Here is a 118,690-nt window from a genome sequence, read left to right as displayed (position 1 = left end):
CACATAGGGTGAGATTTACAAAGATTTTATTAAAGGGCTTCAGGGAAGAAGAGAAGGAAAAACTCTTGAATGACAGCAGGGCCCCCCACAAATGGGAAGGAGGACCCCATTAAGGAATGTAAAGGAGAAGCTGGGTAGGGGCCCCGAACAGGGGGAAATCTGCCTGGTGAGCCTGATCAGGGTCTTTTGGGGAATTTCCTGGAGGTGACAGCTAGTCATTCCAGGCCCCATGCCAGGTATTGATACATTTCACCAGGTTTCCAGGAAAGGGATTGATTCCATTTAAATACCTAGGAAAGGGAATGATCCTTCCTGGAACGGGGTAGTCATTACAGAATCTTCTTGGAAGGCGCAGCTTTCTAGCAAAGAAAGAGAGAAGGAAACTTTCTAGGAAAGGCAGAGATAGGAAACCTTACAGGTTCAATGCCATGTCTTGCATTTCTTGCTTTTAGCCATCTTTAGTTTACTCTCAGCGGGCCTGTAACCCGAATCTGCCTCCGGCCTGTGAAGGACAGGAGGGAAGCTTGTTCAAAGCATGGGCTCGGTGACAACTGACAACTGTCCAACTCAGTAAACACAGCTCAAGTCACAACATGTGATAACTGCACCCAGCACAAAGCATGAAAGTCAAAGGCCTGAGCGTAAGGGTCATTCTAGTTCTGGTCACTGAATATTTCCAATAAAGTTAAACATTCCATCTAGTATCTTCGTCACCAACGGGTGTTGTGTGGTGAAGCTCACGGCTTCCCCATTCGCCTGCATGGCCAGTGGATAGCTCGTTGCACGGCCTATGTGAGGTGTGTGGATTGCCGCTTCGACATGCTTGAGGCTCATAATTATTGCTGCACATTCACAGTGTGACTAATGGCCGTCATTCTGGGGAATCTGATGGCAGCATACAGAAATGAACTAAATCATGAAATGCTTAACAATTTGGGAAAGATATTAGTCTTCCTTTTTAAAAAAGAAAACCTGGATCTCATGTAGCCTAGGCTATCCTGGAACTCCCTATGTAGCTGAGGATGGCCCGGCATCTTTTGCAAGTCCTCCTTGCGTGATACAGCCTCAGACATGCACCACCAGGCCCAGCGTGCTCTCTCATCTAATGACACACTGTTCCGTGTGCCGAGGCTTACAGCTTTCCTTAAGCAGTGAAAAGCAGGAGAGGGAGACGGATTCAATGTGGCCACACTGGGAAGAGCAGGGATCCAGTGACCCACTCCACCCCAGTGCATCTTGGGATCCTTACACGGGGTCTGGGTTTACATGGAAATCAGAGGCAAGGGTAAGCAGCTGCAGTGCAGTCAAGAGGTGGCCCCCCACATCCCGCTGCCTCAGTCTCCCCTGCAAGGCCACCTCTGAGGTAAATTCCTCATGTGGGCTGCGCTAGGCTTCATCAGCCTTGTCTTTGGCCAGCATGGGGTGTCTGGGGAAATTCCATTTTCTTGAGGTTCATTGCTTCAGTGGAAAAGGAAGAGCCTTTCCTTCTTTCTTTCTTTCATTCATTTATTTTCTCTTTCTTCCTTTCTTTCTTTCTTTCTGCCTATCTGTCTTTTCAAGGTAGGGTCTTGCCCTAGCCCAGGCCAACCTGGAATTCACTACGTCATCTCAGGCTGGCCTCAAACTCACAGCGATCCTCCTACCTCAGCCTCCCAAGTGCTTGAATTCGATGTGTGTGCCACCACACCAGGCATCCATCCTTCCTTCCTTTCTTCCTTCCTTCCTTTCTTCCTTCCTACCTTCCTTTCCTCCCTTCCTTCCTTTCTAAATTTATGTATTTGAAAGTAGAAAGGAAGAATGAAAGAATTAATGCAGGTATGAATGAATGGGCATGCCAGGGCCAGCAAGCAAGCCCCAATGTTTCTTTTCTTTCTATTTTTGTTTGTTTGCTTATGTGTTTGTTTGTTTGTTTGTTGTTGTTGTTGGTTTTTATTTTTCTAGGTAGGGTCTCACTCTAGCCCAGGCTGACCTGGAATTCACTATGGAGTCTCAGGGTGGCCTCGAACTCATGGCGATCCTCCTACCTCTGCCTCCCGAGTGCTGGGATTAAAGGCGTGCGCCACCACGCCCAGCTTGTTTGTTTGTTTTTTGACATATGGTCAGGCTGTAGCCTAGGCTGACCTGGAATTCACTATGTAGCCTCAGGCTGACCTTAGAGTCACAGAGGTCCTCATACCTCTGCCTCCCAAGTGCCAGGATTAAACGTTTGCATCACCACTCCCAACTCTCAGTGTTTCTTTTTTTAAATATTTTTATTTTTATTTATTTCTTTGAGAGAGAGAAAGAACAAGATAGAGGCAGATAGAGAATGGTGTGTCAGGGCCTCCAGCCACTGCAAATGAACTACAGACACATTGTGCATCTCGTTTATGTGGGTCCTGGGGAATCAAACTTAGGTCCTTTGGCTTTGCAGGCAAGCGCTTTAACTGTTAAACCATCTCTCCAGCCCTCCCAGTGTTTCTTTAGAATATCTTTTTCCTTCCTGCTAGGTTGATAACATTTCTCTAATTCTTTGTTTAAATACCTCAAATTTTTTTGTGTGTGTTTTCTTTTTCAGAAAGATTCTCATTCTAGGACAGGCTGACCTGGAACTCACTTTGTAGCCCATGCTGGCTTTGAACTCGTGGTAATCCTCTTACCTCAACTTCCCAAGTGCTAGGAATAAAACTGTGAGCCATCATAGCAGGGTTTAAACACCTCGGTCTTGAGGGAAAATAAGTCTGCGTCCACTTTGTCTGTCCCTGGGTGATGGCCTAGCATCTCAAAGCATCGTGTTTAAGGGACTAGGAAGGTGGGCCAGCAGTTAAAGGCACTTGCTTGCAGAGTTGGCTGGCTCAGGTTTAATTAATTTCCCACTAACGTAAAACCAGATGCCAAAGTGACACATGCAACTAGAGTTCATTTTCAAAGGCAAAAATCCTGGCCCTATTGCTGAAGACTCCACATACTTGGGCTGCAAGGCCACTGAGAAATCCTGCTGGAACTGAGCTGATAACCTCCTCCATGTAGACCAGCTGACAGAAAGCTGGAAGAAGCCATTCTGCATGCAGTTCAATGGGAGAAGGAGATATCACCAGTGAAGATACTCAACAGTGGATACTGCAAGCCTTAAATTTGGTCAGCCAGGCCAAATGAGCCAACAGGTGCAATACTGAGATGTCTGTCATGGTAGAAACCAACTGCCCTCTAATTGGACTGGACGCCCACTCCATGGGAGGGAATACATCCCTGATACTGGAAACTTAAAACAGGGGTAGTCATGAGCCCTAGGGGTGTAACGTCTGCTGCTGTCTGGCTAAATGTATATACTATGCTTATCAAACTGCCCAGTAAGCACTTCTCTTAATGTTCATACCCTTATATTAATGCTTCTCTCACTTTTGGTAGAGAATCTTCTCTTTTCAGATGGCAATGACCTTGGGATGACTCAGAAGGTATCATGGTGCTGGAAAGAAGTGACTGAAGTACTCAGTACTGTAATGCCTCCATCACACCTCTCAAGGCTCAGGGTCTAATGCGGAAGAGGTGACAGAAAGAATGTAAGAGCCAAATGAAGAGTAGGACTCCTTACAATGTGCTCCCCCCAGACACAAAATGGCCTGGATATCCATGACCTCACAGTGCCTGACACTCCCTACACAAGACCATCATAAGCGGAGGAAAAGATCATGGCATCAAAATAAAAGAGAGACTAATTGAGAGGGGGAGGTGACATGATGGAGTTTCAAAGGGGAAAGTAGGGGGAGGGAGGGTATTACCATTTGCAAATTTTTATAACGATGGATGTTGTTAATAAAAATTTGAAAAAATAATAAAAATAAATTTAAAAAGTTAAAATAAAAAAGCAAGAAACCCTGAAAAGCCCATGTTCTCTCTCATACATAAATTAAATAAATATAAATACTGTCTTGGATCCTTTTTTTGTCCATAAGCGTAATGATTGGGTATCCACGCACTTGTATGGCATGTGCCTCCCACAAACCTTGTTACACACCAGCACGTTATCCTTCTGATGTAAAAAAGAAAAAGAAAAAAAATAGATTTTAGTTCTTTTTAAAAGTTATTATTTAAAGTGCATGGATGGAGGTCACAGAACACAACGACTTCTATCACATTTGAGATTCTATTTGTCTTTGTTATTCATCAAGCTTCCAGGAAATTCTCCTGTCTCCACCTCCCTTATTTCCATAGGCACCATGGTAGTCTTGAAGCCCAGATTCTAGCCTAAAAAGAAAACATCTTTTTCATCAAAGGTTTTTGTAATTTTTTTTTCTTTTTTAATATATATGTATTTTTTAAAATTTTTTATTTATTTATTTGAGAGTGACAGACACAGAGAGAAGGACAGATAGAGGGAGGGAGAGAGAATGGGCACGCCAGGGCTTCCAGCCTCTGCAAACTAACTCCAGACGCATGCGCCCCCTTGTGCATCTGGCTAACGTGGGATCTGGGGAACCGAGCCTCGAATCAGGGTCCTTAGGCTTCACAGACAAGCGTTTAACCGCTAAGCCATCTCTCCAGCCCAATATATATGTATTTTTATTTATAATTTATTTATTTATTTGAGAGTGACAGACACAGAGAGAAAGACAGATAGAGGGAGAGAGAGAGAATGGGCGCGCCAGGGCTTCCAGCCTCTGCAAACGAACTCCAGACGCGTGCGCCCCCTTGTGCATCTGGCTAACGTGGGACCTGGGGAAGCGAGCCTCGAACCGGGGTCCTTAGGCTTCACGGGCAAGCGCTTAACCGCTAAGCCATCTCTCCAGCCCTATATATGTATTTTTGACAACTTCTATGCTTATAGACAATAAACCATGGTATTTCCCTCCCCTCTCTGCTTTCCCTTTCATAACTCTGCTCTCCATCATGTCCCCTCCTCTCTCCATTAGGCTATCTTTTAATTTGATGTCATCATCTTTTTCTCTTATTATGAGGGTCTTGTGTTGGTATTGCTAGGTACTGCGAGGTCTTGGATATCAAGGCCAATTTCTGTTCAGACAGTTGTATGTAAGGAGTGGTACCCTTCCTTTAGCTCTTATATTCTTTTTGGCACCTCTTCCACAATGGATCCTGAGCCTTGGAGGGTGTGAGATGTTTCAGTGCTGGACACTCCTCCGTCCCTTCTTCTCAGCACTGTGTTGCCTTTTGGTCATCCCAGTGGTCACTGTCATCTGAAAGAGAAGCTTCTCTAACCAGAAGTGAGAGTAGCATTAATATATGAACATGAACATTAAGTGTAGTGCTTTCAGGGCAATTTGGTGAGAGTAATATATGCAATTGTCCAGACAAGAGCAGGCTTTATACCCCTAAGGCTCATGACCACCCCAGCATAGGCTTTTGATTAGGTTTTCAGTACCAGGCATGTATTCCATCCCACAGAGCGGGCCTTCAGTCCAATTAGAGAGCAGTTGGTTTCCCCCAGAGCAGACATGCCACTATTGCACCTGTTCAGTCATTTGGCCTGTCTGGCCAAACTTGAGGCTTCCAGTGTCCACTGTTTTCATCATTGATGATTTCTGTCTCCCATAAGGCTGCATGCAGTGCAGCCTTTTTCAGCTTTCAGTGGGCTGGTCTACAGGGAGAAGGTTTTCTGCTCAGCACCAGCTTGATTTCTCAGTGACTTTGCCGCTCAGGCATGTGAAGTCTTCAGCAATGGGGTCTTTCCATCTCTTTCTCAAGGAAAACCAAGGGCCTTGGCGATAGCCTGTCATGTTTTAGAGACAACAGGGACCTCCCTAGCCAACAACTCATGGGAAGGTATCCCATCCCAGACACTGAAAATTTTCTAGTAACAATCTATGACTTCTGGGTGTGCCATTATTCAAGAAAGTAGGTTTTCATATGTCTTATTGAGAATATCTTGAACTTTGATTGACCCTCCCTGCTCCCCGTACTCTCTTATAGAATCTCTTCCCCTGACTCACTTGGGCCTCTGTCCTCCCTGTGATCTGTTCTTCTACTTACATATATGCAATACCATCCCCTTAAGACCTGCCTTCCTCTCCCTCCTTGAAGACTTTTTCTAGTTTATAGGCCTCTGCTACTGATTTTTGGTTCCAGCTCACACACAAGTCTATATATTTGTAGCTAGGATCCATGTATGAGAGAGAACATGTGACGTTTGGCTTTTTGGGCCTGGGTTACCTCACTTAGTATAATCCTTTCCAGATCCGCCCATTTCCCTGCAAATTTCATAATTTCATTTTTCTTTACCCCTGAATAGAACTCCATTGTGTGGATGTACCACATCTTTATTATCCATTCATCTGTGGATGGACATCTAGACTGGTTCCATTTCCTAGCTATTGTGAATAGAGCAGCAATAAACATGGTTGTGCAAGTATCTCTAAGGTAGTGAGAAGAGTCATTAGGATATATGCCTAGGAGTGCTATAGTTAGATAATATGGAAAATCTATTTTTAGTTGTCTCAAGAACCTCCACACTGATTTCCACAATGGCTGTACCAGACTACATTCCCACCAACAGTGCAGAAGGGTTCCCCTTTTACCACATCCTTGCCAAAATTTATCAACATTTGTTTTCTTTTTCTGTTTGTTTTGTTTTGTTTTTCTTTTTTTGTTTATTTTTATTTATTTATTTGATAGTGACAGAGAAAGAAAGAGGCAGATAGGGAGAGAAGAGAGAGGATGGGTGCGCCAGGGCCTCCAGCCACTGCAAATGAACTCCAGATGCATGCGCCCCCTTGTGCATCTGGCTAACGTGGGTCCTGGGGATTCAAGCCTCGAACCGGGATCCTTAGACTTCACAGGCAAGCACTTAACCGCTAAGCCATCTCTCCAGCCCTGTTTTCTTGATGGTAGCCATTCTGAAAAGAGAGAGATAGAATCTCAAGGTAGTTTTAGTTTGCATTTCCCTGATGGCTTAGTATGTAGAACAATTTTTTAGATTTTTACATGCCATCGGTATTTCTTCTGATGAGAACTCTCTGTTTAGTTCCATAGCCCATTTTTAATTGGGTTGTTTGATTTCTTATTGTACTGTTTTCATATGCTTTAGATACCAATACACTGTCAGATGTGTAGCTAGCAATGATTCTCTCCCATTCTGTAAGTTGTCTCTTTGCTCTATTCACAGTGTCCTTTGCTGTACAAAAGCTTTGTACTTTCACGAGATCCCAGTGGTTAATTAGTGGTTTTATTTTCTGAGCAATTGTGGTTATATTCAGAAAGTCATTACCTATGCCAATGTATTGAAGCATTTCCATTACCTTTTCCTTGAGTAATTTCAGAATTTCAGGTCTGATATTAAGGTCCCTGATCCACTTGGATTTGATTCTTGTTCATGGAGAAAGACAAGGATCTATTTTCATCTTTCTACATATAGATATCCAGTTTTCTCAGCACCACTTGTTGAAGAGGCTGTCTTTTCTCCAATGAATATTGTTGACATTTTTGTCAAAAATCTGATGGCTGTCACCAGGCCCTTACAGGAAACACCTGAACCACAAGACACTAGAGAGGGTAGGATCAAGTCTAACCTAAATCTTCTACATCTTCGTCTTCCCTCCCTCCCTCTCCCACTCCCTCTCTCTCTCTCTCTCTTTCCTCTCTAACTCTTGGATATTAATTATCTGTTTCCTCATTTTCTTAGTGGGCACTGACCTGTAACTCTCAGTACCAGCATGGGGCTACCATCCACAATGAGCTTTTGATCAGAGAAACCTACAAGGTTTCCCAAAACAATGACAGACTTCTGTCAGAGTACTTGATGACCCACCAAAGGTTAGTGATAATACTCTATTGCTGAAGACACCATATGCAGCTGACACGTAAAATGGAACAGCATGGCTGGAAGCTGGAAGAGAGTCAGTCCCCAGACAGTCAGTGTGTCTAGTGCCAGAAGGTGTTACATGGGTGACTGGGGGAAATGACCAATATCTGTCCAAGCAGCTCATGGTCTAACCTACTTAGCAATAAATAACCTGTTGTGATGCCCACACAAGTACAATAGTGGCATACAGACATGGTGGGGAACAAACTGCTCTTGATTTGGCTAACTGATCCCCTCAGTGGTACAGGACCCATAGCTGGAGCTGGGAAACAAGTCAGAACCATACCCAAGCATAAGCCCACTCTCCAATAACAAGCTACCATCAATCCTGGGCTACAAGAGGGCCTACACCTCTTAAGCTCTCTATTTAAAAAGTAAGGGTTATCTCATTTGTCCTGGTGCTTACTCTCCATTGGAGAATCTGCTTCTCTTTTTCAGATAGATGCAGATCCTAAGGAGAGAGCCACCCTATCATACCTCAAAAGGGCCCCAGCTGAAACTAAGGAAAATTGGCAAAACAAGCAACGGTGCTGTTTTCCTGATGAACTGGATACCAGCACAAGGGGGAAGGAGACCAACACAGAGAAAAATCAATGCCTACCAAATCAGAAAGCCAGAGCTCAGAGGCCCCCAACACCTCATCACTGAAGCAGACCAAAAATGAACCCAATGTGGCTCAGGGAAATTTTGCAGAAGAGGGGGTGGAAAGAATGTCAGAGCCACATGTTGGGTCATGATATGCAGAGACATTTATCGTACCAATAACTGTGGGGCTAACTCCACAATGCACGACCCATATACCTCAACAAGGAGGGGTCAGTGGGGAGGGGGTAGGTCACGGATGAGCCCAATAATGGTACCAAACTGCCTGTATTTGCTGAATATAAAACTAATAAAAAATAAAATAAGATACAAAAAAAAAAATCTGATGGCTGTCGCTACCATGGATTAACATCTGGGTCCTCTATTCTGTTCCATGGATCTATATGTCTGTCTGTGTGCCAATGCCATGCTGTTTTTGTTATGATGGCTTTGTAATATAGCTTAAAATCAGGTATGGTGATACTACCAGCCTTATTTTTATTTTTATTTTTCTTACTCAAATTTGTTTTGGATATTCAAGGTTTTTGTGCTTCCAAATGAATTTTAGGATTGTTTTTTCTATTTCTTTGAAGAATGCCATTGGAATTCTGATGGGGATTGTATTAAATTTGTAGCTTGCTTTGGGTAAAATTGACATTTTCAAAATATTAATTCTTCCGATCCAAGAACATGGAATGTTTTTCCATTTCCTTGTGTCTTCTGCAATTTCTCACTTAAGTGTTTTAAAGTTCTCATTATAGAGATCCTTCACTTCCTTGGTTAAGTTTATTCCAAAATACTGTGTTTTTGGGTTTTGTATTGTTTTGTTTTTTGAGGCAATTGTAAATGGAAGAGATTCCCTGCTTTCATTCTCCACATGTTTGTTGTTAGTATATAGGAAATCTACTGATTTCTGTGTATTTAGTTTTTACCCTGCTATGTTACTAAAAGTGTTTATCAGCTGTAACAGTTTGCCAGTAGAGTTTTTAGGGTACTTTATATATAGAATTATATCATCTGCCAATAGTGATAATTTGATCTCTTCCTTTCCAATTTGGACCCCTTTTATGAGTGTCTCTTGCTTTATTGCTATAGCTAAGACTCCAGTAGTATATTAAATAAAAGTGAGGACAGTTGACACCCTTGTTTTGTTCCTGAATTTAGTGGAAAAGCTTCAAGTTTTTCTCCATTTAGTATTATGTTGGCTCTAGGTTTGTCATAAATAGCTTTTATTATGTCGAGATATGTTCCTTCTATTCCCAGTTTCTGTAATACTTTTACCATGAAAGGATGTTGGATTTTGTTAAATGCATTTTCAGCATGTATTGAGATGATCATGTCATTTTTGTCTTTCAGACCATTTATATGTTATATTACATTTATTTATTTGCATATGTTGAACCATCCCTGCATCCCTGGGATAAAGGCAACTCGGTCAGGGTGCATAATCTTTCTGATATATTCTTAATAAAAAAAAAAAAACCCCACTCACCAAGTGGCACAGAGAACTGAATAGGGAGTTCGCAGAGGAAAAAATATAAATGGGATACACACATTTTAAGAAAAAGTTCAACATCCCTAACCATCAGGGAAATGAAATTTTTTAAAAGTATGAGATTCCAACTTTCCCCCATAAGGTTAGCAAACATTAAAAAATCAAATGAAAACAAATGTTGGCAAGAATGTGGAGAAAGAGGAACCCTCATTCACTGTTGGTGGGAATGTAAGATGTACAACCACTATGGAAAGTAATATGGAGGCTCTTAAAAAGGTAAGCTGTAGAGTTGCCAAGAGACCCATTTGTTCCCTTACAGGGCATTTACCCTAAAAGCTCCACATCTCAGTTCAACCATGTTTGTATCTGCTCAATTCATAATATCTAAGAACTGAACTTGACTCAGAGGATGAATGGATAAGCAAGAAGTATTACAGCTACACAATGGAATTCTACTCAGCAGTAAGAAAAAAATGACACAATGAAATTTGTTTAAAAAAAATGGTGGAACTTGGAACAGGTCATATTCAGTGAACTCACCTAATCACAGAAGACAATTATTGCATGGCCTCACTCATCTGTGGCTCCTAACCTGGACCAGCCCAAGATGCTGACATACCTAGTAGGCATCCCAAGGCTTAGACAATAGGTGGGGTAGGGCTGGAGAGGAGGATAAGGATGGGGGGAGGGGCGACACACAACTGGACCCAAATGGAACTTGCACCATAAAATCCTGTATCCTGAAGATAGACTAAAAGGTTGAACCCTCATCAGGGCCTTAGAGGAAACACCTGCATCAAAGAGCCCTAGAGAGGGTGAGATGAAGCCTAACCTTAATGTTCTCCTGCTTCTTTTCTCCTATTTTCTTTCTCTTTTATATTTTCTTTCTTTTTCTTCTTCCTTTTCCCTTGGCACTGACCTTTAACTCCCAGTACCAAGGTGGAATCACAACCCACACTGAACTGTTGATCATAGAGACCCACAAGGTTTCCCCAAAGAAGACATATTTCTATCAGAGTACTTGATTACCCACCAAAGGTCAATGGTAAGACCCTACCTCCAAAGACACCATATGCTGTCAGAACGGAACATGGAGAGACCTGGCTGGAATCTGGAGGAGAGCCAGTCCCCGGACAGTTAGTCCATCTAGTGCCAGAAGGTGCTACATGAGGTACTGGGGAAAAGTGGCCAACATCTGTCCAAGAAACTTGAGGACTAAGCTACTCAGAAGCAAACAACCTGACATGATGCTCACAGAAGTGCATTAGTGGCACAGAGCCATGGTGTGTAACCAACTGCTCTTGGATTAGCTAACAGATCCACTTTGTGGAAAGGAACCCATATCTGGAACTGGGAAACAAGTTAGAATCATATCCAGATAACAAGTTTATTCTCCAATATCAAGCTCCCACTAATCTTGGGCTACAAACAGGCCTACACATATTAAATTCTCTCTAAATTATCAATGGTTATCCCATTAGACTGTGCTGGCTTCACTCTCCATTGAATAATCTGCTTCTCTTTTTCGGATGGACATAGGACCTGAGGACAGAGTCAGTCCATCACACTTCACCAGGGCCCCAGATGAAACCATAGAGTAATTGAGGAACTGAGCAAGTGTTGTGATTTCTTGGTGCAACTGATATCGCACAAGGGCGAAGGAGATAAACACAGAGGACACTCAACACCTACCAAACCAGAGATCCAGAGACACAGAGACTCCTAAGAGCCCATCACTGAAGATCTAAAACCAACCCAACATGGCTCAGAGAAATTCACAGAAGAGGGGGTGGAAAGATTGTTAAAGCCACTGGTTGGGACATTATGCATGGAGACATTGCTTCTTCCCCAAAACTGGTGCCTACCCTACAGTGCATGGCCCACAATCCCCATGGGGATAAGTAGCATCCCCAATGAGGAGGGAAAGCAGCAGGGGTGAGGGAAAGGATGGACCAACATGTGCTGTTTACACACTGAGTATGTCCACAAAAAAAAAAAAAAAAAAAAATTCAAGAGCCAAGTCTCACCTCAGGCTTCACAGGCGAGTGCCTCAGCTGCTAAGCCTAACCTCCAGCCCCATCTTTCTACTTTCTAGACCAGTATTTACTGTTAATCTCATAAGAAATTAAAACTTATTGGAAGAATACTCCTCTGACCTTAATAATAATAATAATAATAATAGAACATGGTGACACATAAAAATAATGAAAAGGAGACTTAATTGTTCTAGATTTTATTATTTTTATTTATGAAGTAAGCGAGAAAGAAAGAGCAAATGCATGGGCACACCATGGCATCCTGCCCTTGCAAATGAATTCCAGACACATACACCATTTTCTGGTGCATCTGGATTTCTGTGGGTACCGTGTAATTGAACTAGAGCTGTCAGGCGTTATAAGAAAGTACCTTTAACCGCTGAGCCATCGCCCCAGCCCTAAATTTTATTTCTTGTCTAAAATATTTTGACACTACTAGGTACAATGTTCATATACTTGCTGTATCATTTGAAATATAATAAAGATTTTCAAGAGCTGGGATAATATGAACTGAACAGAGGTACTTGAGCAGTTTTTAACAAGCAACTAGATAAAAATGAACGTTTAGCTTTTATTCCATGAACCTAATGTCACACACAAGCATAAAGACAGTGTAGCATGTGTCACTACCAATATAAGACCCAAAGGTCTGTGGATGTTATTCCCATGGGAGCAGCTCTCGAGGAAAGCCTGCCATCTTCTCCTGGAACACTTTATCAAAGGTTTCAGCTTGGGCTGATGTGAAGTGATCCTTCCACTCCCCACAGATGCCTGGAAAACACCAAGTACATGCTTATAGCAAATGTAGTGATAGGTCTTGAGACCCTAGCCCATCTAATCCTTCATGGGTTTCAGTATTTCTGTGCAGCTGTCTAAAATTATAAAGTCAAGTAAATCAAAATGGGACATATCCTACAAACATAAGTGCTTATATTTGTTCTTACTTGTTAAAATATCATAATTCTTTTTTCTTTATTTATTGATTTGTGAGAAGGGAGAGGGAGAGAATTAGTCACACAGGAAGAACAACTGATGTATGTCTCATTTTGTGCATCTGGCTTTACTTGGGTAGTAGGAAGTCAAATCCAGACCTTCAAGTGTTCAGATAAGAACCTTTAATCTCAAAGCCAAGTCTCTACCACATATCCCTAGTTTTTTTGTCATTTCTCAAAGCTTGTGTACCAGTAACTAGAACAGCCAGAACAAGGAACAACAGACTAGGTATTATCTATTATGGATAGGTTAGAAGTGTCCCCATTATTTAAGTCTTAAAAGCATGATGGTCAGCCTTGGGCATATTAGAAAGTAGTTTACGGGGCCCAGTAGAAAGAAGTTAGGTCTGTAGAAGTGTGTCCTTGAAGGGTCTCTCTCTCTCTCTCTCTCTCTGTCTCTCCATATATATATATATATATATATATATATATATATATATATATATATAAAATATCCATATATATATATTATATGTATGTGTGTGTATGCATATGTATATGTATATGTATATGTATATGTATATGTATATGTATATGTATATGTATATGTATATGTATATGTATATAATTGCCTCAAAGCCATAATAAAATGAACATCTGCCCAAGTTGAAATGAACATTTTCTCCTGCACATTTTTGTTCTCTGGCACTTTGTCACAGGGACGCAGGGCTGCCTCACACATCTACCATGTACCAGGCTTATCTTAAAACCAGACACCTCCCCATCAGCTGGATCGTTTCCACTCAGGCTGTCCCGACGCTGCCCTGCTGCGTGGGCTCCACAGGACGCATGACTGGGGTGTTCGGAGGGGAAAGGGCATCAAAGGGCCTGAATATAGACTGAGAGAATGAACCTTGGTGAAAGCTCATCAATATTCTTTAATATTGCCTTTTGGTAAACTTTCCTTTATACAATTAACTAGTTATTTAATCGCAATTTCTATAATTAATTTGGAACTATCTTTATTTATTTATGTGTATGTGTGTCTCTCTCTGTGTGCGTGTGTGTGTGTGTGTGTGTGTGTGTGTGTGTGTGTGTGTGTGTGTTCTCAGGCATGCCAGGGTCTTTTGCTACTGCGGACTGCACCTCTTTGTATTTCTGGGTTCACACGGGTGGTGGAGAAACAAATCCAGGCCAGCAAGCTTTGCAAACAAGTGCCTTTAACCAGTGGGCCATCTCCCCTGACCCAATGTCAAATTTAATATGTAAACTATTCAACCTTCCTCATGAGAGAAAGGGCTTAAACATTGAGCTACTGCCTAGGCAGGCCAGAGACGTCTCCCCTCCCCAAAGAACAACACAGGGCATGACAAGTAACCCTGGCTGCGCACCAGAGCTGGATGATGAGACCCTGTTGCTGACGACAGCACGCTCTGAGTCTCAGAGAGATCACACTGGAGCTAAGCTGCAGGCTTTACTCCTGCTGGCTAGCTTCCATAGCACTGCAGCGTGCTGTGCAGGCTGTTAAAGGAGAATCGTCACTGAGATTTTACCCTGCGGCCTGGCCTGCTTCGCACCTAACCAGCCAGACAAGACGTACCCACTGCAGTAATAGCGGATGACTCTATGGAGGTAACAAACTGCGTTCTGAATGGTTTTTGAGACCTGTTTCATGGGAGGGAATGCATATTTGGTACTGAAAACTGACTCAAAAACCTGTATTTGGGGCTGGAGAGATGGTTTAGTGGTTTAGATGGTTTAGTGCTTGCAAGCAAAGCCAAAGGACGCAGGTGTGATTCCTCCGTCCCATGTAAGGCCGGATGCAGGGGTAGCAGCATGTGCGTCTGGAGTTCGCTCTCAGTAGCTAGAGGCCCTACCATGCCCGTTCTCTTTCTCGCTGTAATAAAGACTTTAAATATAATAATGATGATGATAAGCCTGCGCTGGTCACGGGCCCCAGGACAACACTGACACAGTTGTTTGGCTAAGTGAATATGCGGATTCATCAAACTACCTTCTATTTATTTTTTCTTGTGGTTTTTATTATCTATTTGAGAGACAGTGACATAAAGGGACAAACCAAGAGAGTGAATATGGGCACACCAGAACCTTCCACCACTGCAAATGAACCCTAGACACATGTGCCACCCAGTGCATCTGGCATTACCTGGGCACAGGAGAATCAAACCTGAGCCATTAAGCCTTTCAAGCAAGTGCCTCCAATCGCTAAGCCATCATCTCTCCAACTGTATTTGATTGTTTGAAGCAGACTCTCACTCCAGCCTATGCTGGCCTCAAATTCACAACATTCCTCCTACATCACCCTCCTGAGTGCTGGGATTCAAGGTATGCAACACCATGCCTGGCATAGTCTGGGTTTGCAAGAGAACTCACGGCTTAAACTGTCTGATCAGTTTACTCGAGATAAGCCCTCATGGTCAAATGTTCACTCATGTGGTTTATGATGCTGATTCCATTATAAACATTATGTGCCACCACGCCTGGCCCATTATACTTATTCCTCTTGATTCTATGGCACATGGAAATTCCCATGAGTCTCTGCAGGAGACTGAAAGCCCAGTAGAGTCTAAGAAGAATCCTCCAAAGCATAGGAAGCAATGGCTGTTCTCATGCACTTACGTTCCAGCTCTGATCACATCTACTCTGCTTGTCTCTGCCTAACATCCTGGGTGTTAATTTCCATTTTAAGGACTCCTCTTTTGTTCCTTTAGCCCTTCACACCAGTTTTGAATATAAATATAATAGTTTTTGTATTTAAAGACATTTTGGCTGGGTGTGGTGGGTGCAATGAAGGACTGGAGGTTTAGACAGAAATATCTGAATTATGTAGGGACACTTCTCAACCCATAAGCCTCTGCTTTCTTATCCTCTGTACACACATGTCCTGTGCCATGCAGCCCATTTCAAAAGCCCTAAAGGTTTAACCCATTTCAGCCTCAAGACCAAGTCCTCATCCTTACCTGTATATCTTTCATGTCTAGGTATGCTTAAGACTCAGGTTGATATATATTTTTTGAAGTAGGGTTTCACGGTAGCCCAGGCTTACTTGGAGCTTGCTCTGTAATCTCAGGATGGTCTCAAACTCACACAGATCCTCCTACCTCTGCCTCCTGAGTGCTGGGATGAAAGGCATGTGCCACAACACCCAGCTTCAGGTGTAATTTATCATGAAGCAAAATGTCTCTCCAACCACAAATCTATAAAATCAAACCAGCTACTTGCTTCCGAAATGAAATGGTGTATTGCAAAAATACAAAAACCAGCCAGGGGCTGTGAATTTGATGGACCCAGATTAAATTTCCCAGTACCTATGTACCACGTAAGCCAAATGCACAAGAAGGAACATGCATCTGGAGTTTGTTTACAGTTGCTAGATGCTATGGTATGCCCATTCTCTCTCTCTGCCCCCTCACCTTCTCTCCCCCGACCCTGACTTGTCTCTCAGATAAATAAATAAAAAAACAGCTGGTCATAGTGGCACACACCTTTAATCTCAGCACTCAGGTTTGAGGCCAGTGTGAGACTACATAGTAAATTCCAGGTCATCCTGGGCTAGAGTGAGACCCTACCTCAATAAACCATTAAAAAAAAAAAAAAAAAAACCCTAGGATAGATATTTCCATTTCACAAGATCTAAACAATGGTCAAGATTCATCAAGGAAGCAGCAGAGGTGGTACATGTCTATAATCCCGGCATGTGGGAGGGAGAGGCAAGAACATCAGTTCAAGGTTATCCTCAGCTGCATGAAATGTTTGAGAATAAAAGAGATTTATCAAGGAGAGGTCCAGGGAGGACCTCACACAGAGTAATGCATGGCCAGGAATGGGTGGCTTGTGTCAGCCCTTGAGAGGCTGGAGCACGAGGGTTGCTGTGAGTTTGAAAGCATGCTTTTCTCTCATTACCAGGTGTAGCAGACAGCTTCATGTTCGCTGAGATGAACTTCCACACCAGGCACAGTTATGGAGGAAGGGATTTATTGACGCTTGCAGATCCAGGGGAAGTTCTATAATGGCAGAAGAAGCTGGCTTGTTCTCACAGGACCAAGCACAGAGAGGGAGAGAGAGAGAGAAGCACAAGCCTAAAAGCCAAAAGCCACACAGTACAGCACACTTCAGGAACTCCAGCTAGGCACACTTTGCATAACTTTAGATTGAAATCTCAAAACCAGCACCACACCTTAAGATCTGCCCAGTGAACCACCTCCAGCCAGGTGGTAGCAGATCCAAGCTACAAAGTAACAAAACACTGAGTATACTGGGGCCACCTATTCAAACTACCACACCAGGTTACAGGTACAATAACATGTCCTTCCCCCAGAACCTTTGCAGCCACCAGCACAGATGCAAAAGCTTTCATGTTTTCTGTCTCACTGAACATAACAGACCTTTAGGACGTAAGGTGGAATATAAAAGGAGAGGAGGAGGACCCTGCAGTTTGCGAAGGGTTAACCAGGAGCAGGGCAATGGGGTTCTCCGGCCAGCGGAGAGTCAAACAAGGACCCGAGGGGAAATTAACCTGGATGAGAGACAAGACACACAAAGAAGGAGGCCAAGTCTATGTTCTGATCAAGGTCTTCTGATTTTTATTTTTTACACAATGGTTATATAGGGGAAGAAAGCAGGCTGATGTGATTTAGGGCCGAGGGATTGTTAGGGAGCCTAGAGGAGATGTAACCGAGTGTTTGTCTAACCTTAGGGAGCCTAGAGGAGATGTAACCAGGTGTTTATCTAACCTTAGGGAGCCTAGAGGAGATGTAACCGACTGTTTATCTAACTTTGCCTCAATGGCTTAACAGCCTGACCTCAATGGCTTAATAGCCTGACTGTAAACTGGTCTTTTGCAAAAGATAAGATTCTGCAAACAGTCTGCTGACCAACATTCCTAATTGCAAGCTGGATGGACCAGCTTTCTAATAAATGAGTCAATTTAAGAACAGGCCCAGGCAAAATGGAGAGGCTTTTGCTCTATGGCTCCCGACAATGGGGAGAGCTAAGCTCACTCTTAGAGGCTTTTCATATGGCTGACCTTTGACCAAGAGGAGGAAAGGGGGACACTGAGGCACTGAGGCAGGGAGTGGCAGGGGGAGTACAAACAGTGGTGAGAGGTTTGGGGCAACTGTAAGGATGATGATGCCTTCTTCAGCTCTTCATAACTCAGCATCAGGAAGTTGTCCTTGTCTCTCATGGACATCCACCCACGGATGTGCTCAAACCATGATCCATATGGCACTTCGTGAGGGAAACAGAGAGAGTGAGGATTATAAACTCCGTGAAAGCAGTCCATTCTGCAATCCTTACTATGATTCCTAACCCTTGCTAAGATTAGGTCTAATTGACAAAACCTCCATATTGTCACAGCAGGCAGTATGATATTGTGACACATATGTGTAAGTATGTACATACTTGTGTATGAATGTGTAAAGTGAAATTCAAGCTCACTAACTTATTATATTTTCAGACTTTTGTGGGATCAGATAACAAAGCAGCACCTTGGAAGTTTCCAGCAGCTGCAGTGTTTATGAGGAAGAGATTATCTCATTATGAAAGCACAGAGATAATTTAAAAATAAAGGCCCTTGCCTTTATTTTTATGGTTATCCCATTTATCTAGTGCTGACTTCACTCTTCATTGGAGAATCTGCTTCTCTTTTTTTTAGCTGGACACAGAACCTAAGGACAGAATTGGCCCATCACATCTCACCAGGGCCCTAACTGAAACAATAGAGTATTTGGGGAAATGAGCAAGAGTGCTGCTTTCTTGGTGAACTTGGTATCAACACAAGGGTGAAGGAGATAAACACAGAGGACACTCAACTCCTACCAAACCAGAGATCCAGAGATCCAGAGGCTTCTAAGACCTCATCACTGAAGTAAATCTAAAATAAACCCAACATGCCTCAGGGAAATTCATGGAAGAGCAGGCAGAAAGATTGTTAGAGCCACAAGTTGGGACATTATGTACAGAGACATTGCCTCTTCCCCATAACTGATGGCTACCCTCACAACGCACAACCCACAATCCTCAATGAGGAGGGTCCCTGTGGAGGGGGGAGGACAGGGAGATTGTATAACATGGCTGTTACACATTGAGTATGTACATAACTAATAAAGAAAAAATTAAAAAATATTTTTATTTATTCATGTGGAGATAAATAGATAGATAGAGACAGATTGAGGGAATACCAGGGTTTCTTGCCACTGCAAATAAAATCCAGACCAGCAGCTTTTTAACTAAGGCCTATCTCCAGGCTGAATTTTTAAAAACTATTCATAAAATATTTGTTTGCAAGGGAGTAGAGAAATATAGAATGAGAATTGCAGATGCATGCACCACTTTGTGCATTTGGCTTTATGTGGGTGCTAGGGAACTGAACAATGGCAGACACACATTGTAAGCAAGGGCCTTTAACCAGTGAGCAAGTCCCCAAACCCTGAATGTGGAAATTTGAGCAATGATACAGCAGTCAAAGCACTGAGGTCATAGCAGATTAGATGAGAGTATTTTGCATCATGAGATGAAGATAATCCCTTGGAGTCCAAGAAAAGAAGCTAGGGCTTGAAAACTAAACTGTTTCCCAATGGTCTCGGTGTTTGAGGCTTTGCTCTCCAGGTGACATATTGAAAGGTGGTGGAACCACTAACACATGAGTATTTATAAAATATATGAAAGCAGGTGGGTATGTTGGTACATGCTTTTAATCCACCACTTGGGAGGAAGAGGTAGGAAGATGTCTGTGAGTTCCAGGTCAGCCTGAGCTAGGATGAGACCCTACCTCAGAAAAAAAAATACACTCAGTATTTTATTTTATTTATGAGAGAGAGAGAGAGAGAGAGAGAGAGAGAGAGCATGCCAGGGCCTTCAGCCACTACAAATGAACTCTAGACACATGTGTCATCTGGCTTATGTGGGTCCTGGAGAATTAAACCTGGTCCTTTGGCTTTGCAGGCAAATGCCTTAACTGCTAAGCCATCTCTCCAGTCCCACTCAGTATTTTAAAAAAGAGATGGGAGAAAATCCAAGTGATTCACCTCTGACTGGAGTTGTGTGTATATGTGCCTTACATAGTCCAGACATTCCTAGAATACCTCTGATAACCACTTGGTAACCAGGCTGTCTCTGTTTAGCTTGTGGTGAGGCCAGTGGATCCCTCACCAATGTACAGTCAAGAGACTGGGTCAGGTTACCTCTCATTTCAGGCCTGGGGACCAAAATCTTTATAAACCCAGAACTAAGTCATGAACTGCAGCAAATGGAAGCTATGTTTTTCTTCAGTAACAGCCCCATGCTTCTGAGTTTGAAAAGTATTGTCAGTTCGTTTGCAGTGGCTAGAAGCCCTGGCACACCCATTCTCTCTCTCTCTCTCTCTCTCTCTCTCTCTCTCTCTCTCTCTCTCTCTCTGTCTGCCTCTCCCTCTCTCTGTCACTTTCAAATCAATCAATAAATAAAATGAACAACAACAACAAAAAATTTTAAAAAAAGAGATGGGAGCTGGGTGGATGTGGTGGTGCACACCTTTGATTCCAGCACTTTGGGAGGCAGAGGTAGGAGGATCGCCATGAGTTCAAGGCCATCCTGAGATTGCATAGGGAATTCCAGGTCAGCTTTAGCTAGAGTGAGACCCTACCTTGAAAAACAAACAAATGAGATGGGCCCCAATATAGGAAGTTATGTCCTCAAAAGGCACTGAGAGGACCCAGAAAGTACTCTAGTAAACCACAAGCAACCTTTGTGGGGCTGGAGAGATGGTTCAGCAGTTAAAGGCACTTGCTTACAAAGCCTGAAAGCCTGGGTTTGTTTCTGTAGGACCCACATAAAGCCAAATGCATAAAGTGGTGCATGTGTCTGCAGTTCGATTGCAATTGCATGAAGTCCTGGCTTGTCCATTCATATATATAGTCTACCTGACTCTCAAAGTAAAGTCTTTTAGATGTGAGCCCCATTGGTCACGTTCTAGGGTCTCTCAGCAGCAGGTACATGGCTTCTAAAGTCAAGGGAGGTTTGGTAGTTTGAATGTGCAATGTCTGCCATAGCTGCATGTGTTTGTGATTAAGCCACATACTCAACCCCAGCTGGTGGCACTTGGGGAGGTGAAGCCTTGCTGAAGGGGATGTGTCACTTGGGGTGTCACAGCTCAAGCCTCCCTTGCCAAAGCCATCTCATTCTTTCCACAGATGTAATACCCAGCCTCTGCTTTGACATGTTTCCCTGCAAGGATGAAAATTCTCATAAAGATGAAACAAAACAAATCCTTTCCTCCCAACAGCCATTTTTGGTTGGATGTTTAGTAACAGCAATGGAAAGGTAACTGCTAGATAAAGTTGGTGCTGAGAAGTGGTGTCATTGCTGCAGTGAACCTGAACAACATGTTGATTTTGGTCTTTTAAAAATATTTTTTAGTTATGTAGAAGGAAGGTGAGAGAAAGAGAGATAGAGACAGAGAGATAGAGATAGAGAGAGAGAGAGAGAGAGAGAGAGAGAGAGAGAATATGGGTGCAACAGGGCTTCTAGCTGCTGTTGCTGAACTTCAGATGCATGTGGCTCTTTGTGCATCTTTGTGTATTACATGGGTACTGAGGAACTGAACCTGGATCTTTAGGCTTTGCAGGCAAGCACCTTAACCACTGAGAAATCTTTCCATCCCTGGAAAAAAAAAAATATTTACTTGCAAGCAGAGAGACACAAAGAGAAGAGAGATGGAGACATAAAGGGAGGTAGATAATGGGCATGCCAGGTCCTTTGGCTGCTGCAGAGGAACCCCAGATGCATGGACAATTTTGTACATCTGGCTTCATGTGAGTATTGGTTAATCAAACTCAGGTTGTTAGGCTTTACAGGCAAGTGCCTTAACCACTGTGAAATCTCTCCAGCCTAATTTTGGTTTTTTGAAACTGATTTGCAGGAGGAATATGAAAGAAATAACTTTGGACTAGATATACCTTGCAGGGCTATAAGTGCTGATGAGAGTTTGAAAGAGCCCATACCATACTATAGTCAAAATACTAATTCTACAGAACAAAGAAAGCTTGTTGGAAGTGAGAAGACCCAAGTCACATATGAAGCCAGGCCCTTAAGAGTAATGGCTCATATTCAGTGAAAACTCTAAAAGTCAGAAGGGTTTAGAATGATGTAGACAAAGTTCTGAAAGACCCAAACTGCCAACCCCACAAAACTATATCCAGCCACACTATTTGTCATAAATGAAGGAAAATGAAAAATTCTGTGACAAAGGAATGTGCGATCACTAAGCCAGATCTACAAGGAATACTAGAAAGAATACTTCAAGCTGGGCATGGTGGCATGTACCTTTAATCCCAGCACTCGGGAGGCAGAGGTAGGAGGATCGCTGTGAGTTGGAGGCCACCACCCTGAGACTCCATAGTGAATTCCAGGTCAGCCTGGGCTAGAGTGAGACCTTACCTCGAAAAACAAACAAACGAAAAAAAATAATAACTTCAAATTGGAGAAAAGGATGAAAACATGCAGCAGGTTACAGAGGAAGAGTGAAGCTAGGACAGAGGTAAAGCAAATGAAGACAAAAATAAAGCAGATGCTACACAATCAACAAAACAACAGGAATTAGGGCCTGATGAGATGGCTGAGTAGTTAAGGAACTTGCCTGTGAAGGCTAAAGACCCAGGTTTGAGTCCCCTGTACCCATGTAAGCCAGATGCGCAATGTGATGCCTGCATCTGGAGTTTGTTTGCCATGGCTGGAAGCCCTGGTGTGCCCATTATCTCTCTCTCTCCCCCTTCTATCTCTCACTCTCTCTCAAATAAATAAATAAACAAAATATTAGAAAATATAAAACAGCAGGAATTAATACACACTTATAATAACTGAATACTCATGGATTCAATTCCCTAATCAAACACACAGAGCGAAATGCTGGATCAGAAAACAGCATCCCTCTGTTTACTGTTTAGAAGAAACCCACCTCACCATCAAAGACTGATGCTACCTTAATGTCAAAGTGTAAGCAAAGGTTGTGCAAGCAAATAGAAGAAGGAAGCAAGAAGGCATTGCTGTTCCAATACTAGACAAAATAGTCTTCAAAACAAAACTATTGCAAAGAGATAAAGGGTCTGGAGAGTTGGCTAAGTGGTTAAAAGCACTTGTTTGAAAAGCCTAACGGGCTCAGCGCTCTGGGACCCACGTGAAGCCAGATGCACGAAATGACATGTGCATCTGGAATTCATTTGCAGTCATGGGAGGACCTGGCATACGAATTCTGTTTTCTCTTTCTCCCTCTTTCCCTTTCTTTTTCAAGTAAAAAAATAAATATTTTCAAAAAGAAACTAGTGGAACAACCTATCAAGAGGACATTAAAATTCTAACATAAGTGCACACAATTTCATAAACTACTTGAGGCAGTGTCACTAACCCCAACAAAGGAAATACAGAATTACTTCATTACCCCATTCTCATCAATAGCAAGGTCATCTAGATAAAAAATTAACAGAGAAGCACTTTAGTTAAATGACATCATAGATCAATAGGGCCTAAAACATATTTACAGAACGATCTACCCAAACACAGCAGAATTCACATCTCAGCAGCTTGTAGAATTTTCTCTAAAATAGATAACCTATTAGGGTGCAAACCAATGGTCAACAAATATAGGAAAACCGAAATACACAACTTTTTGTATTCTATCAGAGCACAATAAACTACATCTAAAAATCAACAAGAGAAAGATCATTAAGGGCTGGGGAGATGGCTTAGTTGTTAAGGTATCTGCCTGAAAAACCAAAGGACCCAGGTTCAATTCCCCAGGACCCACATAAGACAGATGCACAATGTGGCACATGCATCTGGAGTTTGTTTGCAGTGGCTAGAGGCCCTGGTGCAGTAATTCTCTCTCTCTCTCTTTCAAACAAATAAATAAAAATAAAATATCAAGAAAAATGTGTTAACAAAAGAACATTAAATACAGACTCATGGAAATTAAACACACTTTTTTTTTTTTCGAGGTAGAGTTTTACTCTAGCTCAGGCTGACCTGGAATTCACTATGTAGTCTCAGGGTGGCCTCGAACTCACGGTGATCCTCCTACCTCTGCCTCTCGAGTGCTGGAATTAAAGGTGTGTGCCATCACGCCTGCCTACACTTTTTTTTTTCTGAGTTTAGAAAATTTATTCCCTTTTCCCTTTTAAAACACACACAGGCAGGCAGGTGAAATGTGGCATAGGTTGGAGGGAGGTGGAAGCTGTGGGGGGTCCTCCATGCCCACCAGCATCCCAGTTCTTCTTGTATAGTTATTAAGTGGGGCTCCCCGAGAGCTGAGGAGTAGAACAGATTTCTCCACTTATCCTGAGCTCAGAATCCAACAATAAAGTGCCAAGGGTATGGGTGTGGGGGCATCTGGGGACTTTGCTCTTTTGCCAGGTAGAAAAATAGGCCCTCCCCAGTAAGTTTCAGGATGTTTTAAACACACTTTTCAATGATGAGTAAGCCACTAAAGAAATCAAGAAGAAAATAAAAGTAAAAATCCTAGAATAAAATGAAAATGAAAACACAACAAACCAAACCCAGGAGAAGGCAGTCTTGCAGAAAGGCTCAGTTGTTAAAGGTGCCTGTTTGCCCTAGCATGCCCATCGTGCCCCCCCACCGCCCATGAAATGAATAAAAGTCAGGGAGAGCTCAAAACTGATGCATATTAAGACATGGCAGAAACAAGAACAAATCAAACCCTGAAGCAGTAGACTAAGATGAAGGCCGAAATGAATGAAGCAGAAATACAAAGAATCAGTAAAATAAAGTTAGTTCTTTGAAAATATTGACAAACCCTTAGAGAGAGAGACAGAGAGAGAGAGAGAGAGAGAGAGTGTATATGGGTGTGCCAGGGCCTCCCACACTGCAAACACAGATTCCCAAGGCCAGCGCCATTTTGTGTATATGGCTTTAAGCAGATACTGGAGAATAGGACCCAAGCTATCATGCAAACACCTATAACCACTGACTCATCTCTGCAGCCTGGAAATCTACTTCTTTTTAGCTAATGTAAACTATGCTTAAATTTAAAAAAAAAAAAATATTGAGAAAGAGAGAGAGAGAGAGAGGGAGAGAGAGAGAGAATGGGCATGCCAAGGCCTCTTGTAACTGGTTTACATGGGACTGGGAGAATCAGACCTGGGTCCTCAGGCTTCACAGACAAGTGCCTTAACCTCTAAGCCATCTCTCCAGCCCTAAACTACACTTTTTCAAAGTGAGTTTTGAAATCATGTGTATAGGTGGATAATGCTGCTCCTAATCCATAGGTTACTATAGAAAAATCTCACAGTAACTGTAGCAGACAGATTCAGGCTCACTGAGATAAACTTCCAGACCAGGAACAATTATGGAGGAAGGGACTTATTGAAGCTTACAGATCCAGGGCAAGTTCCATAATGGCAGAAGAAGCTGGCCTGCCTTCACAGGACCAAGCAGAGAGAAGGAAGTACAAGCCTAAAGGTCAAAAGCCACAGCACACTTCAGGAACTCCAGCTAGGCACACTTTGCATATCGTTAGATTGAAATCAGAAACCCACCACCACGCCTTAAGATCCACCCAGTGACATTGCCTCCAGCCAGGTAGCCAGCAGATGCAAACTACAAACAAACAACTGAATATATTGGGGGCCACCTATTCTATTCAAACCACCACAGTAACAATGCTAGGGCTGGGTTATCTATCAGGGAGTTGCTGGTCCGGGAAGCCCTGAAGCCAGCAAAACAACACAGGCGATTGCCATCTCTCTTGGTTGCCCACCGGAACTAGATGGTAAGACGCTATTGCTGAAGACTGCGCATGCTTCAGTTGCAGGACAGAGAGGGTAAAGCTGGAATTAATCTGGAAGCTTCCTCCCTGCTGGCTAAGTGTCACAGCGCAAGAAGACGCTGTGTGGCTGCTGGAGGAGTCATGAGCAGTCTCACCCAGCGGCGAATGCTGCAAGCTACACCACTGGGCCAGACAGACAGACAGACAGACGGACAGACACATGTGCCCACTGGTAGAATATTAGCAAGACAACTGTTCTTTGGTTGTATGTGAAGGCTATGCCAACAAACAGACCTCAGGAGGCCGAGGGTCCATAGTCTGAAGCAGAACAGGGGTGGAAAGAAAGAGCCAAAGGAGGGAAGGACTGCTTCCCGTGCTGTCTACCAGACACACGGTGGCCTCGGTTCTCATGAGCTCACAGCGCTTGCCACGCCTACACGACACCTGCGCAATAGGAGGGGAAACGATGACAGCAAAGTAGAAGAGAGGGGGATGGAGAGGAAAAAATATTTTTTATAAAAGAAAGGTAGACATTACAAGAGCAGAGGAGAAACATGCGAGAGTGTGCGTTCGGACTGGAAGCTAGATTCAGGAAGTCGGATGTTTTGTCATGAAGCAAGTGGAAACTGGGATCAATTCTATGCCGGGTGGTTAAAAAGAAGAGCCAGCGGGCACGGAGACCTGGTGTGATAGGCAGTGCTTTGTGCCCACAGGTTGGTGGGAGGTTCAGAGAGACAAGGGGCCTGTGGTGAGTATAGCAGGCTCTGACGTCCCCCAGACCCTCCATTTCTCAGCACACTCACCCTTTCCTTGGATGAACCATTCAAAATATTCTTCTAGTGACTTTGGTTTCTTAATGAAACTTGACTTAGAATAGAAGTAATAACCAGATACAAGAGCGTCTCTAGGGTTTCTGATGACATAAGTCACCTGAAATAAACACACAAGAAAATGAAAAATCCACACTGCCATTTTCCAACTTCTTGCTTTTATTTTACCAGGAAGCTTTATAAATCCCCTTCAAATATCAAAGATTGTTTTGTGTGTGTGTGTCGGGGTTTCATGTAACCTCAAACTCCCAATATAGTGGAGGTTGATCTTGAACTCGTGACTCTCCTACTTTCAGCTCCCAGCCTGAGAAAACTGCTGAGTCCAAGTCTAGCAGCTGTTGCAGAATGAAATCATGTCAAAAACAAACAACCTGGGGCTGGAGAGATGGCTGAGTGGTTAAGGCATTTGCCTGCAGTTTGATTCCCCAAAACCCATGTAAGCCAAATGCTCAAGGTGGCATATGCGTCTGGAGTTTGTTTGCTGTGGCTGTAGGCCCTGACACACACATTCTCTCTCTCTCCTTCAAATAAATAATAACAAACAATATTGTAATTCCAGCTTTAATGATAACCACACAGTTGTTTATAAACACATGTACATACTAATTAACTTAGTTTTTCAGATTTTGTATATACACATTTAAACAAGATCACTTGGTAGTAAAATATTAGAATTTCACTTGATATTTGGCACCATCTCTCTTTATCTTACTGTAGGCTTCATGTCTCTCTAGACATCAATGTCTCCATCCCAGGATTTGTCAACCCCCAAAAGACGCCTTCATGTCTGAGTGGATACTGAGACATCCTTGTGCTGCACAATTGAGACACTTCCCAGAGTGGAGGTTATAACAGTCTATTCAAAGCTTCTCTGTGTACTTAATCACAACTCATTATAAAATTTCACAGACTACCACATTCTTCTAGAAAAGCATATTTATTTTGGTTTGGTTTGGTTAGGGTTTAGGATTTTTATTGTCATTAACACGCTTATGTTTTATTTATTTATTTGAGAGGAGGAGAGAAATAGGCAGAGGGAGAGGGGGAGGGAGAGAAGGAGAATGAGCATGTCAGGGCCTCCAGCCACTGCAAAGGAACTCCAGATACATGTGCCCAACCCCTCCCCCCCCCCCCCGGTGTGTCTGGCTTACACATGTCCTGGGGAACCAAACTGGGGTCTTTTGGCTTTGCAGGCAAATGCCTTAACCACTAATCCATCTCTCCAGCCCCTACTTATATTATAAACTAGGTCTCAAATAGCTCAGGCTAGCCTCAAACTCTGTATGTAGTAGAAGCACTTTAATTCCTCCTCATCCCATCTCTGCCTCCAAAATGATAGAATTGCAGGTATTCTTGACCATGCTAACATTAAGCTGTGGTGATAGGTGCATAATATAACTGGTTCCTTCTTTTGGTCCTGTCAGGTACATGTGAGATTTGAGTGATTGCTGGTTTCATTAGGCACCTTCACACAACAAGGCCATATAGTGTGGGTATAGTTGGGACATGATTGCGAAACTTCCAAATCTGCATTGAAGGCTGATTTTCAAGCATGTCTCTATTTGTAAAGTATATACAAAACTGAGTTATATGTAATAAATATGTACAGATAAAATTATTATTACACATGATTAACATATGCTAATAAATATTTTGAAAATAACTTTAAAAATTCTTGCCCAAAAGTTAAGAAATTAAAAACCCAATTTTAATTGAGACAGGCATGGTTGCTCACACCTATAACCCCAGAACTCAGGAGACTGAGGATGGAGGATCACTGTGAATATTAGACTACCTGTGCTACAGACTGAGTTCCCTATCAGTCTGTGTTAGAGTGAATCCATGTCTCAAAAAAGGCACTTGGGAGGCAGAGGTATGAGGACCTCTGTGACTCTAAGGTCAGCCTGAGACTACATAGTGAATTCCAGGTCAGCCTAGGCTACAGCCTGACCATATGTCAAAAAACAAACAAACAAACAAACAAATAAGCAAACAAACAAAAATAGAAAGAAAAGAAACACTGGGGCTTGCTTGCTGGCCCTGGCATGCCCATTCATTCATACCTGCATTAATTCCTTCATTCTTCCTTTCTACTTTCAAATACATAAATTTAGAAAGGAAGGAAGGGAGGAAAGGAAGGTAGGAAGGAAGAAAGGAAGGAAGGATGGATGCCTGGTGTGGTGGCACACACATCGAATTCAAGCACTTGGGAGGCTGAGGTAGGAGGATCGCTGTGAGTTTGAGGCCAGCCTGAGATGACGTAGTGAATTCCAGGTTGGCCTGGGCTAGGGCAAGACCCTACCTTGAAAAGACAGATAGGCAGAAAGAAAGAAAGAAAGAAAGAAAGAAAGAAAGAAAGAAAGAAAGAAAGAAAGAAAGAAGGAAGGAAGGAAGGAAGGAAGGAAGGAAGGAAGGAAGGAAGGAAGGAAGGAAGGAAGGAAGGAAGGAAGGAAGGGAGGAAAGGAAGGAAGGAAGGAAGGAAGGAAGGAAGGAAGGAAGGAAGGAAGGAAGGAAGGAAGGAAGGAAGGAAGGAAGGAAGGAAGGAAGGAAGGAAGAGAAAATGAATGAATGAAAGAAAGAAAGAAGGAAAGGCTCTGCCTTTCCCACTGAAGCAATGAACTTCAAGAAAATAGAATTTCCCCAGACACCCCATGCTGGCCAAAGACAAGGCTGATGAAGCCTAGCGCAGCCCACAGGAGGAATTTACCTCAGGGGTGGCCTTGCAGGGGAGACTGAGGCAGCGGGATGTGGGGGGCCACCTCTTGACTGCACTGCAGCTGCTTACCCTTGCCTCTGATTTCCATGTAAACCCAGACCCCGTGTAAGGATCCCAAGATGCACTGGGGTGCAGTGGGTCACTGGATCCCTGCTCTTCCCAGTGTGGCCACATTGAATCCGTCTCCCTCTCCTGCTTTTCACTGTTTAAGGAAAGCTGTAAGCCTCGGCACACGGAACAGTGTGTCATTAGATGAGAGAGCACGCTGGGCCTGGTGGTGCATGTCTGAGGCTGTATCACTCAAGGAGGACTTGCAAAAGATGCCGGGCCAACCGCAGCTACATAGGGAGTTCCAGGATAGCCTAGGCTACATGAGATCCAGGTTTTCTTTTTTTAAAAACGAAGACTAATATCTTTCCCAAATTGTTAAGCATTTCATGATTTAGTTCATTTCTGTATGCTGCCATCAGATTCCCCAGAGACGGCCGTTAGTCACACTGTGAATGTGCAGCAATAATTATGAGCCTCAAGCATGTCGAAGCAGCAATCCACAAACCTCACATAGGCCGTGCAACGAGCTACCACTGGCCATGCAGGCGAATGGGGAAGCCGTGAGCTTCACCACACAACACCCTTTGGTGACCAAGATACTAGATGGAATGTTTAACTTTATTGGAAATATTCAGTGACCAGAACTAGAATGACCCTTACGCTCAGGCCTTTGACTTTCATGCTTTGTGCTGGGTGCAGTTATCACATGTTGTGACTTGAGCTGTGTTTACTGAGTTGGACAGTTGTCAGTTGTCACCGAGCCCATGCTTTGGACAAGCTTCCCTCCTGTCCTTCACAGGCCAGAGGCAGATTCGGGTTACAGGCCCGCTGAGAGTAAACTAAAGATGGCTAAAAGCAAGAAATGCAAGACATGGCATTGAACCTGTAAGGTTTCCTATCTCTGCCTTTCCTAGAAAGTTTCCTTCTCTCTTTCTTTGCTAGAAAGCTGCGCCTTCCAAGAAGATTCTGTAATGACTACCCCATTCCAGGAAGGATCATTCCCTTTCCTAGGTATTTAAATGGAATCAATCCCTTTCCTGGAAACCTGGTGAAATGTATCAATACCTGGCATGGGGCCTGGAATGACTAGCTGTCACCTCCAGGAAATTCCCCCAAAAGACCCTGATCAGGCTCACCAGGCAGATTTCCCCCTGTTCGGGGCCCCTATCCAGCTTCTCCTTTACATTCCTTAATGGGGTCCTCCTTCCCATTTGTGGGGGGCCCTGCTGTCATTGAAGAGTTTTTCCTTCTCTTCTTCCCTGAAGCCCTTTAATAAAATCTTTGTAAATCTCACCCTATGTGGATTTCTTTCTTAAAATTCATCCCACAAAAGGCCAGAGGCCACTGACTCAGTAGAAGTTCTGTGTGACTGTGAACATCAGGCACCTTAACTCCCAAGTTAACTCTTGAGCCTAGCCAAGAGCCAAGAAGGGGCTCCGTCCCATTCAAATGCACCCCACATTCCTATGATAGCAGACGCAATGTGGTTGCATAAAGGTGACACTGTGGTCCATCTCCGTGTGTGGTAACATAGGTTCCTAGTGACCAGCAAGTTCTTACTCTGTAATGGAAAAGCTGTCATCAGGGACTGATGCAAGTCCTTGCTAGTTTTGAGGCCAAGGTGAGCTAGATAGTGAAACCCTGTCTCAAAGAGGAAAAGTGGGAGTTGCTTTAGCAGCACATCTGCTAAGGTGGAGCGACACAGAGAAGATTAGCGTGGCCCCTGAGCAAGGACGACATGCAATCTCATGAATTGAATTTCAAAGGTAGTTAAGAAGTTAGTTAGTTTTCTGTCATTTGATATTGTATATATGTATGTGCTGGATAATAAAGTAAAAATTTTAAAAAAAGTAAAAGTGCTAACTGATACTGACATTGTGCAACTCAGTGTGAAGAGGTCTGAAACAGCTAAAAATAGATTTAGCATATTACCCAGGTATACCACTCCTTGGCGTACACTCCAAAGACTTTCCACATTGCTACAGAAATACTTGTTCATCGATGTTTTTGTTGCACGATTCACAATGGCTAGGAAATGGAACCTGTACAGATGCCCTTCAACTGATAAATCGATAATGAATACGTGTTACATTTACACAATGGAGTTTTATTTAGCTGTAAAGGAAATGAAATTATTAAATTGGCAGGGCAATGGATGGGACTGGAAAAGATCACGCAACGTGAGGTAACCCAGGTCCAGAAAGCCAAATACTGCATGTTCTCTCTCATATGTGGATCCTAGCTTTAAATATGTATATTTATATGTGGGATGAAGTAAAAGCCAGTAGTAGAGGCCGATAAGCTAGAAGGGTCTGGTGAGTGAGGGAGTAGAGAAGAGGGTTTAAGGGGAGGGTGGTCGTGTAGGTACTAGTGGTAAAATGGCCTAAGTGGGGTCAGAGGAGGGGATGGACGAGAGGAGGGAGTGGGAGACAGCTAATCACAGTTAAAGATGGCATTAATAAGTCCTATGGAAACCCACTACTTTTCTATGTAGTAATACAAATGTCAAAGAAGGGAGCATCTGGGCAGAAGTGCCCTGTAGGGGTGGATACTGCTGTTCTCAGAAGAGGAGAGCTGGGAGACGTTAGAGAGATGGCTCAGTGGTTAAGTGTACTTTCTGCGCAGGAGCGAGGGCCTGAGGGGTCTTGAAAGCACCTGAGTTCAAATCTCCAGAACTCACCTAAGCAGATAGGCGGGACTACGCGCACCTGCAAACCCGGTCCCGTGAAGGGGGACAGAGACCCGAAGAGACTTAAACTGCCAAGGGGAGCAGAGACTCGACAGTGATCTCCAGTGTAAGACAACTGCAGGGGAGCACACAGGAGCATACACCACGCCAGACATACACACCAGCCAAGAAAAGCTTGAGAGAGAGAGAGAGGGAGGGAGGAGAGAGGGAGAGAGAGAGGGAGGGGGGGAGAGTGGGCAAGAGCGTGCTGAGTGTGGAAGTCAGTGGTAGAGTTTGTGGCCTAGAACCTACCAGTGAGGGCCTGGGGCAAGGCTCCATGATAGATCACTTGCCTAGAATGCCTGATTCTCAGGATTTGATCCTCAGCACTACAAAAATATTAAGGATTAAGTAAATAAATTCAGGCTTTCTCACTGTCTATTTTTATTCCACCATTGTACGGGATTCGCTTGCCCTTCTAGATTTGAAGAATATCTTAGAGTTCCATGATGACAGCAAACTTCATGCAAACAACCTCAGACCATACACAATTGAAAAGGATATCCTGGGACTTCCCTGTCACTTCCTCTCTCACCTGTATGTTACTTACAATCCTGTCCACAACACCAAACATTTTGTCTAAACAAGACTCAGTGCTGGGGCTGGAGAGATGGCTTAGTGGTCAAGGCATTTTCCTGCAAAACCTAAGGACTCACGTTTGACTCTCCAGGTCCTACAGAAGCCAGGTGCACAGAACTGCAAGTGTACCAGGGGGCACGTGCATCTGGACTGTGACTGCGGTGGAGGCCCTGGTGCACCAATTCTCTCTCTCTTGCATGAAAAAGGCAGTCTGCTGGGCTTGCCTAAAAAAAAAAAAGCCAAAACTAAAACCAAAAACAAAAACCACCAAAAGCAAACAAAAGAACCTCAAAAAACTGGAAGCTACAGTTTACCTAAGCATGGCTGCCAATAAGTTCCCATGTGCCATGTCTTAGAGAGGATTCGAAAGAAGGAAACTGCAAGAACAGAGTGAGCCAACAGAGCATTTACTGGGAGGCTTACGTAAGAGGGACAGGCATGGCAGTGTGTCCTTCGGAAGGATAGCAAGAGGAAAATGTTTCCTGGGCCATCTGAAGCAATATCAGTTCCCTGAGTCATAGGACAGTGTAGTGAAGTTTATCTCAGAGCATGGGAGGCTTCTTTCTGTGGTCTGAAACATGGAAGGCTTGTATCCATGCCAGGAGCGCCCAAGGCCTTGGCTTCGGTTCAAGGTGTAGGAAACCAGCACAAGTGGCAGATCAAACAGCCGTGGCACCCTGCGTGCCTCAGCAACGGGAGTAGCAATGCGAGACGACTGGGGACCTACAGCTGCTATTGCTTTTTTTTTTTTTTTTCAAATTTTTATTAACAACTTCCATGATGATAAAAAATACCCCATGGTAATATGCTCCCTCCCCCCACTTGCCCCTATGAAACTCCACTTTCCATCATACCCCCTCCCCATTTCAATCAATCTCTCTTTCATTTTGATGTCATGACCTTCTCCTCCTCTTATGATGGTCTTGTGTAGGTAGTGTCAGGCACTGTGAGGTCATGGATATCCAGGGCATTTTGTGTCTGCGGGGAGCAAGTTGTAAGGAGTCCTACCCTTCCTTTGGCTCTTACATTCTTTCCGCCACCTCTTCCGCAATAGACCCTGGCCTTGGGAGGTGTGATAGAGATATTGCAGTGCTGAGCACTCCTCTGTCACTTCTTTCCAGCACCATGATGCCTTCTGGGTCATCCCAAGGTCACTGCCATCTGAAAAGAGAAGATTCTCAAGCATACAATAAGCAAAGCCAATAGATTACCCACAGAATGGGAGAAAATATTTGCTTATTATCCAACTGACAGAAGCATAATCTCTAGAATCTGGAATCTACAAAGAACTCAAAAACCTAAACAATAAAATGTCAAACAACCCACTCACAAAATGGGGCAAAGAGCTGGACAGGCAGTTCACAGAGGCAGAAATACAAATGACAGACACACACACTTAAGGAAATGTTCATCATCCCTAATCATTAGGGAAATGCAAAGATTCCACCTTACCCCAGTAAGGATAGCAAACATCAAAAAATCAAATGAAAATAAATGCTGGTGAGGATGTGGAGAAGCAGGAACACTCATCCACTGTTGGTGGGAATGTAAGATGGTACAACCACTTTGGAAAGCAATATGGAGACTCCTGAAAAGCTGACTATAGTTCCCAACAGGCCTAGTTATTCCCTTACTGGGCATCTACCCTAAAACCTTTAAACCACAGTCCAGAGAGATTTGCTCAACCATGTTTATAGTGGCTCAATTTGTAATACCTAAGAGCTGGAATCAACCCAGATGTCCATCACTAGAAGAATGGATAACTAAGATGTACTATATCTACACAATGGAATTCTACACAGCAGTAAGAAAAAAATGACACAATGAAATTTGAGGAAAAATGGGTGAGCCTGGAACAGATCATTCTCAGTGAACTTACCCAGTCACAGAAAGAAAATCGCCACATAGTCTCAGTCATCTATGGCACCTAACCTGAATCTACCCAAGATGCTGACATACCCAGCAAGCATCTCGAGGACTAGACAATAGCGTGGGTGAGGAGGGAGGGGAGGGCAAAGAAGGGGGTGGGAGACACAAATCTAGACCCAAATGGCAATGGTACCATAAAATTCTACATCCTAAAAGGCAGACCAAATGGCTGAACCTTCACCAGGCCTTTAGAGGGAACACCTGAGCCACAAGACACTGGAGAGGGTATGATGAAGACTGACCTTAATCTTCTACAGCTTTTCTCTCTTTCTCTTTCTCTTTCTCTTTCTCTTTCTCTTTCTCTTTCTCTTTCTCTTTCTCTCTTCTCTAACCCTTTTGTATTAGTTATCTTTTTCCTCATTTTCTTAGAGGGCACTGACCTGTAACTCCCAGTACCAGCACGGGGCCATCATCCACAGTGAGCTTTTGATCAGAGAGACGGGTCCTCCTGCACTCCGCAGGCTCCTTGGACCCAGGCTATTGTTCACCCCTCCCCGCCTTCCCGCCACTAGGACTGCAGGCTGCCGACGCCCTCTCTGCCGTCATCTGACCACAGCAGTCCCATACACCCACCCCACCATGTCCCAGGACCCGGCAGTCCCATCCACCCCCTGCCACAGGGTCCCAATGGACCCCGCTGTCCCATCTCCTCACCACTCAGCATGGCAGAACCACCAGGCAATGCCATCCTGCCCCCTCTGCCACCCCGCTGCAGCACCAGTCTGCTTTGTCCCATTCCCTGCTGGGGCCATCTGAACCCACCCTGATCCACCTACCAACAGACCTCGCCCTTAGGTCCTCAGGCCTCCACCAGAGCCGGCTTCTTCCCTCTGAGCAGGCAGGCCCCATTGCCATGAGAAGCCTGCTCTTAACGTTCATACCCATGTATTAATACTGCTCTCATTTTTGGTTAGAGAACCTTCTCTTTTCAGATGCCAGTGACCTTGGGATGACTCAGAAGGCATCATGGTGCTGAGAAGAAGTGACAGAGGAGTGCTCAGCACTGCAATATCTCGATCACACCTTTCAAGGCTCAGGGTCCATTGTAGAAGAGGTGGCAGAAAGAATGTAAGAGCCAAGGGAAGGGTAGGACTCCTTACAACGTGCTCCTCCAGACAGGAAATGGCCTAGATATCCATGACCTCACAGTGCCTGACATGACCATCATAATAGGAGGAAAAGATGATGACATCAAAATAAAAGAGACTGATTGAGTGGGGAGGGGATATGATGGAGACTGGAGTTGTGAAGGGAAAGTGTGTGTGTGTGTGTGTGTGTGTGTGTGTGTGGTGGGGGGAGGGACTTACCATGGTTTATTGTGTATAATGGAATCTGTATTATGGAAGCTGTCAGTAAAAGAAATAAAGTAAAGAAAAAGAAGACATTTTTCCCTGACGTCCACTGAGAACTTTCCACCTTCTGAATTCTGCCCCTGCCCTTACCCACCTACGAGCTTGTCCTGTAGTCCCTCCCTGTTTCTACTGGCTCCAGGCCTCATTCTCCTTCCCGGCCTCTGACACCTGCTTGTTCTACAGCCTACAAACAAATCTAATTACCCCCAGGTAGGATGCACGTATGGCCGACACTGTGTGGTGTCTGTCTTGTTGAGCCTGAGTTGATCTCCCTTAGTGTCTTACTCCCTGAGCTACTGGAATCCTATTCAGAATCCCTCCTTATGTCTGTCCCCACTTTTTCTTTGTTTTAGACCAGCCTTGGCTGGAGTGGAACCATGTCACAAGACCACCACCGTGAAAACCTTCGCACGGGGCCTGGGTGTAGCGCTCACGTATGCAATTCCAGTACTTGGGAGGCTGAAACAGGAGGCTTGCTGTGAGCCGGAGGTCAGCCCGGACTACATAGCAAGGCATCGCTTCAGATGAAAGATCAAAATAAAGTAAGTAAGAGATAAAAGAAGGGAGAAATAAGTGAAGGATGTAGCTCAGTTCATTCACATGTACAAAGCACTGGTTCATTTCCCAGCGCTGCATGATACAAGTCGTGATGATGCAGTTGGGAGGCAGCAGCAGCAGGCCGATCAGGAGTTCAAGGTCATCCTGCACTACATAGCAAGTTTGAAGGCATCGATCTGAGTGAGACCCTGTCCAAAAAGAAAATAAAAAGAAAGAAAGAAAAGAAAACCACATAAGACACCTGAAAATATTTCCATATTTCTGTGCCCTTTTATCTGTAAAATTCTGGTTCAGTACAAAGATTTATGACCCTTAGGCACAGTATCTACTTCTCTTTATCAGCCAGTTAGTTTCACAACCAATGAGGAAATGTTATTGAGTGGGTTGCCCTTATTAGAGCACTAATCTTCCAGCATCTGCCACTGTCTCCTCTGGGTGCTGTTTGCTGGTGCCCTCAGGGCATACAAAAGAGCTCATTATGCCGGGAGATTATCTGTGGTTCGAAGGGATCCCTTTTTTTCCTGAGTTATTTTCATCTGAAGTGTTAAGAAAAGTACGTGATGAGTTTGTAATGAGGGATGAAGATACAATAATAGTGACTTTCCCTAAATCAGGTAAGGGGTTGCTGTGTGTGTGTGTGTGTGTGTGTGTGTGTGTGTGTGTGTGGTGTGCAAATGTTCACATGTGAGAAGGTGGGCATGCACTTGTGGAGGTCAGAGGACAATCTTAAGTGTTGGTATTTGCCTTCCTTCCTTGTTTCTTTCTTTCTTTTTTTATGGTTTTTTGAGTTAGGGTCTCACTCTAGCCTGGGCTGATCTGAAATTCACTCTGTAGTCTCAGGATGGCCTTGAACTCACAGCGATCCTCCTACCTCTGCCTCTCGAGTGCTGGAATTAAAGGTGTGCACCACTGCCGCGGACTGACTCTCGGGGAGATCAGGACCGAGGGAGAACAAGGGCGAAGGCTCAAGGAGAACTCGGGATTCGGCGAGGAAATGACAGACAGACACACTCTAGGTTGAATATGCTGCTGCAATTTACTGAAGGTTTCATGAAGGTTTTATACAGATTGAACAGGGAAACTTAGCAAGCCAACAAGTGATCTCAGAAATCATTAATCTAAACAATCTTAAGTATTGTTCTATTGTAAGCATACATGTAATATTTATCAGGCAGGAATGTACCCATTTTTTAAGAAGGACGTCTTGTACCATTGACCACAGCCTTACATGAATAGAAGCTTGGGGTAAGAGATGTAAGGTGAACAATAGGTTATTTATTTTTTATAAACCGAGCAGAGAGCCATCTCTTTTCACTTATTAGATTATTTATATAATCCTCATATTCATTGTAAAAGTGTTTCTATCCAAAAGACCACCAATATTTTAAGGCTGGTTTAATGTTTTCCAGGAATTCTTTTCTTTCTTGTCTAGAGTATAAGCACCAAGGCTTACATGTCCTTGCTAAGCGTTCCATAAATGGAAGAGAATGCCATAGCCTCCTTTTTCCTTTATAATTCATTCATCTATTAATGAATTTATCATATCCTCCCTCATAGGGGAGTGGATCTAAGTAGTTCCCAGCTCTGGGAGTCTGTTATCAGCCCTTGATCAAGTACTGAACATACCCCCCAGGAAGCGTTCTGGTGGGAATGTCCAACTTTTGTAACTTCTTTTCTGCAGAATCGTCATGCTTCTTATGAACATTACCGATTAACATATCTACTTTCATTTTCTCAGGCTCAGTATTGTTCTAAAACATCATAAACTGTTTCTACTCTACACCATCTAAAAACTGTTCTAGAGTTAATTTTTTATTCCTAGTAGAGTTATACATTTCCTCCATTGCCCTAATCATAGGAGGGGCACATTCAATACTCAAATTGTTTTTTGTACTCTGATTGCATGCATGATTAATAGTAAGCATAGCATAGAACTAGCTGTTCTTAGACAAACAACTAGAAGGAAGCAGGAAATAAACAGAGCGCAGAAAACAGCTCATTGGCGCCAGCAATTAGGTCATCGTGACTTCATGGGCAGCAGGAACCATTACAGTAACTGACTGCCAAGGGGTCACCGGGGGCATCCCTCCGAGGAGTGCTGGCCCTCTGTCCTCAGCTCTCTTCCAGTACAGAAAAGCATCTCTGCTTGCTACACAGGCGAGGTCGCTGTGGACGTAGCACACCACATGCCCAGCTTGTTTATCTCTTTATACGTACATACATACATACATACATACATATATATATGTATATATATATGTATATTTTATTATTATTTTTTTTTAGTAGGGTCTCACTATGACCCAGGCTGACCTGGAACTCACTCTGTAGTCCCAAGCTGCCCTTGAACTCACAGCGATCTGCCTCCAGAGTGCTGAGATTAAAGGAATGCACCACCACACTCATTTTTTTTATTAACAACATTCATAAATATAAAAAAATCCCATAATCCTAACCCCTATCACCACCTTCCTCTTTGTCCCTCCTGGCTTCCCTCTTTATTATTTATTCGTGAGACGTCCCGCCGAGGCTGACCTGTGACCTGCTGTGTCCTCCTGTCTGCCTCCCATCTCTGTGTCTCTGTGCACATGTGCGGAGAAGACGTGCCCGAGCTGTATTTATTCCAGAATTCTGGGGTCCACACACGGGCCAGTAGGCGCACACAGCAAGCACTTTTCTTGCTGACTCACAGCTCACCCACCTTCCCAGGCCTGTGATTGAAACTAGGCCCTTGTGCTTGCTAAACAAGTGCTCTTCACTGAGCAGAACGTCTGAGCCCCCCAAAGGGTAAGTTATCACGACTGAAAACTGTCCACGGGAAAGCCACGGTGGCATTCCTCGTTCTCTCCCAGGATCACACAGTGCTCTCTATCCATCAGACTGTGCTCCGGATTTGGGGACATGGGACATTGTCTAATATCTGTCAAGAGGAAAAGATCTAGCCTGACAAACTGTGACAGAGAGCGCATATGGATCCCCCCAAAGAATTACAGGATCATAGGAAAGAATCCCAAGGCATGCCCAGGCTGTACGAGCAAATGGGGGACCTTTGAAGATCCTGTGGAAGAAATCACCACTCCACTTAAATGGTGGGAAAGGAGGAATGAGGCATTATTTGGTGACAAGGGTTATTTTCAGGGTTGGGGCTGGAGAATCCTCAGGACAGTGGTCAGGACATGGAACAGAGACTGGAAAACTCAAGGAACTTTAAGGACATGGGTCCTATATCTATGGAAATGAGACTGGGTACAGGGACATTGCGAAGTTTTCTTTTTTTTTAATTTTTAAAAATTTATTTATTATTTTATTTATTTATTTATTTGAGAGTGACAGACACAGAGAGAAAGACAGATAGAGGGGGAGAGAGAGAATGGGCGCGCCAGGGCTTCCAGCCTCTGCAAATGAACTCCAGACGCGTGCAGCCCCTTGTGCATCTGGCTAACATGGGACCTGGGGAACCGAGCCTCGAACCGCGGTCCTTAGGCTTCACAGGCAAGCGCTTAACTGCTAAGCCATCTCAACAGCACCATTGCGAAGTTTTCAAGGGTGGAGGGCAATGACGCGGGGAGTGGAATGGTATTACAAAGAGAACAGCAGCAGGAATATGTTTAAAAGATTGCAGGGTCAGGTAGAGGGGTAAATGCCTGTAATTCCAGACTTTGGTAGATCGTAGTAAAGGGAGTAGGAAGTCAAAGTCATCCTCAGTTACGTAACTTTAAAAAGGAAGACAATTACTATCATACTAAAATATGAAAGAATTTTGGGAGTATTGTGCTTCGTGAGTATCACCAAAGGAGAACACTAAATGATCTCCCTTATGTGAAATAACTAGAGCAGTGACAGTCTTTCTTATTTTTATTTTTGTTTCTCTTATTTATTTATTTATTTATTTATTTATTTATTTATTTATTTATTTTTTATTTTGAGGTAGGGTCTCCTTCTGGTCCAGGCTGACCTGGAATTCACTATGTAGTCTCAGTGTGGTCTTGAACTCATGGTGCTCCTCCTCCCTCTGCCTCCCAAGTGCTGGGCTTAAAGGTGTGCACCACCACACCTGGCTAGAACAGTGATATTCAGAAGAACAGAGAGTAAAGTCAGTCGGGGCTGCACATGGCTGGATGGGGAAGTAGGATTGCTGTTCAATGCCTAAAGATGTTCAGCTTTCCCAGCTGAAAATCTTCTGCAGATCGGCCAAGCAACACTGGGAAGGCGCTAAACACTATGCATCACAATGGACTCGCATTTTGTCGCATGTAGATGACTGGCAAGGTCAGCAACTACCTGCATCTTCCCTGTAGCAAATAACTGATTATCAAAGCAGACAGGGGATTTCAAACGTGCCTTCCACAGGCATTCATGCAAAACATAATATTTTTAGTGGCTGAGATATAGCTCACCTGGTAGAGTGCTTGCTCAATATGCAAAAAGGCCTGGGTCGTATCCTTAGTACCAGATAAACAGGGCATGTAACCCTAGCCCCAGAGTCAGTTACATTTGAGTTTGAGGCCAGCCGGGTATACATAAGCTCCTGTCTTCAAAAATAAGAGAAACTTTTTTGTTTTTCTGGGAAATAGTTACAATGGTAAGGTTTATTACTTTTTAAATAGCATTTACATCCCTCCATCAGTTTTCCACAAATCTGATTGGAACAGTGACCATCACTTTCCCTTCCTTATCCAGGAACACACTGGTTGATTGAGATTCTCTGCTTGATTCAGAACAAGGGAGATCCTACATGGAACCATACTGTGCCCTTCGACGAGCGATCACCCTGGGTTGAAACCTGCCCAGGGTACTCATTAGTAAACACCATGAAGGACCCACGGCTCTTCACCTCTCACCTCCCCATCCAGCTCTTCCCCAAGTCCTTCTCCAGTACCAAGGCCAAGGTCAGCGTCTCATTTTCCAAATTTGTTGCTTAAGTGCTTTATAAACTCTTAGTGCCTCACTGTCTCCTGGAGATTTTGCTGAAATGTTCCCTCATTCTGAAGATTGGGGGTAGACTTGAGAGTGTCAGGAATACATTATATTGATGTTGCTATCCTCAAATCACAATAGAGATCAAGTATGTGGACCATTCTAGAGGTCATTCGAGCCATATTTTTATTTATTTATTTAAGAGCAACAAACAGAGAGAGAAAGAGGCAGATAGAGAGAGGGAGAGAGAATGGGCATGCCAGGGCCTCCAGTCACTGCAAACAAACTCCAGATGCATGTGACCCCTTGTGCATCTGGCTAATGTGGGTCCTGGGGAATCGAGCCTCCAATCGGGGTCCTCAGGCTTCGCAGGCCAGCGCTTAACCGTTAAGCCATCTCTCCAGCCCCGTTCTAGCCATATTTAGGTGATATTGTGCATGGATGATAGAACTGTTGAAAATCACATTTAAAAAATTATTTGTGTGTGTGTGCAGTATCTCTTAACACTACAAATAAATGCCTGTCCAACTTTACATTGGTTGTTGTGGATCTGAACCTGGACCTGTAGGATTTGCAAGCAAGTGTCTTTAATCACAGAGGCGTCTCCTCAGCTCTGACTTTTAGTTTTTGAATCATGGGCTCACCCTAGCCCAGTCTGATCTGGAACTCACTGTGTAACCTAGGGCAGTATCACACTCACAATGATCCTCCAGCCTCAATCTCCTGAATGCTAGAGTTATAGGTGTGAGCCACCATGCCTGAATCAAATTAAAACTCATTTTGGCAAAAATTTTAAAATTTATTTTCAAAATATTTTTATTAGCATATATGTTAATCATATGTAATAATGATTTTTTTTTTTTTTTTTTGCTTTTTTGAGGTGGGTCTCACTCTAGCCCAGGCTGACCTGGAACTCATTATGTAGTCTCAGGGTGGCTTTGAACTCATGGCAATCCACCTAACTGTGCCTCCCAAATGCTGGGATTAAAGGTGTGTGCCACCATGCCCGGCTTAATTTTTTTTTTTTTCTGTGAAAAGATAATTTAATAGTAGTTACATTAAATGGACAAAGAATAACTTCTTGGACTAGGGATAAGAATAGCATGAATAATTAACACCTTTAGAAATTTTCTTCACTGCTTGTTTTACCAAAAAAAAAAAAAATGCTTGAGTAAATTTAAACTCTTCTGCTGCCTTCCTGCACTTTGTTAATAGAAGTCCAAAGAATTGTGAAAGGATCATGAAATAAGTAGTAAACACACACACACTGAATAAGCAAGCGGCTGTAATGGTTCATTTTCCCTGCCACACTGACTGGTGAGAATTCCCATGGAAGCCCAGCTCTGCATCTTCTCTGAGGGACTTCCCAGAAAGGTTTTTTTTTTTTTTTTAAATTTAACTTTATTATTATTAACAACATATTTTGTTTGGATATATCATGTGTCAGTACCCTGTTTTCCCTCATCCCTGTGCCCATCCCACTGGGGACCCGCCTCAGTGACTTTGCAGGTATTCCCCATGGGATTGTGGATTATGCTTTGTGGGAGCAGCAGTCAGTTTTTTTGGGGGGGACAGTGCCTCTGGGCATGATGTCTCAACCTGTGGCTCTTACCATCTTTCTGCCCCTCTTCCGCAAACTTCGCTGAGCCATGGTGGGTGAATTTTAAGTCTACTTCAAAGACGAGCTCTTAGGAGCCTCTGCTTTTGTAAGTGTTGAATATCCTCAGCGTCTGTCTCCTACACCCTGGCACTGATTATCACGTTCACCATGGAAGAAGCACTCTTGTTCATTTCTCCAATTCATCTAAGGTTTTAGCTGTGGCTTGACTGAAGTGTGAGGAGTAAGTACCTTGTGAAAAAGAACAGATTTTCCAGTGGAGAGTGAAGTCAGCATAGTTTAATAGGGATAAGCATTATTGATTTTGGAAGAATTTGATGTATGTAACCCCTCTTATCCAAAGACGTGAGAGGTTTTTTTTGTTGTTGTTGTTTTGTTTTGTTTTGTTTTGTTTTGTTTTGTTTTGTTTTGCCTTAGGCAGGTAATCAAGTGCTTTGACAGAAGACTATCTTGATTATGGGGACCTTGTGGGTGTCTGATCAACAGCTCATTGGGGGTAGCAACCAATTTCTGGTACTGAGAGTTACAGGCCAGAGACCAAAAAAAAAAAAAAAAAATCTGGCTTGATTTTTTAAAAAATATTTTTATAATTTATTTATTTATTTGAGAGCGACAGACAGAGAGAGAAAGAGGCAGATATAGAGAGAGAATGGGCACACCAGGGCCTCCAGCCACTGCAAACAAACTCCAGATGCGTGCGCCCCCTTGTGTATCTGGCTAACGTGGGTCCTGGGTAATCGAGCCTTGAACCGGGGTCCTTAGGCTTCACAGGCAAGCGCTTAACCACTAAGCCATCTCTCCAGCCCACAGGCTTGATTTTTAACTAAACATTTATTACATATAACTCAGTTTGGCATATACTTTACAAATAGTGACATGCTTGAGAATCAGCCTTTAATGCAGATTTAAAAGACCAAGCATGGAGTTTCACAAACATGTCCCAATTATAGCCACATTATATGGCCTTACAGTGTATTGGTGCCTAATGAGACCAGCAGTCACTCAAATCTCACTTGTGACTGACAGAGGACCAAAAGAAGGAACCAGTTATATTAGGAACCTATCACCACTGCTCAGTGTTAGAAACATGCTTTTCTGCTTAGCAGGGCGGAAAACACCTACAATTCTACCACTTGGAAGCAGAGACAGGAGGAGGAGGAGATTGAGGTCAGCCTGAGCTACTTGACACCCAATTTAAAACATAAGATTCATTAATGAAAATAAAAATTCTAAACTGTAACTGAACCAAACCAAACCAACAGAAATATGCTTTCCTGGAAGAATTTAGCAGTCTGTGAAATTTTATAATGAGTTGTGATTAAGTACACAGAGAAGCTTTGAATAGACTGTTATAACCTCCACTCTGGGAAGTGTCTCAATAGTGCAGCACAAGGATGTCTCAGTATCCACTCAGACAGGAAGGCGTCTTTTTGGGGTTGGCAAATCCTGGGCTGGAGACATTGATGTCTAGAGAGACATGAAGCCTACAGTAAGATAAAGAGAGATGGTGCCAAATACCGGGTAAAATTCTGATACTTAACTACCAAGTGATCTTGCTTAAGTTTGTATGTATCAAATCTGAAATGCTAAGCTAATCAATATGCACATATCTTCATAAGGATCTGTGTGGTCACCTTTCAAGCTGGAATTATGATATTGGCTGTTTGTTTTTGACATGATTTCATTCTGCAACAGCAGCTAGACTTTGACTCAGCAGTTTTCTCAGGCTGGGAGCTGAAAGTAGGAGAGTCACGAGTTCAAGATCAACCTCCACTATATAAGGAGTTTGAGGTTACATGAAACCCCAACACACACACACACACAAATCTTTGATATTTGAAAGGGATTTATAAAGCTTCCTGGTAAAATAAAAGCAAGAAATTGGAAAATGGCAGAGTGGATATTTCATTTTCTTGTGTGTTTATTTCAGGTGATTTATGCCATCAGAAACCCTAGAGATGCTCTTGTATCTGGTTATTATTTCTTTTCTAACTCAAATTTCATTAAGAAACCAAAGTCGCTAGAAGAATATTTTGAATGGTTCATCCAAGGAAAGGGTGAGTGTGCTGAGAAATGGAGGGTCTGGGGGACGTCAGAGCCTGCTATACTCACCACAGGCCCCTTGTCTCTCTGAACCTCCCACCAACCTGTGGGCACAAAGCACCGCCCATCACACCAGGTCTCCTTGCCTGCCGGCTCTTCTTTTTAACCACCCGGCATAAAATTGATCCCAGTTTCCACTTGCTTCATGACAAAACATCCGACTTCCTGAATCTAGCTTCCAGTCTGAAGGCACACTCTCGCATGTTTCTCCTCTGCTCTTGTAATGTCTACCTTTCTTTTATAAAAATTGTATTTAATTTTTGTTTTTTCGAGGTAGGGTCTCACTCTAGCCCAGGCTGACCTGGAATTCACTATGTGTCTCAGGATGGCCTCGAACTCACAGCGATCCTCCTACCTCTGCCTCCCAAGTACTGGAATTAAAGGTGTGTGCTACCACACTCAGATTGAAAAACATTTTGTTTATTTATTACAAAGAGAGAGGGGGAGGGGGATAAGAGAGAGAGAAAAAGAGAGAGAGAGAGCACATGCTTGTGTGTGTGCACAGCAGAGTCTCACGCCACTACAGGCACACTGCAGATGCATGAACCACTTTGTGCATCTGGCTGTACATGGATACTGGGAACAAGAACCGCATCCAGCAGGCTTTGCAAGAAATCCTCTTTAACCTGCTCAGCCATTTCTCCAGCTCCAAGACATAGGCTTTCTGAGTGTTTTTACTACGTCAAACTTTGTTTTTATTTATTTATTTATTTATTTATTTATTTATTTATTTGAGAGCGACAGACACAGAGTGAAAGACAGATAGAGGGAGAGAGAGAGAATGGGCGCGCCAGGGCTTCCAGCCTCTGCAAACGAACTCCAGACGCGTGCGCCCCCTTGTGCATCTGGCTAACATGGGACCTGGGGAACTGAGCCTCGAACCGGGGTGCTTAGGCTTCACAGGTAAGCGCTTAACCGCTAACCCATCTCTCCAGCCCTACTCTTTCAAACTTTTTATTGACAACTTTTATAAGTATAGACAATAAACCATAATTCCCTCCCACTACCCCTATATTCTCCCTCCCAAATCTATCTTTCTTTGAACTATTTCTTTCCAACGTTTCTTTTCTATTTTTTTGGTGATTTTTTAAAAAATTGATTTATTTTTTATTAACAACATCCATGATTATAAACAATATCCCGTGGTAATTCCCTCCCTCTCCCTACTTTCCCCCTTTTTAAAAAATATTTTATTTTTATTTATTTATTTGAGAGAGAGAGATTCAGAAATAGTCAGGAAGAGAGAGAGAGAGAGAGAGAGAGAAGATGGGTGTACCAGGGCCTCCAGCCACTGCAAATGAACTCCAGACTCATGTGCCCCCTTATGCATCTGGCTTATGTGGGTCCTGGGGAGTTAAACTGGGGTCCTTAGGCTTCTCAGGCAAATGCCTTAACTGCTAAGCCATTTCCCCAGCCCCCGACTTTCCCCTTTTAAACTGCACTCTCCATTATATCCCCCCTATCAAATAGTCTCTCTTTTATTTTGATGTTATGATCTTTTCCTCCTCTTATGATGGTCTTGTGTAGGTAGTGTCAGGCACTGTGAGGTCATGGATATCCAGGCCATTTTGTGTCTGGAGGAGCATGTTGTAAGGAGTCCTATCCTTCCTTTGGCTTACATTCTTTATGCCACCTCTTCTGCAATGGACCCTGAGCCTTGAAAGGTGTGATTCTCTTCTATTTTTTAAAATTTTATTTATTTGGTTGTTCGTTTGTAAGCAGAGAGGGAGAGAGAGGTAGGAGAAAGTGGAAAGACAGAGAGAGAGAGGGAGAGAGAGAGAGAGAGAGGATAGGCATTAGGTATGTCAGAGCCTCTAGCCGCTGCAAACAAACTCCACATGCATGCACCACTTTGTGCATCTGGCTGTGTGTGGGTATGGGGGGGGGCATCAGACCGGCATCATTGGGCTTTGCAGATGAACAATCACTGAGCCATCTCTCCATCCCCCTCTCTTCTACTTTGCTGTCATCGTTTCCCCTCCTATTGCGCAGGTGTCGTGTAGGCCGTGGCAAGCGCTGTGAGCTCATGAGAACCGAGGCCACCGTGTGTCTGGTAGACAGCACGGGAAGCAGTCCTTCCCTCCTTTGGCTCTTTCTTTCCACCCCTGTTCTGCTTCAGACTATGGACCCTCGGCCTCCTGAGGTCTGTTTGTTGGCATAGCCTTCACATACAACCAAAGAACAGTTGTCTTGCTAATATTCTACCAGTGGGCACATGTGTCTGTCCGTCTGTCTGTCTGTCTGTCTGGACCAGTGGTGTAGCTTGCAGCATTCGCCGCTGGGTGAGACTGCTCATGACTCCTCCAGCAGCCACACAGCGTCTTCTTGCGCTGTGACACTTAGCCAGCAGGGAGGAAGCTTCCAGATTAATTCCAGATTTATCCTGTCTGTCCTGCAACTGAAGCATGCGCAGTCTTCAGCAATAGCGTCTTACCATCTAGTTCCGGTGGGCAACCAAGAGAGGTGGCAATCGCCTGTGCTGTTTTGCTGGCTTCAGGGCTTCCCGGACCAGCAACTCCCTGACAGATAACCCAGCGCTAGCGTTGTTACTGTGAGATTTTTCTATGGTAACCTATGCATTAGGAGCAGCATTATTCACCTGTACACATGATTTCTGTTCAAACTCGTTTTGAAAAAGTGTAGTTTAGGGCTAGAGAGATGGCTTACAGGTTAAGGTGCTTGCCTGTGAAGCCTGAGGACGCAGGTTTGATTCTCCAGGTCCCATGTAAGCCAGATGCACAAGGTGGTACATGCATCTGCAGCTTGTTTGCAGTGGGCTAGAGGCCCTGGCATCCCTGTTCTCTCTATCCCTTCTCTCTCTCTCTCTTTCTGTCTGTCTCAAATAAAAAAATAAAAAAAGAAGGAAAAAAAATACGGTTTACATTAGCGAAAAAGAAGTAGGTTTCCAGACTGGAGAGATGACTCAGTGGTTATAGGTGCCTGCATGTAAAGCCTGATAGCTTGGGTCCTATTCCCCAGTACCCGTTTACAGCCAGATACACAAAATGGTGCCAGCATCGGGAGACTGTTTGCAGCGGCAGGAGGTCCTGGCACACCCATACACACACACTCTCTCTCTAAGGGTTTGTCAATATTTTCAAAGAACTAACTTTATTTTACCTATTCTTTTTTATTTCTGCTTCATTCATTTCGGCCTTCATCTTAGTCTACTGCTTCAGGGTTCGATTTGTTCTTGTTTCTGCCATGTCTCAGCATGCATCAGTTTTGAACTCTCCCTGACTTTTATTTATATCATGGGGGGGGCACGATGGGCATGCTAGGGCAAACAGGCACCTTTAACAACTGAGCCTTTCTGCAAGACTGCCTTCATTGTATCTCCTGGGTTTGGTTTGTTGTGTTTTCATTTTCATTTGATTCTAGGATTCCTACTTTTATTTCTTCTTGATTTCCTTAGTGGCTTACTCATCATTGAACAGTGTGTTTAATTTCTGTAAATCTGTATTTAATTTTTTTTTCTTGTTGATTTTTAGATGTATATGTTGTGGTCTTATAGAATACAAAAAGTTATTTATTTCAGTTTTTCTATATTTGCTTTGATTTGTGCTCTAAAGGTGATCTATTTTAGAGAAAAATCTATAAGCTGCTGAGAGGGATGTGTATTCTGCTGTGTTTGGGTAGATTGTTCCGTAAATATGTTTTAGGCCCTAGCGATCTACGATGCCATTTAACTAAAGTGTTTCTCTGTTAACTTTTTCGTCTAGACGACCTTGCTATTGATTAGAATGGGGTAGTGAACTAATGCTGTATTTCTTTGTTGGGGTTAGTATGTGACTTTACATCAAGGAGCTTATGAAATTGGGTGCACTTATTTTCTGGGCATATATGTTTAGAATTTTAATGTCTTCTTGATGGATTGTTCCATTAATTAATATGAAGTGGTCTTCTTTAATCCTTTTTAAAAATATTTATTTATATACTTGAGACAGAGCGGTTAAGGGAGAAAGAATAGAATAGGTATGCCAGGGCCTCCTATGGCTGCAAACAAATTCCAGATGCACCTGTCATTTTTGTGCATCTCATGTGGGTCCTGGAAAATTGAACCTGGGTTGTTAGGCTTTGCAACCAAGTGCCTCTAACCACTGAGAAATCTCTCTGGGCCCTTTTTTCTCTTTGCAGTGGTTTTGTTTTGAAGTCTATTTTGTCAGATATTTGAACAGAAATGCCTGCTTGCTTCCTTCTTTTATTTGCTTGACAACCTTTGCCCATACTTTGACCTTAAGGTAGCATCAGTCTTTGATGGTGAGGTGGGTTTTGTGTAAACAGCAAAAAGTGCTGTTTTTTCTTTATTAGTTATGCACATACTCAGTGTGTAAACAGTACATGTTTGTACGATTGTGAGCCTCCTCCCCGTCCTCCCCACTCCAGCTCCAAAGGCACCCTCCTCACTGGGGATTGCGGGTCATGCATTGTGGGGCAGGGAATGCTGTCTTTTGATCCAGTGTTTCATTCTGGGGGTTTTGGTTAGGGAATTGAATTCACGAGTATTCAGAGTTATTGTTGTAAGTTATGTATTAATTTCTGTTATTTTATTTTTTGTAATAATTAATTAGTTAATTAATTAAGAATCAGTGAGAGAAGAAAGCGGGGGGAGAGAGAGAAATAGTGGGCATACCAGGTCCTCGAGCCACTCTTTTGGCTTCTAGAGTTTCCACTGAATAATGAGCCATAACTCTTAAGGGCCCGTCTTTATATGACTTGGTTCTTCTCTCTTCCAGTAAGCTTTCTTTGTTTTGTAGACTTACTATTTTGACTATAAGATAATATGGGTTCCTTCAAACTCTCATCAGCACTTATAACCCTGCACGGTGTGTCTATTCCAAATGTTTCATATTCCTCCTGCAAACCAGTTTCAAAAGGCCAAGATGAGGCTGGAGAGATTGCACCGTGGTCAAGGTGCTGGTCTGCAAAGCCTAACAACCTGAGTTTGCTCCCCCAGTACCCACATAAAGGCAGATGCACAAAATGGTCCACGCACCTGGAGTTTGTTTCCCGCAGCCCGAGTTCCCGGCAATCCCATTACCTCCCCACTTTCTCTCTTTCTTCTCTTTGTCTCTCTCTGCTTGCAAATAAATCAGTATTGTTTAAAAAAGACCAAAACTGGAGCTGGAGAGATTTCTTAGTGGCTATGGTGTTTGCCTACAAAGCCTAAATATCCAGGTTCAATTCCTTAGCATCCATGTAAATCCAGGTGCACAAAGTGCTGCATGCATCTGGAGTTCATCTGCAGCAGCTAGAAGCCCTGGTGCACCCATATTCTCTCTCTCTCCCTCTCTCTCACCTTCCTTCTAGATAAATAAAGAACAATTCTAAAGGACTAAAATTAACATATCGTTCATGTTCACTGCAGCAGTGACACCACTTCCCAGTGCCAACTGTAGTTTAGCAGTCACTTTGTCATTGCTGGGACAAAACATCCAACCAAAGTGGCTGGTGGGAGGAAAGAGTTTGTTTTTGTTCAGTCTTTAGAGGAATGTTCACCACTGCAGGACAAGTATAGCAAAGCAAAGTCTAGGTATTACATCTTGCCATAGCAGCTGGTCAGTAGTGAAAAGAGTGAGATGGTTTTGGCAGTGGAGGCTTACCTGTGACACACCAAGTGACACATCCCCTCAGCAAGGCTTCACCTCCCCAAGAGCCACCAGCTGGGGTTGAGTATGTGGCTTAATCACAAACACATGCAGCTATGGCAGACATTTCCACTACGAAAGCCCCATGACTTTAGGAGCCGTATACCTGCTGCTGAGTGACCATTGGGTTTCACATCTAAATGACTTTACATAGATAGATAGATAGATAGATAGATAGATAGATAGATAGATAGATAGATAGAGAGAGAGAATATGAATGAATGGGCATTTCAGGGCCTCATGTAATTGCAAATGAACTGCAGACACATGTGCCAGTTTATACATCTGGCTTTATATGGGTCCTAGGGAAGCAAACCCAAGTTTTCAGGCTTTGTAAGCAAGTGACTTTAACTGCTGAGCCATCTCCCCAGCCCCACAAAGTGTTCTTGTGGTTTCATAGTATCCTTTTTGGGTCCTCTCAGTTCCTTCTGAGGAAATAACTTCCTACATTGGGGCCTATCTCTTTTTAAAACTACTGAGTGGAGCCAAAGAGATGGCTTAGTGGTTAAGGTGTTTGCCAGGTGCACAAGGTGACGCATGTGTCTGGAGTTCATTTGCAGTGGCTGAAGGCCCTGGTGGGCCCATTCTCTCTCTCTTTATTTCTTTCCTCATTCTTTCTTCCTTCCTTTCTTTCTCTCTCTATCTCTCTCTGTCTTTCTTTCTTTCTCTGTCTCTCTCTGTCTGTATCTGCCTCTCTGTTTCTCTCAAATAAATAAAGTAAATTAAAGTATTGAATGCATTTTTTCTTCTTCTTTTTTTCTGAGGTAGGGTTTCACCCTAGATCAAGGTGACCTGGAACTGACAGTCATCTTCCTAACTCTTCCTTCCAAGTGTTGGATTAAAGGCATGTGCTACCACAGCACCTGGTTCCATATATTTTAAATATAAATTCTCATGTGTTAGTGGTTTTGCCGCCTTTCATTACGTCACCTCTAGAACAAGGCCTCAAGCACAGAGACCACTGGGAAGCAGTTTAGTGTTCAAGCCCTAGCTTCTTCTGTTTGACTCCAACGGGTTATCTTCATCATGATGCCAAATACTCCCATCTAATCTGCTATAACCTCAGTGCTTTGAATGCTCTATCATTACTCAAATTTCTACATTCAGGATTTTGAGACTTGCTCACTGGTTAAAGGCCCTTGCTTTCAATGTATGTTGGCCAGTGTTCGGTTCCCTAGTACCCATGTAAAGCCAAATGTGCAAAGTGGTGCACGCATCTGGAATTCTCATTCTATCTTTCTCTGCCCCCTTGCAAATAAATAAATAAATAAATATTTTAAGAATATTTAAAAAATATATCCTGGGGCTGGAGAGATGGCTTAGCAGTTAAGCGCTTGCCTGTGAAGCCTAAGGACCCTCATTCCAGGCCACATTCCCCAGGACCCACGTTAGCCAGATGCACAGGGGGATGCATGCGCTGGAGTTCATTTGCAGTGGCTGGAAGCTCTGGCGTGCCCATTCTATCTCTTTCATCCCCCTGCGCTGCCTCTTTCTCTCTCTGTCTGTTGCTCTCAAATAAATAAATTAAAATAAACAAAAAATGAAATAAAATAAATCCTGGAGAGATAGTTTAGCAAATAAAGGCGCTTACTTGCAAAGCCACATGGCCTGGAGTTCATTTGCATTGGCAAGAAGCCCTGGTGTTCTCTCTCTCTTTCTCTCTCTCTCTCTCTCTCTCTCTCTCTCTCTCTCTCTCTCTCTCCATATAAATAGAAAATATTTAAGAAATATCTCTTTGTATTTTTATATTGAGATGTAATCTCTTCCTCACAAACATTGCTACTGCTGGAAACTTCCAAGGTGCTGCTTTGTTATCTGGTCCAACAAAAGTCTGAAAATATATGTTAGTGAGCTTGAATTTCACTTTACACATTCATACACAAGTATGTACATACTTACACATATGTGTCACAATATCATACTGCCTGCTGTGACAATATGCAGGTTTTGTCAATCAGACCTTAATCTTAGCAAGGGTTAGGAATCATAGTAAGGATTGCAGAATGGACTGCTTTCACAGAGTTTGTAATCCTCACTCTCTCTGTTTCCCTCACGAAGTGCCATATGGATCATGGTTTGAGCACATCCGTGGGTGGATGTCCATGAGAGACAAGGACAACTTCCTGATGCTGAGTTATGAAGAGCTGAAGAAGGTACCAGCATCCTTACAGTTGCCCCAAACCTCTCACCACTGTTTTTACTCCCCCTGCCACTCCCTGCCTCAGTGCCTCAGTGTCCCCCTTTCCTCCTCTTGGTCAAAGGTCAGCCATATGAAAAGCCTCTAAGAGTGAGCTTAGCTCTCCCCATTGCCCCGCTCCCGGTTAACCCTTCCCAAACTGCAGGTGCTCCTCCTCTCCTTTTATATTCCACCTTACAACATCCTAAAGGTCTGTTACGCTCAGTGACACAGAAAACATCAAAGCTTTTGCATCTGTGCTGGTGGCTGCAAAGGTCCTGGGGACAGGACACACGAGAGAACAGCCTGGACTCGAACTCACAGCAACACTCTTCTCCAGCCTCTCAAGTGCCGACAAAAGCCAACCACTCCTGCATCTGCACTGCTCTGTGTGAGGCTCTCCCTGCACTTCGCCTTGCTAGATCTCTTTTGTTCTCAAATATTTCGTGCAGCTGAGGAGGACCTTGAACTGCTGCTCTTGCCTCCCCCTCCCACATGCTGCGATTACAGACACGTGCCATCTCTGCTGCTTCCTTGATGAATCTTGACCATTGTTCAGACGAGTTTCTGAAAGTCTCTTTACTAATCCTGGGAACCCAATGCTTAACAATGTCACAAATCCACATAACGTCTGACACTGTGGATGTCTTTCTGCGCTCTCTCTCTCTCTCTCTCTCTCTCGCTCTCTCTCTCTCTCTCTCTTCCTTGCGTGCATTTCAGGCCTTCCTCATGGTGATGCGCTGCTGCTTTCCTCCTCCTCCCCCTCCTGCTCACTTCTCTCTTTCCCCTTTCCTTGTCTCTTTCCTCAATCATTTTCAGAACCTCACTTGCATTTTTCTTCTTTAAGGACTTAAGAGGCACTGTGGAGAAGATCTGTCAGTTCCTGGGGAAGCAATTAGAACCGAAAGAAGTGGATTTAGTCCTCCATTACAGCTCCTTCCATGTTATGAAAGAAAACAAGATGACCAAGATTATTGAAAAACCTGATGGCAATATAAATTTTCCACTAATGAGGAAAGGTAAGATGCATGCTATGGCTTTGAAGTACATCAGAAAACTTGGGGGCTTTCTTGTGCACAATGAAGGATGGTAAAAGTTGAGCTGTGTGTTTATCATCTTTATCATCACCTAATATTGCCTGGAGAGTTACTCATGACATTATATAATGTCCATGTAGTAATGTGGCTTCTGACACTTAGGAGAAGTTGTTTCAGCCTGTAAGAGGAGAATGGGGTTGAAGATGATCATGTTCCCACTATCCAATGAATGACTTAGCAAAAAATGCCACCCAGGAAATAAAGAAATAAAAAAACTTACCAAAGTAGAACATGGTGAAATCAAAAGTTTGCTATGAGACATTGTAAGTCACCCTGTGATAAAAGATTTATCATGTATAAGACAAAGATGGTGGATACATGCCTATAATCCCAACACTTGGGAGGTAGAAGCTGGATGATCTTTTACACACACACACACACACACACACACAGAGAGAGAGAGAGAGAGAGAGAGAAAGAGAGAGAGAGAGTAAAAGAATCCCCAAATCATTATTAATCATGTAGACACTCCGGGGCTCAGGTCTAATCAAACAGCCCTTGAATTTAGTTAAAGAGCCTACTTTGGCCTTGAGATGTATCTCAGTTGACAGAATTTTTGCCTAGCACGCACACAGCCTGAGTTTAATTTTCATCACTGTAGAAACTGGGTGTAGTGGCCTAAGTCTGCAATTTCAGTACCCAAGAGTAGAGGAAGAATGACCAGAAGTTCAAAGGTATCCTCATCTAGATAGAGAGTTTGAGGCCAGCCTGAGACACATGATTCTTCATGTCAAAAGAAAAGGAAAGAAAAGAAAAGAAAAGCCAGTTGTGGTGGTGCACACCTTTAATCCCAGCACTCGGGAGGCAGAGGTAGGAGGATTGCGAGAGTTCGAGGCCACCCTGAGACTACATGGTGAATTCCAGGTCAGCCTGGGCTAGAGAGAGACCCTGCCTCAAAAAACAGAAACAGGGCTGGAGAGATGGCTTAGCGGTTAAGCGCTTGCCTGTGAAGCCTAAGGACCCCGGTTCAAGGCTCGGTTCCCCAGGTCCCACGTTAGCCAGATGCACAAGGGGGCACACGCGTCTGGAGTTCGTTTGCAATGGCTGGAAGCCCTGGCGCGCCCATTCTCTCTCTCTCCCTCTATCTGTCTTTCTCTCTGTGTCTGTCGCTCTCAAATAAATAAATAAATAATTTTAAAAAAAAAAAACCAAAAACAGAAAGAAAGAAAAAACCATTCAAACATAGGTAGCGTGATAAACCATGGCAGGAACACATTCAATGTTTCAGAATGTGTTTAACAGATCAGGAAGGGCACCACTCCACAGAGAGGATTCGCAGTCTAACACTAAGTGGATCCTTCCCAGCAGCCAGCTCGCACAGTCCTGGAAAGCGCTCTGCGGGCTGCAGGCGGGGGAAAGTCATCAGCAGTCTTACCCAGAGGCAAATTCTGCGAGTTGTACATCAGGCCAGCAAGACAAAATGAATAGTGGCAAGATGGTTATGGAGGTAACCAATAGCTATTTGATTGGATTTGATACCCACTGTAATCCATGCCAAGTAGTGAAAACCTAGTCAAAGGCAGCTTTTCATGAAGACCAGAGACCTCCTTCCCAGTGGGGGAAGTTACCACTGTTGTTTGGCTAAATGCATATTCTGTGCTCATCAAATTTCTCTCTAAATATTTGTGCTTATTTCCATAGATTAATGTTACTCTAACATTTCATCTAAGAAGCTTCTTTTTTGTTTATTTTTATTGATTTATTTGAGAGTGACAGACAGAGAGAGAAAGAGGGAGAGAGAGAGAATGGGCACGCCAGGGCTTCCAGCCACTGCAAACGGAACTCCAGATGTGTGCCCCCCCCACCCCGTGCATCTGGCTAATGTGGGTTCTGAGGAACTGAGCATTGAACTGGGGTCCTTAGGCTTCATGGGCAAGCACTTAACTGCGAAGCCATCTGAGAAGCTTCTTTTATTTAAAATTTTTTTTTCTTTTTATATATTTGTTCATTTTTTTATTATTTATTTATTTGAGAGCGACAGACACAGAGAGAAAGACAGATAGAGGGAGAGAGAGAGAATAGGCGCGCCAGGGCTTCCAGCCTCTGCAAACGAACTCCAGACACATATGCCCCCTTGTGCATCTGGCTAACGTGGGACTGGGGGAACCGAGCCTCGAACCGGGGTCCTTAGGCTTCACAGGCAAGCGCTTAACTGCTAAGCCATCTCTCGAGCACTTTTTATATATTTATGACAAAGAGAGAGGACTGAGAATATGGCATCTTGTCTCTGAAAAAGCTCCAGATGCATGTGTCTCTGTGCATCTGGCTTTAAGTGGCTACTGGGGAATTGAACCTGGACTGGTAGGCTTTGCAAGCAAGTGCTTTTAACTGTTGATCCATTTATCCAGCTCTTAAAAACAAAACCTTTAAGCCAGACGTGGTGGCGCATGCCTTTAATCCCAGCACTCGGGAGGCAGAGGTAGGAGGATTGCCATGAGTTCAAGGCCACCCTGAGATGACAGTTAATTCCAGGTCAGCCTGGACCAGAGTGAGACCCTACCTTGAAAAACCAAAAAAAAAAAAACCCACAACCTTTTTTAATTGAAAATCTCCATACATATGGACAATATATCATGATCTTAATCCCCTCCCACAGTCTTCCCTCCACACACACCCAGATCTCCCTTCCACTGAATCCTTTACTCTTTCCAAGTAGTCTCTCTTCTATTTTGATGTCATCATTTCCCCTCCCATTATGCAAGTTTTCTGTAGGTACATCAGCCACTGTGAGCTCATGGATACTACACTGTGGCCACTCTGTGTGTTCAGTATAGTATTACAAAGCACTCCTCCCCTTTCTCTGACTCTTACATTCTTTTTAAAGAAAATGTTTATTTATTTATAGGCAGAGAGAGAAGAGAGGTACACAAGACAGAATAGGCACATCAGGGCCTCAAGCCACTGCGAATGAACTCCAGATGAATGTGCCACTTTGTGCCTCTGGTTTTACATGGGTACTGTGGAATTGAACTTGGGTTGTTAGGTTTCACAGGCAAGCACCTTAACCACTGAGCCACCTCTCCAGCCCTGACTTTTACATTCTTTCTGCCACTTCTTCGAAAATGGTCCCTGAGCAGAGAAGCTTCTTTTGGCTCAAACCTGAGTACTGGGATTAAAGTTGTGTGCCACCTACCCAGCTGTCTTTTGTTCATTTATCTGAGAGAGAAGAGCAGAAGAAGGAGTGGGGAGGGTGGGGATAATGGGCAAACCAGGGCATCTAGACACTGCAAACAAACTCCAGATGCATGCTCAATCTTGTGCATCTGCCTATGTAGGTACTAGGGAATTGAATCTGGGCCCTTAGGCTTCATAGGCAAGTGCCATAACCACTAAGCCATGCCTCCAGCCCCTGGCTCATCTTTGAAGTTTTACAATACACCATTCCATTTGGAAGCAAGTAACTGGTTTGATTTTATAGATTATAGTTAGGGAGGCATTTTGCCCCATGTTAAATCACACTTGAAGCTGGGTGTTGTGGCACATGCCTTTCATCACAGCACTCGGGAGGCAGAGGTAGGAGGATCTGTGTGAGTTTGATGCCATTCTGGGATTATGGAGTGAGTTTCAGGTAAGCCTGGGCTAGAGTAAGACTCTACTTCAAACAAAAAAAATCAACCTGAGTCTTAAGCATACCTAGACATGAAGGATATATAGGTGAGGATGAGGACTTGGTCTTGAGGCTGAAATGGGTTAAACCTTTAAGGCTCTTGAAATGGGGTGCATGGCACAGGACGTGTATACAGAAGATAAGAAAGCAGAGGCTTATGGATTGAGAAGTGTCCCTACATAATTCAGATATTTCTGTCTAAACCTCCAGTCCTTCATTGCACCCACTACACCCAGCCAAAATGTCTTTAAATACAAAAACTGTTATACTTATATTCAAAACTGGTGTGAAGGGCTAAAGGAACAAAAGAGGAGTCCTTAAAATGGAAATTAACACCCAAGATGTTAGGCAGAGACAAGCAGAGTAGATGTGATCAGAGCTGGAACGTAAGTGCATGAGAACAGCCATTGCTTCCTATGCTTTGGAGGATTCTTCTTAGACTCTATTGGGCTTTCAGTCTCCTGCAGAGACTTATGGGAATTTCCATGTGCCATAGAATCAAGAGGAATAAGTATAATGGGCCAGGCGTGGTGGCACATATTGTTTATAATGGAATCAGCATCATAAACCACATGAGTGAACATTTGACCATGAGGGCTTATCTCGAGTAAACTGATCAGACAGTTTAAGCTGTGAGTTCTCTTGCAAACCCAGACTATGCCAGGCATGGTGTTGCACACCTTGAATCCCAGCACTCAGGAGGGTGATGTAGGAGGATTGTTGTGAATTTGAGGCCAGCATAGGCTGGAGTGAGGGTCTGCTTCAAACAATCAAATACAGTTGGAGAGATGATGGCTTAGCGATTGGAGGCACTTGCTTGAAAGGCTTAATGGCTCAGGTTTGATTCTCCTGTGCCCAGGTAAAGCCAGATGCACTGGGTGGCACATGTGTCTAGGGTTCATTTGCAGTGGTGGAAGGCTCTGGTGTGCCCATATTCACTCTCTTGGTTTGTCCCTTTATGTCACTGTCTCTCAAATAGATAATAAAAACCACAAGAAAAAATAAATAGAAGGTATTTTGATGAATCAGCATATTCACATAGCCAAACAACTGTGTCAGTGTTGTCCTGGGGCCCGTGACCAGCGCAGGCTTATCATCATCATTATTATATTTAAAGTCTTTATTACAGCGAGAAAGAGAACGGGCATGGTAGGGCCTCTAGCTACTGAGAGCGAACTCCAGACGCACATGCTGCTACCTCCTGCATCCGGCCTTACATGGGACGGAGGAATCACACCTGGGTCCTTTGGCTTTGCTTGCAAGCTCCATAACCACTAAACCATCTCTCCAGCCCCAAACACAGGTTTTTGAGTCAGTTTTCAGTACCAAATATGCATTCCCTCCCATGAAACAGGTCTCAAAAACCATTCAGAACGAGGTTTGTTACCTCCATAGAGTCATCCGCTATTACTGCAGTGGGTACGTCTTGTCTGGCTGGTTAGGTGCGAAGCAGGCCAGGCCGCAGGGTAAAATCTCAGTGACGATTCTCCTTTAACAGCCTGCACAGCACGGTGCAGTGCTATGGAAGCTAGCCAGCAGGAGTAAAGCCTGCAGCTTAGCTCCAGTGTGATCTCTCTGAGTCTCAGAGCGTGCTGTCGTCAGCAACAGGGTCTCATCGTCCAGCTCTGGTGCGCAGCCAGGGTTACTCGTCATGTCCTGTATTGCTCTTTCTTGGGAGGGGAGACGTCTCTGGCCTGCCTAGCCAGTAACTCAATGTTTAAGCCCTTTCTCTCATGAGGAAGGTTGAATATTTTACATATTAAATTTGACATTGGGTCAGGGTGATGGCCCACTGGTTAAAGGCACTTGTTTGCAAAGCTTGCTGGCCTGGATTTGTTCTCCACAACCCGTGTGAACCCAGAAATACAAAGTGGTGCAATCTGCAGTAGCAAAAGACCCTGGCATGCCTGAAAACACACACACACACACACACATAAATAAATAAAGATAGTTGCAAATTAATTATAGGAATTGCGATTAAATAACTAGTTAATTGTATAAAGGAGAGTTTACCAAAAGGCCATATTAAACAGTATTGATGAGCTTTCACCAAGGTTCATTCTCTCAGTCTATATTCTGGCCCTTCGATGCCCTTTCCCCTCCGAACACCCCAGTCATGCGTCCTGTGGAGCCCACGCAGCAGGGCAGCGTCGGGACAGCCTGAGTGGAAACGATCCAGCTGATGGGGAGGTGTCTGGTTTTAAGATAAGCCTGGTACATGGTAGATGTGTGAGGCAGCCCTGCGTCCCTGTGACAAAGTGCCAGAGAACAAAAATGTGCAGGAGAAAATGTTCATTTCAACTTGGGCAGATGTTCATTTTATTATGGCTTTGAGGAAATTATATACATATACATATAAATATACATATACATATACATATACATATGCATACACACACACATATATACATATATATATATATATATATATATATATATATATATATATATGGAGAGAGAGAGAGAGATACCCTTCAAGGACACACGTCTACAGTCCTAACTTCTTCCTACTGGGCCCCATAAACTACTTTCTAAGATGCCCAAGGCTGACCATCATGCTTTTAAGACTTAAATAATGAGGACACTTCTAACGCATCCATAATAGATAATACCTACTCTGTTGTTCCTTGTTCTGGCTGTTCTAGTTACTGGTACACAAGCTTTGAGAAAAGACAAAAAACTAGGGATATGTGGTAGAGACTTGGCTTTGAGATTAAAGGTTCTTATCTGAACACTTGAAGGTCTGGATTTGACTTCCTACTACCCAAGTAAAGCCAGATGCACAAAATGACACATACATCAGTTGTTCTTCCCGTGTGACTAATTCTCTCCCTCTCCCTTCTCACAAATCAATAAATAAAGAAAAAAGAATTATGATATTTTAACAAGTAAGAACAAATATAAGCACTTATGTTTGTAGGATAAGTCCCATTTTGATTTACTTGACTTTATAATTTTAGACAGCTGCACAGAAATACTGAAACCCATGAAGGATTAGATGGGCTAGGGTCTCAAGACCTATCACTACATTTGCTATAAGCATGTACTTGGTGTTTTCCAGGCATCTGTGGGGAGTGGAAGGATCACTTCACATCAGCCCAAGCTGAAACCTTTGATAAAGTGTTCCAGGAGAAGATGGCAGGCTTTCCTCGAGAGCTGCTCCCATGGGAGTAACATCCACAGACCTTTGGGTCTTATATGGTAGTGACATGTCACCCTGTCTTTATGCTTGTGTGTGACATTACGTTCATGGAATAAAAGCTAAACGTTCATTATTATCTAGTTGCTTGTTAAAAACTGCTCAAGTACCTCTGTTCAGTTCATATTATCCCAGCTCTTGAAAATCTTTATTATATTTCAAATGATACAGCAAGTATATGAACATTGTGCCTATAGTGTCAAAAAATTTTAGACAAGAAATAAAATTTAGGGCTGGGGCGATGGCTCAGCGGTTAAAGGTACTTTCTTATAAAGCCCGACAGCTCTAGTTCAATTACACTGTACCCACAGAAATCCAGATGTACCAGAAACTGGTGTATGTTTCTGGAATTGATTTGCAAGGGCAGGATGCCATGGTGTGCCCATGCATTTGCTCTTTCTTTGTCTCTTGCTTCATAAATAACAATAATAAAATCTAGAACAATTAAGCCTCCTTTTCATTATTTTTTTTTAAATTATTCATTTATTTATTTGAGAGCGACAGACACAGAGAGAAAGACAGATAGAGGGAGAGAGAGAGAATGGGCGCGCCAGGGCTTCCAGCCTCTGCAAACGAACTCCAGACGCGTGCGACCCCTTGTGCATCTGGCTAACGTGGGACCTGGGGCACCGAGCCTCGAACTGGGGTCCTTAGGCTTCACAGGCAAGCGCTTAACCGCTAAGCCATCTCTCCAGCCCCTTTTCATTATTTTTATGTATCACCATGTTCTATTATTATTATTATTAAGGTCAGAGGAATATTCTTCCAATCAGTTTTAATTTCTTATGAGATTAACAGTAAATACTGGTCTAGAAAGTAGAAAGATGGGGCTGGAGGTTAGGCTTAGCAGTTAAGGCACTTGCCTGTGAAGCCTGAGGTGAGACTTGGCTCTTGAATATTTTTTTTTGTGGACATACTCAGTGTGTAAACAGCACATGTTGGTCCATCCTTTCCCTCATCCCTGCTGCCTTCCCTCCTCATTGGGGATGCTACTTATCCCCATTGGGATTGTGGGTCATTCACTGTAGGGTAGGCACCAGTTTTGGGGAAGAAGCAATGTCTCCATGCATAATGTCCCAACCAGTGGCTTTAACAATCTTTCCACCCCCTCTTCTGTGAATTTCTCTGAGCCATGTTGGGTTGGTTTTAGATCTTCAGTGATGGGCTCTTAGGAGTCCCTGTGTCTCTGGATCTCTGGTTTGGTAGGTGTTGAGTGTCCTCTGTGTTTATCTTCTTCGCCCTTGTGCGACATCAGTTGCACCAAGAAATCACAACTCTTGCTCAGTTCCTCAATTACTCTATGGTTTCATCTGGGGCCCTGGTGAAGTGTGATGGACTGACTCTCTCCTCAGGTCCTACGTCCATCCGAAAAAGAGAAGCAGATTATTCAATGGAGAGTGAAGCCAGCCCAGTTTAATGGGATAACCATTGATAATTTAGAGAGAATTTAATATGTGTAGGCCTGTTTGTAGCCCAAGATTAGTGGGAGCTTGATATTGGAGAATAAACTTGTTATCTGGATATGATTCTAACTTGTTTCCCAGTTCCAGATATGGGTTCCTTTCCACAAAGTGGATCTGTTAGCTAATCCAAGAGCAGTTGGTTACACACCATGGCTCTGTGCCACTAATGCACTTCTGTGAGCATCATGTCAGGTTGTTTGCTTCTGAGTAGCTTAGTCCTCAAGTTTCTTGGACAGATGTTGGCCACTTTTCCCCAGTAACTCATGTAGCACCTTCTGGCACTAGAAGGACTAACTGTCGGGGACTGGCTCTCCTCCAGATTCCAGCCAGGTCTCTCCATGTTCCGTTCTGACAGCATATGGTGTCTTTGGAGGTAGGGTCTTACCATTGACCTTTGGTGGGTAATCAAGTACTCTGATAGAAATATGTCTTCTTTTGGGAAACCTTGTGGGTCTCTATGATCAACAGTTCAGTGTGGGTTGTGATTCCACCTTGGTACTGGGAGTTAAAGGTCAGTGCCAAGGGAAAAGGAAGAAGAAAAAGAAAGAAAATATAAAAGAGAAAGAAAATAGGAGAAAAAGAAGCAGGAGAACATTAAGGTTAGGCTTCATCTCACCCTCTCTAGGGCTCTTTGATGCAGGTGTTTCCTCTAAGGCCCTGATGAGGGTTCAAACTTTTACTCTATCTTCAGGATACAGGATTTTATGGTGCAAGTTCCATTTGGGTCCAGTTGTGTGTCGCCCCTCCCCCCATCCTTATCCTCCTCTCCAGCCCTACCCCACCTATTGTCTAAGCCTTGGGATGCCTACTAGGTATGTCAGCATCTTGGGCTGGTCCAGGTTAGGAGCCACAGATGAGTGAGGCCATGCAACAATTGTCTTCTGTGATTAGGTGAGTTCACTGAATATGATCTGTTCCAAGTTCCACCATTTTTTTTTTTTTTTACAAATTTCATTGTGTCATTTTTTTTTTTTTACTGCTGAGTAGTCTTCCATTGTGTAGCTGTAATACTTCTTGCTTATCCATTCATCCTCTGAGTCAAGTTCAGTTCTTAGATATTATGAATTGAGCAGATACAAACATGGTTGAGCAAGTATCACTGACCTGAGATGTGGAGCTTTTAGGGTAAATGCCCCGTAAGGGAACTACTGGGTCTCTTGGTAACTCTACAGTTTACCTTTTTAAGAGCCTCCATATTACTTTCCATAGTGGTTATACATCTTACATTCCCACCAACAGTGAATGAGGGTTCCTCTTTCTCCACATTCTTGCCAACATTTGTTTTAATTTGATTTTTTAATTTTTACTAACCTTATGGGGGAAAGTTGGAATCTCATACTTTTTAAAATTTTCATTTCCCTGATGGTTAGGGATGTTGAACTTTTTCTTAAATGTGTGTATCCCATTTATATTTTTTCCTCTGTGAACTCCCTGTTCAGTTCTCTGTGCCACTTGGTAAGTGGGCTGTTTGATTTTTTTTTTTTTTTATTGCTTAGGTTTTTAAGTACTTTGTACATTCTAGAAATTAGGCCTCTGTCAGTTGTATTGGCTCTTGAATTCTTGAATGCCTTTGTTCCCTGTTCCTCCTTCAAGCCTATAGGCTAAAGATGAGCTGTAAGGTAGTTTTTAGAATGCTAACCTTCTACTTACCTTCATAGATGGCCTGCTCTCTGAACGGAGTGAAATTTAAAAATCTCTGTTGAGGGCTGGAGAGATGGCTTAGTGGTTAAGCGCTTGCCTGTGAAGCCTAAGGACCCCAGTTCGAGGCTCGGTTCCCCAGGTCCCACGTTAGCCAGATGCACAAGGGGGCGCACGCATCTGGAGTTCGTTTGCAGAGGCTGGAAGCCCTGGCGCGCCCATTCTCTCTCTCTCCCTCTATCTGTCTTTCTCTCTGTGTCTGTCGCTCTCAAATAAATAAATAAAAAATATTTTTAAAAATCTCTGTTGATTATACATAGGGTCAGACAGTACAAGGTGGGATATGCTGGTTTCCTATTCTGGTGACCAAGTGATCAGAACAGAAATATTCTGTCCTGGGCTGGAGAGGTGGCTTAGCAGTTAAGGCACTTGTCTGTGAAGCCATAGGATGCAGGTTTGATTCCCTACTAACCATGTGAGCCAGATGCACAATGTGGCAAGTGCACCTTGAGTTTGTTTGCAGTGGCTGGAGGCCCTGGTGTGCCCATTCTCTCTCTCCCTCTTCTCTCTATTTGCCTGTCTCTATCCTTCTCAAATAAATCAATAAAATAAATATTAAGAAAAAATATGTTCCCTCCTAAAGGGAGGAAGGAGTCAAGAGATCAATAAGTCTGAGGAAACCAAAACCTAAAAGGTCACAAGGTTATAGGAGCAGTTAACAACAGTTGACAGGCAGATGCTGTCCAGCATTGTTTTGCAGTTTTTTCTGGCTTGAAATATCCCCTCCTGAGGGGAAGAGGGGGTCAAGAAGTCTGAGAGCTAAAACTTAAAAGAGGATCCCTCCCCAAGGTTATAAAAAGGGTAAACAACTGCTTAGGAAAGACTTCCAGTTGCCTATCCTCAACCCCAGTAAACCCACTGATTTGCTGAAACTGGTTTGGGGGCAATTGTGCTTTGGTCTATTGACTGAGCTTTGCTGGGGGTGAGTAGACATATGTTCCTATCTTCCCAGGGAAAACGTTTCCCGTGACAATGACATGCGTGTTTATGAAGGAACACACAAATTCTCTGGTCCCGCTGGCCTCGCTGAGCCCGAGAGCAGGTCCACATCAGTCTGCGCCACTCGGCCTTACCTTTCCTCCTCTCCCTCTTGCTCTCCTGACAAATCGAGCTGGTTCCTGTCTCCCTCAGCTCTTCATGGAGGCAGATGCCTCTTATAAAAAGAATCCTACATTGTATCTATAGGTCTAGCATGTAAAGATTATTGGCTCTCTGAATACTTCCTTTTCTTGTTGCCTTTTTTTTTTTTTGCTCACACAGGGTAGTTCAATGTCCAGGAGGCATTGTCTTACCCAGCTCTTGCTGGAATGTAACATTTTGTAACTCTTTCCCCTTTTTGAGGCCAAGGTGGGAAAGTATAAGAGAACCTTTAAAAACAACTGTGTCCCTCAGTGAGGCTGGGAGGAAGGCAATGGTACCAACACATGAGGTTCGATACAAAGTTTCTACTTAATTAAAAACAAAAACAAGGGGACTGAGGAAATAGCTTAGGGGTCACACTGCATTTGCAGCTAAAGCACTTGTCTTCAGACCCTAAAGACAAGCGAGCAATTCCCCAGTACCCACATAAACCAAGACGCACACAGTGGAGAACGCATCAGAGGTAGAGTGGAGAATCAGAAAATTTATTCATACTGACATGGACTGGGAATAACTTCCAAAGCCCGAATACTGAGCTCTGGTAGCGCAGGGGTGTTCTAGACAGCATGGCAGGCAGCTTGACATCAGCTTGAGTTTGTTAAACTATTGGTGGGTTCCGAGTTGCTAACGCTGCATGATTTAGGGGCGCACACAGAAGAGTCCTCAGCCACGAATCAGCGATAGGAACGTCCCAGTGCAGACCCGAAAGCCCCGCGCAGCTGCCGCTTGGCGACCGTTCCTTCACTGCTGCCCAGAGCAGCGACTGGGGCCCGGGTGCGGTCACTCTGCGGAGCGCTTGCCAAGCATGCACAGGGCTCGGGGTTCAATCCCTAGCATCACAAGAAGACAAATTTAAGAATAATAAAATGGGGGGTTGTAGAGAAGACACCGTAGTTAAAGGTGCTTGTTTGCAAAAGCCCTAGTCGATCCCCCTGCCACCCCACATAAAGCCAGATGCAAAAAGCAGCGCTTGCCTCTGACATCCATTCACAAGGGCCAGAGGTCCTGGCAAGAAGCACATGTGAATAAATGAAGAAGAATCTTTTAAAAAACATAGAGAAAACGTGTTTTTTAAGCTTGAGCAGGGATCTCTTAGCTTGGTGTCTTTTTTGCACTGGGGTTTGCCCATCTTGAGATACCCTCTAGCTTTGCTAAGAATGCAGCAATAGAAGCTCTTGAGAAGCCGGCATTGAGTGGCCTGGTCAGCATTGATCAAGGTGGGTATGGGACGCAGTCTTTATGCAGGTTTGGGCTGGGTGCCCTCGAGCATGAGCGGGGTCCTCCTTCTGTGTGGAGCCTCCAGGCACGTTGCGTAAGACCCTTGGAGGCCTGGCCTACTCAGGGTCCAAGCTGGGCCAGCTCTCCCAGGGCCACGCACTGCCTGGGACTTTCAAACGAGATCAGCTCTGGGTCCTTCCTGGGACTGTGGCACCACGCATGATGGAAGGGGGATTTGAATAGTGGGGCTGGTCCCTAATCTCAGCAAACTGGCAGCCAGGTATGCAGGAAGGAGAGGAAGCTGACTGGGACTTTCTGTCTCCAGCACTTCTCACTGCCTGGGACCTCGGAGTGAGAGAAGCTCAAGATCCCTCCTGCGGTGGCTGGCGGAGCACACACAGTGGCAAGAGTTTGGCACAAGTGGGGCTGGCCCCTAATCCCGGTAAGTGGGGGTGCATGTAATCCTGTGGGAGTGGGAACTCACCTGGGCTTGATCGTCCAGTTCAACTCACTGCCTAGGACTTCGGGGTGAGATCAACACTGGGTCCCTCCTGGGGGCTTTGGTGGCTACTGGAGTATGCACAGCAGGAAAAGGTCTCCTCACTAGTGCTGTTGGTGCCTAATCGCGGCAATCAGGAGATCGGGTGCCCATGTTGGAAATGAAGCTCACCTGGGCTTGATAATAGCCCACGGCTGCTCACTGCCTGGGACTTTGGGGTGAGGTCACCCCTAGGACCCTTCTTAGGGCTGCAACACTGGTGGACCATGCATGGTGGGAAGTGAGATCCACACTAGTGCGGCTGGTCCCTAATACTGTCAAGTGGGGCACCAGGTGCCCATGTAGGGGAGGAAGTTCACCTGGGCTTACTCACCCAGTTCTACTCACTGCCTGGGACTTGGGTGTGCCATCAGCTCTGAGGTCCTTCCTGTAGGCTGTGGCCCTCTGCTTACACCCATCTTCAGTGTTTTTATTTTTCTTCTCTTTTTATTTAAATATTTTATTTATTCACTTATTTATTTATGAGAGGCAGAGGCAAATAGAGACAGAGAATGGGCATGCCAGGGTCTTCAGACACATGTGACACCTTGTGCATCTGGCTTACATGGGGTCTGGAGATTAACCCAGGGTCCTTTGGCTTCGCAGGCAAGCGCCTTAACCACTAAGCCATCTCCCCGGCCCCAGTATTTTCTTCCTTAATTTTGCAAAGTTGGTGTGAGTTGGGAAAATCCCTTTCCAGAAGTTCTGCTATTGATGGCCAAGGCAGGGCTGCCCGGGTGAGCAGAAGCAGTTGTTTGATGTTCCCAGGCAGAAACCTGTAAGGAGAAATATCTCACTGTGGCCACCAGCTGGAGCCAAACCCTCGCTGATTGTGTGGTTTCTGGAAGCTCCTTGCTCCCTTCTGCTTCTCTGGGCTAATAATTCCTTACACCCATCCACTTTTTGATAGAAAAGTGTGTTGTGTGTGATCTTGTCCTTCCCACCCCCAGCCCCAAGTTTTCTACCTCATTGCACATCATAACTGGAAGCAAGCTCCATATCATTTTTTTCCTAGAACACCCTCTTTCCTAGAAACCTGTCAGCTCCATCAGAAAGCTCCACCTTTGTTTTTATAATCGGGAGGCATCGTCATATGGAGTGAAGTCCTTATAGTCTATCAGAGGCTCAGACAGGGCTAGATGGTGCACCAGAGCCTGATTAGTAGCTACCTTAGCAATACTAGTTATTTGTTGTTTGAGAAATTGGATGAGGCAGGGGGCCACATGTAACAGGGCTCCTATAGCCAGGAGGAGGCTGAGGAAGGGGAGCAGCCAAGTGACTAAAAGCTGAGAGGAGCAGGTGGTGGGGTCCTCAGGCTTGTAATGGTCAAGCAGCTCAAAACTTACTTACATATTCTTAGATGTGAAAATAACCCTTTTGACATCTATAGTTGTTTTTTTATTATTTTTATGAAATTAGAACTACTAGAGATGGGGGGAAAATGTCTTAAGGTCTTGTTTGTTTCCCCTCTTGGAAAGCTCTTGTTGTATTACTTAACAGGCCATTTATATATTTAAGGTATTTTTAATCTTTGGTTGACATTTCTCTCTGAGTGTTTGCAATCATGTAGATAGCCAAATTTTAATTAAGGATTAATTTTGGAGATCACTAATGGCTGTCCAAGAAGAATTTTAGGGACCCAGGAGTGGCCCTATCATTTACTGTTGTTTTCTGTCTGTGAGGAGGAGTCAGGGCTGTGCAGGCCAAGTAGTTTTTCCCTTCCTTGGGGAGTCAGGAGGACTTATTGCTCCTCGATTGTGACTCTCCTGTTTCAGACTGCACACCAGTTTTGTTTGGGTCTCCGTATCCTCCCTGCTCAGGAAGACAGGTGACTTACCAGGAGGCCAGGGTAAAAGTGTCCCATCATCTCCAGTGGCCTCATGGCCTGGGAGCACAGGCCAAAATATTGGTGCCTTTTGCTCTGATGATTCCAATTGCTTTGGCTTCTATGTAGTTGATGAACACACTTAGAAAGGAAGTTACAGCAGCCTGGATGTATGTACATATAGAGCACACTCGATTACTGAAATAGATTTAGTTAGAGAATGGCACAAGGGCTTCTAAAATCATTTTGTCCAACCTTTTAAAATGTTGTCCTGTGGCAGCATGAGCCATATCTGAGGCATAGAAGGTTGGCACATCTCACACTTTAACTATCTAATAGCTATAGATACAGGCAGAGCCTGTTACCTGTCTTGAAAACAATACCAATTAATTTACAAACAAATGAATTAATTTAACCTAGAAATTGTCAGAAAAGGACAAGGAAGACAGTATAAAGTCTTAGCACCTGTGTTTGAAAACATCTTTGATTAGTTCAGATACCTGTGTGGGTACCAATTACACAGAGAACATTGGAAATAGAACCACAGAGCTTGAAATTATTTTTCTCAGATGAGGACCATTGTTTGAGCATGAGGCTGTACCCTAAAGTAGGGAATATGTCTTACGAGTTAATTTTGTTATAAGCACTGGGCTTAAGATGCCAGAAATGAAATCGCTACTTTACATATGATAGAGCAGAATCTGGTCTTTCTGAGCCAAAACAGCTAGCTAAATTCTAATATAACCCTTGACAAATCTGTTTTGAAAGAAAAAACACCATTTGACAACCAATGATTTTAGCTTAATCTTGATAGCTATTGATTTTATGTACCATAGAAATTTTTATTAACATAAAACAATTTTGTTTTATCCATGACTTAAATTTGATAAAGCTTAAGCAAGCTACCCCAACATATTTTAGTCTGAAAATCAGTTTTTTGTAAACAATTGAAAAATCTCTAATTTTGGGAATGGTGCTTAGGTTTAACCTGAAAATTCTTTCCTACACACACACATCTTTATCCACAAACTTTACCATTTCGATCTAAGTACCACTCAAAAAGTATTGTTAACGAGCATTCTATGTCCAACATTGAAAATTTTCTTTCCAGTTCCTTCTATTAACTCATCTCATCCCATAATTAACCATCTTTCTTATAAGGCTATTAAGAGAAACTACACCAAATTGATTAATCCTATTACTCACTGACAAGCAAGTGGTCTAGATAAAAGACAATTTTATGTCATCAATACCTCTAACACACTTGGAAATGATTTTGTTAGGAATAACTAGGGCAAATTTTGTTTCTGTCTTGAGGCAGGCTGGCCTAAAAATCAGGTCAGTTGCCTCCTCCTTTTAAGGAACAGGACATTACAATCTGTTTTTATTTGAAACTACCTGACAAACTATAAATCACCATCTAAGAAAGAATTCTGTTGTTTTCAATAATCCTCTATGTAAAATGAAGTTAACCTAGACTATAGGGGGCCCCTGAGACCACTGGGGGGTCCCTGGGAAAAGAGGGGGCCCCGGGACCACTGGGGGGGCGCTGGAGAAGGAGGCAGAGACAGGGCACCTGCACAGGCCGGGGCACCATTGTTTCGGGACGCCACCTGACCCCAGCTGCTTTGGAGTGCTTGCAAAGCAGCCTTGAAGTTTCACCGCTGCTGTAGTGGAGAAACTTAAAAGGAGATGAAGAGGGAGTGAGGGGAAATTTCCTTCCTGAACTTTTTGTTTCCCAGCCAGATAAGCCATGTGGCTCCTCATGTCTGGGTCATATGGATCCCCAGAAATCATCCAGGGGGCGACCTGGAGGACTTCTGCCCAAAAGGATCAGGCCTCGCTCTGGGAGAGCTTAATTCCCCTAACTTTCAGGAGAGTCCTTAATCCACGAATCTGTGATTCCTTTTGGTGGGAGACAATATTATTTATGACAGAAAAAGAGCGGAAACACCAAGACAATAATGCAAAGCTAAAGTAAACAAGGAAAAAGAGAAAAATAGCTTCCCTCTGATGGAGGAAGGAGAAAACGAAACCACCAGCCCTCAACAATGGAGGCCGGGCCACATGGGCTGATGTCTCCCAGTCCCTCTGGGAGAGCAGTCACCTATCCTGTCCCGTCTCATAGGGTCCCCATTCAGGCACCAGCTGTGCGTACCTGGGTCCTCCAGGGCCAGCCACAGTCCCCCCAGAGGCGCCCGGGCAACCATGGTGAGCGTGGATGAGAGAGAGAATCACTCTCGGGAGACAGTCTCTGTGAGCAGCTCGGTTTAATCAATAGGGAAGTGGGTTTATAAGCAGCTGAGGGTCCTGGGGGATTGGGTGTACAAGGTTGCTTGCTGATGCCTGGTTAGCATGTGGGGACATTCATTCCAGCACGCAGGCAATGATAAAGGGAAGGTATAGGGTACAGGGGGATGGGCTGTGCAAAGGTGCTGGCTGATACCATAGAAGAGTTTCCTAGGCAACTGGCCAAAGGTCACAGGGTTTTGGGCAAAGTCAAAGTCTTATCTGAATGTCCAGGTATCCCATGCTTGGAGAGGGGGTGTCCTTACTCCCTGCCAATCTCGGGGTCCGAGATTTTGTCTGGGGGTCCAGGCTCACTGCAACCCCCAAGAATGGGGAGAGGAGCTCCCCTGCTGGTCTGGTCCCAGAGATGTGACGGGCAGTTCAGGCTGCTGCGACCTCTCCATAGCCTGGGGCCTTCGCGTCAGACAGCTTAGGTTTGCTTTAACCCAGGCCCGGGCCTGTGTCCGGCAGATCCCCTCCTACTTTATGAGACTTCTGCCTTCTTTCCTTCTATTAAGCTGGATAATTAAATCTTTTGGACTGTGGATTTCATTCTTTAAAATGCATAGAACAAGAAAGTGGAGGCCACTGACTCAGTGGAAGGTTTGTGTGACTATGACCATCTGGCACCCTGACCCTTTGGTTAAAGACCAACCAAGAAACAAGAATCGCTCTGCTGATCTCAAAGACATTTCAAATTTCTGTATCAAAATAACTTGATTTCAGGCTGGAGAGATAGCTTAGCAGTTAAGTGCTTGCCTGTGAAGCCTAAGGACCCCGGTTTGAGGCTCGATTCCCCAGGACCGACATTAGCCAGATGCACAAAGGGGTGCACACGTCTGGAGTTCATTTGCAGTGGCTGAAGACCCTGGCGCGCCCATTCTCTCTCTCTCTCCCCCTCTCTCTCTCTCTGCCTCTTTCTCTCTGTGTCTGTTGGTCTCAAATAAATAAATAAAAATAAACAAAAATAATTTTTTTAATTTGATTTCACAAAATGAAATTGACTTTTTTTTTTCAAATTTGCCTCCTTTTCCCCAGTAATCTTTTGTTTTGTTTTGTTTTTTGTTTTTGCTTTTGTTTTTGTTTTTGTTTTTTGAGGTAGTGTCTCACTCTAGCCCAGGCTGACCTGGAATTCACTATGGAGTTTCAGGGTGGCCTCGAACTCACGACAATCCTCCTACCTCTGCCTCCGGAGTGCTGGGATTAAAGGCGTGCGCCACCATGCCCGGCCCCCGGTAATCTTATCGAGGGCTCTCTCCTTAAAACCACACTTCCTCTTTCTGCTCTATAACTGCCAGGGACATTTTCTTAATCTTCCCACTTGTGCTGGCTCTGGCTGCTTTCCGCCTCTATTTGCTGCTGCAGAAAGGTGAGTGTTTGGATTTTGTTTTGGACTCTTGGGAAAGTTTGACCCTTGGTAAGTTTCTGTCCAACCTGTGCGCACTGGACTTTGCTTTCCTGTTTGTTGTTAGCCTATGAGCTATGTGGAGAGGTGTTTTTTAAGCCGTTGGTGGTGACTGCCATTTAGCAATTGGCTTTGTTGTTTGATGTTCTAGGAAAAAAAATTGGGTTAGGGGGCTTTTGCACTATTTGTATTGGTGCTGGATTTTGTATCCAGAGAGGGATTAAATTCCCTGAAGTTACAGGAGAGCCCAGGCCCATGGACCCCAACATTTGTATCCTTCTCCAATTAGCAAAGAATTGAAACTGTAGCTCGGAGAAGAGCAAATTATGACTCATGGGGTTTGTTTGGGGAGAGTTAGGATCCAGAGGGTCGGCTAGCAGGAAAGCCCAAGCGAAAAGCTCTTCCCAGCCATGCTGGGGAGGGACAGGGACGAAGTCTTCCCGTCTCTGTGGAGGAAGCCTCTGGAGGAGCCAGACATACATGCATGTACACTAATACAGGCCATTGCCAAAACACTTGGCTACCTGCAAGAGCTAAAAGGCCAGACCCCGCTGTTAGACACCACCATACCCGGGGCCACAAGTGACTACGCTGGAACTGAAAGAGAATCTGGTTTCCTCTTGCGTAACCCTCATAGTGCTGGAAACTGTCATGAGAGCAGCTAAAGGATGACACTTGCCAAGAGAGTGAATAAGCAGGAGATACTGCTAGATATGAGGTCAGCCAGCTGAGCAAGTACACACTTGCGCAATGGAAGCACAAAGCCAAAGCAAATAACCCACTGCTCATGGATTAGACACGAGCTCTGCTCAGAGCCGGAGAACTTATACATAGTTCTGGGACCAAGCCAGATTCTCTAGGACAGGAACCCAGTAGACGCCAGAGAGGACCCCCACTGCTCTTGAACTAAGAATAGTGGACATGCACATCAATAAGTCTCTCTACTAAGCAGGCTTATCCCCTTTAATTCAGGCTGCTCTTGCTTTTGGCTAAGGAATTTGTTTTATCTTACAGATTGTGAAGAATACTAGGGAGAACCCGGATACATCAATACATCAAGAATACATAACTGTGGGCTGGAGAGATGGCTTAGCGGTTAAGCGCTTGCCTGTGAAGCCTAAGGACCCCGTGTTCGAGGCTCGGTTCCCCAGGTCCCATGTTAGCCAGATGCACAAGGGGTCGCACGTGTCTGGAGTTCGTTTGCAGAGGCTGGAAGCCCTGGCGCGCCCATTCTCTCTCTCCCTCTATCTGTCTTTCTCTCTGTGTCTGTCACTCTCAAATAAATAAATAAAAATTTAAAAAAAAAAAAGAATACATAACTGAGCTGGGCATGGTGGCGCACACCTTTAATCCCAGCACTCGGGAGGCAGAGGTAGGAGGATCACCGTGAGTTTGAGGCCACCCTGAGACTACATAGTGAATTCCAGGTCAGCCTGGACTACTGTGAGACCCTACCACAAAAAAAACAAAAATAAAAATAAATAAATAAATAAATATTTTTTTTAAAAAGGAAACTGAATAATTTTGAGATTCTGAGATATCACTTGCAGGAAAGACATGAATTCCAAGAGCCTTTGACCAAAGAATCATTTCTTTTATACCCCTTAGTTACTTTAAATTGGTTGTTAAGGGTTTATTGGCACTAACAGCTTGACAGTGTCACCTATCCTCACAGAGAATTGCTGCCTCAAAACAAACAAAAACTGAGGCTGTGGTGGTTTGATTTAGGTGTCCCTCATAAACTTAGGTATTCTGAATGCTAGGCTCCCAGCTGATGGAGATTTAGGAATTAATGCCTCTGGAGGCAGTGTATTGTTGGGGGTGGGCTTATGGGTGTTACAGCCAGTGTCCCCATGCCAGTGTTTGGCACACTGTCCTGTTGCCGTTGTCCACCTGATGTTGGCCAGGGGCTGATGTCCACCCTCTGCTCATGCCATTGTTTTCCCCTGCCATCATGGAGCTTCCCCTTAAGTCTGTAAGCCAAAATAAACCCTTTTTTTTTTTTCTCAAAAGCTGCTCTAGGTTGGGTGATTTATGGCAGCAATGTGAACCTGACTGCGACAGAGGGGTCATAGGAATTAGATAGTTTCCTCTGCTTCGTAGATAGATAGGGAAGAGGAGATGCCCCTAGGTAAATAAATGTTTTCTTTTATTGGTATGCCACAAGATGACAGGCAGCTGCCTACTTTTTAGTTCTTGGTGTGGATGAATTTTCCCACCCGTGGGCTCTTTTGACAAGCTTTCTGATCTATGCACAATGGGAGATGTTCAGTGAACCAACCAACCAGCAAGTTGGTCCTTATTTAAACTGACCGGTAATTAGGACAGGGGTGTTGGGCGCCCTCGCTCACTGGATTCTATTCTCTCACAAGGAGCCTGTGTTTCTCTACTTCTTACTTTCACTTTAAATAAACTGCACTTATCTTCAAACTTTTGCTTGCTTTTGAGTTCTTCTTTTTGAAATAATTTATTGATTATATACTTTACTGTAGGAACTTGTGGCATTTTGGTTATATTCCCATCAGGTTGCACTCATAGGCCTCCCCTCCCCTCCCCCACTCCACTAACAGCCCTCCTCGGTGGGGTTATTGGCGTTCACCATGGGGGCACGAATGCTCAAGTGTTCTGTGTGTGAGGGGACACAGTCCCTCAGGATACTCCTTCCCACCTTGTGGCTCTTATAATTTTTCTGTCCCTTCTTCCACAACCTTCCTTGAGCCTTGGTGAGTGTGTTAAAAACTTCAAATTTGGGCTGGAGAGATGACTTAGTGGTTAAGCGCTTGCCTGTGAAGCCTAAGGACCCGGGTTCAAGGCTTGATTCCCCAGGACCCATGTTAGCCAGATGCACAAGGGGGCGCATGCGTCTGGAGTTCGTTTGCGGTGGCTGGAGGCCCTGGTGCGCCCATTCTCTCTCTTTCTATCTGCCTCTTTCTCTGTCTGTCGCTTCCAAATAAATAAATAAATAAATAAAAATAAAAACTTCAAGTTTAGTGTTGAGCTCTCTGAAGCCTCTGGATTTCTGCTTTGATGAGTTTCAAGTGACAACAACATCTGCCTCCATCCCCCACTGAGTTGGTTGTCAGGCTAACATTGAGAGCAATACTCATGTTAAAATCACCACTTCTGGGCTGGTGAGATGCCTTAGTGGTTAAGGCATTTGCATGCAAAGCCAAAGGACCCAGGTTTGATTCCCCAGGATCCATGTAAGCCAGATGCACAAGGTGACACATGCATCTGGAGTTCGTTTGCGGTGGTTGGAGGCCCTGGTGCACCCATTCTCTCTCTAACTATCTACCTCTTTCTCTTCCTCTCTCAAATAAATAAAATAAAGTATAAGAGAATCACCAGTTCCTCTGCAAAATCTCCTGGACCCTACCTGGGCAGATGGGGTAGAGCTGAAATGACTACTGGTAGGCAGTCACCTTGCTTTTAATTCTTTAATCAGTGACAAAAATGAACCCAACCCCTAAGCAGTAACAACAACAAAACTGTGTGGGGGTGGGGAATGGAACCTACATATTGCAGAAGGTATTCTAAAGAGACAACCATGATATTTCCATTTTCTATCAAACTATTTAAACAATGAACCCAAAGAAACTGTAATTCCTAGAATCCCATGCTGTGAGAAAGACCAAGCCAAGTCCTAGTGATAGAGGGGAAACTTGTCTCCTTAAAACAGGGGTGTTACACAGTGCTGCCTTCCAGGAGAGCCTAGTACCCAGACAGTGATGGGCAGGACAGTATCTAGACTATGACTTCTTAGCCATGCCTACCTCTGATACCCTACTTAAACCCAGACCTCCCATCAGGACCTCAAAGATGGATTTGGGTGGGGCAATATGTATCCTTGTCTCTCTTGCTGTTCCCCCCCCTTTTGGTTTTTTGAGGTAGGGTCTTGATCTAGCCTAGGCTAACCTAAAATTCACTATGTAGTCTCAGGTTTGCCTTGAATTCCGTGGGATCCTCCTACCTCTGCCTCCTGAGTGCTGGGTTTCAAGGCATGTGCCACCACACCAGGCTTGTCTCTCTTTTCAATGCTGCCACATTGAGTAAGTTTCCTTTTCCTGATTTTCATTATTCATTTTTCTCTTTTCCTTGTCTTACTGGGGACAGGAGACTGAGCTTGGTATACTAGGACTGCCAGGGCATGAGCTCTGACCCTAAAATTTAAATACTTACTAGTCATTTGTATTTCTTCTTTTGAGAACTACCTAGTCATTTGCCCACTTATTGATAGGATGATTTTTTTAATGTTTTATTTATTTATTAGAGAGAGTGAATGGGCACACCAGGGCCTCCAGTCACTGCAAATGAACTCCAGTTGCATGCACTACCTTGTGCATCTGGCTTACATGGGTACTAGGGAATTGAACTTGGGTCCTTGGGCTTTGTAAGCAAGCACCTTAACCACTAAGCCATCACTCAGCCTGATAGAATGATTTTTATGGTGTTTAATTTTGATGGTTCTTTATGACTCCTATGTTTGATTTATAGGTGGCAAAGTTTTCTCTTTTCTTCTTGCCCCAGCCAGCAGGGAGTTGAACAAGGACTCAAGGAGAAGCTAACCTGGGTGAAAGACAAACAGACACAAGAAGGAGACCATGCTAGGCATTTGTCACAGCCTTGAGAGTTTCTTCTTACATGTAGGTTTATATAGGGTTGTAGGGGGAAGGGGACGTGGTCAGGGCAAGGAGTTGTAGGGGGAAGGGGACATAGTTAGGGCAAAGATCACTGAGTTACTGGTTAAACCACAATGCCTTTGTTTCTTCATTAGCTACCGGCAGGATGGGGGAATGTTTAGCCAGGTGTATGATCCCATTGTTTCTGGTAATTGAATATTAGGTGAGGAAGTAGAAACTTTAACTTGCTATATGGCAGTCTCTGTTAACATGGCTGAGGTTTGGTTCATAGCTCCCAACATCTCCTCCCTTCTTTTATACAAAAAGAGGGGAAGGCCCGCTTTGCAGCGGTGGGCATTAACCAACTGGGGTAGTAGGGACCCGACTCCTCCTGTGGGATGTCTTTTTCCCACAATCTTTGGCCCTTGGTACCTTCTGGGGAGGGGAGGCAGGGCCTATGTGGCCAGAGAGCGAGGCACGGCCTTAGTGATAACAGTTATGGTTCCAACCTCCATGCAAGCCAGGTATACCTCTCAGGGAATTCAGAAGTGGTCAGAAAGGGACCTTCCCTTGCAGTGCTTTGCCTCACACCCACATTGGTGCCCATATCCCACTCACTTTATTGTGAGCTGACATGCATAGGTCTGAATCCTATGCAGCTCCCATAGGAGGGGTAGCTATTTGGCCAAGACAGGTAGACCACAGTGATAGCAGAGGTGTTGAGGACAGCAGTATAGCAAATGAGTACAGAATGTAAGATCAAGGGAGAGTGACAGCTGCAGATGGCAGGTCTTCAGTGGCAACGCCTCCATCCGCCAGCTCCAGTCTGTGATAATGGACCTGTAAAGGCTGCATCTTAATGGTTTTAATCTGTTGACATATAAAAGACATGATTTTAATTATAATAATGGGTCCAATTGTGAGTGAGAGGATTAAGATAAGTAGAAGTCCTTTCAGCTTTGTCCTGTTAGGGAAAAAAGGGAGATTCTCTCAGGGAAGTGTTTCTTCCCTGGATATGTGAGATGTCACTGGAGGATCATCAGCTTGTTTTACAAGTCTCTTTGGTAGCCATCTCGCAGCATTTTCTTTGGTTTCAGACATGCATACTGATCCTCAGCCCCAAATGAGTACTGGGTCTGGACCATTCCATTTTAAACTTAAAGGATCTTTCAACATGGCTTTGGCAAAGGTATTTTTTGTATATCTGTGCCAAAAGCAATCAGCTGCTGATTTTCCTTGAGCATCAAGGGTTAAAAAGTTTTGGATAGGCGCAGGCGCAACACGTGCCCTGCGGCCTGGTCGGCTGCGGTCTTGGAGAGACTGAGCTGCAGGCAGGAGGGAGAGCAGTGACCAAAAGAAACCGCTCGAACATCTCCATTTCCACTTCTGTGCCTGGTAGAGTTTTGATTCATCATGGATAATCTGTCACCAGAAGAAATTCAGCTGAGGGCTCACCAAATTACTGATGAGTCTCTGGAAAGTATGAGGAGAATCCTGGGTTTAGCCATTGAGTCTCAGGATGCAGGAATCAAGACCATCACTCTACTGGGAACAATTAAACCGCAAAGAAGAAGGCATGGCCAAATAAATAAGGACATGAGAGAGGCCGAGAAGACTTTGACAGAACTCAACAAGTGCTGTGGACTCTGCGTATGCCCTTGTAATCGAACAAAGAACTTTGAGTCTGGAAAGGCCTATAAGGCAACGTGGGGAGATGGTGGAGGCAATTCACCTAACAGTGTTGTTTCGAAGCAAACAGGCCGAGTCACCAATGGTCAACCTCAGCAGACCTCCACAGGAGCAGCTAGCGGTGGATACATTAAACACATAACTAATGATGCTAAAGAAGATGAGATGGAAGAAAACCTGACTCAAGTGGGCAGTATCCTTGGAAATCTAAAGAACATGGCTCTGAATATGGGCAATGAAATTGATGCTCAAAATCAACAAGTACAGCGGATCACAGAAAAGGCCGACACCAACAAAGATCGTATCGACACTGCCAATACAAGAGCAAAGAAACTCATTGACAGCGAAAGCTGCTGCTGTACTGGTTTTCCAGTTCTTCAGTTTTCTTGCTTCTCTTCCTGTCATCAACTTTTCAGAGTTTGAAATTTTGTTCCCACAGTCTTCTAATGGAAGAGAGTGTGAAAGAAGCACCAGAGGAGTAACAGGCTCCAAACCTTTTTATTTTCTGTGTCTTTTGAGGGTAGACTACTGCTCAGCTTTCGTTAGACTATTTTCTTTGTCATCATGCGCTCTTTGACCGCTACTGTACATCTCCACAGCATCTTCATCCTCTTCACTTCAGTAGGTTCTTTTGCTCTCGAGATTTGGAGGCATTGCCAAAGGTAGCTTTGGAAGTGGCTTTCTGATTAGTTTGGTAAAGGACAAGAATAAGGAGTGAGATGGTTATCACCTCAGCAAAAACCCACTCCCCCACCCCAACACAGAGTTACATGGCCACAATAATGATCTAGTTGGGTTATTTTATCTTATTTTTATTTTTATTTTGAAGTCAGGTCTCACTGTAGCCCAGGCTGACCTGGAATTCCCTATGTAGTCTCAGGCTGGCCTCTACCTCACAGCAATCCTTCTACCTCGGCCTCCTGAGTTCTGGAATTAAAGGCATGCATCACCACGCCCAGCTATTTTTTACATTAAGTTACAGTTTTTGTCACGTAAGGCTAATGCTTTGTTTTGGAGCTTTTATACATAATATTTTTTGTGATACATTGTTATTTTACAATCTCTGCTCCAAAGAGAATAGAATGGGTTTTCTTAAAGTAAACTTAATTTCTTAAATCTCAGTGATTCATATATATATATATATATACACATACATAGATTCTGTGATCCTATTACATATTGCACATTCAGGAACTTTGTACAATGAGTACCTTTTTATGTTCACATTTTTAGTAGTTTTATTGCCTCATTATAGGTCTGTTAACCTAATAAAATTATCTGAAGAAAAACTGTAAATAATTCCTAAGTATAACATGAGAATTTCTAAAGCAGGATTAAAGAAGTTTGGAAAGAGTATATCACGTGAATTCAGATTTACCTCAATGCTACAGAGTAGATTTAGATAGGAAAAAGGAAACTTAATTTTGGTCTCAGTTAGAAAAATAGATTACTTTTTTTTTAATTTAATTTATTAGTTTTCTTTTCAGCAAATACAGGCAGTTTGGTACCATTGTTTAGGCTCATCCATGATCTACCCCCTCCCATTGGACCCTCCTTGTTGATGTAAATGGGTCGTGCATTGTGGAGTTAGCCCACAGTTATTGGTACAATAAATGTCTCTGCATATCATGACCCAACATGTGACTCTGACATTCTTTCCACCCCCTCTTCCACAAAATTTCCCTGAGCCATGTTGGGTTCATTTTTGGTCTGCTTCAGTGATGAGGTGTTTGGGGCCTCTGAGGCTGTGGCTCTCTGATTTGGTAGGCATTGATTTTTCTCTGTGTTGGTCTCCTTCCCCATTGTGCTGGTATCCAGTTCATCAGGAAAACAGCACTGTTGCTTGTTTTGCCAATTTTCCTTAGTTTCAGCCGGGGCCCTTTTGAGGTATGATGGGGTGGCTCTCTCCTTAGGATCTGCATCTATCTGAAAAAGAGAAGCAGCTTCTCCAATGGAGAGTAAGCACCAGGACAAATGAGATAACCCTTACTTTTTAAATAGAGAGTTTAATAGGTGTAGGCCCTCTTGTAGCCCATGATCGATATTGATATTGATATTAATATTGATATTGATATTGATATTGATATTGATATTGGAGAGTGGGCTTATGTTTGGATATGGTTCTGACTTGTTTCCCAGCTCCAGCTATGGGTCCTGTACCACTGAGGGGATCAGTTAGCCAAATCAAGAGCAGTTGGTTCCCCACCATGTCTGTATGCCACTATTGCACTTGTGTGGGCATCACAACAGGTTATTTGTTGCTAAGTAGGTTAGACCATGAGTTGCTTGGACAGATATTGGTCATTTCCCCCAGTCGCCCATGTAGCACCTTCTGGCACTAGACACGCTGACTGTCTGGGGACTGACTCTTTCCTGGCTTCCAGCCATGCCATTCCATTTTACGTGTCAGCTGCGTATGGAGTCTTCAGCAATAGGGTCTTACCACTGGCCTTTGATGGGTCATCAAGTACTCTGACAGAAGTCTGTCATTGTTTTGGGAAACCTTGTAGGTTTCTCTGATCAAAAGCTCATTGTGGATGATAGCCCCAAGCTGAAAGTGGGGGTTACAGGTCAGTGCCCACTAAGAAATTGAGGAAAAACATAACTAATATACAAGAGTTAGAGGGGGGGGGAGAGGGGAGAGGGGGAGAAGGAGGGAGGGAAGATGTAGAAGATTTAGGTTAGTCTTGATCCTACCCTCTCCACTGTCTTGTGGTTCAGGTGTTTCCTGTAAGGGTCTAGTGAAGGTTCAGCCATTTGGTCTGTCTTTTAGGAAGTAGAATTTTATGGTACCATTGCCGTTTAGGTTCAGATTACTGTTTTCCACCCTTCGATGCCCTCTCCGCCCTCCCCATCCATCCTATTGTCTAGTCCATGAGGTGCTTGGTAGGTATGTAAGGTATCTTGGGTAGATTCAGGTTAGGTGTTGTAGATGAGTGAGACTGTGTCGATTTTTTTTTTTTTTTGTGATTGGGTAAGTTCACTGAGAATGATCTGTTCCATATTCAGCCATTTTTCCTTAAATTTCTTTGTGTCATTTTTTCTTACTGCTGTATAGAATTCCATTGTGTAGATATACCACATCTTTGTTATCCATTCTTCTACTGATGGACATCTGGGTTGATTCTAGCTCTTAGCTATTACAAATTGAGCCACTACAAACATGGTTGAGCAAATCTCTCTGGCCTGTGGTTTGAAGGTTTTAGGGTAGATGCCCAGTAAGAGTATAACTGGGTCTGTTGGTATTTCTATAGTCAGCTTTTTCAGGAGTCTCCATATTGCTTTCCAAAGTGGTTGAACCATCCTACATTCCCACCAACAGTGAATGAGTGTTCCTGCTTCTCCACATCCTCGCCAGCATTTATTTTCATTTGATTTTTTGATGTTGGCTATCCTTATTGGGGTAATTGCAAGATTACTTTTTTTATGTACTATTATACATTTGAAACTACAACTTATTATGTAGTATTAGACATTTGAAACTACAATTTATTGTTACTAATTTTTTAAAAAATTCTGCCTTTGGCTTAATTATTGGTGATTATTACAGTCATCCTCTTTGCCTTGTGTGTTGAAGTATGTCTAGAATTGGGTTTATATAGATCCTGAACAGTGTTATCAAAGTTGAATTGTTATTTGTCACCTTTCTTTAAAAACTAGCATCTGTACACGCCGGAGTTATCAAAGTAGTTTGCTGTGACTAATAACCACTGCTTGATTCTCATAATTAAATTTTGTAATTTTTCAAATAGGAAAAAAAAAGTTTAGGATAAACAGTGTATTATGAAGAATATTTCTTGGAGAGCCTTTTATGGGATATAAATCCCCCGTTTTTAGCTTTGGAGGGTAAATGGACCCGGAAGAGGGGCCCCTCCTGCCAGAACACCCCAGTGAGTGTAAAGTCAGTGGCACTAATGACCAGGAGAAGAGGCTATTTATAAGAGATAAAAGTGACCCTTTGGCTCAGATTTGTAGCCTCCACTATCTTTAGGGCCTCTAAAATTTACCACAGGTAAACTAAATGTAAAATGCTGACAATTCTCAGGGTGTAAGGGAAAAAGTAATCTTTTAGGTCAATAACGATTTTATAATATCCTGCAGGAATTGCCACTGGAGTGGGGAGGCCTGGTTGTCGGGCCCTCATAGGGACCATGGCCTTATTCATTTTTCTAAGGTCCTGGAGCAATCTCCACTTTAAGGGTAATTCAGAAACACTCCACTGTGGGGGCCTCTGGCTTCCGACCACCTGTTTAGATAAACCTATCATTTTAAAAGTTTTAAAGTACCATTGTTTGCTCAGCCCATCACAATGGAGATTACCTTATCCTCAGTGTTTTTTGACCCAGCAGGTTTCTCTGTTTTAGATTCTCCTTCTTTTTTTTTTTTTTCAATTTTTTTTTATTATTTATTTGAGAGCGACAGACACAGAGAGAAAGACAGATAGAGAGAGAGAGAGAGAATGGGCGCGCCAGGGCTTCCAGCCACTGCAAACGAACTCCAGACGCGTGCGCCCCCTTGTGCATCTGGCTAACGTGGGACCTGGGGAACTGAGCCTCGAACCGGGGTCCTTAGGCTTCACAGGCAAGCGCTTAACCGCTAAGCCATCTCTCCAGCCCTCTCCTTCTTTTTTCTTATCAGTCTCTGGCCATCAGCAGACAAAATTCAGGGAGAACTAGGATAAAGTCTGAGAGAGCCAGGGACATGTCCTACAGTGTATAGCTCAGACCTCTGTGTGAACATTTACTTCATTAAACACTTGAAGAAAAAAGGCAATGGGCATAAAAGAAGCAGAAGGCAAACTCCCACAGCTGTAAAGCTGCCTACCCAGGAACTTAGAGAGTCCCAACCAGGCAACATAGACTTAATTGTAGTAAATAAATCATTAGCAGCCTTAGTAGCATCAAAGTCAAGATGACTGTTTTGTATAGTTAGAATTTTTGAATGTAAGTTAACCAAATCTAACAAAATGTTATCATGGTGCCAAAATTGAGACAGTTACTTTACATACAATAGAGTAGAATTCGGTCTTTTTTAAGCCAAAACAGCCCTTGATAAATTTTTGAAAGAAAAAACATTATTTGACAACCAATGATTTTGGCTTAAACTTGATAGCTATTGATTTTATGTACCACAGAAATTTTTATTAACATAAAACAATTTTATGTTTTATCCATGACTTAAATTTGATAAAGTTTAAGTAAGCTATTCCAACAAATCCCAGGAAGATAAAAGTTATTATTACTGAAATTAAATCACTTAAACCTAAGTGATTAAACCTAGTTATGACCATTCAATAAAATTAGCATAAATAAGACAGAAGCTATCTGTAAAGACACAATGTCTTTAGGTATGAGTACTTTACCTTTGGAAATTAAACATTTCTATGTGAGCCTTTATCTTTAGAATAGTTAAAACCTTGATGAAAAGAGGACCCTAATTTACTTTACTGAGAGAGTCTTAAAGCCACTTTTATAGCCCTTAAATCATAACAAATTAGCATAAGTGACCTGACTCAGTTTATCTATTTAATATTTTGTCTAGTGAGAGACTTTATCTAACAGATGTGACTTTAGGAGTTCATAAGAGATGAACTAAAGAGAACCACAGTTATATGCTGTATTTCTTTTTCCTTGTCAGAGACAATTGGCCATTTTTGTCTCTAGTCAGAGTCTGGGGGACACATGGCTTAAACTTGCATGGGGTTTGAGATAAAGGGGGTTCCACCTGTTTTGTTTTGTTTGTTTGTTTGTTTTTCAGAGTCCAGCTTTCCATGAAAGCAAGAACAAAATGAAATTACAGAGCAGAGAGATAAGCATCCTGACATTTCTTTCCTATTTCAAAGTTGTTTGTTTTTACATAGCAAATTTAACCATTTGCAAAACACAAGGTGATAGACTCTTGTCTATGTTTAACCTGGTTAAACCTCTAATTACTTCTGTACTTATGACTTTGTGACCCACCTAACATAGGCATCACCTGTGGCTAATGCAAGATGAATTTAGATTAAGACTATGTCCCTATGTAAAACTTTTAGAGTATCCTTAAGAGTCTGTAAACAGTTGAAGAATCTCTAACTTTAGGCATGGTGTTTAGGTTTAGCCTGAAAATTCTTTCCTACATATGCACATCTTTATCCACATACTTTAACATTCTCAGTACCACTCAAAAGCATTTTTAACAAGCATTCTATGTCCCAACATTGAAAAATTCTTTCCCAGTTCCTTTAATCAATTTATCTCACCCCATCATTATTTATCTTTTCTTTTTTTTTTATTCCCCCGAGGGGGTGCACCGTTCCTGGAAGTACTGCAATACCAGGTCAATGCGTGGAGTGGACGGAGTAAGCTCCTATTCCAACTCCGAGCTACAAAAATCTATTTAATATATTGTCCTCGGATAGAGGACGTATCAGATAGTAAACTAATAAGAACAGATACTACACTTGATCTTAGCCAAAAAGCCGAGAAGTGATTATCTTTTTTATAAAGCTATTAAAAAATTACACCAAATTGATTAATCCTATTACTAAAAAGAAAGCAGTCTTAATACAATTTTAGATCATTAATACCAATAACACACTTGGAAATGATTTTATTAGGACTCACTAAGGCAAATTGTGTTGTTATATTGAGGCAGGCTGGCTCAGAAGTCAGATCAGTTGCCTCCTCCTTTTAAGTAACAGGACATTACAATCTTTTTTTTTTAAATATATGACAAATTATAAGTTACCTCTTTAGAGGAAGTTTTGTTGTTTTTAATAATCCTCTATGTAAGGTGAACTTGATCTAGAATAAATATCTGGCAAATTTACTCCTGTAAAAGACATTGAACTTTTCCTTTTTAATTTCTATGCTTAGGTCTTTGATTTCCTTGAATGGTTTTCTAGAAGAGAAAGGAATGTCACCTGCATCCATCTCATCTCTTTAGCTACAAACAGTCACAAACATGACATGTCTAGCAAGCACAATGAGCACACGTAAACACACACACACACACACACACACACACAAAGAACAAATCCTCGTGATAAAATCAAAAACTTGCTTACAGAACTTGAAACAATCATAATTCCTTATGCTTTTAAAATATCTTTTACTATGGCAATTAGCTCCTTTTTACTCTTTGTTAAATCTTTTTTGTTTTTCTTTAACCCGTGTTCCTTGTGCCTTGAGAGAAGTGTTAAGCCTTTCAACAATTTATGCTTACTTAGGGTCTGTCCCATGATAGAAAAGGAAAGAGGAGAAACGGCAAGACCAGAGGGCAACGTTCCCAGTTGGAGAACTGGTATGGGGGGGGGGTCCTCCGATGGGCCTGACCGCAATTTTAAGAACTGGCAGCCACTGTAAGAGCAGTTACTGGCTGTTGCGTACCCAGTTTTGTTGATAGGAAGAGAGGCTAGATAGGAGGTCTTTGCCAACGCCCAAACAGGCTGTTGGGATTTGCACAGGGAGCTAGGGGCCTTCAGCCAATGCCAGAGGGTAGCCCTGGCCAAGAGGCTTCAGTTGCCCTGTCGCTGTGTTGCAATTCCACGCGATGGCACCGACCAAAGGTAGAAGGAGGAAAAGAAGTGCAAAAAGGAAGTCCCGCAGTTCTTGTGCCTTGAAAAACAAAAGACTCAATAGTCCTTTCTTTAATTGCCTAAAATTTGTCGCTTGCCTCAAACGGATCAGTTTTGCAGGCGGGCTTTTCTGCGTCGATCGTGGTGCGGGTCTGTTTTACAGGTGAATTGCCTGTAGTGACCTCTATGCAGACCTTCACTCACCCCTCTGGTGGGGTGGCGCTCTAATGGCTGGGACGGCCGTCCACTCCAGCGACGCCCAGGTCACACTTCGTACCTTGGGCCCCACGTTCTTGGGCGCCACTTGCCCCGGCCAGCGGGGAGTTGAACAAGGACTCAAGGAGAAGCTAACCTGGGTGAAAGACAAACAGACACAAGAAGGAGACCATGCTAGGCATTTGTCATGGCCTCGAGAGTTTCTTCTTACATGTAGGTTTATATAGGGTTGAGGGGGAAGGGGACGTGGTCAGGGCAAGGAGTTGTAGGGGGAAGGGGACATAGTTAGGGCAAAGATCACTGAGTTACTGGTTAAACCACAATGCCTTTGTTTCTTCATTAGCTACTGGCAGGATGGAGGAATGTTTGGCCAGGTGTACGATCCCATTGCTTCTGGTAGTTGAATATTAGGTGAGGAAGTAGAAACTTAACTTGTTATATGGCAGTCTTTGTTTGTGGTAGTTGAGTATTAGGTGAGGAAGTAGAAACTTTAACTTGTTATATGGAAGTCTCTGTTAACATGGCCGAGGTTTGGTTCATAGCTCCCAACATCTTCTTGTTCTGTGGGCTGTCTCCTCGCTGGGGTCTTCATTCCCTCTGCTGTGCAAGATGCTTCTGAGTTTCATGTCATCTTGTTTGTCTACCCTTGTGACCATTGCCTTGGCTGCTGGAATCCTTTTTGTGGATGGCAGGCCATTATTAAGAGACTGGAGAAAAGAACAGATTGGGAGCCCCAACAGGGAATTCTGACAAGATTGTTGTGAAAAATCCAAAACCAGAGAAACATCTAAGAAATTCTGTATCATGACACCACAGAGATGTGCAGCCTTGTACCCTGCAATCCCAGTCCCTTTCCAACACCCAACACAGATCAACCAGACCTCAATCATAAGTTGGAAATCAGTGCAAAGACATGTATGCAGTAGCCAGTGTGGACTGCTCTCATTTACATGGTGGGGATTTCTTACAGGGAGACAGTATACAAAATAACTCACCCTAAATGAAAGAATACATCTACAATATTGCATCTTCCCGACCTCATTGCCTTATGCTTACTGGTTTTAATTTTGTTATTGTTGTTGTTATTGTTGCTTGGCTTTTCTGAGGCAGGGTCTCACTCTAGCCCAGGCTGACCTGGAACTCACTATGTAGTCTCAGGGTGGCCTCGAACTCACTTACATCCTATCATGTCTGCCTCCCGAGTGCTGGGATTAAAGGTGTGTGCCACCTCAGCTGGCTTTCAGACTATTCTGTTATTACTGTCTAAATTGCTCTACACTGGAGTATACTAAGAAAATTTCCTTTCTGCTGCATGGTCTAAAAGTTAAATTTACTCACTGCTTGCTAATCTTTTCCCTTGTATAGTGATGGCCAGCCAAGCACACTTTTCAGAAAGTCCTTCTTGCCTGTGCCTATATCTTGGTGTGTTTTTCCTAGGTTTCCCTTTGGTAGTTACAGGTGTTACGTGGACAGCTACCCTTCAGTGAGCTTTTGTGTTGAAAGCCAGTGTAACTATTTAAGATACACCTAGCAAATCCCAACATAGAGACATTCCACTAAATACTTTAGTGGTATCCTCAGAACTGTCTAGGTTATAGAAAAAAAAAATCTATGAAAACTATCACAGAAGTCTAAGAAAACCCAAAGTATCTATGTGGTGTCCTAGAAGATGAAAGAAGACATCACAGAGAAACTAAGAAAACCTAAACACAAAATGGGGGCTGGAGGAATTGCTTAGTGGTTAAGGCCCTTGCCTGCAAAGCCAAAGGATCCAGGTTCAAATCCCCAAGACCCACATTAGACAGCTTCACCAGGGGGCACATACATCTGGAGTTCGTTTGCAGTGGCTGGAGGCCCTAGGGTGCCCATTCTCTCTCTGTCTCTATCTCTCTCTCTCTCCTTTCCCTCCTTCTTTCTTTGCCAAATGAATAAATAAAAATAAAATATTTTTTAAGAAAGAATGGTTGGTGGGAGTTATCTGTTTGCTTTTCATTATTTTTTATGTTTAAATTCAAATTTTTTAATAAAGAGTATTATGAATTATGCCACATTTCCATGTTATTGTTAATGATCTGGTGGCTCCTGCCTTTGAACTCAGTTCACACCTCTCCTAAAATGCTCTCTGAATGAGTTCACCATTACTCAATACTGCAAACTTTGACCATACATTACAATTTGTATTCCTCCCTATCAGCCACATAACCTCATCACAAACAAGAGCAGGTTAATGATTGTTTTGTCTTCACTATAAATCTTAGCTCCCAGCATTTGCTACAACCTTGACTGGTGGCTATAACGAGAGAACCCTAACACCACACACAGAGACCTTTGTCATGTCAGACTATGTGTGGTTCGAAGGGATACCATTTCCTTCTGTGGGTTTTGAAACTGAAACCCTCAGAAAATGCTGTCAGCAGTTTGTGGTGAAGGATGAAGACACAGTCATATTGACTTACCCCAAATCAGGTAAGGAATCCAGATCCTGAACTGTACGTGAGAAAGACCATGGCTGTGGTCCTCATTCACTCAACAGATGACCCAAATGCTCTATGAACTTGAAAGTGTTCAGCGATTTGGGGAAGAGAGAGCAGTGCTTCATGGTATGTTGGTTTAGAGAAAAGGAACTAAGTTGACCTGTGTACTCAGTAGGAGATTCTAAGGAATGAGAGGAACCAATAACAGTGGGTCCTAAAGCAGATTCAGGCATTGGCATGTTTCTGTTGCGGAGGAGGGCTATTAGAGGGTGACAGGTAGGAATAAAACAGAGAAGGCACATCTAAATTGAGATGAAAGGACTGTACTGAGAACACTTGGAGGAGATGCACTTTTTCAGGGAGGAAAAAATGACCATGGAGAATGGTCTGGAACTGGAAAAGAGCCTGAAAAATCAAAGGAACTGGACAAACATGCCTCACAGGTTATAAGGGGTCAGGCAGGACACACTCTGGTGATACAGGACTCTGAGGTGTCTCTAAAAGTGACAGAGCCATTGGCCCTCGGGTTCTAGCTCAGGAGTTGGGTTCTGGATGTTCATAACCACTACAAGTTCTTGTCTCAAGCATGAAATCCACACAGATCATAGAGGATAAAGTGTAAAAAGATTTTATTATAGGATTTTTTTTTAAAGAAAGAAAAGAATGACAAACTCTCACTGTAAGGCGAGAGGGTGTTCTTGGACATGGGGAAGCCTGGCTGGTGTCTCTGGAGTCTTTTCTGGGGATTCAGTGGATGAGGGGCTCAGATGGTCAGTCTAGTCCCCACACTAGGTTGTCCAGGTGCTTCTTGAAAGGGGGAAATTTTCTAGGAAAGAGATCAGTATAAAAACCAGATTCCGCTTGGCGTGGTGGTGCACGCCTTTAATCCCAGCACTCGGGAGGCAGAGGTAGGAGGATCACTGTGAGTTCAAGGCCATCCTGAGACTACAGAGTGAATTCCAGGTCAGCCTGGACTAGATTGAGACCCTACTTCGTAAAACCAAAAGAAAAAACAGATTCCCTTTCTAACATTTCTGGCTTCCAGCAAAATGGTGGTTGTGAGGACTCCTTTAGGGAGAAAATGATGGGGAAGAACTAAACATATTTACAAAAGGAATGTTGTAATGAGTAACCATACATTTTCCTTATCTACCAGGAACCAACTGGGTGATTGAGATTGTGTGCTTGATATGCACCAAAGGGGATCCCAAGTGGAACCAATCTGTTCCCACCTGGGACCGCTCACCCTGGGTTGAGACTACCATAGGATTACCAGCGCTAGAAAATAAAGAGGGTCCACGTCTCATCAGCTCTCACCTCCCCTTCCAACTCTTCCCCAAGTCTCTCTTCAGTTCCAAGGCCAAGGTCAGTGCCTAGTGGTGGGGAAAGTTTTGATAAAATACTCCTTGAAATTCAACATGCCTATATGAGCCCTAGAGATCTTGCTGAAATTATCTCTCCCTCTGTCTCTTTCTGTCTCTCTCTCTCTCTCTCTCAATGCTATTCTGTAGGTCTGTGTATGACTTGAGATTGTCATGCAGCAGGTGAGAGTAATAATGGCCCCCTCAGGCTATACCAGAATGCCATCCTAGCCAGAATTAAGGGGGAAAATGAAATGATAACATGTGAGACATTGGAAACCACATCTGATGCACAACTAGAATTTAAGACACTATTATCTAACAGAACGTCCATGTTTTGGTGGCATTGCGATCATCTTGTTGCTGGGACAGAGCACCTGACCAAAAACAGCTGATGGGAGGAAAGTTTTTCCTTTGGCTTATACCCTTGAGGGGACACTTCATGACTGCAGGGAGTGCACAGCATGAGCAGAAGCTGGGCATGAACCCCTTTCTCCAGTAGGTGAGAGTAGCAATAAGAAAATAAGCCATGTGCTGCCATGAAGGGAGCTGGCTATACACCCCTAATCCTGCCCCAAGAAGCACACCTCCTCCAGCAAGTTTCCACCCGCTAAACACCCATCAGCTAGGGAATCAAGCATTCAAACCATATGAGTGTAGAGCTGGAGAGATGGCTCAGCAGTTAAGGCGCTTGGCTGCAAACCTAATGACACAAATTCAATTCCCTAGTTCCCACGTAAAGTCAGATGTAGAAAGTGGCACAGGCATCTGGAATTTGTTTTCAGCAGCTAGAGACCCTAGTGTGCCCATATTCTCATTCTCTCTCTCCCTCTCTCTCTCTCCCTCTCTCTCTCTCTCTCTCTCTCTCTCTCTCTCTCTCTCTCCTTGCCAAGTAATAATAATTTTTTAAAACATGAGTTTATGGAGAACATTGGATTCAAACCATCACAGTTTTTATCATAGATAATTCACCAATCCTTATTCAATAAATAGCTCCTTCCCTGTCGTTAGAGCTGGCCATGTGAGTAGATGATGTCTCAAGGCCCAAAGTCATGGGAGGTTGTTTATGAGCATTGCTGGCTGTACAGCTTGTGGGTCCAGAAGGATAAAGATGACCAAGAAGGGGATTGCACATGTGGTTAGGCCCCTCTATATGGATTAAGCGTCCAATTGGGATGAGCCTTGTCATCAGACTTAGGCATGTAATAGAGAGACCTCATGGGTTGGTGGACATTGGTCAGGTGGGGCCAGCCCACACAGGTAGAAGCAGGAAGCTGTTGCTGGGGAGTCACTGGCAGTCATCCTGGAGAGACTGGATCAGATTCTGGTTCTAGTCCTGCCAAGGCAGCCAAGGTGACATCTATGTTCTCCTTGGCTGATTGTCTATCATCAAGTTATATGGCTCCTATTCCTCCTTCAGAGTCTCCTCTGCTGAGCTCTCTTTGAGGAGCATTACTATGGAGTTGGTAACTTCAGGAGATCTTTTTCCTTGGCGATAGAGGATGGATGGATGGATGGATAGATAGATAGATAGATAGATAGATAGATAGATAGATAGATAGATAGATGGATAGATGATAGAGATTTATGCATCTGAAATTAGTGTCTTGGTTGAGTCTTTCTGGCACAGCTGGGTTGACTTTGCATTTGGATCAGTACTTGATGTTCCCAGACTTGTCTCGGTTAGGTGGCTTCTAGATGTCCGGCTGTGGAAACACTGATTGCTAATTCGTTGTGTGCATTGTCTAAGGTGACCCAGGCTCTCAGGGGGTGGGATGTTGAGTGCCGAGGCCAATGTATCCTGTGACCTCTTGGGCTGGCTGGCTTCCACACCTGGACAACAGTGAGGGTGCGGTAACAGATGTCCAAGGTGAGAATCCACATGCTCTCTGAACCTCATGAACTTGGGGCGAAAACACATGACCATGAGGGGGTTATGGTGGGTAGATGCTGAGAAGGTGTGGTGGTCCATGTGTCCTATGACCTTCAGTAGCCTGGGAGGCATGCAGGACCTTGTGGTGAGCGTCACAGTGATGGGAAGTGAGTGGAAATGGGCATCTGTCCATTGTCCATCAGGCTGTCACAAGGCCAGCATGCATGTTTAGGGCTGCAGTGGGGATCACAGTGGTGGAGGCCGAGTGTGGGGTCCATATACTGTGTGACCCTCACCAGCCTGTGGGCATGTGTGACCTGCAATTCATGTTCTAGTAATTTTTCTTTTTTCTTTCTTTTTTTAATTATTTTTTTTAATTTTATTTATTTATTTATTTGAGAGCGACAGACACAGAGAGAAAGACAGATAGAGGGAGAGAGAGAGAATGGGCACGCCAGGGCTTCCAGCCTCTGCAAACGAACTCCAGACACGTGCGACCCCTTGTGCATCTGGCTAACGTGGGACCTGGGGAACGAGCCTCGAACTGGGGTCCTTAGGCTTCACAGGCAAGCGCTTAACCGCTAAGCCATCTCTCCAGCCCAATTTTTCTTTTTTCTTTCTTTCTTTCTTTTTTTTTTTCTTCCTGGGGTAGGGTTTCACTCTAGCCCAGGCTGACCTGGAAATCTCTCTGTAGTCCCAAATTAGCCTTGAACTAAGCATGATCTACCTCACTCTGCCTCCTGAGTGCTGGGGTTAAAGGCCTGTGCTGTGCCCAGCTCCGACAACCCTTTCTGTTTTAAAGCTTCTAGTGGCTGTGCACATTCAGAGGTCTGATAATGCAAGAAGGAAAAGATACTGCATTTATCTCATGGTTAGATTCCTACCCCAGTGACTAGATCCCAGCAACTTTAAGAGGTGAGTGGATGCTGTAGTGAATGTAATAAGGTCCCATTGATGTTTAACTGGCATTTTATACACACTGCTTGAATAAGGGTCAATTCAAGACTTTGAGGCAGGAAGTCTGGGGAGATGGCTTAGTGGATAACATGCTCACTGCTTCAAGCCAGAGTGGCTGAGTCCATCCTCATAAACCACATACAAATCTAGAAGCCCTGGTAGGCTTCTGTAATCCCGATACTCTGACGGAGAGATGGGAGGTGGAGACAGAAATTCCAGCTCTCGCTGAGCACTCAGCGAGCACAGCAAAAGCAGCAGCAGAGCAAGTCTGAGAGGAGAATCTCTGCCTCCAACGAAGTGGAAAAGTGAGGATGGGGCTGCAGAAACGGCTCCGCGGTTAGGATGCTTGCCTGCAAAGCGTAACGACCCAGGTTTGATTCCCCAGGATCCACATAAGCCAGATAGACACAGTGGCACATGCATCTGGAGTTTGTTTAAAGTGGCTAGACACCCTGGTGCGCCCTCTCACTCTCTCTTTCTCGCTCACTCTATCTCCCTCTCTCTCTCTCTTTCTCTCGTTCTCATCTTGTAAACAAATAAAATGTTTTTTTTTAACTGAGGAAGGACCGGAAAGATGTCCTCTGACTTCCACACATGCCCTTGCATCACACACATGAATACATAAGCACATGTGAATACATGCACAAATATAATAGATAAATAAAATATTTAATGAGAAATTACTGTATTGCTCACTTATTTAATTTTCCTTTTCAGGTGATTTATGTCACCAGAAATCCCAGAGATGCTCTTGTGTCTGGTTATTTTTTCTGGAAAGATACAAACCTTATTAAGCACCCAGCGTCCCTGAAGGAGTATTTTGAGTGGTTCATCAAAGGAAATGGTGAGTGTTCTGTGAGATACAGGAGCTGGGGGATGCTCAGTCCTTTGTTCTAGAACACACTGTGATGACCTGAAATTTTTTATCTACACAAGAGGACCTTTAACTCCTGATTTCCTCTTGAGTACTGGGGTTACAGGCATGTGCCACTGTGTCCTACTGCTTCTTGGACTTTTTATTTTTATTTTTTTAATTTTTGGTTTTTCAAGGTACAGTCTTTTTTTTTTTTTGGTTTTCGAGATAGGGTTTCACTCTAGTCCAGACTGACCTGGAATTCACTATGGAGTCTCAGGGTGGCCTCAAACTCACAGCAATTCTCCTACCTCTGCCTCCTGAGTTCTGGGATTAAAGGTGTGCGCCACCACGCCTGACAACAGTCTTGCTCTATCCCAGATTGACCTGCAATTCACTATGTAGTCTCAGGATAGCCTCAAATTCACAGTCATCCTGGTAACCTCCACCTCACAGGTGCTGGGATCAAAGGTGTGTGCCACCACGTCCAGCACCTCTTGGTCTTTTATAACTACTGGAAATGATCTGTAATATGTTGCACAATTCAATTTCTTTTTACAATGGTCATTTCCTCTCAGCGTCAAGTCCAGTCTTAACATCAAGGAAGTAATGTGCCCTCTCAGATTGAACCCAGCTGAACTCTCCAGTCCTCTCTAAGCACTTGCTTCAGGTCACGTTTTCAGAAGCTAGGTAATAGGACAAGCAGGTAATGAAAGGGAAAGAGTGAGTACCCCAGTGCTGGAACAGTTAACACACTGAGGGTAAAGAGGATGGAAGGCGATGCAATGTGAAATGGACATGAGGCTTTGGCATGAAGGTGTGCTGTGCCTTGAACATCTCCACACGTTCTTGGGTAAGAGGCTTGGTTCTCAAGGTGACAATATATGGTTGTAGTGGAGCCTTTAAGGGGTAAGGTCCAGTAGGAGAAGCTCTGCTAATGACAAAGGGTAAAGGCAGTTCTGCAGAGAGGGTTGTAAGAAAAGCTTAGCATGGGTCCACCTAGTCTCTCTCTGGCTCTCTATCTTAATGCAGTCACTTCTTCCGGCACATGGTCCCGCCACTGCTGTTTCCCATGAGCATGCTCCTCCAAGGCACAAATCGGCCTGTGAGGTGATGAGTATGGTACTTGAACCTGCTACTTATCACCTTGCTATTTTCATGTGTGTATATCTCAAAACATTATGTGAAAAACTGTAAATATATTTCTTAACTTTGTATTTACAACATCCATACCTATAGACAATATACCATGATCATAACCCCATACCATTACCACCTTCACTTGCAACTCAGGAAACTCCTATCCAGTGAATTCTTCTTTCAATTAATCTCTCTTCTATTTATTTTCTTGAGGAGGGAGCTTCAAGGTAGGGTCTCACTCTAGGCCAGGCTGACCTGGGATTCTCTATGTAGTTTCAGGTTGGCCTCAAACGCACAGTGATCTGCGTACCTCTGCCCCCACCCCTACCCCAAGTGCAGGCAGTAAAAGCGTGCACCACTACACCCTCTCTCTTCTATTTTGATGTCATAATTTTTCCCGCCTATCACGCAGGTAGCATCAGCAAATGTAAGTTCATGGCCAATTTGTGTCTGGAAGGCACCACTGCAAAGCACCCTCCCCTTCCTTTGACTTTTACATTCATTCCACCACCTCTTCCACAATGGTCCCTGAGCCTGGAGGGTGTGATAGAGATGTCTCACTTAGTGCCAAGCACTCCACTGTCACTGCTTCTCAGCACTCTGGTGAGTTTTGAGACTCCCCAGTGGTCACTGTGTCTGAAAAAGAGAAGCTTCTCAAACCAAAAAGTGAGATTAACATTTAAAATGGACCTAAGTATAAGAATTTAGACAGCAGTTTGATGGCCATAATGTATCTATTTATCCAGATAGTACTGGCAATTTTCCCCCTAGGGCTTATGACCTCCTGAGCCACAGGCTTTCATTTATCTGTTCAGTGCCAGGCAAGAATTCCCCACCATTGAGAAGGCCTCAAATCCAACCAGAGATCAGTTGGATGCCCCATAACAGACTTGCCTCCTTCATACCACTTGGTAGATTTGGCCCAACTGGCCATCCATACAAGGTGCTGCTTAAGACTGCTCATGATTTTTCTCCTGCAATGGACTGCATAGCTCTTTCCAGCATCCTGACAACTAGTCAACAGGGAAAAGGCTTACAACTCAGCTCTTTTTTGTTACTATGGCTCTCTTAAAATCAGGTATGGTGATAAAGCCAGCCTTTTGTTGTTGTTGTTGCTCAGAATCACTTTAGCTATTCAAGTTCTTTGTGTGTGTGTGCTTTCAAATGAATTTTATGACTGTTCCACTTCAGTGAAGAATCACAGTGGAATTTTGATGGAAATTGCATTACATGTGTGGATTGCTTTGGGTAAGATAGATATTTTCACCATATTGATTCTTCCAATCCATGAACATTGGATGTTTTCTCCATTTCTTGGTGTCTTCAGTTTCTATCCTGAGTGTCTTAAAATTTTTATTGTAGAGATCCTTCACTTCCTTCTCAGGTTTATTCCAAGATACTTAATTTCTTTAGGCAATTATGAATGGGAATGTTTCCCTGATTTCATCCTCAGCCACTTGTTATTGGCATATAAGATGGCTACTGACTTCTATGTGATAACTTTGTATTCTGCTACTTTGCTGAAAACATTTGGCACCTTAACAGTTTTCTGGTAGAGTCTTTAGAGTTCCTTATATAGAAAATATTAGAGAATTATATCTTCTACAAATAATGATAATTTGACTCCTTGCTTAATATTTGTGTCCCTTTTATTTGTGTCTCTTGTCTTATTTTTATAGCTGAGGTTTCCAGTAGCATATTGAACAAAAAGTGGTGAAAGTTGAGCTGGGCGTGGTGGCGCAGGCCTTTAATCCCAGCACTCGGGAGGCAGAGGTAGGAGGATCGCCATGAGTTCGAGGCCACCTTAAGACTCCATAGTGAATTCCAGGTCAGCCTAAGCTAGGGTGAGACCCTACCTCGAAAAACTAAAAAAAAAAATAAAAAAAAAAAGTGGTGAGCATGAACGCCCTTCATTTTTCTGATTTTAGTAGGAATGCTGCAGTTTGTACCCATCTAGCATAATGTTGGCTGTAGGTTTGCCATAAATAGCCTTTATTGCGTTGAGTTATGCTGCTTCTCTTCCCAGTTTCCTTGGGACTTTTATCATAAAGGGATGTTAGATTTTGACAAATGCCTTTTCTGCATTGAAAGGAGATCATGTGATTTTTGTCCTTGAGTGTATTTATTACATTTATAAATTTGCCTATGTTATACCATCCCCGCATCTCTGGGATAAAACTCACTTGAACAGAGTGAATTGCCTTTTTTATGTGTTCCTGAATTCTGTTTGCTACTATTTTGTTGAGATGTTTTGCACCTATGTTCATGACAGAGAGTGGTCTTTAATTTTCTGAGTTTTATTTATTTATTTATTATCATTGTCTGGTTTTGCTACCAGGGTAATGCTGGCTTTGTAAAAGGAGTTTGTTTTTGTTTTTCTATTTTATGGAATAGCTTGAGAATCATTGGCATTAGGACTTAGGTGATGGTCTGGTAGAATTTACCACTGAATCCAACTGGGCCTGATCACTTTTCGTTGGAGAATTTTTATAATTGTCTTGTCATAAATTGCTTATAGATCTATTTAGATTGTTTATCTCATCTTGCTTTAATTTGGCTAAGTTTTATATATAGATACTCATTGATTTCTTTTAGATTTTCCATTTTAGTTGAGTACATGTTCCTGAGGTATGTCCTTATGATTTTCTGAATTTTATTGGTATCTGTTGTGCCCTCTTTATCTCTAATTTTATTGATTTATATCTCTCTTTCTTTATTTTGGTAAGTTTTGCTAAGGATTTATCAATCTTGCTTATCCTTTCAAAGAACCAAGCCTTTGTTTCATTGAGTCTTTGTAAGATTTTTTTTGTTGATTTATATTTCATTAATTTTTGCCATGATCTTTATTATTTCCTTTCACCTACTGATTTTTTGTTTGCCTTGTTCTTTTTCCAGGGTCTTGAGATGTAGCACTGTTATTTTTTGTGACCACTCTAATTTCTTTCTTTCTTTTTCTTTTTTGACAATTTTTTTTAAATTTTTATTTATTTGAAAGTGACAGAGAGAGAAAGAGGCAGATAGATAGAGAGAATGGGTGCGCCAGGGCCTCCAGCCTCTGCAAACGAACTCCAGACGCGTGCGCCCCCTTGTGCATCTGGCTAACGTGGGTCCTGGGGAATCGAGCCTTGAACCGGGGTCCTTAGGCTTCACAGGCAAGCGCTTAACTGCTACGCCATCTCTCCAGCCCTTGACAATTTTTATGTATGTACAAAATGTATTTTAATCATAGTCATCTCAGCTATCTTTCCTTATGCCCTCTCCCTCTTCCTTTGTTCCTTTCCTTCCTGCAACTAGTCCTTCTACTATTTTTTAAGTTGATTATGATTATTAGATGACCCTCCTGAGTGCTGGTCACATTCCCATCACATTATAGTACTCGATCTTCCCACCCCCAGTCCACTTAGGGCCCCCTTTGGTAGGGTTATTGGTGTTTCCTGTGGGGTAGAAATGCATCAATCAGTCTGTGTGGTGGGGAGGGGGCGGACAATTCCACAGGACACTTCTTCTCACCCTGTGGCCTTTACAATCTTTCTGTTCCCTCTTCCACAATATTCCCTTTGACTTGGAAGGTGTGTTATAAGACTACTTTTGTGGAAAGCTCTCTGCAATCTCTGACTTGCTGCTTTGAGGTGTTTTGAGTGTCCTGTGCATCTGTCACCATCTCCCCATCTCCCCAGAGCTGATTCTCGGGCTAACAATGAGAACAGCGCTCACATTTAGATCGCCACTTTCTCCATGTCTCATGGGCCCTGGCAGATGTGATGGAGAGGGCTCATTTCATGCTAGGCAATTGGCAATCTTTTCTCATTGAATTGTTGGATCTTGGTTTTCAATATTTTCTGTACAACAAAGCAGATTTTTTTTTTCAGCCAAGAATGAGAGCAGCATGCCTTAAATGTGATAATACTAGTTATTGAAGAGTCTTCTGGATGGGTATACCTACTTTCTTGGCCAAAGGCCAGTAGGAGTGTCTCTCTGAGGTCTATGGCCTGCCTATCCACAGGATTCTGACTTCATTCGCAATACCAGGTAGGAGTTCTCTCTCACTGAGCAGACCTCATAACCAATACAGAAAGCTGTTGATTACCTGCCTAGCCTCTGTGCCACTATGGCTCTGGAATGTACATCTTGTCCAGCTAATTGATTTCATAGTCTGCAGGGTCCCCTGATTGTTCACTCTACCTTCTTAATATAGGCACTTCTGCTTTGAGGTGTTCTGTGTGTCCTCAGGGTTTATCACCATCTCCCTTAGAACTCTTAGAACTGTTCATTGTGTCCAGTAGGTTTTAGTATGTGTAGTTTTGTGGGTTTTTGTTTGTTTGTTTTTTAAGTTTTCGAGGTAGGGTCTCACTCTAGTTCAGGTTGACCTGGAATTCACTATGTACTCTCAGGCTGGCCTGGAACTCATGGCGATCCTCCTATGTTGGGCTCCTTCCCGCACAGGCAGTGCCCAGGCAAGAACCAGGCCTGCTGGTTCCTCCCTTAGGGGTTGAGGGAGGAGGATGAGCGTCTGACAACCCAGAAACCTCTCCTGGCCACCCAAGAAAAATCACACTGACTAGAGTCCTTTCCAAGCAGGAACTCACTTTATTCTTACAGGCGGGTGTTTATATAACATTGAGAACGAAGGCGGAGACTTTAGGGTGTGGTGAGATGTAAGGGCCAATAGCTTACCGAGACCTTTGAGAAGATTGGTTGTAAGCACGCATGAGCAGGGGACTCTAACTTCCTGTGCGGAAGTGGCAGGCCAGAGGCCATTTGGCCCCCTGCTGAGTTCTAAGTGCCCATGGGCAGGAATTCTAATTTCCTATGTGGAAGTAGCAGGCCAGAGGCCATTTGGCCCCCTGCTGAGTCATAGCTGGGCAGAGGCAGTTAGGCTCAGGAAGTTCCACTAGGCCTCACATCCCAGTCTCTCAAGGCCCAGCACTCCTACCTCTGCCTCCCCAGTGCTGGGATTAAAGGCGTGCACCACCACGCCTGGCTTTAGTATGTGTACTTTCATTATCACTTGATTCTAAATTTTTTTCATTTCCTTCTTAGTTTCTTCAGCTACCCATCCATCATTTAGTAATGTATTGTTTAATTTGCACAAGTTAGTGTATGTTCTCTAATCTTTCTTGCTGCTGATTTATAGTTTAATCCAATTGTGACCAGATAGAGTGCAAAGAATCATTTCAATTTTTCTGTCTTTGTTAAGATTCATTTTGTGTCCTAATGTATGCTCTATTTTAGAGAAAGTTCCTTGTACTGCTAAAAAGTAAATGTGAATTTTGCAGCATCTGGATGACATGTTCTGTAGATATTTGTTAGGTCCATTTGTTCTATGATGTCATTTAATCCAGAAGTTCCTCTGTTTATATTTTGCTGTGATGACTTGTCAGTTGGTGAGAATGGGATATTGAAGTCACCAATTACTATTATGCTGGGGTTATTTGTTGCTATCTATCTAGTAGTCTTTGTTTAAATGAAATTGGGTGCACCCATGTTTGGTGCATATATATTTAGAATTATAATATCCTCCTGTTTGATTGTTCCCTTAATCAGTATAAAGTGACCTTCTCTATCTCTTCTAATTAATGTGGGTTTGAAGTCTACCCTGTAAGATATTAGAACAGCAACACCTGCTTGTTTCCTAGGGTCATTTGCTTAAAATACCATTTTCATCCTTTTATCCAAAGGTAGTGTCTGTCTTTTATGGAGAGATGATTTTCTTGGAGCCAACAGATAAAAGAATCCTGACTTTTAATCCAGTCTATAAGTGTACATCTTTTGGTTGGGAAATTGAGACCATTGATATTTAGTTTTTATTTAAAGGTGTGTCTGTCTTCTTAATTTTGTAGCTCTTGCTGTTTTTGTGTTGCTCACTTGCATTAAGTGTTATTCAAGTATACTTTATTTTTTCCCTCTGGTCTCATATTGTGCATTTACTTCTCTTCGGACAGAAGTGTCCATTCAAGTATTCTATAGAGATGGCATAATGGTCATGTATTCCTTTAGCCTGTTTTTATCATGGGAAGTTCCTCTTTCTTCTTCAATTTTGACAGATAGTTTTGCTGTATATGGTAGTCTTCGTTGGTGGCTATGGTCTTTCAGAACTTGGAATACATCATTCCAGGCTCTTCTGGCTTTTAAAGTTTGTGCTGAGTGATCTGCAGTTATCCTGATGGGCTTGTCTTTATCGGTGACTGATGCTTCTCTCTTACTGCTTTCAATATATTTTCTTTGGTCTGTGTGTTCAGTAATTTAATTATAATATAAGGAGAGGTCAGTTTCTAGTATTATCTATTTGGTATTCTAAATGCCTCCTGAATCTGTGCTGGCATATCTTTCCCACCTTTTTTCAAGCTCAGATATTCTGTTCTCTCTATGATCCATTCTACTGATAAGACTTTCTACAGAGTTTTTTTTTTTTTTAATACTTTATTTATTTGACAGAGAGAGAGAGAGAATTTGCATGTCAGGGCCTCTAACCACTGCAAATGAACTCCAAACGCATGAGCTACCTTGTGCATCTGGCTGCACATGGGTACTGGGGAGTCAAACCTGGGTCCTTTGGCTTTGCCAGCAAGCACCTTAATTGCTATGCCATCTCTCCAGTCCCCTCTACAGAGTTTTTTGTTTGACTAGTTGTGGTTTTCATTTCCAGTATTTCAGATTGGTATTTCTTCAGTATTCCTATTTCCTTACTCATAACTTGCATGCCATTGCTTATTATGTTATGTTGATTTCCTATGTTCTCCTTCAGGAGTTTTCTTTTTCTTCTCCTCCTCCTTCTTATTCTTATTTGATTCCTTTGTTTTCTTCAAGCAAATTTATAATCATTCTTTTGAATTCTCTGTCTGGCATTTCATCTAATTCATCAGATCTAAAAATTCGGAATTTTTGTATTTGTGCCATCACAGAGGTTGTAACATGCACACTTTCTGCCTCCCCTCCCCACGCAGTGCCGTATGGATCATGGTTTGAGCACGTCCGTGACTGGATGTCCATGAGAGAGAGGGACAACTTCCTGGTACTGAGTTATGAAGAGCTGAAAAAGGTACCACCAAGTCTTCTAATTTATTAGTTTATTACTTATTCATTTGATATGTGTAATTAGTATGTAATATGTGCATGTGGTATATGCGTATGTGTGTGGTATACATATGTGTGTACAGCATGTGTGTGTGTGTGTGTGTGTGTGTGTGCAGCTAGCTGTGCCTGTCCCAAGAGCACACATGCAGACACCAGAGGAGGTCACCAAGCGTTCTCTACCAGTCTTCTGCTTTCATTCCTTGAAACAGAATATTTCACTGAACCAGGAATTCATATCATCTTTCAGGCTAACAGGCTCACCAGTGAGCCCCACTGACTCTCTTTTCTTTCCTCTCCTTAGCCCTCATTTTACATGTGTCCATAACCATAATGTTTTTACATCACTTTATGAGATTTAACCCAGGTCTTTAAGGCTTGTACAGCAAGCACTCTTTCTTACCCATTGAGCCCTCTCCTTAGCCCCCTAACCATCATTCTTATAGCTGCAGTACACTGTCTCACCATCATCCTCACTTCATTTAGCATCCAACCTTTGTCAGGTACTCCATTCCAATTTCTCTATCAAAGTTAAACCTCATTAGGAGTGAAATACCTCCACTCTCCTCCTCCTTCTTCCTTGCTTTATGCCTTCCTTTCTCCCTCCTCTTTTTCTCCTTCCTCTCCCTCTCTTCCTCTTTGTTTTTTTCCTTATGAGATAGAGCCTCACAACAATTGGATGCTAAGGCAGGATAATTAGGAGTTATAGGTCATCCTTTACCATAGGGTATCATGTTGCCCAGGCTAGCCTCAAACTCACTATAAAGTGAGACTGGTCCTTCTGTCTCCACCTACCAAGTGCTTAAGTTACAACCATGAGCCATGTTGTAGTTACCTTCTCATTGCTGGGACAAAGCATACAACCAAAAGTAGCTGATGGAAAGAAAGTATTTAATTTTACTTACACTGAGGGAAAGCTCCATGGTCTCAGGAAAAAACATGGCATGAGCAGAGGCTAGATCACACATCCTTGCCACAGTAGGTAAAAAACAGTAAAAGGAAAGTCAGCCAAGTTTTGGCAAGAAGGACCTGACAGTTATACCCCTAAAATGTCCCCCAACAACACCTCTTGCAGCAAGGCTCCACCTCTCGAATTGCCATCAGCTAAAGACAAGGATAGAAAACACATGAATTGGGGCTGGAGAAATGGCTTAGCGGTTAAGGTGCTTGCCTGAAAAGCCAAATGACCCAGGTTCTATTCCCTAGGACCCATGTAAGCCAGATGCACATGATGGAGCATGCATCTGGAGTTCACTGGCAGTGGATGGATGCCCTGGTACACCCATTGTCTGTCTGTCTGTCTGTCTATCTATCTATCTATCTATCTATCTATCTATCTATCTATCTGCGTCTCCCTGTCTCTCTCACTTTCTCTATCAGAATGGATAAATAAAAACAATTTAAATAAAAGAAAGTGCATGAGTTTGGGGGACCATCTGATCCAAACCACTACACCCACCCCCGGCCCCAGTGAACTGATGAGTAGTGATAATATAAAATGCAGTGTATTCAGTACAACTTTGAAAGTCCCCGTAGTTTTTGTCAATCTCAACACTGTTCAGTCATCCCCACAGTCCAAGGTTTCTTAAGTGCGAGCCTGTAAAAATTAAAACACATAATGTCACAGTATAAACATTCACAATGCAAAAGATGGTATTGTAAGGAAAGATCAAACCAAGGTAAGGTCTAAAATAAACAGAGCAAACATCAAAATCTCTAGCTTCAAGTCTGACTTTTATAACCAGTGATAAAGTCTGTGGGAGTTCCAATTCCATCTTTCCAGCTGGGCTGCTCACTACCCAGAAAAATCCCCATCTCAAACTAGAAGCTGTCTTTTGCAACTGTCCCATAGCCCTGGCATCTCGTAGGCAACCCACAGCTCATCCTATCCTCATAGCTCCACTGGGTATCCATGCAGGGATTCCAACAATCCTGCCTCACATTGCTGAGTAGCCATTCCAAAAACAAACACTGCATTACAAATCCAAAAGCCCTTTCTTTTCTGCATTTGTTATACTTCCATAGCACTAGGTGGAATTCCAAATTTATTAATCAGTGGGCAATAAAGCTGACTTTGAAGAGCATGACACTCCTGCAACCAGGCCCTATACTTTCAAAAGAGTAATCATTCTTCCTGTTGTACCATTGTAGAAAAGTTGGTCCTATCTCAATGGTTGTAATCTCTTAAACAATTCCAGCTGAATAGGCAGTAGTTTGGCCTTATAGATTTTATTTCTTCCTGTGCCATATCCTTCTGCTGACACCAGTCATTTCTTCCAAATTCAACACTGTACAAATTATCAGAAAATAGGAAGAATGCAGTAAGCCTCTCAGACAAACTACTTTTAGCCCAGTCTCAACAAAACTCTCTTCCTCTCATAAGCCAAGCCTACACACAGTCCACAGATCTTTTCCGCATTTAGATCCTTAAACTTTTATCAGCATGTTCCACCAATGGCCCCTTACAGTACTTCAAGGCATCTCTCAGTCCAAGGTTGAAGATCCTTCCATAATCCTCCCACAAATCAGTTTCAGAATGTCAGGAGCCACAGTTGGGTTTCTATTGACAATGGCCCCCACTCCTGGTACCAATTTTCCATTGCAGTTACCTTCATGTTGCTGGAACAATGCACCCAACCAAAAGCAGCTGATGGAAGGAAAGTATTTCTTTTGGCTTACAGTCTTGAGAGGAAGTGTAGGGGAGTATAAGGGAAGGCATGGCATGAACAGAGGATGAACATCACCTCCTTGCTGCAACAGGTGTAAAACCACAGCAGGAGAGTCAGAAAAGTTCTATAGTAGGAAGCTGGGTGTAACACCCCTTAGCCTACACCTCCTCCAACAAGAAGGCTCCACCTCCAAAATTGTCATCAGCTGAGGACCCAGTATACAAAACATAGGAGTTCATGGGGACCTCTGACCCAAATCACTATATACTACCTTGCCCAGGTTATGTCTTCTTTATTTCAGCCTATTATATCCTGGGGTCATGTACCATGGCTTATGATTTCTCCACAGGTTTTAAATTTTTCAGCAGATTTGCCAGTGATGTAGCATTTATACTTGTCTGACAGAAATGAATGATGGTATCAAATGAACCTATTTGAATATATTGTGAGGTGCCAAATACTCAGGTGAGGTTTTTTTGGGGGGAGCGGTTCGAGGTAGGGTCTCACGCTGGCCCAAACTGACCTAGAATTAACTATGTATTCTCAGGGTGGCCTCAAACTCACGGTGATCCTCCTACCTCTGCCTGCAGAGTCCTGGGATTAAAGGTGTGTGCCATCAGGCCCGGCTTCAAGTGACTCTTAGTCACGCTCAAAACGGATAAGACTGTGTAGTTGGTAGGAAGGATAGCATCTATTCTTTGATAGCACAGTAGAATAAGTGTGGTTGACAAGGATAAGTTGGATATTTCAAAAGAGTTAGTAGGAAATAGTTCAAGCATTCACAACACAAAGTAATGTCATATGTCTGGGTGACAGATACGTCGTACGCTGATCTTGTCATTACACAATTTCTGGGGGCTGAAATGCTACAGTGAACCTCATAAATATGTACCATCAACTATCTGTGAGCCCAAGATATGTCATAGTTAAAAATAAATAAATAAATAAATAAAACGTCAGGGCTCAGCAGTTAAGGTGCTTGCCTGAAGAACCTAACAACCCAGGTTTGATTCCCCTGTGCCCATGTAAAGTCAGATGCACAAAGTGGCACGTACATCTGGAGTTTGTTTGCAGCATCAAGAGACCCTGACATGAGCCGGGCATGGTGGCGCACGCCTTTAATCCCAGCACTCGGGAGGCAGAGGCAGGAGGATCGCCAAGAGTTCGCGGCCACCCTGAGACTACATAGTGAATTCCAGGTCAGCCTGGACCAGAGTGAGACCCTACCTCGAAAAACCAAAAAAAAAAAAAAGAGAGACCCTGACATACCCATTTTCTCCTCTCTCTCTCTCTCCTTGCAAATAAATAAATAAAATATTTTAAAAATAAAATGTTAGGGCTGGAGAAATGGCTTAGCAGATAAGGTGTTTGCCTGTGAAGCCAAACAACCCAGGTTCAATTCTCCAGGACCCATGTAAGCCAGATGTACAAGGGACACATGCATCCGGAGTTCGTTTGCAGTGGCTAGAGGCCCTGGCATGCCTATTCTCTCTCTGTCTGACTCACTTCTCTCCCTCTCTCTCCCTCCCTCCCTCCCTCTCTCTCTCTCTCTCTCTCTCTCTCTCTCTCTCTCATTGCAAATAAATTAATTAAAATTTAAAGTATATATTTAAAAATAAATAAATAAAACGGTAGAGTTCAGCATAGTGTCACATGCCTGCAGTCACAGTACTTGGAAGTTGGGGATAGGAGGATCAGGGGTTCAAGGTTCTCCTCCACGATGCAGTGATTTTGAGGCCAGATTGAGCTTCATGAGACTCTGTCAAAACAAAGCAGAACAAAACAAATGGGAAAAAAAGGATTAAATTAATGAAGACTGGAAGGTATTTTAAAGAATATAAAAGAAGACAAAAATGTATGTGATGATCTCATTGGAAGAAGACTTTGATTTGTATAAGAAATGCAATATAGGGCTGGAGAGATGGCTTAGCAGTAAGACATTTGCCTGAGAAGCCAAAAGACCCAGGTTCAATTCCCCAGGACCCATGTAAGCCAGATGCACAAGGGGCACATGCATCTGGAGTTCCATTTGCAGTGGCTACAGGCCCTGGCATGCCCATTCTCTCTCTATCTGTCTCTCTTCTCTATTTCTCTCGCTCTCTACTTGCAAATAAATAAAAGAAATACAATGTAGCACCATCTACCTGAGGAGCATAACATCCTGTCATATACCTTTGCCCACTTCTGTAAAATTTGTATATTATTCTCAATGAATATTAATTTTTCAGATGCTTCACTCCCTAAGTCAGGTGTCTCCTATGACAGTTACCTGTAAGTTCTCTTTCAAATCATTCGATAGATTCTTTATTATCTTTATTATTAATTATGGACATGCTAAGTATGTGAAGAGCACATGTTGGTACTGTCCTTATCCTCACCCCTTCTTACTTTAGTTTTGTCCTGGTTATCTAGCTCCTTGTAGATAGTAACAGAGCTCTTATAATAAAAACAAAGAAATAAAAACAAGATCATTATGGCCCCAGGATTCTAAGAAAAGTCTTTCTAGTTCTAAAACCTCTACTTTATTATAGCACTCTCCCAGGATTAAACTGGACATAGTTATGCATTTCTGTATTCCCATTACTCAAGAGGCAGAATTGTGAGTTTGATGCCAATCTTTACTTCATAGTAACATATTTTCTTGTCTCTAAAACAAAATAAGGGCTGGAAAGATGGCTTTGCAGTTAAGGTGCTTGCCTGTGGAGCCAAAGGATTCAGGATTGATTCACCAGCATTGACATAACCCAGATGCACAAAGTGGTGCATACATCTGGAGTTTGTTTGCAGTGGTTAGAGGCCCTGGCATGCCCATTTTCTCTCTCTCTCTCTCTCTCTCTCTCTCTCTCTCTCTCTCTCTCTCTCTCCCTCTCTGTGTGTTCTCTCTCTCTCCCTGTCTCTCTCTCTCTCTCTCTGTCTCTGTCTCTCTCTCTCTCCTCTCTGTCTCTCTTGCTCTCTCTCTCTCAACTAAATAAAATATTTTTTAAAAATATAAAATCTCTAGGAATTATATGGCAGGCAATAATTATTCAGGTCATATATAAGACAACATAAAATTATGTGTATTGGGCTAGAGAGATGGCTTAGTGGTTAAGCGTTTGCCTGTAAAGCCTAAGGACCCTGGTTCAAGGCTCCATTCCCCAAGACCCACATAGGCCAGATGCACAAGGTGGCACATACATCTGGAGTTCATTTGCAGTGGCTGGAGGCCCCTGGTGCACCCATTCTCTCTCTCTCTCTCTTTCCCTCTCTCTCTCCCTCTTTCTCTCTCTGTAGCTCTCAAGTAAATAAATAAAAATAAACAAAAAAAATTTTTAAACTTATGTGTATTAAAAGTTAGCCACAGGAAATAGTATATTATCTAATATAAAATTGATCTTGATCAAGTTCTTTCTGCATCTTTCCTTAATTAATATTTATCACTGTATCTAACTGTTTCTAAAATTATTTTTAAAAACCTCAGTGCATGTAGCCAGGTGTGATTATGCTCCTGAAATCCCAGTACTTGAGAGGTGGAGACAGGAGAATGAGAAGTTCAAGAACAACCTTTGCTACAATGCTAGTTTCAAGACAGTCTGCAATACATGAGTCCCTGTCTCCAAAAACTTTAAAAGTGGGGCTGGACAGATGGCTTAGTGGTTAAGGTACTTGCCTGCAAAGCCTAAGGAGCCAAGTTTGATTCCCCAGTATCCACATAAGCCAGATGCACAGGTGATGCATGTGTCTGGAGTTCATTTGCAGTGGCTAGAGGCCCTGGTGCAACCATCCTCTCTCTCTATCTGCCTCTTTCTCTCTCTGTCTCAATAAATAAATGAATGAATGAATAAAATCTTAAAATAAAACAAAAACTTAAAGAAGCAAAAAGAAACCACAAACCCCAGGGAATGTTCTTATATGTCCAAAGCTCCATGACTCTGTCAAGTCCACACCAATATTCACACCATGTATTTAATTCCTCTCCTCCAAAAATCTTTTCTCATTTCATTATGTCATTTCTTTCTTCTTATCCCACTTTTCCTCATTTTGCTTCCCTCTTTCTCATTTGTATCTCATTGTCTTTCCTTTCCTATCCTAGTTCTCATCTCTGCTTCTTTTAGGACACCCGAGGAACTATAGAGAAGATCTGTCAGTTCCTGGGAAAGAAATTAGAGCCAGAAGAACTGGATTCAGTCCTCAAGAATAGCTCTTTCCAGGTCATGAAGGACAACAAGATGTCGAATTTTTCCATGATTTCTAAAGATGATATTACAAATGGTTTAGTACTTTTGAGAAAAGGTAAGGCAAATGCTGTACCTGAAAAATGTATCTGAATACATGGAAGGCTGTCTTGTGATAGCAAGGTTCTACAAATTAAGGTGTGTCCGTGTGTCAGCATTAACTGCTCATCACTCAGAGGGGCTCTCATAGCCCCTTAGAGGTGACTCTTCTTGGCTGTGATGTGGGATTCAGGTCCCTCAACAAAGTTTACTTGCCCTGGGAGAGGAGCGTGGCATTGGAGAGTGTTACGTCAGAGCTACCCAACTGGTGAGTTAGCAAGGAAAACACTCTGGGCAAATAAACCCATCAATAAATAACCCAGTGAAAAAGGAGAGAGTACAGGCTTTGTCAGCCTCCCGGGGTGAAAGACTAATCATGGCTAGGGCTCAGCTCTATGACAATATCTCATGCATGGAGGTGAAAATATATCTGGAATGATAACTGAGGGAATACATTAAATGCTACTAAAGATTTTGAACAAGTCAAGGCCGCTGTCACTCAGAGGATCTGGAGTACACAGCGTTAAGACTGGGGTGGTTAGTCTCCAGGCTTGAAGGGGAACTTGGAAGATCCTCATTTTTGCTTTCTGATTTGCTCCTCCTGGAATGGGAATGTCTGTCCTGTGGCTCACTATTTTCTTCTTGGGAGCAGACAGTGTATCTGTTTCATAGCTTTGCATTTGAGGAGTCGTTGTGCCATAGTGACTCACATCTTTAGTCTAAGCCATGCCTAATTAGGGGAGGAGCACTTGGGGTGTGACTCAGAGTTGGTGAGGGGCTGGGGTCAGAACTTGGGTCCTTGGGAATAGGGTGCACAGGAAAAGAACGTGAGTGTGGATGTACAAAGTGGGGTTTTGTGGGCTCAGGATTGTTCTTTCTCATAATTTATGTTTTGCTACCCTCGCCATCAGTATCTCAGAATATGGATAAGAGATCCTAAATATGTAGTGCTATTAGGAACTTAAGAAGGAAATTAAGGCCAAGTGAAGTTTGCCCCTAATCTCACATGACCTTACAAAAGGAAATTCGGGCACAGACTAGAGAGCACAGCCACATGACCAGGTGACCATCACCACCTCCACAGCAAGGACGGAGGACTCCAGGAGAGACCCACACTACTGACAGCTGGCATGAGACTGCTGGGCTCCAGATTGGGCGAAGACAGACTTCTCTACAGTAGAAGTAAAAGATGCTCCTAAGAGGAGATGGTTTTTATTCTTAGATTTCCTGTCATGACCATGGAAATGGACAAACAACATATTTTTGGCAGAGACAAAATGAAGCAGATGTAATAGCATTTTGAGCATAATTCCATGAGGACAGCGAGCAATTTTTTTTTTTTTGTCTAAAATGACTCTTACAGAAGGTGACCCTACTTGATTTTCATTATCCTCCTGACGCTCATGCAATTCGTTATATGACACAAATATTTGATCTGATTTCAAAAGCCATTTTTAATTGAATTACTATAACAGTCCCATGTGACTTGTATTTTCAGACTGCTCTTATCCAGCAATAACGTTTTCTCCAGAATGGTATGTGAACAGACTCAGCTCGTAAGCTGTGAGCCCCGCCAAAAACCAGGTCATTGATGCTGGAAATTAAACCTCCAAACACCGTGCTTCACTCCTTCAAAATGTTAGTAGCAAGGAGGCTGATGGAAAAGAAAAGATTAATATTGTCCTTCTCCAATTCTATGTCTTATCTGTGCCCATTCGTTCATCAGGAAGGTACACACAGATCCAAGTTCGATAACTGAAAAGAGTAGTTCACTAGAAGTAGTAAAAGGTATTTGCTTATGTCCTGAGAAGTAAGTGACTGAAAAAAATCATAGACATAGGTCTACAAGATTACTCCAGGCTGAATCCAGGCAACCTTTAAAAAGGTAATGTAGGGCTGGAGAGATGGTTTAGTGGTTAAAGCACTTGCCTGCAAAGCCTAAGAACCCATGTTCGATCTCTCTCCAGATCACATGTAACCCAGACACACAAAGGTGTTGCAAGCACAAGGTCGCACATGCACACAGCTGGTGTAAGCATCTGGTGTTCAGTTGCAGTGTCTGAGGCTCTGGCATGCCAATTCTCTTTCTCTATGTCCTTCTCTCTCTAAAAAAAATAATAATAATTTAAAAATATTAAAGTAATATAACTAATCGAACTTAGATCTGTTCCCATGTAAATGAGCCAAACATGCATCCTCAAAGTGAAAACCAATCTGCCAATACTTTTCAAAGCATAACAGCATTCTAAATGAAACTGAAATTAAAGAAAAAAACTTATGCATTTTGACACCTTGTCTAAACACAGTCCTATGGACAATGAGTCAAATGCAACTTTGTTTTTTGAGTTGATACAACATTTGAAAACTAATTTCAAGACTTCTATGTAAAAATAACCAGTATTCTGGTTACTTTGCAGCTGCATTTTCCATCAACATGATTCTGCTACAAATGCAATGCACAGAGTGACAATATGACTTTCAGATTAGCAGCAAATTTGATGTGATCTCATTATGAGACTTTTTTAATATTTTTGTTTACTTATGAGAAAAAGGGAACAAGACAGTGAGCCAGGGTTGCTCACCACAGCAAATGAACTCCAAATGCACGCTCCACTTTGTGCATCTAGCTTTAAGTGGCTACTGGGGAGCTGAACCCAGACCACCAGTTTTGCAAGCAAGTGCCTTTAGCCACTGAGGATCTCCTTAGCCCTCCTTATGGGGCTTTTCTAGGTCCTATGTTCTCAGGCACAAATATCCCTGACTTCACAACAATGCCTCACTCATGTCATCACTTTTTGTCATCACCTACATTTGTGAGCAGCTGTTTTCAGAATGAAGCAAAGGGAGAGTAGATTAGAACCAAAACACCCAACAAGCACTGTGAGAACTCACTGAGAACTGCAACTAATGCCATCAAGCCAGATACGGATGTTAGTTTCTCTAAGACAATGTCAAGTACCCCAGTGGCGGGCTGGAGAGATGACTCCGTGGTAAAGGCGCTTGCTGCTAAAATAAAGCCTAATGACCTGAGTTTGATTCCCCATTATCCACATAAAGCCAGGTACACAAAGTGTGTCTAGAATTCCTTTGCAGCTGCTAGAGGCCTTAACAAAAATGAATGCGCACACCAAGACGTCTAGCCACTGCAAACGAACTCCAGACCTGGGGAGAAGGAAAATAGAGAATAGCAATGCATGGGCCAGGGCCTCCAGCCACTGCAAACGAACTGCAGATGCATGCACCAGTTCGTGCATCTGGATTTATGTGAGTACTGGGGAATTGAACGTGGTTCATTAGGCTTTAAAGTGTCTTAGCTGGTGAGCCATGTCTCCAACCTGACATCTTTTCATCTTTTCTTTTCTCTCTCTCTCTCTTTTTTTTGGGGGGATAACTGTGGTAGATGGCATGAAACTAACACAAACTTTTATTTTATTTGCTCCGCAACTTTCATGAGTGTTTGTGTATTTAATGTATGGGCTCAGACAGTGCTCAATCTGATATGACCCAGAGAAAGCCAAAGTGTGGCCATCCCAGTGTAGACATACGGGAGGACAGAGCCCATGTTGCCGGCAGCTGCTGAGCTGGGAGGGAGGGAAAGTGAGAAATTTGTTTCCATGTAGGTAGGGATGTGTATGAGTATGATTTCAAGGGTCCTCCAAGGACACCTCAGTCATTCACAGACCTACTACAGCAAAGGCACAAGGCAAGAACCTGTGAAGGGCGGTGGGTGAAAGGTGTTCAGCTGCACTGTCCAATCTGATTCCAGTGTGAACTTCGCGTTTTCCAGGTACCTCTGGAGACTGGAAGAAACATTTTACCGTGACTCAAGCTGAAGCCTTTGATAAAATATTCCAGGAGAAGATGGCAGGTTTTCCTCCAGGGCTGTTCCCATGGGAGTAAGGCCCAAATGGATCTATGTGGATAACGATATCTGATTTCCTGTGTAGTATTGGGTGTGATCATGGAATAAATAAAAACAATTATTTAATTTTAGAACCTTGAATTATTAAATATTTCCATCTTTTTTATTGAGGCAGTGTCCCACTGTCGCCCAGGGTAACCTGAAACACACTCTGTACCCAAGGCTAGCCTTGAACTCACGGTGAGTCTACCTTAGCTTGTCTACTGAGTGCTGGGATTATGGCCATGAACCACCAGGCATGGCTCATATATTTGTGTCTTATATGACTTGCTTGTTATACGTTTCCAGGAAACTTCTATTCTCATCATAGAACCCCATCTTTAGGCGCTGGGGAGATGGCGTAGTGGTTAAGGGGCTTTCCTGCAAAGCCTCAGGGCCCAGTTTCAGTTCTCCAGTACCCACTTAAGCCATTTGCACAAGGTGGACCATGCATCTGGAGTTCTTTTGCAGTGGCTGGAGGCCCTGATGTACCTATTCTCTCTGTGTGTCTTGTGAATAAATAAATAAATAAAGTACTTTAAAATATATTTTTTAAGGCCAGCAGAAAACAGTTACCTTTTTTTGGAGGACCAAGAGCAAAAAAAGAGAAGAGGTCATGGAGTCAGTCTGCACAGTGTGCCCTCTTCCATTTCTGCCTCCATCGCCACCATGGTGCCAGTGAAAAGCTGGTGGCAAAAGAAAAGAAAAAGAAAAAAAGAAGAAGCAGCAGTTTCTGAAGTTGACCCTTGACTGCGCCCTGCAGAAGAACTCGTGGATGGTGTAGATCACGGGTGAGTTCCTCCAGGAGAGAATCACGGTGAACAGAAAGGCCGGGAACTGCCCTGGAAGTGTTGTACACGTCAACAGGAGCAAGAGCAAGATCACTGTAATTTCCGTGGTGTTTGAAATATCTCACCCAAAAATATGTGAAGGGTGCTCGCAAACGGCATGTGGAGGGAAGTCAGCCCGGGCGGGGGTTGTGGGGTTCTGCGGGAGGGGCAGGGGTCACCTGCGCGCCAGCCGTCCTCCCGTCGTGGCTGCAGGCATAAGTATAGTTGAAAATTGCTTTGGAGCAGCTGGTCAACCCTTAACTATACCTGGACGGGTGCTAATCAGAGAAGGAGCACTGACTAAGTTGTGCAGAAGCCTAAGGCAAGGCAGTTTTTCTTATTTAATGACCGTCTTGAATACGGCAACATTGTCAGCTAGAAGAAAAAGTACAACAAACAAATAATCCCCTTAGAGAATGTCACCATTGGTTCCATCAAAGATGAAGGAGAATTAAGGAATGGGTGGCTTATCAAGACGCCAACTAAATCATTCGCAGGGTGTGCTGCCTCCTCCACGAGAAGTCAGAGCGGATGAATCCCATAAGTAAAAGTGCTGCTGATTTCCTCTCCCAGAGCGGGAAGACGGCCAGTGACGAGCCTGGGTTCCTGACTCCGAAGCCACTGTGTGTATTGCGCTGTCAGAAAGCGAAATTTGCACCTGTTCATCGTCGTCACCGGGGCAAAAATGTGGTTTTGTTGTTCGTGGGCCCTGCTCGGAAAAGAGATTTCTTCTTCCGAGCCAGTCTTCTAAGCCCGTGCGGATTTGTGACTTCTGCGATGACCCGCTTTCCACCGGGGCCATGGCCACGTGCCAGCCCACTAGATCTCACTCTTTGTCACTGAAGTCTCCTTTAACGAGGTATCTGATGATGATGATGATGACGGCAGCGACTACGAACACGCTTTGAAATATTTGATTGGGCTGACTATCTGAGAAATCAGCTGTGGGGGAAATGTCAAGTTCTTTGCTCTCAGTTGCTCTCTAACCGCGAATTTGCCTGAGAAACTTTGAACCTATGTGCCTCTATCTCGGATACAAAGTAGGGCCCCTGCCTTTTGCTCCTCCCTGGGCTCCGACAGGGATACATTGTTATTGTTGGGATAAAGTTTTGGTTTCTTGTTTACTTCTAGATTATTTTCTTGTAAATTGGGGAGAGATGTTTATTTAGCAGATCTTGGACATTTTTTCCCTGTTAAGTGGAAAAAAATATAAGCACAGAATGGGAACAAGTGTGTAATGTAACTAGTTAATAATAAAAGCATGTTTCTGCCATTCTGTGTAATGATTAAGACACCAGTGACTATGGTTTGGAAATACCAAGTGATGCCTTATTGTAATCACACTGTCATATGAAACAAGCCCAGACCTTCTCAGTTTTTGGTTGATTTAAAGACACCGGTGCTCTTGGTGATAAAATGAATCTTTATAAATGAGTGTAATTCAAAGAACTAAATTTAGAGGTGTCTTCATTCTATATGAATACATACTTTTCCTAAAACAGTTCTGGGGGAAAATATATATATGTAATTTTTTTTCTTGGTTTTTCGAGGTAGGGTCTCACTCTGGTCCAGGGTGACCTGGAATTCACTATGTAGTCTCAGGGTGGCCTCGAACTCTCAGTGATCCTCCTACCTCTGCCTCCCAAGTGCTAGGATTAAAGGTGTGCACCACCACGCCCAGCTTAGTTCTGGTTATATTTTTATATCTTACAGGTACCAGATCACAATGGTCACATACATGTTTAAATTAATAGGTTGCCATTCTGAAGAGTTTGGTTTGACATTTATCACTAGTTTAGAAATGGCATATTGCATTAGCTTTGACTTTAGTAAGACATTTTTTAGATGCAGATTCATCTGCTTTCACGTTATTTTAGAATGAAAAAGTCTTCTTATAAAACCTGTGGAAAGGGGACTTCTGGTTAAGATGGCGGCGTAGGTACCACGCCAAAGCAGCCTGGGGGGGGAAAGACCAAAAAAAACTCAGCAAAATACACACTTTTACTAAAAAGTGAGGTGTATAGGAAGTTGAGGCGGCAGCGGAGAAGTGGAAGAGTTATAGAGCATCCAGAGCCTGCACAGCCGGGAACAGCGGCTCCGGGGCGGCTCGGCTACCCGCCGCAACCGCGGAGCGGCAGAAAACCGCCGGACTCTCGGCTCGAGCCGCAGGACAAGCCAGGTGCGGGATTTTCCCCTCACACCGCGCTCTCCGCAACTCGGGAAACGTGAGGGGAGAGCGGCAGCGAGCAACGGAGGGAGGAGCAGACCGCGAGGTAAAAGCACACGTGGAGAAACAATACAACAAGAACAGCCGCGGCTCCCTCCCCTCACCCTGCCGCCTGAACCCAGCTCCAGCGAACACAGCAGCGGCCCGGGACCCGGCCACGCCAACTTGGGCTGACGGCGGGACCCAAGCAGGAGCAGAATTCGGCAGCAACTTCAGCGGCTCCAGCACCGGTACCAGTGGCCCCAGCAGCAGCGAACCCAGGAGCGACTTCGGGGTGAGCAGCACCGGTGGACACGGCAACGGCAGCTTCAGCAGCGGTGGGGGCTCCGGGGGTGGCAGCTACAACAGCTGCAGAGGCGGCAGCAGCGACTCAGTTTGCCCCGTAGGAAAAGCAAGTGCCCAGCTCCAGAAATCAGAACAGCAGCCCGACGACCCAGGCAGCAACTTGACTGAGACCACAATCACCCAAGGTAACTGGGATTGCACCAGGGAAGGATCTCACTTGGTCACAAACTGACTTGGATACCTCAACAGACCAGAAATCTAAACCTCTTTGTTGATAGAGGATCTGGTCATTATAATAACTACTCTTGCATACATACTCGGGGCTGTTTTTGATGGAATGGGTACAGTGTTTAGTTAAATTTTAGAATCTACCAGTATATTATTCCACTCAGCCTGCTTGAATACTCCTATAGCAGGGAAACTCAACCCCTAAGAACATCTTTGTAGATACTCTGAGAGTCTTAAGAGCCACACCTAATACCTTAAGGTCCTACCCTGAAAATATATTACATCAAATCAATTGATACAGCTAAGAATACACAGCTAGCTAGAAAATCCAAGCATTAACTTAATCCAAGATGCAAAAATATATACATTATAACACAAGAAACACTAAAAAGCAAGACGATATAAATCCACCTAAAAGTATTAATGCATCAGAAATGTCCTCCAGTGAGAAAGAGTTAGAGGAAATGCCTGAGAAAGAGTTCAAAAGAATAATTATAAATATGTTCAAAGAGGTCAAAGAACACATGAAAACAATCAAAGAAGAAATCAAAGAGGAAATCAAAGAGGAAATCAAAGGAATCAAAGAAGAGGCAGGACACCAATTTAATGAAATAAAGAAGGCAATACAAGACATAAATAGAGAAATAGAAATAATAAAGAAAAACCAGTCAGAATTACTAGCAATGAAGAACACAGTTAATGAAATAAAAAACTCTGTAGAAAATCTCACCAGTAGGATGGATGAGGGAGAGGACAGAATATCTAAGCTAGAAGATCAGGTGGCAGACCTAATGCAGTCCAACAAAGAGAAAGACAAACTTATAGAAAAGTATGAGTGGAAATTTCAAGATATTCGGGACACTATGAAAAGATCCAATATAAGAATTCAGGGCATAGTAGAAGGAGAAGAATTCCACTCCAGAGGCATAGTAGGCATCTTCAACAAAATCATAGAGGAAAATTTTCCCCAAATTGGGAAAGAGGTGCCAATACAGATACAGGAAGCCTTTAGAACCCCAGCCAGACAAAACCCAGAAAGAAACTCTCCTCGCCACATTATACTCAAACTTCCAAACACACAAACCAAAGATAAAATATTGAAAGCAGTTAGAGAGAAAAATCAAGTTACCTACAAAAGCAAGCCCATCAGGATTACAGCAGATTATTCAACACAAACTTTTAAAGCCAGAAGGGCCTGGAGTGATATATTCCAAGTTCTGAAAGATAACAACTGTCAACCAAGGTTACTTTATCCTGCAAAGTTATCCATCCAAATAGATGGAGAAATAAAGACATTCCATGACAAAAGCAGGTTAAAGGAATATCTGAAGACAAAACCAGCTCTACAAAACCTGTGGAAAGGGCTGGAGAGATGGCTTAGCGGTTAAGCGCTTGCCTGTGAAGCCTAAGGACCCCGGTTCAAGGCTCGGTTCCCCAGGTCCCACGTTAGCCAGATGCACAAGGGGGCGCACGCGTCTGGACTTCGTTTGCAGAGGCTGGAAGCCCTGGCGCGCCCATTCTCTCTCTCTCCCACTATCTTTCTCTCTGTGTCTGTCGCTCTCAAATAAATAAATAAATAATTTTTAAAAATAAAAAATAAAATAAAACCTGTGGAAATAAGCAGTCTTTATAAAAAAAAAAAATCCCACAGTGGAGCATATATTTCCCAAGGCTTGAATCTTTGGAAAAAGAAATGTGTGTAAGAGTGGTTAAGACAGGCCACTCGTAAGTTTTACTAGATGGCATCTCTGTGGAAGTATTGTCTATTGCACTGTAAAATGATCTTGAATTTACAAGTGGTGTTATATTTTATAAAGTTTTGTAAAGCCCCAAACAATTTCTATTTTTGTAAACCAATTGTATGCTTAATCTGTTTCTGAAATCATTTAGCAATATATGGAAAGAGTAGCCATTGGTATTTCTAAATTGTGAAGTTTAAGTTGGCCTAGTCTAGATTGTTTTTGAGAAGCGGTTGTTTTTCCTCTGCTGTTGGGGGCAGGCATGAGGTGGGCAGTATGTTTACCACTTACTTGTATGCTGTAGTAACTGAATCACCAGCCTAAAAGTTTTAAGTTCTAAAATTTAAAAATGCTCTTTAAATCTGGATAACATTCTAAATGTCCTAAAAGGTTTATTAATAATGTGTGAACTGGGGCTGGAGAGATGGCTTAGCGGTTAAGTGCTTGC

At 43.3% G+C, this 118,690-nt stretch overlaps 3 protein-coding genes, 3 non-coding genes and 1 pseudogene across 7 annotated transcripts; 6 read left to right on the top strand and 1 right to left on the bottom strand.

Annotated features, from left to right (window-relative positions):
- Window positions 1–3,912: 3,912 nt before the first annotated feature.
- On the top strand, window positions 3,913–4,015 carry LOC123454978. Its single transcript, XR_006633614.1, has one exon. It is a non-coding gene; the product is annotated as a small nucleolar RNA U13 (small nucleolar RNA).
- Window positions 4,016–14,195: 10,180 nt separating this feature from the next.
- LOC123454763 (3-alpha-hydroxysteroid sulfotransferase-like) lies at window positions 14,196–61,042 on the top strand. The gene is made up of 7 exons (XM_045134088.1): window positions 14,196–14,469; window positions 36,154–36,342; window positions 41,039–41,247; window positions 44,824–44,950; window positions 52,703–52,797; window positions 53,668–53,839; window positions 60,586–61,042. Exons 3-7 carry the CDS (start codon window positions 41,170–41,172, stop codon window positions 60,696–60,698), a joined length of 585 nt encoding a protein of 194 aa, XP_044990023.1. The 5' UTR covers window positions 14,196–14,469; window positions 36,154–36,342; window positions 41,039–41,169; the 3' UTR covers window positions 60,699–61,042.
- On the top strand, window positions 30,879–30,980 carry LOC123454919. Its single transcript, XR_006633569.1, has one exon. It is a non-coding gene; the product is annotated as a U6 spliceosomal RNA (small nuclear RNA).
- A 17,264-nt stretch (window positions 61,043–78,306) lies between the features above and the next one.
- On the top strand, window positions 78,307–79,232 carry LOC123454805 (synaptosomal-associated protein 23-like). The gene is made up of 2 exons (XM_045134217.1): window positions 78,307–78,965; window positions 79,207–79,232. Exons 1-2 carry the CDS (start codon window positions 78,332–78,334, stop codon window positions 79,230–79,232), a joined length of 660 nt encoding a protein of 219 aa, XP_044990152.1. The 5' UTR covers window positions 78,307–78,331.
- A 5,656-nt stretch (window positions 79,233–84,888) lies between these two features.
- Window positions 84,889–85,079, bottom strand: LOC123454988. Its single transcript, XR_006633623.1, has one exon. It is a non-coding gene; the product is annotated as a U2 spliceosomal RNA (small nuclear RNA).
- Window positions 85,080–88,677: 3,598 nt separating this feature from the next.
- Window positions 88,678–112,932, top strand: LOC101599550 (sulfotransferase 2A1). Of its 2 annotated transcripts, none has more exons than XM_004672769.2 (6): window positions 88,678–88,847; window positions 90,012–90,220; window positions 93,764–93,890; window positions 101,984–102,078; window positions 108,874–109,051; window positions 112,820–112,932. In XM_004672769.2, exons 1-6 carry the CDS (start codon window positions 88,715–88,717, stop codon window positions 112,930–112,932), a joined length of 855 nt encoding a protein of 284 aa, XP_004672826.1. In that variant the 5' UTR covers window positions 88,678–88,714. The 2 variants fall into 2 exon arrangements, with proteins under 2 accessions (XP_004672826.1, XP_044990020.1); XM_045134085.1 differs by lacking the exon at window positions 112,820–112,932 and adding an exon at window positions 110,531–110,606.
- Window positions 112,933–113,602: 670 nt separating this feature from the next.
- LOC101603963 lies at window positions 113,603–114,697 on the top strand (annotated as a pseudogene).
- Window positions 114,698–118,690: the final 3,993 nt, after the last annotated feature.

The sequence above is a fragment of the Jaculus jaculus genome, chromosome 14 (assembly GCF_020740685.1).
Source record: "Jaculus jaculus isolate mJacJac1 chromosome 14, mJacJac1.mat.Y.cur, whole genome shotgun sequence".
Classification (NCBI taxonomy): Eukaryota; Metazoa; Chordata; class Mammalia; order Rodentia; family Dipodidae; genus Jaculus; species Jaculus jaculus.
The sequence above is the reverse complement of the archived record's forward strand: the minus strand, read 5'-3'. Positions and strand labels throughout refer to the sequence as shown.

Bases quoted from the DNA above. Each gene is read 5' to 3' on its own strand.
- LOC123454805 (XM_045134217.1), top strand. From the start codon at position 78,332: ATGGATAATCTGTCACCAGAAGAAATTCAGCTGAGGGCTCACCAAATT. The intron at 78,966-79,206 runs GTACTGGTTTTC...ACATCTCCACAG, and splicing joins TGACAGCGAAAGCTGCTGCT to CATCTTCATCCTCTTCACTT.
- LOC123454763 (XM_045134088.1), top strand. From the start codon at position 41,170: ATGAAGGACCCACGGCTCTTCACCTCTCACCTCCCCATCCAGCTCTTC. The intron at 52,798-53,667 runs GTACCAGCATCC...TTCTTCTTTAAG, and splicing joins GTTATGAAGAGCTGAAGAAG to GACTTAAGAGGCACTGTGGA. The intron at 53,840-60,585 runs GTAAGATGCATG...GGTGTTTTCCAG, and splicing joins TTTTCCACTAATGAGGAAAG to GCATCTGTGGGGAGTGGAAG.
- LOC101599550 (XM_004672769.2), top strand. From the start codon at position 88,715: ATGTCAGACTATGTGTGGTTCGAAGGGATACCATTTCCTTCTGTGGGT. The intron at 90,221-93,763 runs GTCAGTGCCTAG...TTTCCTTTTCAG, and splicing joins TCTTCAGTTCCAAGGCCAAG to GTGATTTATGTCACCAGAAA. The intron at 102,079-108,873 runs GTACCACCAAGT...TGCTTCTTTTAG, and splicing joins GTTATGAAGAGCTGAAAAAG to GACACCCGAGGAACTATAGA.